This window comes from Abramis brama (genome assembly GCF_963993115.1).
Source record: "Abramis brama genome assembly, chromosome: 1".
Taxonomy (NCBI): Eukaryota; Metazoa; Chordata; class Actinopteri; order Cypriniformes; family Leuciscidae; genus Abramis; species Abramis brama.
In genome coordinates, this window is record NC_139963.1 from 43821332 (window position 1) to 43962636 (window position 141305).

General features: G+C 36.5%; 7 protein-coding genes and 1 long non-coding RNA gene across 10 annotated transcripts; 6 read left to right on the forward strand and 2 right to left on the reverse strand.

Annotated features, from left to right (window-relative positions):
- Positions 1-13732: 13732 nt before the first annotated feature.
- On the forward strand, positions 13733-30498 carry LOC311095344 (cytochrome P450 2K6-like). Its single transcript, XM_084133833.1, has 9 exons — positions 13733-13989; positions 24572-24734; positions 24925-25074; positions 25155-25315; positions 25492-25671; positions 25744-25885; positions 26172-26356; positions 26437-26578; positions 26680-30498. Exons 1-9 carry the CDS (start codon positions 13792-13794, stop codon positions 26865-26867), a joined length of 1509 nt encoding a protein of 502 aa, XP_083989959.1. The 5' UTR covers positions 13733-13791; the 3' UTR covers positions 26868-30498.
- A 7933-nt stretch (positions 30499-38431) lies between these two features.
- On the forward strand, positions 38432-46777 carry LOC311095350 (cytochrome P450 2K6-like). Its single transcript, XM_084133842.1, has 9 exons — positions 38432-38635; positions 44193-44355; positions 44545-44694; positions 44776-44936; positions 45115-45294; positions 45367-45508; positions 45814-45998; positions 46080-46221; positions 46310-46777. The coding sequence occupies exons 1-9, from the start codon at positions 38438-38440 to the stop codon at positions 46495-46497; spliced, it is 1509 nt and encodes a 502-aa protein (XP_083989968.1). The 5' UTR covers positions 38432-38437; the 3' UTR covers positions 46498-46777.
- A 6866-nt stretch (positions 46778-53643) lies between these two features.
- LOC311095369 (GPI-linked NAD(P)(+)--arginine ADP-ribosyltransferase 1-like) lies at positions 53644-55974 on the forward strand. Its single transcript, XM_084133861.1, has 3 exons — positions 53644-53728; positions 54329-54396; positions 54474-55974. The coding sequence occupies exons 2-3, from the start codon at positions 54346-54348 to the stop codon at positions 55269-55271; spliced, it is 849 nt and encodes a 282-aa protein (XP_083989987.1). The 5' UTR covers positions 53644-53728; positions 54329-54345; the 3' UTR covers positions 55272-55974.
- A 1713-nt stretch (positions 55975-57687) lies between these two features.
- LOC311095405 lies at positions 57688-60504 on the reverse strand. The gene is made up of 2 exons (XR_014608822.1): positions 60363-60504; positions 57688-59559 (listed from the first exon to the last, which is right to left on the reverse strand). It is a non-coding gene; the product is annotated as an uncharacterized lncRNA (long non-coding RNA).
- Positions 59491-61403, forward strand: LOC311095378 (ecto-ADP-ribosyltransferase 4-like). 2 transcript variants are annotated; one of them, XM_084133869.1, is made up of 3 exons: positions 59491-59588; positions 59793-59887; positions 59958-61403. In XM_084133869.1, the coding sequence occupies exons 2-3, from the start codon at positions 59837-59839 to the stop codon at positions 60744-60746; spliced, it is 840 nt and encodes a 279-aa protein (XP_083989995.1). In that variant the 5' UTR covers positions 59491-59588; positions 59793-59836; the 3' UTR covers positions 60747-61403. The 2 variants fall into 2 exon arrangements, with proteins under 2 accessions (XP_083989995.1, XP_083989996.1); XM_084133870.1 differs by having other exon boundaries at positions 59567-59887; positions 59964-61403.
- Positions 61404-64031: 2628 nt separating this feature from the next.
- LOC311098052 (ecto-ADP-ribosyltransferase 4-like) lies at positions 64032-91455 on the forward strand. 2 transcript variants are annotated; one of them, XM_084138116.1, is made up of 3 exons: positions 64032-64144; positions 90229-90325; positions 90402-91455. In XM_084138116.1, exons 2-3 carry the CDS (start codon positions 90275-90277, stop codon positions 91197-91199), a joined length of 849 nt encoding a protein of 282 aa, XP_083994242.1. In that variant the 5' UTR covers positions 64032-64144; positions 90229-90274; the 3' UTR covers positions 91200-91455. The 2 variants fall into 2 exon arrangements, with proteins under 2 accessions (XP_083994242.1, XP_083994241.1); XM_084138115.1 differs by lacking the exon at positions 64032-64144 and adding an exon at positions 81106-81196.
- A 10637-nt stretch (positions 91456-102092) lies between these two features.
- Positions 102093-103751, forward strand: LOC311080272 (erythroblast NAD(P)(+)--arginine ADP-ribosyltransferase-like). Its single transcript, XM_084110135.1, has 3 exons — positions 102093-102192; positions 102375-102473; positions 102722-103751. The coding sequence occupies exons 2-3, from the start codon at positions 102423-102425 to the stop codon at positions 103469-103471; spliced, it is 801 nt and encodes a 266-aa protein (XP_083966261.1). The 5' UTR covers positions 102093-102192; positions 102375-102422; the 3' UTR covers positions 103472-103751.
- A 9436-nt stretch (positions 103752-113187) lies between these two features.
- LOC311081299 (ecto-ADP-ribosyltransferase 5-like) lies at positions 113188-114125 on the reverse strand (the record flags this gene model as incomplete). Its single annotated transcript, XM_084111781.1, has 2 exons — positions 114036-114125; positions 113188-113961 (listed from the first exon to the last, which is right to left on the reverse strand). Exons 1-2 carry the CDS (start codon positions 114084-114086, stop codon positions 113188-113190), a joined length of 825 nt encoding a protein of 274 aa, XP_083967907.1. The 5' UTR covers positions 114087-114125.
- Positions 114126-141305: the final 27180 nt, after the last annotated feature.

Genomic DNA, 141305 nt, shown 5'->3' on the forward strand with positions numbered 1-141305 from the left:
GCTTTAGAATGGGAGTCTATGGCCATGCACAAACATGCCCTAAAACAACCCTTAACGTTCGTTTTCAAAACTGTGCAACTCACCGAGTGGTTAGTGGTGTTCGTTGATGTTCCAAAACAAGTAGCGTAGCGAAATACAGTTTCTGTCGTGTTTTATTTGGAATTTTGTAAAATCCCATTGATTTCCATTGGAGGACTCATTGCTCGTTGATATTACTGCGCTACCGGAAACGGAAAGGGGGCTGTTTACATTTGGTTGTAGTCTTTTAGGTCTTTTCGCTCGGTTCTCTGTCTCTCAGAAGGCTAGCGTGAGCAGAGCAACGGAAGATGCGGAAGAGCGGAAGAGCAGAAGTTTATACGCGGTTGTGAGGTATCTGAAAAAATAGTTCCACTATAGAAAAATAAACAGATTGAAATCATACATTGCGCCGATATATTTGTTTTTAATCATCAACGAACACCACTTACCAGTCGGTGAGTTGAACAGTTTTGAAAACGAACGTTAAGGGTTGTTTTAAGGGCATGTTTGTGCATGGCCATAGACTCCCATTCTAAAGCGGTCATGGGCAATTCTAAAATAGTCAAAAAGTCGAGACAGGAACCATTGTCAAAATTTCTTTGTCCACCACTCTTGTTCATCCAAAACAAACTACAAAATAGACTCAAAGTGTTAAATACCAGAATTGTCCTTTAACATCCTTAACAGGTTGCTTATTCTGGCGGCAACATACACCCACTCTATATGAGGGACGCCCAACCCTCTCTCTCCGAATTCTTCCACCTGGTTCACAAGTGCTTGTTTGACTGTCTTGTATCCGGCCAGAACCACAACCTTCCTGGGTCCAAAATGCACTTTGAACACCAGGCCATATTTTTTGAACAACTGTGAAAATAGATTTGCATAACATACTCAAATGAAATCTTGTTGGACCAAATAAAATTGCCCAATAAGACTCAAATATCAAATTGTGTTTGAGACAAAGGTGATGAGAAATCAATGTTTCTATAAAGAAACAAAAATGCACATATATTTGTATTATGTGTTAATCAGTTTCTTGCAATGGTGTTTCATGTATTCAGAGTTGTTTACAGTGTTAAAGAGATGGATTCTCATGCTAAACATGGCCAAAGTTAAAAAAAAATATTTTGGACTAATAACGGAGAATTTCTGTGCCGAAAATCTTACTTCCGGGTTGGTACAAGTTTCGGCTTTTTTTTTTCGATCGTGGATCTAATGACGTAGACGAGAGTGGAACTCCTTATATGAGCATTTCTCTTGGAAAAGCGCGCCCGCGCACACGTCGACCAGAGGAGAGCGAGACCGCGCACATCAACGCGCTTCAACAGGAGATCATCGGCAGTGCTGCATAGGCCCAGTTCGACGCCGGATTTGCAGATCGTCTAATGCTTACGTTAAGGATGGAGCAGTCCCAACGATAAGGTTCACGGTCGTGCGTTGGAACCGCAGGCGGTGAGTAAAACTGCTTCAAATGTCTGTGTGTTGTCTGTGTGTCGGCCTCCAGCCGCTCGTTTTTTTCCGGAAAGACTCGGTACAGCCTATCTTTCTTTTATAAATACAATAAAACTAAAGACTTTTTGGAGATATGAAGGATGCAATACTACTCTATAGGTACTCAAGATTAACATGAGATTGACTGAAACTGAGTGTTTCACCCCCCCCTTTAAATATAAAAAATCTAAAAGGTGTGCATCATGCCTGGCATGCACCTACATGAACATTTTACAGTGAATTTGTGGAAGCGAATTTGTAAAGCGAAATAAAATGGACCGAAAGTTGCAAAAAGAAATAAAAAAATTTAAACAGAAGGAATATTTTGGAAGTGAAATCTGGATATGGATTATTGAATTTTTATTAATGAAAACGTGTGTGAAATGTTTCAAATTGAAATATTCACAGCTTAAATATACAACCATGTTGAATTTCAGCCCATAAAAATGCAAGCAGGGTTAATGCAATGCGTATTTTTTAAAGTGGTGCAATTCAACAAGCTTTTTTGTTTCAAAAACATTTGTCATTATTTTACTTCCATACACATCCCACAGATGCTCAACTGGGTGTCAAATTTACATCCTCATGAATAGCTGAACCAAGGGTTTTCCAGCAGAATATTGCCCAGAGTGTCACACTTCCTCCGGACACAGACATCGTCCCACATCCTGATGCCATCACTTCCCTAGGTACATGTCACATCCGTACATGGCCGTCCGTGAGATGTACTGTAAAAGAAAACGGGACTCATCGGACCAGGCAACCTTCTTCCACTGCTCCAAGGTCCAGTTCCAACGCTCACATGCCCATCACAGGCACTTTTGATGGTGGACAAGGGCAGAGCCGGACAGTAACGGAGTACATTTACTTGAGTACAGTACTTAAGTACAATTTTGAGGGATCTGTACTTTACTCGAGTATCATTTTTGGGGGGTACTCATGACTTTACTCAAGTACATTTGAAAGGCAAATATTGTACTCTTTACTCCACTACATTTCTATCCATAACCGTGAGTACCCGTTACTTTTTCTGCGCCACTGATTGGGACAGCCTATCAGCAATCACCTTCAGCTTTCCGCCAAAGTCAACTCCATGGTCAGAGATGAATTTAGATAAGAGACGAAACCATGGACGAAACAATGGATGAAGACGCAGCAGGTCCATCCCGGGAATGTGCCAACCTGTGGCCTCACCTCGCCAGACTATTTCAATTTTCTGAACAATTGAATGATAGTTTTCGCTTCAAGTGTTTGCTGTGTTTACCAATGTAAGCACTGTGGCAGTAGTAATGCAATATTTAGAAAATTTACTCTTGTACTCTTGATACTCAAGTTAAATGGTAAAGCTCCCCCACCACTTGGTACTTTTATTAAGCAGAAAAATGTTACCAACAGAACTACAAGATCAGCTCTAAGAGGAGATTGTGTAATCCCTTTTAGGTCTAGCTTCTTCAGCCAATCATGTTTTTCTGTAAGAGCTTCTCAATTATGGAACACCATACCAATTGAAATAAGAATAGGTAACAACTATTATATCTTCACACGAAGTCTTAAGGCCTGGCTTTTGAAAAGTCAAACGTGAACATTTTTAAATAAAAAGTGCATTGCACATTTCATTTGTAATATTACTATTTAACCTGCTGCTAATATCTCCCAAGTTCTCTGCCCGTTGCCAGGCAATTGTACTGATGTTTTAATGTTTCTGGATGTTTCGTGTGGTTTTATGTTGTGAGAATTGTTCTGTTTTATTTGTTGTTTTATCGTGTCTTGAGGTACTTTTTGTTTACTGTATATTTTATAATTTTAAAGGTTTCTAAACATCTTGCCGAAGGACTGCAGTTGAAGGTTGTAGTAGGCTAATACTGGCACATTTACAGTAATGTTGATCAATGTGCGCTGTCCTTATAAATAAATAAAATATAAATACAAATACAAGTACTTTTAAAAACAAGTACTTCAGTACTTTTACTTAAGTAGACATCTGACTGTAGTACTTTTACTTGTACTTGAGTAAAATTTAGCAAGGGGTATCTGTACTTTTACTCAAGTAATGAAGCTGTGTACTCTGTCTGCCTCTGGACAAGGGTCATCATAGGCACTCTGATTGGTCTGTGGCTACGCAGCCCCATACACAGCAGAGTGTGACACATTCTTCACATAACCATCATTAAAATTTTGTGTGACTTGTGCCCCAGTAGACCTTCTGTTGCCTCGAACCAGACGGTATAGACCTCATTGTCCTCGTGCATCGATGAGTCTTGGGCGCCCAACACCAACCCAACGCTCAGATCTTTATTCCTGCCCATTTCTCCTAAAACATATTGATTGCGAGAACTGATTGTTTGCTTACCATCTAATCTACCCAGACCTTAATATGTATGTATTTTGACCTGGAAAATATCACCATTAGATCAACATAAGACAACATACATGTAACAATATTAAAGGTGCTCTAAGTGTTGTCACACGTTTTTTAGGCCAAAACATTTTTTGTCACATACAGCAAACATCTCCTCACTATCCGCTAGCTACCTGTCCCCTGAACACACTGTAAAACAACGCGGTCTCTGTAGACACCACAGGCTCCACAAACGGCAACAAAAACAAACTGGTCTCACCCGTACCATGAAACACAGCAAACAGTGCTCCAGCCAATCACTGACAAGAAGGATTTGAGGGTGGGGTTTGAGGGGTTAGTGCGCGTGCACGTGAAGTGGGTGTGGAGCGTGTGGAGGAGAGAGAAGCATGAAGAGGGAAGTTTGAATTAGCCTATGGCCGACACACGACCAAAGAGATGACGTTCCGATGAACAAATTGCAAAGAAGAAGGACAAGGATAAGGGACAAGGATAAGGAACACACGAAATACCGAATTTACATTGGAAAAAACTTTTAAAGGTGGCGAGAACTCCGCCGGCAGAAGGGCTTCCAGTCCGACATTCAAATGCTCTGTTTTTGCAGAACCGGTGGGTAAATCCATCTTTCTTTCTAAACTGACGTTCATGTTCGCCAAACCAACACAAGGATGTAATTAGCTAGAACTATGCAGTCAGCGTTATCTTTGGTGAATACAACATATAACGTTATGTAGCAGCTAGCGATCAATCTCTGTTGTAAATGATCAAGCAAATTCACAGTAGGGCGACAATTTGTGTGAATGATTGTTTTCATCCACTGTTATGAATTTGAATGTTCATTTATAGGCTATTGACAACTTTGACTAAATTTGTTTACGACGCCGCCGTTGTTTATGCTCACTGGGAAACGCGAAGCTAACGTTATCTTGTTATTATTGCGTCCTTGTATGGGAGCTATAGTAACCTCAGATTGCGAAACGATTTTAAGATAATGTTTCTCTTTTTCTGCATTCTGTTCTGCAATATATAAAACCCTTTATCTAACTTGCCGACATTACACATTGAATGAAGTATCAGTAAAACTTAACTTTGTTTGTACTCGTGACTACTTTGACTTTCCTTTATGCCGTGTTGTGGCAAAAATTCTCATTAAACAATCATCACTGCGTAAGAGACACTCTGAAATTCAAATGATCATAAAAAAAAGTATTTTATTCTTGCAAGAAGGCCCAGTTGCCACACAAAAGGGATGACTACAAGAAAACTAAAGACCAGATTAGCAGAGCACAAAAATGCGATTAGAGTCTGCAACCCATTATACCCCATGGCCCTACATTATAGAGATGCGAATCATGGTAGTCCAAGTACATAAAAAATTACTGGCATTGAACATATCCCGAAATCAATAAGGGGAGGAGATAGGGCTAATACGTTGTTACAGAGAGAGTCTTTCTGGATTTATACATTGAAAGCAACTACATTTCCAGGCTTAAACGGAGAGCTAGACTTTGTACCATTTCTGTAATGATTTTTTTTTTCTCTCTCTCTTGGAAAATTAGCTACACTGTAAATTATCTGATGTATACATTTATCAGGTGGATGTATTTTGACCTGCTACTTGATTCATACAAGGAGGTGATTCATTGAATAGGTATAATATTGATTTGTGTTTTTTGAATTGTGTGCTGTGTTAATGTTTTTGATGTTGTTTAATTTTTGTTTTGTTTTTTGTTTTTCTCTCATGCATTATATTTATGATGATATTTTCATGCTTTATGACTTTTGTGTGAGATGCTCTTTGAATTCCTTTTTTTTTTTTTCTCTTCGAGTTGCTTTACACAGAGTGACCTGGGGTCTCATTTATAAAACTGTGCATAGGAACCTTACTAAAAGTGTACGTGCGCCTGAAAGCCAAAAATGACGTACGCAAAAAAAATATCCAGACTTATAAAACCGTTCGTACGCCAGAACCTGCGCAGAATTCACTTTATAAATCCCAGTCAGCGGAAGATTGTGCGCACATGCGTCTCCACCCCGAAATAACCATATATGGAGCTTACAACGCCTATAGTTTTACTATGCATATCCTCATTTGCATATGATTATTCATCCACGTGATAACGTTTAACGGTACAAGACACATTACATTAATAAAAATCATGTACTTGCCTATCCTTGTCTTGTTTTTGAATACACATCAAATAGTGTAAAATACATTTCATCTTTACCACTGGCCGAATTGTATTTTTAATTGATTTATATTTTTAATGGAAACAGATTGGGCATTATTTGCACAAAACTATTTTCTCAGACAATCTTGTATTATCTTGATAAGCAATTATCTCTGTGGTTAAAACATTAAAACACAGCATGCTACAGGAAAAGTGTTCAAAACATCGCATCCACAACAAATATTTCTATTGATTGAATTTGAATAAAAAATGTTGTAACTTCTCAGTAATGATTTCATGTTTAAGTGTTCTCCATTAATTTGAATGGCATATTTAATCTAAATGTTTATATCAGAAGTAAAACATAGTTTAAATCATTATTTTATTTATTTAAACTGTTATTTGCGTCAGTTTCACTAAACGGCCAAACTCGCTCGCTGGCGCGGACATTTAGGAAGGGATGGATATTTGCTTCAAGTGACAGGCTTGGTGAGTGAAATTATATTTGTATTATCTTTCTGTATGTTTAATTTTTGACCAAAAAGACATTTAACTCCAGCTCACCATCGGTGTCGCCAAATTGCTCCATCTCCAAAACGTTCGTACGCATGGGTCAGAGTTTGCGTGCAGGGGCCTGTTTCAATAAGGAGGTTCAACCAACTCTGAGTTAAAACTTTAACTCTGAGTTGACTTACCCTGAGATGGGAAACTCTGAGTTTTTGGTTTCAGAACAGCTGAAATTAGTTAGTTCAATCAACTCTGAGTTGACTGACTCTGAGTTAAGCGCGTGCACCACAACTATAAAAAGCCATTATCAATGGAGCGCAGATATTATGAGTCACCATGGCAACAGCGCCAGACAAAAAGAGGTCTTCATATTTCTTCACATTTTAATTACTGTTATACAGTGATGGGTGTAATTAATTACCAAGTAATCTAAATACTGTAATTTAATTAAAGGGATTACTCTTAATTCTTCTGTAATTTAAAGTTAAATATGATGTAATTGTATTAGACTATAGAACAATTCTGTATAGGCTATTTAACATACATTTTTAAAAGTTATATTTTTAATTTAACCTTCTCCCTCTACACACTTTGGTCAATTCAATAATAATTCATGCAATTGTATATTGTTTATTTGAAAGCATTAAAAGTGCTGTTTCTTGTCTCTCCTTGTATTGTTCAAGTGTTTAAGGTTGACAATTAGTAATAAGTAGACCAATAATTTCTAAAGATAGTCATATTACATTAATCTAATTACACTGTTGAAGATGTCATTTGTAGTTAGTAATACAAGTAACTTGCCCAACTGTTATAATATCAGAGGTGAAACTGGAAGAACAGTGTGTTATTCAACCTAATTTTAATTTTCATGAAGGTGCAATCCTGCAGGCATTCAAAGAGCATGGCAGCAGCTAAAATTTAAATATAAAAACATAATTCAGTCAAGTAAGGCTTGAGCATAGTATGGGTGTAGGCTACCTGACTTTACAAACATGTGACAGTGTCTAGCAGTGCAGCAGCATTTTTGGCTGAGGGAATTCCTGGACGGACTTCAGAGCCAGTCCCAAAGATCCAAGGGCCTTCATAAAATGTAAGAGGTTTACATATGTGTTATTTTTTATATAGGATATTTTTGATATTTCCATTTATTTTACTTTGGGTTAGGATTTTTGTTGGTCCCAACAGATTCTGATGGTAATATCTGTCTTTTGGAGCCTCCTGTCCCAACAGAACCCCAGGCAGTTGTAAGTCGCCTACTCAATACACCAGAAATTATGACAAATAGTGTTATAAAGTGTACTCAACCAAATGCCACAGAGAGGTCTACAGAGGTAATGTTAACATTATGTGTCTACACATCAAACAATCTACACATTCACATTTTTTCACATTTTTATGTGGAGTAGCCTATAGAATCTAAGTTTAAATCTAAGTATAAACGGGTATTCTTATCTCTCCCTCCGCCCCCAGAGTGTGGAAGAACAGCAGGAGGACGGTCCATCAACTTCTGTTACACAGATGAACAGTTCAGTGATTTCCAGTAAATGCCACAGTTTAATTTTGTAGAATTTGTTTAGAACTACATTATGTAACTCTAATCTACTACTGTGTTTTCAGTTGCCAGTTAAGGAGTTATATATGACTTCATCTTATTTAAAAAAATTAAAATAAATAGCAATATTTTATTTATTAATAAAAGATTAATTTTATTAATAAAAATGTACTGAAAGAATGAATGAGGTGTTTAAACACCACTTCCTCTTTAAAAAATGGGAGGAGACCGAAAGAAACTCTGGGTTTACTGAAGAAAACCTGCTCCCGACCAGGTTAGGTTCACAGAGTAAGTTACCATGGTAACTGACTCTTGAGTATAAGTTACCTCTCTTTCTGAAACAGGCTTGACTTACTCTGCTTTCTCAGGTTTAACATACCTCCCATTCTGAAACAGAAAACTCAGAGTTTCCCTCATTTCAGGGTTAACATACTCAGAGTTTTCACTTAACCTCCTTTCTGAAACAGGCCCCAGGTGCGCAAATTTTCCCGTCAAGTTTGTTTTTATAAATCACAACTTTTGCGTCGGAAGTGGCGTACGCCTCTTTCAGGGCCTGTTTTATGCGTACACAACGGTTATACATGAGGCCCCAGGTGTTTCTAATTCGATTAATTAGCTGCTGTTAGTAGGTGTACTTCTCACCAATTTTTTAAGTAAGCCAGGAATGAAATAAAGGCTTTTTAACTTTTTTCACTAACATTCGAGTGCCTTGGAATTCTTGTCTTCAGAGATATACTATCCCACAACCAAAGAGCACCGAGATTTTATACACCCCATGCAGCACTTTTTTTTTTTTTGCATTAAGCTTTGTAGAAGTTTGTCCAGTTTGCTAGGAGGCGCCACAAGACATCACAAACTTAAGCAGAAAAAAACCCCCAGAGAGATCAGTTTAACTGAGAAATGTGTTGTAAAGAACAACCAAATAATACAAGCAGGACTGACCTTCTTTATGAAGTATCCATTGAAGTGAACATCACAACTGGTCTTATGAGGGAGATTCATGGGTTGGGAGATTCAACTCAATGTTGCCTAGTCTCTGGATTTCATGGATCACAGCATCTGTATGGTAAATTCTTCCTGTCCTCTGTAATCGGTTCACGGCCAGCAAGCACCTGGTCAATCTCCTCATGAACCCGATCTATGACCAATGAGATCACATATAAAGCACATAAAATGCCTTAATTTTAGTGAGATCTCTCATTATGATGTTTGTAGTGGCTGTTGTGTTTGAAATTGAAAAAAGCTATTCTGATTACTTGGTCGTGCGCCGCTACTTTAGCCATGAAGAACTTGACCTGGACGAGAGCTGAACACCATCAATTATCAAAAGAGACACCTTCCTCGGTTCCAAGGTAGTCACATACTCACTCACAATTCATGATTGATCAGTAAAATTGTTTGTAGGCTATGTGTTAACAGGGACTGAACCTAATGCGGGATTGTTTGCACAAATTTTAAACGTTAAAGTTCTGCCGGCCATCACAACGCAGCAAATCCCACATACCACGTCGGTGAAAGTACACCCCGATATGAATAAATAATAGATAGGGATAATGAGCAACTAAACAATTACACTTGAAACAATACGTACATTTGCTGAAAGCACTTGCTCAAAATTCTAAATAATATGTCTGATTAGGGACAGTATAAAATACATTTCCAAAATCACAAATATAAAATAACATTTGAGAAATAAATAAATAAATGAAAATGAAAATGAAATTGAAATGTGAAAATGAAAATATTAAACACAATTAGAAAATGTTTAAAATATTTGTTAAATACAGTTTTATTAATTTTGTTTTATTTTTTGTAATGTTTTGTTATACTGTTTTGATCTGTTTGCCCTTTGCAAGGCTATTTTCTGGTGAATTGTATTAAAACCAGACTGTGACAGTTTTGACTGCAAACATAATAAAAAGTTATTAATTATAATAATTTATATAATTTATTTTGTTATTATTATTATTTAACAAAAACATACAAAAATGTATTAAATCATAGATGACAATGTCAATGATATTTTGACCACCGAACTATAGGAAAATATCCCTGGTTTCCATTTAAAAATTCTGCACACCTTCATTTTAAGATAAATATTAAAGTGTTGATGTGAAGAGCATATTTTTCTCCCTCAATTTGGACGCCTGACCTTGTATATGAGGATATTTGGCCATCAGCATGAGACCCCAGCGCAGCGTCGTTCCTGTTGTGTCAGTACCAGCAGCAAGCAGGTTTGACACTGTAATGAGCAGATTCTGGTAATGGAAATGTGAATCTTTTTCTCCAGATATCTGTATGAAGCACAAACACATTCTTCATTCTTATGCTGAGACCAAAAGTTCCAATACAAAGAAACATTTGATGAGCCAGAACATTATTACTGGTCACAGGTTGAAGCGAATATCGTTAATCATCTCCTAACAAGGCCACATATATATAAACAAAACAATGGTTCTATTTTGTGTTTTTAAGCATTTTTACATTTGCTCCAAAATAACTATAAGAACACAGTGACAAATTTCCAGATCTATTTTGTGAACTGATGTTCAGCCATTCTTTTAAGATTATTCTCCAGAAAAATAATAATAAATCGAACTATGTCATTTGTCTCATATGTCACTATGAGATTCACTGAATCTCAACAACGGTGACAATCAAGCTGCATTATTTATTCATGCTGCAATGCAAGCTGGGAGCCATGGATTAGTTTTGATTGGTGGCACCCAGAATGCACTGCTGCATTAGGCTTTATGCTGATTGTCACCATTGTTGAGATTCTTGCTCATTCTTGATGTCTGTGTGTGTGTGTGTTTATTTTTTTTATTTTTTTCTGCAGAATAACTTAAAAAAAATTATATTAACACTGTTGGAGCTCATACTGTAGATTAATTGGCCTATTGTAATAATAACACATCATTTGTATAATCAGACATCAGACTCTGAATAAAATCAGGGATTCAGAAATTGGATCAGTTACAATTTTTTTAAACATCATGCACACTCCCAAAAAAAACACGTTACCATTGTTGAGATTCATATTCTGATAGATGATCTCTGTGTGTGTCTAATGCAAGCAGGAGTTAATTTTTTTTTAATGCATTATATGATTCTAATATCCTTCAAATTAAAGGGATAGTTCACCCAAAAATGAAAATTCTGTCATCATTTACTCTCCCTCAAGTTGTTCCAAACCTGTATGATTTCCTTTCTTCTGCTAAACACAAAAGAAGATATTTTAAAGAAGGTTGGTAATTAAACAGTTGCTGGTCCCCATTGACATCCATGGTATTTTTTTTCCTACTATGGAAGACAATGGGGTCCATCAGTCGTTTGGTTACCGACTTTCTTCAAAATATCTTCTTTTGTGTTCAGCAGAAGAGAGAAAGTCATAAAGGTTTGGAACAACTTGAGGGAGAGTAAATGATGACAGAATTTTCATTTTTGGGTGAACTATCCCTTTAACTGATTACAGAGACCCAGCAAGAGTGACTTTTTTCTTGCCATAACAAAAGTGTTTTATAAACTTGCAGCTACAGCAGCCAGACAAAAACTAATGGTAAAAAGTCAAGAGCCCAACTAAAGCAAATACTGATCTCCATAATGGTGACTACAAACTTTATTATTTTCAATAAAACATCAACAACTAAATATCTGTTAATTCTCAACAAGAACCTTTGTACATGTATGAAATAAATAATGTTAGACTGGTTTGTAAACTGTTTTCACACTCAGTGTGGCAGTTGTAGTTCTTGTGTTTCTCTTTTTCCTTTAGTGATTTTGCTTATCAGGTGTTCATTAGTGTCTCAATTCACTCACTTCTTTTCATTCAAGTGGACTCTATTTGTGAACTAATGCAGGGAATAGTGAAAGAGGGTACACTCTCAGAAAATAAAGTACATAATTGTACCTTTAGGGGTACAATGGCTTGTCACTGGGGCTGTACCCTCAAGGGTACAATCTTGTACCCTTGGTATAGGGTACATATTTGTACCCTTGTGATTTGTACCTTAAGAGACCAGTCTTGTACCTGTGGTGACAATTTTGTACCTTTATTTAACCGTACAAAAATGGACCCTTCAAAAATGGTACAAAATTGGCTTTGACAGGGTACAATTGTTGACTATAATGAGATTTATATATATATATATATATATATATTACACACACGCTGAATTAAAATCTGAATTTATTAAATCCTTTTCATTTTCACATTTTCCAACATTTCATTTTAAACTCAATGTCAATGACAGTGTATTATCATCTGAATAAGTGTCATTTGCCTGAAAGTCCACTTCATCTCCTTTCATCTCGACGCCGGTTACTTCTATACCTGCTTCTGATATTTTCTGAAGGACCTCCTCGGTTGAAAGCCCTGTAAGAACCATGAGTAACCGTGCTATGACTTCTTCTCCACCGATGGCCAAAAGAAAGAAAGGCCGCGAACTGGACGTTCTTTTAAATGGAGATTCAAGCAGCCAATCAGGGCTGGCTCTACATACACTCTCAGAAAATAAAGTACATAATTACATTAAATATGTAAAGTTACATATTTGTACCTTGAGGTCCAACAGCAAAAACTCCAGTGTTAATTGAATTCTCCTGGGAGTTTATATGACTCCAGACACAAGAGTGTTAAAGTGTTAAAATATGAGTGTTAAATTAACACCCAAGAGTGTTAAAGTTAATGATCTATTTAAGTGATTCAGTGAGTAATGATTGACCATTATTGAAGACACCTGATGTTAACAAGCAGAATCACTGAAGGAGAAAATATAATTTTTTATGACACCGTTATGGTGATCAGTGTTTGCTTTAGTTGGGCTCTTGACCCTTAAATCATTAAATTTAGATTTTGTTTGGCTGTTGTATTTGAGTTATAACTGCCAGATGAACAAAGAGAAAAGTTGATCAGGTGGTGTTGGTTATGTTTTGACATAATTATAAATTGCCTGAATCACTGAACTCATTTAGAATCTAATCTCTGACTTAAATGTATATTGTTGATTACATTTAAGCCAAATAAACTCCCGGGAGAGTTAATTTAACACGGGAGTTTTTGCTGTGTTATAATGATTTAATATAAGTAAATTGACAAAACTTTTATTTCCTTTATTTCAAGGCTACTCAAATATAGTGATAAGTTAACATCTACCTTAAATGATTAAGGTATCGTTAAAACCTTAAAAAAAAAAAAAAACTATTTTTTTTACAAAAAAAAAAAAATACTTCGAGAGGCTGTCTTTTGATATTGTACCTTAACCTTTAAAAGAAACGGTATATATTTGTACCTTTTAATGCTTTGGGACATATATGTACCCTTTTGACCCTCAAAAAGGTACATATATGTACCTTGGGGGACAGAAATGGACTCCTGCTGTACCCCTATTTCTGACAGTGTATAGGGTGTGATTTGGAACATAGTCTCTGAGTGTCGACTTTGAGCGCTGTTAATTCATAGAATATTCCTGTATGCTTTTTTCTCGAAAATGACAAATATTACCCAGAATGCATTGTTTTCGACGGCATATCTGTTTTAATGGAAAATGGTATGATACTGTCAGAATTTGGCAGCTTACCAGTGACAGTTATGCAATTTTGAGTAAAGGTTACCCTCCTTAAGGCCCCTCCTATACTTACAGAGTACATAAGAGCAAGACTACAACCAACATTAAACCTAAACAATATTTCTGACTATGGCTTTAACAGAAGTGTTACTCTCGCAGGACACAGGTACAATACTTTCCCTGCTGTTGTTTTTGATTATTTTTCTCTTTTCCATCAGCTCAAGCTCTCGTGATGAGGGAAAATATCCTCCAGGACCCAAACCACTGCCACTGCTGGGGAACCTGCACATGCTGGACCTCAAGAATACCTACATGAGCCTGTGGGAGGTGAGCAAACATATATAAATCAGATGATTTTACCTTCTACTGTAACATAGTTCTATTTTGGTTTTGTTTTCAAAACAAACTCAAAACAAAAGCATGAACATGGACATGGTGCTCACCAAATGTGGTTACAAGTAACAATACTTGACAAGGAACAAGGCAAACATGAGGGCTTAAATACAAAAGTACTAATGACAAGACAATAGTCCTTGTATATTTTAAACCCTCATGTTTGCTTTGTTACTTTGTCAAGTATTGTTACTTGTAACCACATTTGGTGAGCACCATGTCCATGTTCATGCTTTTGTTTTGGGTTTCATGCCACGCCATGCCTTTGTTTTATGTTTGATCTTGTTTTTGAAGATAAATAATAAACTGCACTTGGTTTCTACAAATTGCCTCCAGTGGACCCCATGTTACACATTATCACAGTTTATTCACTATAGTTTAGAAAATGGTAATAAAATATGACAAGAACTCACTTATTCTCACTTACATAAATGAACTATAGTGTCCTGGTTTGACTGTAGTTTCCTAGTATGTGCCAAATTGTTCCCTTATGCATAGCAAAAATAGACAGTGTTAAATTAACACTGCTCTGTGTTTAAATGGGAACCACCCGCAGGGTGTTAAAAGTAACACTGAAGCAGTGTAAGGGTACGTTTACACAGCAACAATGTGCTAAAAACAGAAACATTTTTTTCTTTGTACAGATGACAACGTTATCAAAACGATCCCCGTTCATATGGATCCGTGAAAACGATTAATAACGCTGTAATTTGCATGCCAGACAAGTAGCTGGCGGTGTCACTTTGTTAAGAAAAACTATCTGCCTGCGCACATACGCATTATTTTACTACAATATTACTTTGTCTTCTGGGTAAATTTAATCTTCACAAAGCCAGAACCATTCACTGTAATCCCAATTTTAGAATTTTCTCCTCTGATATAAACTCCCTTTTTACTTCCTTTTAGAAAAAGTCAAATCCTTTGAGCACAAAGGCTTTGACATCATATCATCCTTGAGTCTGTTGTAAGGAACCAATTTTTCATGATGACAAAATGTTATATTGTGTTGATTTGTGTAATTACAACCACTTGTGATGATGTCCGTATTACAAGATTACGTTTTTAGGCCACCAATACGCCATTGTCATGTATATGAACGGCCAAAACACATAAAAAGTCTTCAGTTTGTAGTTGTACGTGTCCTGTAAACAGCCCTTTAGAGGTATTTAGATTGCATTGCTTGGCATTATTGAAGACACCTGATGAAAACAAGCTAAATCACTGCAGAAAATAAAAACACAAGAACTACATCTGACTTCAACTACACAGCAAAAAGTCCAGTGTTAAATTAACTCTCCTGTGAGTTTATATGGCTCCAGAGTCAGTGTTAAAATATGAGTGTTAAATGAACACTCAAGAGTGTTAAAGTTAATGAGCTCATTAAGTGATTAATTGAGTGATGATTGAGCATTATTGAAGACACCTGATGTTAGCAAGCAGAATCACCAAAGGAGAAAATCTATTTTTTTAAGACACCGTTATGGAGATCAGTGTTTGCTTTAGTTGGGCTCTTGACCCATAAACTGTTAACATTAGATTGTATTTGGCTGTTGTATCTGAGTTATAACTGCCAGATTAACAAAGAGAAAGTTGATCAGGTTTTGTTGGTTATGTTTTGACATAATCATAATTTCACCTGAATCACTGATCTCATTTAGAGTCTAATCTCTGACTTAAATGTATATTGTTGATTACAGCATCACTGTGATTCTACAGCATAAGATCTTTTTTTCTAACTAGTCTAAAGGATTTCTTAAAAGTTGTTCTGATAAAACAAAATCTTTCTTTTAGGCACATACAGACATCAAGAATCAGTGTATGAATCTCAACTATGGTGACAAATAGAATATTCAATTAGGTAAAGGAAATTAGTAAGACAATTCAGATCATAATTTATTCATACCGCAATGCATGATGGGAGCCATGAATGAGTTTTGATTGGTGGCACCCAGAATGCACTGCAACATGCTTTATTATTGTCACCATTGTTGAGATTCACAGGCTGATTATTGATGTCAGTGTGTCTAAATAAAGTATTTTTATCAGAACAATTAAGAAATATTTTGGATTATATTGATAATGATAAAAATCATTTGCTGTAGAATCACAGGCTGCTGTAATCAACAAGGTAAATCTGACTCTCTAAATGAGAGTTGATATTCAGGTGAATTTATGATTATCAAACCACCTGAACACCTTTTCTCTTTGTTCATCTGAGAGTTATAACTCAGATACAACAGCCAAACAAAATTTAAAGTTAATGCTTTATGGGTCAAGAGCCCAACTAAAGCAAACACTGATCGCCATAACGGTGTCTTAAAAAAATAGATTTTCTCCTTTGGTGATTCTGCTTGCTAACATCAGGTGTCTTCAATAATGCTCAATTATCACTCAATGAATCACTTAATGAGCTCATTACCTTTAACACTCTTGAGTGTTAATTTAACACTCATATTTTAACACTGACTCTGGAGCCATATAAACTCCCAGGAGAGTTAATTTAACACTGGAGTTTTTGCTGTGTACAGATTGAATCAACTGAAGATAAAATACATTAAATCTCTCAAGATCTCAGCAGAGGATTTAAAAAAAAAAACTTTAAAACAGTTTTACAAGCTTTACTAATAAATACTAAACAGTGAAGAATTATTGAGAATTTACAGAGGTTTAGATGGTGATGTTTTATTGAAAAAATATATATATAGTTTGTTGTGGAGTCACCATCATGATGATCAGTGTTTGCTTTAGTTGGACTCTTGACACTTATTGATGATAAAGAAAGTAATCATCATGCAATAGTCTCATTCAATGAACTCGTTTAGAGTCTAATCTGGTTTAATAGGTGATGTATTATGAATTTAACCTCACTGATGACAGCAGCCCTGTGATATTAAAAAGTGTTGTTATAATATGAAACATACTAAAAACAGTTAACTTTTTTTTTTTTTAAAGAAACACTGCATCATTTGGACACAAACACAGACATCAAGAATCAGCATATGAATCTCAACTAAGGTGACATGCTTCTTGCCCCAATGCATGTTGGGAGCCATGAGTTTTATACTATGGTGTCTTCCAGCATGCATTGCGGTATTGAAACATGTCACCATTTTTTAGATTCATATGCTGATTCTTGATGTCTGTGTGTGTCCAAATGATGTAGCTTTTCTAAAAAATAAAATGAAAAGAAAAACAAAGTCAAAAGTGTGTTATTATTTTTATTTGTATACTAAAAAATACTGTAACAATCAGGGTTTGAAATTAACACCTGTCAAATGTGGGTAAAAAAATCAACTGTGGCGGTTAATGCTTTAAAATCACTAGCCAAGTTGGCATGTTACTTATTATGTTTACTCACTTTGCTGGGGAAGTTTGTGTAAGCCAAAACTGCACAGATTTAGTGCAAATACTCGACTCGTAAATCATCATTGATATAAATACAGCATATTGCACAGAATCTTTTAATTTTTAAAAAATTAGTTTTTTTTAAGAATTTTTTTTTTCTATTTTTTTGGCTACACTGTTAACCCTTGCTGTAAAATTCTGACAATATCATACCATTTTCCATTAAAACAGTAATATACCGTAGAAAATAAAAGTAGCCTACAGGAATATACTGTGAATTAACAGCGCTCAAAGTCGACACTCAGAGGCTGTTTTCCCAATCACACCCTATACCCTCATTCACTATTCCCTACATTAGTTCACTAATATAGTCCACTTGAATGAAAAGAAGAGAGTGAATTGAGACACTGATGAACACCTGATAAGCAGAATCACTGAAGGACAGAGAAAAAAGAACAGAAAAAAGAGAAACACAAAAACTACAACTGACTTCCAGCCACACTGAGTGTGAAACCAGTTTACAAACCAGTTTACGATTATTTCTTTCATACATGTACAAAAGTTCTTGTTGAGAATTAACAGAGATTTAGTTATTAATAAAATTTGTTGTCACCATGATGGAGATCAGTATTTGCTTTAGTTGGTCTCTTGTCCCTTGACTTCTTACCATTCATCTCTCTCTTTGGTTGCTGTAACAGTGAATTTATAAAACACTTTTATTATGGCAAGAAAGAGCCAAGAGGAAGATGATCAGGTGTTTTTGGCTTTTGTGATGATGTCACAATCATCCTGGACATGTCTGAATCTCTGATCTTTTCTGTATTTATTCTTTGAATTTATGGGTATTTCATGTTTGCATGTATCTGTGAATCTACAAAATGAAATCAATATTTCTGTAATCAGGTCTTCTCAAGAATATTGTAATCATATAGTGCATTCAATTTTATTTTACTCCTGCTTGACTGAGACCCACACAGATATCAACAATCAGAATATGAATCTCAACAATGGTGAAAAGTTTCATGTCGCAATGCATGCTGGGTTCCAGGATAATATAAAACTCCAAGCATGCACTGCGGCATGAATAATAATAATAATAATAAAAAAATATTGCCACCATTGTTGAGATTCATGTGCTAAATTGTGATATCTCGGTGTTTCTAAAACACAGTGTAGCTCTGTTTCTCTGGTTATGCATCATGTGTTAAAAAAAAAGAGTCATTGTATCTTATTGCTGCGTTTTCACAGTGGTGGTAATGTAACACTTTTGATTGAAGATTAAACTCTGAATAAGTGAGAATGAATTTCTTAGTGAATGAACAGGCAATATGATGATTTTGTCATCATAATCATTATAACTGCAGTCATTCATAAACTGTGTGTGCACAAGTGTGACTTGCAAAAACACAGCTCAAGCAGCAAAAGAAAAACTAATGTTTTAGCATCAGCATCCCAACTAAAGCAAGCACTGATCTCTATAATGGTAACTTCAAACCAAACATTTTCAATTAAACATCTCAATAACAACTTCTGTATGACAGAAATAAAGTCATACTGGTTAATAATAAGTGTAATAATGTGTAATGGCTGGAAGTCAGTCATAGTTATTGTGTTTCTCTATTTTCTGTTCTTGTGTTTCTCTTTTCTTCAGTGATTCTGCTTACAATCACTTACATATTCCCTTAATTATCTCACTGCATCGTTACTTTTTACTCGTAGTGTGGATTTCCCTGAGGGGTTGAAAGGGTTAACTGTAGGGCTGGGCGATTTAAATCGCGATATTGTTATGCGCATCTCATCAGTAAAGCCGGTTCCTTGATTAGTAGTAAATCGCCATCACCTGCTTTCAGATGGAGCGGCATTTACTACAAAGAGCCGTAGTTAACTGACAAGCTGAGCCAAATCACATCAATATCGCGGACGTATCGCCAGCGATATTTAATGCGATATGGCTCAGCTTGTCAGTTAACTACGGCTCTTTGTACACAGCGAAACATCCAGTGTTAAATTAACACTCCTGGGAGTGTATGAGTCCACACTCAAGAGTGTTTAAGTTAATGAGATAACTAAGTGATTAATTTAGTGATGATTGAGCATTATTGAAGACACCTGATGTTAACAAGTAGAATCGCTGAAGGAGAAAATCGCAAATTGTAAGTTACCAGTATTGTGATGGGTAGTTGCTTTAGTTGGGCTCTGACCCTTTTATGTGTACTTTAGATCTTGTTTGGCTGTTGTAACTGAGTTAAAACTGCCAATTGAACAAAGAATAAAATGTGATCTGATGGTGTTGGTTATATTATGACAATCATCATTTGAACTTGCTCACTGAACTCATTAAAATCCTTCTTTCTGACTTCGATTTATGTTGTTGGTTACAGCATAATTGGGAATCTGAATAAATGGCCAGAATTTTTTGATGTAATTTAAAGGATTTCTTAAAAGATGTTTAAAAAAGAAAATCATTCTTTTAGGCACACACAGATGTCAAGATTCAGTCTATGCATCTCAACAATGGTGAGGAGCAGAATATTCAATGAGGAAAAGTAAATTACATAGACAATTCAGATCATAATTTATTCATACCGCAATGCATGATGGGAGCCATTAATGAGTTGTGATTGGTGGCAGCCACTGCAACATGCTTTATTATTGTCACCATTGTTGAGATTCACAGGCTGATTATTGATGTCTGTGTTTTAAATTAATTTATCTGAATGTCTTTTTGATCAGAACAATGTTTATTAATTTTGAATTATAAGTAAAGTACTGATTATCATAGGCTGAAGAATCACAAAACTGCTGCTAACAAGTTAAGCCAAACTATCTCAATATGTTTTCTTTTTCAGATCACAGCAAGATTATGTCAAAACGTAGCCAACACTATAAGATGACATTTTACTTTGTTCAGTTAACTGTTATAAATCAATAACAGCAGACGAACAACAGTAAATATTAAAGTAATCATATAATGGTCTAGAGCCCAACTAAAGCAAACACCCATCACCTTAATGGTAACTTACAATTTGTGATTTTCTCCTTCAGTGATTCTGCTTGTTATCATCAGGTGTCTTCAATAATGCTCAATCATCACTAAATTAATCACTTAATTATTTCCTCAGCCCTAAATGCCGCTTCATCTGAAAGCAGGTGATGGCGATTTACTACTAATCAAGGAACCGGCTTTACTGACGAGATGCGCATAACAATATCGCGATTTAAATCGCCCAGCCCTAGTTAACTGTGTAAGATAAAAAAGACACACCCACAAAATGTATTTTAACAGTAATAAACTGTAAGTTATAAAACAGGTTTATACTGGCAACACTGTTGCCAGTAGTTTACTGTAAAATTATTTTTTTGGGTCACCATTGTGCAGAAGAGTAGAGCCTGTGCTTCAGTCCAGGAGAAGATCTACAAACATTGATGATATGCTGCATGTTGCTTTATTTAACAGACGGTGACTGTGTAGTTGCTGATCCAGTGGAAATCTTTTTATGTACAATAGTTTTTTAGTGGTCTCAAATGAAAGAAGTTCACAGTAATACTTTGCTCACATTGTTAATGCATTATAAATTTTAGTTAATACATTTAAATGACAGTTGGTCAATTTAAGGCAGTCAGTTTCTGCAAGTGTAATTAGTTAACTATAATTTAGTGCATTTTTACAGAAACAAACTAGATTACAGTAAAGAACTGTACAATTAACAGTATTTTACTGGCAACAGTGTTGCCAGTATTTTACTGTAAAAAAACCCGGTAAGGTCTAACAGTGTAGTAGAAGTTCTGAATGGCCGGTAACTTAAAACATAGTAGCTAAATTGGCCGGTGAGTGAAAAAGTTAATTTCAAACCCTGGTAACAATGTATGTAAAAATAAAAATGAAAAAAACTATGTCAAGAAATGGTGTTGGTTATTGTTGGTGAATATACTCTATTAATAACAAATATCCCCTTTTAGTCAGGGATAAGAGTATGAAAAAAATATCACCTTATCATCTGTTTTTTGGCTTTCTTTGCAACAAATGATTTGTTTTGGTAAACACTAATACAAAGACCACAAACTCACGTTAAAAGCCAAGTCAAACTGCCCAACTAAAGGAAACACCGATCACCATAATCATTAAAAAATCAACATCTAAATCTATGTTAGTTCTCAAAAGAACTTCTGCTGAGATATTGAGTGATTTATTGTCTTCTTTTATTTGCAGTTGATTTCAGGCTGTGTGGCTTTAAGTCAGTTGTAGTTGTGTTTAGTAGTTGTGTAGTTGTAATATCATGGCTCAATGACAATTCCCTTCAGACTAAATTCTCAATAGGGCCTTTTCTCTCATTCCTTATTGCTTTATTACTACACGCGCCATGGGTAAGATTCATTGGTAATGTTTGACCAGGGAGACAGTCGTCATGCCAGTTGAAAAAATGCACAAATAGAGAGATCATAGATAAGCTGATGCCAATAGATAAACAGCCAGAGAAACAGATTCTGTGTTCATTCAAAGGTCACTATTCCCACTAGGCTAATAGTTATGGGCATAGATATCATATATAAATGCTAGATGTCTTATGGCGCAGTCACTTCCGGCATCAACGTTTGGCCATCTTGTCACAGTGAAGCTGTGCATTAGGTGAGTGATCAGCATGCACACAAATCCTCATATCTCGCTGAAATCTTGACGGATTTACAAACGGTTTGGTTTCTTACAAAGGTTATTAACGTGGCTATAATTCCGAATGCTTGAACATGTATGTTATAATTATTCATATGTATGCAGTGTATGTATGCAGTGTCATAACTACATCTCTGACGTTTATAACAAACCAAACCGTTTGAAAATCGGTAGAAAATTGAGCAAGTTATGGTTATTTAAAAGTACACTGTTAGACCTTACCGGGTTTTTTTACAGTAAAATACTGGCAACACTGTTGCCAGTAAAATACTGTTAATTGTACAGTTCTTTACTGTAATCTAGTTTGTTTCTGTAAAAATGCACTAAATTATAGTTAACTAATTACACTTGCAGAAACCGACTGCCTTAAATTGACCAACTGTCATTTAAATGTATTAACTAAAATTTATAATGCATTAATAATGTGAGCAAAGTATTACTGTAATCTTCTTTCATTTGAGACCACTAAAAAACTATTGTACATAAAAATATTTTCACTGGATCAGCAACTACACAGTCACCGTCTGTTAAATAAAGCAACATGCAGCATATCATCAATGTTTGTAGATCTTCTCCAGGACTGAAGCACAGGCTCTACTCTTCAGCACAATGGTGACCCGAAAAATTAATTTTACAGTAAACTACTGGCAACAGTGTTGCCAGTATAAACCTGTTTTATAACTTACAGTTTATTACTGTTAAAATACATTTTGTGGGTGTGTCTTTTTTATCTTACACAGTTAACCCTTTCAACCCCTCAGGGAAATCCACACTACGAGTAAAAAGTAGCGATGCAGTGAGATAATTAAGGGAATATGTAAGTGATTGTAAGCAGAATCACTGAAGAAAAGAGAAACACAAGAACAGAAAATAGAGGAACACAATAACTACGACTGACTTCCAGCCATTACACATTATTACACTTTTTATTAACCAGTATGACTTTATTTCTGTCATACAGAAGTTGTTATTGAGATGTTTAATTGAAAATGTTTGGTTTGAAGTTACCGTTATAGAGATCAGTGCTTGCTTTAGTTGGGATGCTGATGCTAAAACGTTAGTTTTTCTTTTGCTGCTTGAGCTGTGTTTTTGCAAGTCACACTTGCGCACACACAGTTTATGAATGACTGCAGTTATAATGATTATGATGACAAAATCATCATATTGCCTGTTCATTCACTAAGGAATTCATTCTCACTTATTCAGAGTTTAATCCTCAATCAAAAGTGTTGCATTAGCACCACTGTGAAAACGCAGCAATAAGATACAATGACTCTTTTTTTTAACACATGATGCATAGCCAGAGAAACAGAGCTACACTGTGTTTTAGAAACACTGAGATATCACAATTTAGCACATGAATCTCAACAATGGTGGCAATATTTCTTTATTATTATTATTATTATTATTCATGCAGCAGTGCATGCTGGGAGTTTTATATTATCCTGGAACTCAGCATGCATTGCGACATGAAACTTTTCACCATTGTTGAGATTCATATGCTGATTGTTGATATCTGTGTGGGTCTCAGTCAAGCAGGAGTAAAATAAAATTGAATGCACTATATGATTACAATATTCTTCAGAAGACCTGATTACAGAAATATTGATTTCATTTTGTAGATTCACAGATATATGCTAAATATGAGATAACTATAATTTCAATGACTATATACAGGAAAAATCTGAAAATCAGGCATGTCCAGGATGATTGTGACATCATCACAAAAAAAAAAAAAACACCTGTTCATCTTCCTCTTGACTTTTTCGTGCCATAACAAATGTGTTTTATAAACTCACCATTACAGCAGTCAGAGAGAGATGAATGGTAAGAAGTCCAGGGACAAGAGACCAACTAAAGCAAATACTGATCTCAATCATGGTGACAACAAATTTTATTAATAACTAAATCTCTGTTAATTCTCAACAAGAACTTTTGTACATGTATGAAAGAAATAATCGTAAACTGGTTTGTAAACTGGTTTCACACTCAGTGTGGCTGGAAGTCAGTTGTAGTTTTTGTGTTTCTCTTTTTTCTGTTCTTTTTTCTCTGTCCTTCAGTGATTCTGCTTATCAGGTGTTCATCAGTGTCTCAATTCACTCACTTCTTTTCATTCAAGTGGACTATATTAGTGAACTAATGTAGAGGATAGTGAATGAGGGTATAGGGTGTGATTGGGAAAACAGCCTCTGAGTGTCGACTTTGAGCACTGTTAATTCACAGTATATTCCTGTAGGCTACTTTTATTTTCTACGGTATATTACTGTTTTAATGGAAAATGGTATAATATTGTCAGAATTTTACAGCAAGGGTTAACAGTGTACACTTGCGGACGTCGACCTCCATTGGCCAGCAGCGCGCACGAGACATCTAGCCTTTATATATGATATCTATGGTTATGGGTAATGTATGACCAGTGAGGGCATGTTATGGAGGGCATGTTATGGCATGTTATAGATTCAATGGCATTAATGGCTTTTCTTTATCTTTTCTCACTTGCAGCTGTCAAAACAATATGGGTCAGTTTACACAGTGCACTTGGGCCCCAAAAAAGTGGTAATATTGTCAGGATACAAGGTCGTCAAACACGCACTAGTGAACCTTTCTGAGGAGTTTGGAGACCGAGATATTACACCCATATTCCATGATTTCAACCAGGGATATGGTAAGGCTTCACATCTTCAGATGATCATTCATAAACACCTTTTTTTTGTTGTCGATATAAATGCCAAATTAATTCAGAACTTAGACTTGTCTTGTAAATAAAGTTGCAAATAAAAATAAATAATCTCCTTGTATTCAAGTTAGAAATGTGAGGTCCACTTTGGAGTAATGGGTAAATTATGCCTCTGTAGGGATCGTGTTTGCCAATGGTGAAAACTGGAAAGAAATGAGACGCTTTGCTCTCACAAACCTGCGAGATTTTGGAATGGGAAAGAAAAGAAGTGAAGAGATTATCATTGAAGAAACACAACATTTAAAAGTGGAATTTGAGAAGTTTGAAGGTAAGATTGTTAACCACAATTAAAAAATCATGATGGATGAAACTGATTTGAGTATTAACATCTTGTTCGCCCATGTGCAGGAAAACCATTTGATACAACTCTGCCAATGGCCATGGCTGTTTCGAACGTTATCTCTGCCATTATCTACAGCACCAGATTTGAGTACAGCAACACTAAGTTACAACACATGGTCAAACGAGCTGGCGAAAACATGAAGATGATTGGATCAGCTTCAGTTCAGGTACATTCCTGTACAATCCACCAATAATTAATACACGGATTGTTATTTTTTTATTATTTTAATAAGTACAATAAAGATTTATTGTTTATAATGCATGATTTTGGAGTATATGTCAAGGTGTATGTACAGTGTTTAATGATACATTATGATTTTTTTGCAATTCTGCTTGTTTGTAGCTCTACAACATGTTTCCTTGGCTTCGTCCTTTTGTGGTGAATCAGAAACGTATTGTGAATAATGTCAGAGAAACATTCAAACAAAGTGAGGAACTATTAAATGGTCTGAAGAAGACTCTGAACCCTCAGGAGCCTAGAGGAATCGCTGATTCTTTCCTCATACGACAGCAGAAGGACGAGGTACTGTCTATACTTTAAATCAAATAGATTTGTAATTACGATTTTTGGCTTTCATTGTCATGACTTCTGCAGGAATCTGGCAAAACAGACTCTTTGTACAATTCAATGAATTTACAATGTACAATCAACAACCTGTTTGGTGCTGGTACTGACACTACGGCCACAACGCTACGCTGGAGTCTTCTACTCATGGCCAAATACCCTGAAATACAAGGTATGACTGCAAATGCCCATCTTAATGCATACATTTGAATACTGAAAAAAATATATTATTGAAACAAATGTCACTCAGAAATCACTTTTTTTCTAAAGCGTACTCCACCTTCTTCAAAGAGTCCTCGAGTCAAGTCAAAACAGACTATTGCATTATTTTAGAACAATTTGAATTCTACACGTTTGCAAATCTAATTATTAACCATGCAAAGTGTCAAACAGAGTCAAGTATTCAGTAATGCTGTTATATACTTTCATACTGCAGTCTTTCTTGTGATTTTACTAAGCCGAGGTCCAAGACGAGATTGAACGAGTGATCGGTGGACGTCAGCCAGTGGTGGAAGATAGGAAGAACTTACCATATACAGACGCTGTGATTCATGAAACGCAGAGATTTGCAAACATAGTACCCCTTGGTTCCCCCCATCAGACCACCTGTGATGTTCATCTGAATGGATTCCTCATCAAGAAGGTCTGGCTCCAAGAGCATGCTGTGTTCTTGATTATGTGTTTGCACCATTTATCATTGATAATTTGTGTTGTTTTATGCAGGGTACCAGTGTGTTCGCACTACTGGTATCTGTATTGAGGGATGAAAATGAGTGGGAAACTCCTGACAGCTTCAATCCAAGACACTTCCTAAATAAGCAGGGCCAGTTTGTCAAAAAGGACGCCTTCTTGCCCTTCTCTGCAGGTGCAGTGGACTTCAAATTAGTTATAATTTATTATACAGACTAATTATATTGTGCCATCACAGGTGATTTCTGTAAATACTTTGCTTATTGTTTTTGTCAGGCCGCAGGGTTTGTCCTGGAGAGAGTTTGGCCAGGATGGAGATCTTCCTGTTCTTCACCTCCCTCCTTCAGCATTTCCGCTTCACTCCTCCTCCTGGAGTGTCTGAAGATGATCTGGATCTCACACCAGCGGTGGGCTTCACCCTGAACCCAGCCTCACACAAACTGTGTGCAGTGAAGCGGTCTTAAAGTTATATATACTGTTAAATATTACCTTTTATTGTACTGTAAATGACATCTTTTATGATATGCTTGCATTTAATTTAGGTTTCCATTGGAAATACATTCAATGTTTATTAAATTCTTCCTTTTCGATTAGTGGTTTCCCAGATAGCAACATTATTTCGGCCTAGATCCGGCCCACATCTGGCACATAAGGAATGATGATCTGGCCCACATTCAGCGTGGAATGATGATCTTTGGGCGGACCGCTCCTGTTTGCCAGATCTGGGCCACAAGCAGGCCATGCAATGCCACATGTCAGCCAAGAGCTAAGAAATAAACCTAGACCTTATCTGGGCCACAAAATATTAAATATGGTATATTAAATATGGAGTCATCTCAGCCTTAATATGCCTGTTAACAAGAAGAGTAACATAAGGAAAGAAGAGAACAGAAAAGAGACAAGCCTATTTTATTTCTGATATGTACATTTTTCCGCCATCTTGGTTTTTGTCCAAAACCTTTTGCAAACTAGTCCTAGGATTTTCACCTGATCAGAATCAAACCAGTGCAGAAAGAATCTCTGGAGTATGATTATCCCAAAAAAGTTGAAATTTTGATTTACATTAACAGAATTAGATATTTTCACCAATCTTGGTACACATTTGTATGGGCTCAATCTTTGGTCAACTTGGCGATTGGCAACTTGGTGGCGCTATAACAGGAAATAAACATGAAAATGGCTATAACCAATTCTAAACAAGCATGCAAAGTTTTATGGAGATTGGACCGTAGGTGGCGCTATAACTGTTAAAAAGCTTTAAAACCATATTATAAAACTCATGGCTCCTAGCATGCACTGCAGCATGACCCATGTCACCATTGTTGAAATTCATATGCTGATCCTTGATCTCTGTGGGTCACAAAAGGGAAACATTCCTACATTATATTAAAAACAAAAAAAAACCTCTGAAAATAATTTCAGAATGTCTGATCTGTGGCGAGAAAGTATTGTTGGGGAATAAAGTCAATTAAAAACAAACAACTACTACAGAGATAAGATTAGTGACTTATTGTACTTTATAATGCTGAGAACTACATCAACTGGTTATCTTCGTCTCTGTGTTTCTTTGCAAAAAATTATGTGGTAAACACTGTTACAAATACAACAAACTCACATCAAAATCCAAGATTCAAACTGCCCAACTAAATGAAACTCTAATCACCATAATGGTGACCAAACATTTTCAATAAAACATCAACACCTAAATTAATTAATGTTAACTTTCAAAAAGAACTTCTATAACCGTACAACCGAAAAAAAAATCGATCTAGGTCGTAATAAGTGAAGCTGGTAATGCTCTTTGTAGAGTTGTTTAGTCCTCCTCTGCTGAGATCTTGAGAGATTTAACCTCTTTTATCTTCAGTTGATTTCTTCTAAGGCTGTGGCTGTAAGTCTGTTGTCGTTCTTGTGTTTCTCTTTCCTTCAGTGCTTGTTCACATCAAGTGTTCATCACTAATACTCAATCATCACTTAATTAATCATTTAATTATCTCATTAAATAAATCACGGATTCAGAGTTACTTTAAATCTCTTTAGAGTGGGACTAAATGTTGTAAATGTTTAACTGGAGATTTTGCTGTGTACTAGGAACCCTTTCTTGCACGTGTTTGGAAGTTAATAGTTGAAGTAGCGTGAACCCAATGTACTCTGCACGTTTTCTGTTCCACTGTGGGAGAAAAGTTGTTTGCTGAACTTTATATTTTCACGACCCTGGTATAATATTAATAGTACACTGATAGCTGGACATTTGCAGAAAGTGGGCTAATAGAAAATTATTTATAGAGAGGCATGAGGACTATAAGGGGTAACAACACCACAACAAGTAACCATGCATAGTTGTGAATGTATGGCCTGACATTGGCTACACATTTGTGACCATGAATATACAAAACAGTTGCATTTTCTCAGAGGGGCCACAAAGTAATCATCTCACTATTGGGCTTTTACACTGGAGGAAGCATTTCATAGATCTGAGAACTATTGCTGCCATGTTCACACCGCAGGAACTAGGAAAGATTTAAATTCTAGGAACTCTGTTTGGAGGAATTAATTTAGCTCCTACTTCAGAGTAGGGTCTAAACCAAGCGGGAAGGAAGTCGACCGGAAGTTGAAGCCGGCCGCGTGCCACCATCTTGTAGCAGAACTTCACCTGCTGTTAGCATCCCATTGACTCCCATTCATTTTGGCGTCACTTTGACAGCGAATAACTTTACATCTGAGGCGTTTGAAGACTCCATTTGTCCATTATTTATTTCTAAAGAAACACGACAATGTATAAAATGCTCCATTACCTTGTAGCTTATGTTACGGCCCCGTAGAAGCAGTTTTTGTAAAAGTAGGCTAACGATTGCGTCATAACCACGCGACTCTCTGTCGCACAGTAGAGAGATTACCGTATGGACGGGAGGAGAAGCTCGCGGGCAATCGGGGGGACGTGGAGGCAAAATGACAAAATAATTAATCAGAATACCTAGCAAAAGTTGCTCCTGCTCCAAGCTCATGGACAGCTCCTACTCACACTCTCCGTCTCTGCAAGATTCGGAAGGGAATGATTCAGATTTCTCTTGGCACAGCTACTAGAAGACATACGGGTTGCTCACGTCACATCTACGTCGTCAAGCTCGGTTTGAGTCTGCGTGTCAGGAAAGGAAGTGCTAAGAAATCGCTAAAAATGGGCTTCACTTGTCTCAATTGAGATCCAATGAGATGGCTCTGTCCACTTCTTATACTGTCTATGGTCTAAACCAGCACTATAGGAACTATTAGGGATGTTAGTGTATGCTGATTGGCTGAAATGCATGTGAAACACCAGCACCCGACATTTTTTTAAAAGCTGTGTAAACACACAGATTATAGCCTATACATTTACTCCAGAAACTAACTCTACGAACATGGAAACCAGTGATAGATCGATCTCTTGAACTTTATGTTATAGAGAAAAGCTAAGCCAAACATGATTATGCATTTCTGCTCAGCTAGCAACACTGAATATCAACCACACGACATACGCTAATACCTTTTCATATACTGTCTACTTTCTATGAAACGGTTCTATTTAATAAAGTATTAGACAGATCTCAGTGCCGTCAAAATAAAGGTTAAAAATATTATGCTGTACAAGGACAGTTCTGCTATAATTAAGTATACCTAACTCAGAAATTGTGCTCTATATGAGTTCAGTGATCCAGGTCAAATGATTGAGAAATAATGATAATGTTAAAACATAACCAACACCATCAGAACAGCTTTTCTATTTATTCATCTTGCTGTTATATCTCAGGTACAGCAGCCAAACAAAATCTATTAAGGGTCAAGAGCCCAACTAAAACAAACACTGATCACCATAATGCTGACTAAAAATTGTGATTTTTCTCCTTTAGTGATTTTTCTTGTTAACATCAGGTGTCTTCAATAATGCTCAATTATCACTCAATTATTCACTTGATTATCTCATTAACTTTAACACTGCAGATTTTGCTGTGTAGATGTATGAAAGAAATAAAGAAAACATGGACTTAATAAGTGAAAATGTAATGCTGTGAGTTGTTAAATCATTCTCTGCTTAGATCTTGAGGGATTAAATGTCTTATTTTATCTTCTTTTCTTATTTCTCTTTCCCTCTGTGTTTCTGCTTGTTAACAGCAGGTGTTCAAATGTTTGAAAGAATGTTTCAGGAACATCAATCTAATCTTTAATTAAGTGATGTACTCATATTTTTTGTTTATTATTTTCCTCCTTTAAGTAGTTTTCTTATCTTTCCTTATCTTATCTTTATCAGCATCATGCATTGAGTCCTCAAATATATGTTTTTTGTTGCTCAGACTGATTTGTTGTTATACATTCTTAAAATGTTTTTCTGTAATAGTATATTGGCCCAGTCTGCATGAGATTTCACAGTGCGTCTTGCATTGCTCTAATTGTCCTAAAATATCTGTTTCTGTTGCTCAGTAATAATAAACAAGGACTTGACGAATTTCAGCGTTTTTAGAGTCCACAACACAATGCAGATAACACGCCAACACTTGTGAAGTTGAAAATACTAAATATTTTAAGTAAATACAACTTTACTGGGTCAATGCCAAAAAAATGACTCAGGAAGGTTTTTTTTTTTTTTACAGTGAGTAGTAGAGGACTATTATAAATCATACAGTGTTAACCCTGGCTTTAGTTGATGACCGGGTATTGGATATCAGACAAAATGCAGTGTTAAATGGTTTTGGATCAGACACATGTGTCTGATAAATTTCTTCAGATAATCTTTAATTTAATGTTGTAGCAAATACATTTCTGGATGATATGCAGTGTAATGCAATACTGTAGGAATATGGGTGGGGGAAAAAACAAGCAGGTTTCTGCAGTTTCTGCAGCAGGGTTGATGATGTGACAGTATGATTCCTGTTGCTGCAGGATCACAGAGCTGCTGATGAAGGACAGATATTTCCATTGGATATGGCACTGAATTCAGTTGATGATCCATATATGGGCTGTAGAAGAAAAATGGCACATCTGGTGAAGAATAAGTAGAGAAGGAAATCAATAACTCAGGTGAATTTAAAAAGGTGTGGCAAGAAGGTGAAAAAATGCCACTGTACCAGAAGATAAACTGACAAGGAATCCTATTGCATTTAATGTGTACACTAGCATAGCAATTTTGACATGGCTGTTCATAATGGTAAACAAAACTACAGAAACCGGACAGTGAAATGGTATTCACTTCACTTTTTGTTAACAGATGCAATACAGATATTGACTAAAACCAAAAGAAGAGTGCTTTTTATAAGAATGTCACAGGCACAGAGGTTCGTTTCGGCTCATTTGCTTCATCCTCTCTTGATCGTATAGTAGCACAGGGTTTTGGAACTAAATCTTGCAACAACGTTAATGTGATCAAATACTGTATTCTAAGTATCCTGAAGAGAAAGAGGTGCTGATTCCTCCATATGAGAAATTTAAAGTCACTGCTGTCAAGACAAAGAGAAGACCAGAAAAATATGGCTATAGTGCATGCTGGGAGTTTTGAACTATGCTGGTACCCACGATGCACGACAGCACTTTTAGGTCACCATTGTTGAGATCCATATGACATCAACAGGTAACCATCATCACCTGATTTCATTTCACTTTACTACTGCAACTTTAATTACTTAATTACTTGTATCACTTTATTACTGCACTTTACTACTTTTCTTTGCTACTACAAACTGCAAATGTGCTTAACAAACACTGTCACAGCAGCCAAAAAAGACAAAAGATTAAATAAGAGTTAAGATCCTAACTAATGGAAACACTAATCACTGTTATAGTGACTTAAAATGAAAGAATTACCTCTGTTAATTCTCACTAAGATCTTCTGTAAACATCTGACAGAAATAAAGTCAGTCTGGTTATTAATAAGTGAAGCTGGTAATGCTGTTTGTGGAGTTGTTTAATCCTCTTCTGCTGAGATCTTCACAGATTTAATGTCTTCTTTTATCTTCAGGGGATTTCATCTGAGGCTGTGCCTGAAGTCAGTTGTAGTTCTTGTGTTTCTGCTCGTCTTCTTTCCTTCAGTGATTCTGCTTGTTAACAGGCTTATTAAGGCTGAGATGACTCCATATTTAATATATACAGACTTTGTAGCTCCGATAAGGTCCAGTTCTGGCATTGCTATGTCCTGCTTGTGGCCCAGATCTGGCAAACAGGAGCGGTCCGCCCAAGTGCCGTCATTCCTTGCTGAATGTGGACCAGATCAGTATTCCACAAGTGCCAGATGTGGGCCGGATCTATATCCGGTATGCAATAATGCTAAATGCAAATTTTCCAAATAAATAAAAATAAAATAAATAAATAAATAAATAAAAAAAAATTAATAAAAAAACTAATAAATAAAAAAAGTACAAAATACATTGTACAGTATATTTTTTTCCTACTATGGAAGTCAATGGGACCCAAAAACTGCCTGGTTACTGATATTCTTCTAAATATCTTCCTTTCTGTTCAGCAGAAGAAAGAAATTCATACAGGTTTGAAACAACATGAGGGTGATTATATGATGACAGAATTTTCATTTTAAAAGTGAACTTCTCCTTTAACACATTTTCCCATAAATAGAGAGTCTAGAAGAAACATTCTGTCATACTGTTCAAAAAAGATAATCTACTCTCTTATGCAACAGTTGTTGCATGTGCATGTGCGTGTGTGTATTAACTCAAGTCCATGTTAAATGTGTGGTCAATCCATGACTGTCACACAGACATAGTCATCTCAGACAATGGACAGCAGTCATCAAAGGAGTTCCAGCAGTTCAGTCATCACTGGGAGTTTCTAAACAAGACTTCATCACCTGGCTATCCTCAGAGCAATGGCAAGGCGGAATCACCAGACATAACTGCCAAGAGACCAGAGGTGTATAGTCCAGGGATCAGAAAGTAGAAGTTGTGCCATCTGTTTATTCCACCCATGCACTCAGTCAGCTCTCCTGGCTGAAAAATGGTGCTAATTAGCAAATCCAGGTGATTGAAACAAAATACTGAGGAGAATTTTACTTTTTTAACCTGGATTTTACACCTCTGCATAGCAATGCCACATGTCAGCCAAGAGTAAAGAAATAAACCAGAACTGGACCTTATCTGAGCCACAAAATCTGTGTATATTAAATATGGAGTCATCTCAGCCTTAATAAGCCTGTTAACAAGCAGAATCACTGAAGGAAAGAAGAGAACAGAAAAAGAGATGAGCAGAAACACAAGAACTACAACTGACTTCAGACACAGTCTAAGATGAAATCAACTGAAGATAAAAGAAGACATTAAATCTGTGAAGATCTCAGCAGAGGAGGATTAAACAACTCCACAAACAGCATTACCAGCTTCACTTATTACTAACCAGACTTCTGTCAGACGTCTACACAAGTTTTATTAAGAATTAACAGAGGTTTAACTATAATGTGTTTCATTTAAAGTCACCATAACAGTGATTAGTGTTTCCATTAGTTGGGCTCTTAACTCTTATTATATCTTTTATCCTTTTTGTTTCCTGTGACAGTGTGTTTGTTAAACACATTTGCAACAGCAAAACAAGCTAAAGTGAAATGAGATCAGGTGATGATGGTTTCCTGTTGATGGTTTTATAATCATCATGAAATAGCCTGATTCACTGATGTTTTTTGAACATTTGAAGGCAGTCCTCGTTCTCATTTTATTATTTCTTGCAGAGGCAAAAGCTAATTACACCACTCTATGCCAGCTAAGCTGGAAGTTTATCTAATAAAGTTGTAGTTTGTGTTCTTATTACTCTTTTGAAAGATGATTGAAAGAATGTTTCAGGAACATCACACTAACCTTTAAATACCATTCTAGTAACATTAAGGAAAATGGATATTTTTATGCTCTTGGAATGTTAGAAATCAACGTTCCTATGATGTTGAATTTAAAATCAAAATTAAGTTGAAAGAACGTTTGAGGAACATTATACCTCTTAAAACACGTTCCTCTAACGTCAAGAAAACTGGACATTTTTCACGTTCCCAGAACCAACACTGAATATTTGGAGAACGTTCTTATAACAAAAGTCTGTTAGCTGGGTAGGAACCCTTTCTTGCACGTGTGTGCAAGTTAATAGTTGAAGTAGCGTGACGCACTCTGCACGTTTTCTGTTCCACTGTAGGAGAAAAGTAGTTTGCTGAACTTTACATTTTCACGACCCTGGTATAATATTAATATTAATAGTACACTGATAGCTGGACATTTGCAGAAAGTGGGCTAACAGAAAATTATTTATAGAGAGGCATGAGGACTATGAGGGGTAACAACACCACAACAAGTAACCATGCATAGTTGTGAATGTATGGTCTGACATTGGCTACACATTTGTGTTAATGAATATACAAAACAGTTGCATTTTCTCAAAGGGGCCACAAAGTAATCATCTCACTATTGGGCTTTTGCACTGGAGGAACCATTTCCTAAATGTGGATACTGAGTTCCTAGAAAGTGTGGCCGTGATTAGATAAGTTAAGTTTTTCCATTGTAATGCAAATCATGGTTTTAGGCAATTCTTATGTAATTTCCATATAATGTAGTGTGAGCATAAATTCAAACTGAATTGCCAACATTGTCAAACGTGTTAATCCTTGTCAACTGTGTTACAGTTGATGGGTGACACAGTTGACATTTCGGCCATTTTAGGGCCTTGTGTAACCTATCTCTTTTTCTGTTCTCTTCTTTCCTTCAGAGATTCTGCTTGTTAACAGGCTTATTAAGGCTGAGATGACTCAATATTTAGTATATACAGACTTTGTGGCTCCTATAAGGTCCAGTTCTGGTTTATTTCTTTGCTCTTGGCTGACTTGGCATTGCTATGGCCTGCTCATCTCAACTCTTCGAGACTTTGGAATGGGCAAGAAACTGAGCAAAGAGAAAATGATAGATGAGACATGTTGTCTGAGGAAAGTGTTTGAGATGTTTCAAGGTAAATCAACTGCTTGTGTGAATAGTATACTTTTCTAAATATTAGATAGCCCCTATCTCACAGAGCATTGATCCCAGAAAATTGCCATAGAATTGTTAGAGTGCCATCATTCCATGCTGCATGATCAGTATTCCACAAATGCCAGATGTGGGTCGGATCTGGGCCGAAACAATGTTGCTATCTGGGATGCCTTTAATATAACACAAAGTATTGATTTTGTTGCATGAGTGGAAACCATACTTCAGATCAGATTATTTTTCTCACACTCTATTTGAGTCCCTTTCAAATACCTAACACATTTTGCAGCTAATATATATATAAATATATAAATATATAAATATATATATATATATATATATATATATATATATATATATATATATATATATATTTTTTTTTTTTTTTTTTCTTTTTTATTTATTTATTTTTTTTTTTTCAGAAAGAAATGAGCATAAATCAATAGGGGATAGTTCTGCACACAACAAATCTGATTAGGCTTGTGTTTTGATTTTTTTTTTTTTTTTTTTTTTTCAGCAGGGACTTATTTATTCAAGGTAAACATTTATACTGGGATAAACAGGTCATACAAAAGTGATAAATGAGGCATGAGGGACAAAATGTTCTATTGAAACAGTTCAACTGTTAATATTTAAACTATGTTGTAGTTATCCCACAAATTCAGGTTGGTGTTTAAAGTGTGTTGTGGAAGATTGAAGTTCAGTGTCTTTTAAATATTTTCTTTAAATACTTTTTTTTTTTTTATTATGTCCCTATATGCTGTAAAACAAAGTTCTGATTGTCAAAGCTGTTCTACATGGGAAATAAAAGAAGACAATGACTGCTATTCTTACAGTGAAACACTGTAAAAATGAATACATAGATTTTATTGATATCTAATCAATAAAATTGAGGCAACAGATTACAATTATAATAATATATTATTAATTAAATTTAACAAGTTAGAATTGAGTAATAATTAATCAAATCCATTCCTTAAAAGTTAACCATTTAAAATGAGTAAAATTTACAAAATATATTTTATTGCCAACATTGAAGACACCTGATGTTAACAAGCAGAATCACTGAAGGAGAAACCCGTAATTAAAGTCACCATTGTGGAGATCAGTGTGTGTTTTAGTTGGGCTCTTGACCCTTAAATGATCAACTTAAGTTTTGTTTGGCTGCTGTACTTGAGTTATAACAGCCAGATGAACAAAGAGAAAAGGTGATCTGATGGTGTTGGTTGTGTTATAACATAATCATTATTTCACAATCATTTGACCTGAATCACTGAACTCATATTTCAGTCCAATTTATGAGTTAAATTAACTTTATTAATTATAGCAGCATAATATTTTTAGTCTTTTCAATGAAATCCAAATGACCAAATCAATAAAAAATATTTTATATATATAAAATATAATTAATAAATATATTTATATATATATACAGGGCCTGAAGTTAACTTTTTTGACCACCAGCCACTGTGGCGGGTGGATTTAAAAATCCACCCGCCACAGTGACTTTTTACCAGCCAGTTTTTGTTGTTGTTTTTTTTGGCCTCATAAAAGGTGAAAAAAAAAAAGGAATTGCACAAACATTTGCTCTTTAACTTGTAAGAATACACATTTAAGTGCTGTCAAGTTATTAACGAGATCCTTACAAGTAATAATGACTCTTAGAATACAGATATAGACCTAGTGCAGCTCGTATGTAAACAAATCACACGCGGCTGTGTTGATGGCTGGGCAGCTGTTAGTTACAGCGTTCAGGAACCGTTAAGCAGAACTAAATTAATATTGTTATTACTGGTAAAGTTACCGGGTACGCATTTTCTCACCGGTTCCCAACTCCCAACATCTGTGCAACTGTCATTGTAATGTAGCTTATGTCAGCGTTGCATTATCTCATCTCATCTCACCAACAGTTTAATACTTAACTCACATATTATTCAAACGTGGTCAGAGAAGGGCCTCATCGTTCTCTCCGATCACATATACGTTCCGAAACACTCAAACTGCGCTGCTTTCACAGATGTTTTCTGTACTCCAGTAATGTGCCGCCACATTTTTAGCTAAAATCCAACGAAATGGCTGACTTAAGCAAACACTGATCGGTATAACGGTGGCTTACAATTTGAGATTTTCTCCTTCAGTGATTCTGCTTGTTATCATCAGGTGTCTTCAATAATGCTCAATCATCACTCAATTAATCACTTAATTATCTCATTAACTTCAACACTCTTGAGTGTGGACTCATATACACTCCCAGGAGAGTTCATTTAACACTGGAGTTTTTGCTGTGTAGTAAATGCCGCTCCATCTGAAAGCAGGTGAAGACGATTTACTACTAATCAAGGAACCGGCTTTACTGACGAGAGGCGCATATCAATGTCATGCGATATATCGCCCAGCCCTAATAGACATATGACAGAAATAAAGTCAGTCTGGTTAGTAATAAGTTAGGCTGGTAATTCTGTTTGTGGAGTTGTTTAATCCTCCTCTGCTGAGATCTTCACAGATTAAATGTCTTTTTATCTTCATCTGATTTAATTTAAGGCTGTGGCTGAAGTCAGTTGTAGTTCTACTGTTTCTCTTTCCTTCAGTGATTCTGCTTGTTAACAACAACAGGTGTTCATCACTAATGCTCAATCATCACTCAATTGATCACTTAATTGTCTCATTAACTTTAACACTGCTTCAGTGTTACTTTAACACCATGTAGAGTGGGACCATATGTGCTCTGAGCAGTGTTAATTTAACACTGGGGAATTTACTGTGTATGTATTCATTTTTACAGTGAAAGACTGGTAAAATATAATTTTCTGTGCCTGGATTTATTGATGCAAATTCAAGAAAGCAGCACTGTTTGCAATATTAAATTGGGTTTATTTATTTATTTATTTGTTTGTTTGTTTCTTTGTTTCTTTGTTTCTTTGTTTGTTTTTCCATCTTATTTGTGACAGTTGTGCAATTTTGATTAAAGGTTACCCTCATTATGGCCCCTCCCATACCTCTCCTCCTATACCTAGAGTACATAAGAACAAGACTACAACCAACATCAAACCTAAACAAGATCTCTGACCATGGCTTTAACAGAAGTGTTACTCTCGCAGGGCACAGGTACAATACTTGCCCTGCTGTTGTTTTTGATTATTTTTCTCTTTTCCATCAGCTCAAGCTCTCGTGATGAGGGAAAATATCCTCCAGGACCCAAACCACTGCCACTGCTGGGGAACCTGCACATGCTGGACCTCAAGAAAACCTACATGAGCCTGTGGGAGGTGAGCAAACATATTTAAATCATATGATTTTACCTTCTACTGTAACATAGTTCTATTTTTTTTAGTTTTTGTTCTGTTTTCCCTGTTCCCAATTGCCTGTGTTCCCTGTCATTATTGTCTGACCTAATTTCATATAATGTGTGCTAGATTGTTCCCTTATTTATAGCAAAATAGCCAGTGTTAAATTAACACTGCTTTGTGTTTATATGGTAACCACCAGCAGGGTGTTAAAAATAACACTGAAGCATGTCTAAGCGTTTACACGACAACAGTGTGCTAAAAACAGAAGCGTTTTTTTCTTTGTACAGATGACAACGTTATCAAAATGATCCCTGTTCATATGGATCCGTGAAAATGACCAATAATGCTGTAATTTCCATGCCAGACAAGTAGTTGGCGATGTCACTTTGTAAAAAAACTATGTGCCTGTTCATTTACTACAGTATTACTTCGTCTTCTGGGTAAATCTTCAAAAAACTAAAACCATTCACGGTTATCCCAATTTTACAATGACCTCTGATTTAAAGTCTATTTTTTATTCCTTTTAGAAAAAGTCATACACACAAAGGATTTGAAATTATATCATCATTGAGTCTGTCGTAAGGAACCATTCATTTTTCTTGAAGACAAAATTTTATATTGTGATGATTTGTGTAATACTAACAACCACTTGTGATGATGTCTGTATGCCATCATTGGTTTGAATTCTAAAGTTAGTCAAATTTAGTTGGGAATCTTTACACTTGATTGTGTAACGAAGGAGATTCAACAGACATTATTAACTATGCAAATTCTAAGAAGATCACTGGATAAATGCAAAACAAACAAAACAATACATTAACAAGATGCAACAGATAACTGAACAGAACAAGGGGTGTATATATATACATACACACACACACACACACACACACACACACAGGAGGTAACAAGAGGACACTATAACGTGAAAACTTTTCAAATTTATCCACTTGGGAAAGCGTTTTCAAAAAGCTTTGACTTGATTTTTAACATTAGTTTCTCTCTGTCTGTTGTAGCTGTGTTTGTCATGGCAAGAACAGTCAGAGAAAATGTGATAATACAATGTTGCCTTTATTGATGATTAAGATGTAATCATCATGTTATTGTCTCATTCACTGATCTCGTTCAGAATCTAATCTGGGTTTTATTGTGTTATGACTTTCTCCTCATTGATGATAGAAGCCCTGTGACTGCACACCTATAAAACCAGATTTAGATCAAGTTTGTGACTGGGTCTCAGGGTTAATGTGTGAGTGGGTAGGGCAGACAAACAAGACATTAGTGTAATCATTCACAGCTAGGATTAGGCCTTAGTTTAATTAGTGCATTTAAGTTCCTTTTATAAACATTCCTCAGAAAAAAAAATAAAATACTGGAGTGCATCTTGAGTCAAAACAATGACAATGACACATTTTAAGATGTGTCAGTGCAAGTTGCTTTCAGTTTAAAGAATGCAGCTCAAACATGCATTTTTTTAGGCTTAAGTCTTGTCTGTGAAACTGGGGGATAGTGTAATATCATGGCTCAAGGACGCCCTACAGACTAAATTATCAATAGGGCCTTTCCTCTCATTACTTATTGCTTTATTACTACACGTGCCAAGTAGGAATTCACTGGCAAGCTTACTGTGTTTAAAAATTACATAATGTAGGTCACCTAGTTCTAACAATCACTAGGGTAAAAGTCAGTGGTAATGTTTGGAGACGTGATGGTGGTCACATGGTCAGGGATGATGATGGGTGGTTCCTTTAGTTTGGCAGTTTGACTTGGATTTTGATGTGAGTTTGTGGTCTGTACCAGTAACTGTAACTGTGTTTACCAATACACATAATTTGTTGCGAAGAAAGCCAGAAACTAAGATGATCAGTTGATCTAGGCTTTAGCATCATAAAGGAAATACTGATCACCATAATGGTGGCCAACATTTTCAATAAAACATCACCATCTAAATCTCTGTTAATTCTGTCCAAACTGCCCAACTAAAGGAAACACAGATCACCATAATGATGACCAAACATATTCTATAAAACATCAACACCTAAATTAATTAATGTTAATTCTCAAAAATAACTTTTCTTGATGTCTGACAGAAATAAAGTCAATCTGGTTAATAATAAGTGAAGCTGGAGTTGTTTAATCCTCATCTGATGAGATCTTGAGAGATTTATCATCTTTTAAGGCGGGCATACACTGTGCGATGTCTGTGCGATTTCAGCAAGAAACCTACTCACACTGAACGAGTAGATCGCATGTGATGTGAAGCCAAAGCTCCGGATTTATGTGCTCACACTGTACGGTCCGAACGTCGAGCTGCGACTTGACTGTTCACACTATACGTGTGAAATATGCGCGAATCAGCGTGATAAATCCTTGTGCCGGGTAGCACCTATGGACGATATCATGTAGCCTATCCAGAGATATTGTCAAAACAAGCATCAGCTATCAATATCAAGAAGATTTAGCATTTCGAATTTATATATTAAATTATTAGTAGGCTAGTATTATTGTATTATTATTATTATTATTATTAGCCTATTAGGGAAGGCTACTTTTATTATTAAACTGATAGGCTATTATAATTAAATAGCCACGCAACAATTTCATAGCGCATCACCACATAACCAACGCGCTGTGAGGATAATAAAATATTAGCCTACATAGAAGCTTTACTTCCTCATTAAAAAATTGTTTAAAACATTTAGGTCGATTACAATGAATTATATACATATAATTAATTATTAACAGTCTATAATATGTCCGAACACTGCAATATTTCATCAATGAAAATTAAAAACAGCTTTATTTCAAAAACATTTTTTAATAATAAAAGAGGCAAAGTGTACAACGCAGGTGGCTTGGAAGAAGTGGGTAATGGTTAATCCATTTTGCAACATGAACTGGAGGTAGCCTAAGCAACAGTAATTTGTAGCTTTGAACTACAGAACATAAAGATCTCCCTTTTTTTTTTTTTTCTTTTTTTTTTTTTTTTGCTGCAGATGAAACTGTTTCCGCGCAGGCGCAGTGAGGGAAAAAACACTGAGTTTAGGGCAATCGGTTCGTAGCTCTGCTTCAACTGTGCGATATAGTCACGAGGAGCGACCAAAATTTCGAACATGCCAGAAATTCATCCGACCATCCGATTGCCGGTCGTGAGAGGTTAATCGCCTCTCGTTTCCCCCTGTTCACTGCACGAACACTGCACGACAAACGATGCACGACAAAGCTGAAAATCGGCCCGACCCGAAAAAGAGTCGCACGAGTCAGAATTCGGCTCAAAATCAGACGAAAATCGCACAGTGTATGCCCGCCTTTAGTCAGTTTTAGTTATTTTGTTTTTCTTTCCTTCTGTGATTCTGCTTGTTAACAGCAGGTGTGCATCACTAATGTTCAATCATCACTTAATTCCTTAATTATCTCATTAACTTTAACTCTGATTGATATTTATTTTAACACTCTTTAGTAGAGCTGGGCGATATATCGCATGACATTGTTAGGCGCATCTCATCAGTAAAGTTGGTTCCTTGATTAGTAGTAAATCGCACCTGCTTTCAGATATATCAACTTTTCATAATATAACCAACACCATCAGTTCACCTTTTTTCATCTGGCAGTTATAACTCAGATACAGCAGCCAAACAAAATCTATAGTTAATAATATAAGGGTTAAGAGCCCAACTAAACCAAACACTGATCGCCATAATGGTGGCTTACAATTTGTGATTTTCTCCTTCAGTGATTCTGCTTGTTAACATCAGGTGTCTTCAATAATGCTCAATCATCACTCAATTAATCACTTAATTATCTCATTAACTCACTCTTGAGTGTGGACTCATATACACTCCCAGGAGTGTTAATTTAACACTGGAGTTTTTGCTGTGTACAAAGAGCCATAGTTAACTGACAAGCTGAGCCATATCGCATTAATTATCGCTGGCGATACGTCCGTGATATTAATGCGATATGGCTCAGCTTGTCAGTTAACTACGGCTCTTTGTAGTAAATGCCGCTCCATCTGAAAGCAGGTGATGACGATTTACTACTAATCAAGGAACCGGCTTTACTGACGAGATGCGCCTAACAACGTCATGCGATATATCGCCCAGCCCTACTCTTTAGCGTCGGACCAAATGATCTCTGAGCAAAGCTAATTTAACTCTGGGTTTTGCTGTGTGCCAAAATAGACAGTCGGTTTTATCGTAGTTTTTGTCCAACTCCATTGATTTGTATTATATGTGCTGTGATGTACAGTATTAATTATACTGCCTTATTATACTTCAGTGAATTGCAACAAAATTACTAGTGGTCTGATTAACTGGTCACAGCCAGCATTTAAACCTGATTATCAAAATGCTTTATTCTTTTTTCATTACAGTAACTATGTCCGGCAATGTTTTAATTATTTAAAGGATTATAAATCACACACAGACATCAAGAATCTACATATGAATCTCAACAATGGTGACAATCACACAAATGCTTCATGTTGCAGTGCATGATGGGAGCCACCAATCAGAATGCATCAATGGCTCACATCATGCATTTCAGCATGAATAAATTATGCATCTGAATTGTCCTGTAATTTTCATTGTTTTTTTTTCTGTTTGCTTTTATTTTGCTATTGTTTTGTTATGACTTTAGTAGCTTGTTTTGTGATGTTCAGAATTTATCTGTTTGTCACTAGTTTGTTTATTGTCACCATTGTTGAGATTCATATGCTGATTCTTGATGTCTGTGTGTTTAAACACAATAACTTTTTTGCACAAAATATTTTCAAAATTTTTCATATTGCTGTTGGATTTCAAACTGTAGAATCTCAGAGCTACAATCACCATTACTAAAACGAGACATCAAGCATATAGTCAAAGATTTAGACTCTGAATGACATCAGTGAATCAGATCACTACATGATGACAATGTTATTCTATATAAACACAATGTTGGAACAGTCAGAGAAATCTAACATTAAAAAAAGGAAAGGGCCAAGAGCCCAACTAAAGCAAACACTGATCACCATAATTGATCATATGGAATTTCTGAAACATGAAATTCCATAAAACATTACCGTCTAAACTTCTGTTGAATCTCAAGAACTTTTGAAGATGTATGACAGAAATAAAGTCAAACTGGTAATAATAAGTGCAACAACGTGTAATGACTCGAAGTCAGTTGTAGTGCTTGTGTTTCTCTTTCTTCTGTTATTGTTTTTTCTCTTTCTGTCAATGATTCTGCTTATTAACATCAGGTGTCACCAGTAATGGCCAATCATCACTTAATTAATTACTTAATTATCTCATTAACTTCAACACTGCTTGAGTGTTAATTTTAACATCCTGTAGTTTGGACATGTACACTGAGGAGTGTTAATTTAACACTGGGGATTTTGCTGTGTAATGTGTGACCAGTGAGGGCATGTTATGGATGTGTTCTCCTACATGCCCATGGATGGATGCCAGTAGATAGATATGGATGGATAGATGGATAGATAGAAAGATTCAATAGCCATGTATGGCTTTTCTTATTCTTTCCTCTCTTGCAGCTGTCAAAACAATATGGGTCAGTTTACACAGTGCACTTGGGCCCCAAAAAAGTGGTAATATTGTCCGGATACAAGGCCATCAAACACGCACTAGTGAACCTTTCCGAGGAGTTTGGAGACCGAGATATTACACCCATATTCCATGATTTCAACCAGGGATATGGTAAGGCTTCACATCTTCAGATGATCATTTATAAACACCTTTTTATGTCGTCGATATAAATGCCAAATTAATTCAGAACTTAGACTTGTCTTGTAAATAAAGTTGCAAATAAAAATAAATAATCTCCTTGTATTCAAGTTAGAAATGTGAGGTCCACTTTGGAGTAATGGGTAAATTATCCCTCTGTAGGGATCGTGTTTGCCAATGGTGAAAACTGGAAAGAAATGAGACGCTTTGCTCTCACAAACCTGCGAGATTTTGGAATGGGAAAGAAAAGAAGTGAAGAGATTATCATTGAAGAAACACAACATTTAAAAGTGGAATTTGAGAAGTTTGAAGGTAAGATTGTTAACCACAATTAAAAAAATCATGATGGATGAAACTGATTTGAGTATTAACATCTTGTTCGCTCATGTGCAGGAAAACCATTTGATACAACTCTGCCAATGGCCATGGCTGTTTCGAACGTTATCTCTGCCATTATCTACAGCACCAGATTTGAGTACAGCAACACTAAGTTACATCGCATGGTCAAACGAGCTTACGAAAACATGAAGATGACTGGATCAGCTTCAGTTCAGGTACCCAGACATAATTCATAAACAGATTGTTATTTTTAATTATTCAATAATTAATTAAGATTTCAATTAATCAATTAAGATTTATTGTTTATAATGCATGATTTGGGAGTATATGTCAAGGTGTGTGTACAGTGTACAATGGTACATTCAGATTTTTTGCAATTCTGCTTGTTTGTAGCTCTACAACATGTTTCCTTGGCTTCGTCCTTTTGTGGCGAATCAGCAACGTATTGTGAATAATGTCAGAGAAACTTTCAAACAAAGTGAGGAACTATTAAATGGTCTGAAGAAGACTCTGAACCCTCAGGAGCCCAGAGGAATCGCTGATTCTTTCCTCATACGACAGCAGAAGGACGAGGTACTGTCTATACTTTAAATCAAATAGATTTGTAATTACCATTTTTGGCTTTCATTGTCATGACTTCTGCAGGAATCTGGCAAAACAGACTCTTTGTACCATTCAATGAATTTACAATGTACAATCAACAACCTGTTTGGTGCTGGTACTGACACTACGGCCACAACGCTACGCTGGAGTCTTCTACTCATGGCCAAATACCCTGGAATACAAGGTATGACTCCAAATGCCCATCTTAATGCATACATTTGAACACTGGAAAAAAAATATTATTGAAACAATTCCCACTTCTTTCTTTTATTTACTACTTCAAAGGGAAAAAATCATTGTTTACAGTGAACAAAGAGTCCTCGATCATAGTCAAGTCAAAACCAGAACTATGCATTATTTTATAACAATTTGAATTCTACACGTTTCCAAATCTAATTTTAAACCATGCAAAGTGTCAAACAGAGTCAAGTACTCAGTAATGCTGCTATATACTTTCATACTGCGGTCTTTCTTGTGAATTTAACTAAGCCAAGGTCCAAGACGAGATTGACCGAGAGATTGGTGGACGTCAGCCAGTGATGGAAGATAGGAAGAACTTACCATACACAGACGCAGTGATTCATGAAACTCAGAGATTTGCAAACATAGTACCCCTTGGTTCCCCCCATCAGACCACCTGTGATGTTCATCTGAATGGATTCCTCATCAAGAAGGTCTGGCTCCAAGAGCATGCTGTGTTCTTGATTATGTGTTTTCTCCATTTATCATTGATCATTTGTGTTTTTTTTATGCAGGGTACCAGTGTGTTCGCACTACTGGTATCTGTATTGAGGGATGAAAATGAGTGGGAAACTCCTGACAGCTTCAACCCAAGACACTTCCTAAATAAGCAGGGCCAGTTTGTCAAAAAGGACGCCTTCTTGCCCTTCTCTGCAGGTGCAGTGGACTTCAAATTAGTTATAATTAATAATACCGTGCCATCGCAGGTGATTTCTGTAAATACTTTGCTTATTGTTTTTATCAGGCCGCAGGGCTTGTCCTGGAGAGAGTTTGGCCAGGATGGAGCTCTTCCTGTTTTTCTCTTCCCTCCTTCAACATTTCCGCTTCACTCCTCCTCCTGGAGTGTCTGAAGATGATTTGGATCTCACACCAGTCGTGGGCTTCACCCTGAACCCAGCCCCATACAAACTATGCGCAGTGAAGCGGTCTTAAAGTTAATTTGACCTTTTATTGGACATTTGTCATTTTTTTAATGATATATTTGTATTTATTAATTTATTAATTAATAAAATACATTCAATGTTAATTCAATGCTTCCTTCTAGATAGTATAGTGCCTTTGCTCTTCTTATGTAAGAAGTTAAGAATATGTTTAATATGTAAATGTATTTATCACATTAAAATGAATCAAATGTTGTTATTAATGCTTAAACCTGAGGAAAAAGTTAGCATTTAAATTGCACTTATGGAAGCACTGTGGAAATAGTGACTACAGATGGTTTCTTTAACCAACAGAAACAGATTGCACTGTAAAAACCTGTAAAAAAAAAAAAAAAAAAAAAAGCAAAATTCTGACAGTAAAATACCATTTTCCATTAAAACAGTATTATACCATAGCATTCTGAGTAATATTTATTCACTATTCCCTGCATGAGCTTGGTTTAAGAACAGGTATTAATGTTCTATTAGAACTGGATCTTATCTGAGCCACAAAACCTGTGTATATTAAATAATGTTATTATTTTGTAAATAATGTTATTTCAGCCAGCGCTCATACCTGTATTTACATCCTGTTTTCGGTCAAAGTCCATAGTAATCGATTGTCGAGTTCACGCGCATAGGATTAGTTAGCTATGATCACGGGCGTGAACTCGACAATCGATTACTATGGATGTAAATACAGGTATGAGCGCTGGCTGAAATAACATCATTTTTATTCATATCTTTCACATCTACTGCAGTCAGATTCACCCGTGTTCACTCTGAAGGAATCACTCACATTGGCTGTGCACTTGTAATGACACATCAAGGATGTTAAGAGGCTAAAATCAGGTTTAAAACTTGCCCCATTGAAGTCAACAGGGTGCAAATTTTAAAAAGAGGATAACACGGTGTAGGCAACACCGATTTTTGTCTTGTTCTCTGTATTGACAGCACTCCAAATTTACAAAAAAATGAGCTCAATGTTAAAATTGACCAGAGTTCTCCTTTAATATGTCTGTTAACAAGCAGAATCACTGAAGGAAAGAAGAGAACAGAAAAAGAGACCCTAAAATGGCCAAAAAGGATTAATACGTTCAACAATGTTGGCAATTCAGTTTAAATTTATGCTCACACTACATTATATGGAAATTACATAAGAATTGCCTAAAACCATGATTTGCATTACAGTGGAGAAACTTAACTTATCTAATCACGGCCACACTTTCTAGGAACTCAGTATCCACATTTAGGAAAAGGCTCCTCCAGTGTGGAAGCCCCATAGAGAGATGATTACTACGTGGCCCCTCTGAGAAAAGGCAACTGTTTTGTATATTCATGATCACAAATGTGTAGCCTATGTCAGGCCATACATTCACAAGAAACTATGCATGGACACTTGTTGTGGTGTTTCTACCCCTCAAAGTCCTCATGCCTCTCTATATATCATTTTTTGTTAGCCCACTCTCTGCAAATGTCCAGCTATCAGTGTACTATTAATATTATACCAGGGTCATGAAAATGTAAAGTTCAGCAAACTACTTTTCTCCTACAGTGGAACAGAAAACGTGCAGAGTAGGGTCAAATTAATCAAATTAATTCCTTAAAAGTTAACCATTTAAAATGAGTAAATGAACTTTTTTTTTTTACAAAAATATCTGAATAACAAACACACGTCAAAGATGAATTAAGAACTCTTTATTTTTTATTGGCAACATTGAAGACACCTGATGTTAACAAGCAGAATCACTGAAGGAGAAAAACGTAATTTTAAGTCATCGTTATGGTGATCAGTGTTTGTTGTAGTTGAGCTCTTGACCCTTAAAGCATTAACTTTAGATTTTGTTTGGCTGCTGTACCTGAGTTATAACAGCCAGATGAACAAAAAGAAAAGGTGATCTAGTGTTTAATTTAGTTGGGCTCTTGACCCTTACTTTTTCTTTCTTACCAAAAGTACTACCCACCGGATTAAGGAGGGTTGGCTCTCCCCAGAACATAATATATTCATTTTATTTTATTTATAGTGACCGCTCTGAAAGCGACACTAAAAGACTGCTTTAAAACTTTCACAGAAACCTCAAACAGAAAGCACAAAGCCTTTCTTTAAAGTGAATTTAGTTTTGTATTAATTGTATCTTAATTTTAATCAATGTTTCATCAACCAATTGCCTGGATTTAATAAATAAGAAGTAAATATATTAGACAAGAGATAATCAGGACACGGAGGCGCCGGCGCGTGAACTGGATCTTGTCTCATAAATGAACCGAATCTCAGCGCCTACTTGCCTCACAGACATGTCTACTTTTAAACAGAACAATTCAAAACGAAAGAAAACAGATTGCTCTCGGTTTGATGTTACCATTATGGCGATCCGTGTGTGCTTTAGTCGGGCTCTTGACTTTTTAACATTAGTTTTTCTCTGGCAGCTGTGTCTGTTTGTTATGGTGAGAACAGCAAGAGAAAATGTAGTCAGATGCTTTAAGCTGATTGATGATAAGAATATAATCACCATCATTGCCCCTGAGGATGAAATCCCTGGGATTAAAAAATACTTGGGAGATTTAGGCCAGTCTGCTAAGTCAAGTCTTAAAAATTTGGGAGTTATCCTGGACAAAGACATGTCATTAGTGCAGCACTGCAAGCAGCTGACGAGAAACTGCTTCTTTCAATTAAGGAAAATCTCAAAACTTAGAAATATGGTTTCACGAAATGATTTGGAGCTTATCATTCATGCCTTTGTGTCTTCGCGTTTAGACTATTGTAATAGTTTATTTTCATGCCTAAACCAGAAGGAGCTCTCTCGACTGCAATTAGTACAAAACTCTGCAGCTAGAATTCTGACACGTACTAATAGGAGGTCTCATATATCCCCTATCCTAAAAGAACTTCATTGGCTACCAGTGTCTTATAGGATAAATTTAAAAATTTTGGTTTTAGTTTTCAGAGCTTTGCATGGTCAGGCACCCTCTTATATTAGTGACCTGATTCAGCGCTACACCCCTGTGCGTGCTCTGAGGTCTGTGGAACAGAATCTGCTGACGGTTCCGCGCACTCGCTATCGTACTAGAGGTGACCGATCTTTTCAGGCTGTTGCTTCTAGGTTGTGGAATGACCTCCCACCATCTATGCGCTCTATTGACTCTGTTGATGCCTTCAAATGCAGACTAAAGACTCATCTATTTGTTCAGGCTTTTAATTAGCTGCTTGTGGGTTGATATGATCATGTTCTGTCTATGCTTTTATTGTGTGTATTTTATGATATAAATGTTTTTGTTGTGAAGCACTTTGTGGCCTTATACCTGTGAAAGGTGCTATATAAATAAAACTTACTTACTTACTTACTATGTAGTGGCTTAACTCCCTGATATTATGTGTGAGCTTTATACAGGTAGTATGGTATTCACTTTGTTTTATTGTTGTGATTCTGCAGCAAGAGATCCAGCACAGTCTGTTAATTCTCAATAAGAATTTCTGAAGACGTCTGACAGAAATAAAGTCAGTCTGGTTACTAATAAGTGAAGCTGGTAATGCTGTTTGTGGAGTTGTTTAATCAGATCTTGAGAGATTTGATGTATTTCATCTTCAGTTGATTTCATCCAAGGTTGTGGCTGGAAGTAGTTCTTGTGTCTTTCCTTCAGTGATTATGCTTGTTAACAGCAGGTCTTCATCAATAATGCACAATCATTATTCAATCACTTAACAGCAGGTGTTCATCAATAATGCACAATCATTATCCAATCACTTAATTATCTCATTACCTCCAACACTGATTAAGTGTTACATTAAACAGCCTGTAGTGTGCACACTAAGCAGTGTTCATTTCATCTGGGCAAACCCATGTGGGGCCTACATGGAAACTGGGGGCAAAACTGGCTGGGCCCCAGTTAGATAGCCCAGGTCAAACCCATTTGGGCCCCACATGGCTGTGCTGGCTGGGTACTTATGACAATTTAAATGTAAATAGGTGTGGTTCTGGAACACAATACAGAAATAAACATGAGTGAGTAAAGAATTTACACTGACATTTTACAGGCACAATTAATATGCAAAAATTAATCTTCAAAGGTATGAATTAATAAATAAAACACCCAATTATGATTTCTAAGCAGATATATAGAACAGTAATTTTGTGCTTATGCCCACAAGATGGCGCCCTTAGAGCATTACTGGTAACTGAACCCATTTGAGATAAGATAAACAGCTACTTCATAGTCACAAAATAACAAGCTAAACAATGATATATTTCATAGTAAATCTTATGTATTACTTGCAGTAGCTATAGTGAAAATTAAAAGAAAGCTTAAAAGTGCAGCAGAATTAACCAAGTAATGCAGCAAACACACAGTGTCAGTTAATGGTGTTGCGTCTTAATCACAGTTTAAAACTATCAGAATAAGTAAGGACTGAAGAAATACAATTTGCATGTACGCACAGCTATCCCAGCTAACAGGGAACGTTAACTTTGGATAACGTTCTATCAAGACGTTAAGCCTCAGTCTTCAAGAATTTTCTCAAAAGGTAAGCACAAAAACTTTATTCATTGTTAGAAGGTTTTTTAAATATCTCCTCATAATGTTAGCAGAAAGCATTATTTGAACAACATTCATGAATATCCTTTAAATATTAAGGATTAATAACTTTCTGGTTTAAAAATGTCTTAAGGTTGGATGTTACACAGCAAAATCGGTGTTTCACAAACACCACTCAGTGTTTAAATGCGGCACGCACAGAGTGTTAAAATAACACTGAACAGTGCTGGAGATTATTACATAGTTAACAAACATGTATTCATTACTTCATTACTTCAATGAGCTCATTGTTTCTGCCTTAAATTATTACATTGTTTACATTAATACAGTTTTAGCTTTTTTTTCAGTTTTTTTAACTGTGTGATACATTTCTGTAATACATAACTTGGACACAGTGACCTCTGATAACAGATCACTGTAAAACATAATGTAGACATGGATTTTCTGTAAAGCTGCTTTGAAACAATATCTATTGTGAAAACTAAGCGCTGTACAAATAAATGTGAATTGAATTGAATTGAATTAAGTGATTTTTGAGAAGTCATCATTGTGAAGATCAGTGCTTCCTGCATTAGTGTTCAGGAAACACTTTTACTGTGCCAGAAGTCAAAACTCATTCATGGCTCCCATCATGCATTGTGGCATGAATACATTTTGCAGCTGGAGTCTTTTACTATTTATTTTTCACGAGTTTAAATATGTAACGCAAATTTTTGTTCATTTACTTTTATTCATTTTAAGCATTTAGTAATTTAGTTGTAATAAACACTTTAAGTGGGCTATTTAAAAAGTGTTAGGACTATGTTTTGTTAAATTATGTTGTAAAACATATGCGCAGAGTGTGATATCATATTGTGTGTGCACGCGCGTCTATGGTGCGCGTGAAAGAATAGCCTACCTCAGCAGCGCAAAAAAAAAAAAACCATTCGTCCGCACCCACTCTAGTCCTGACCGCAAGTCCACCGTCAGTGTTGTAGGCACTAGGCAGGTTTTTTGTGTTCATTTCTATTGCATTACAATTGAAAGCAGTATCAATAATGTAAAAAATATGATGTGCAGTCAAGTTCGGGTATGTGTATGCTGTGAGTGTTCTCACCGCGCGCGCTTGTTGTGATTGGAGGAGTTTTGACGAGTTGTATTTTGACGACTTGATATTATTTCTTATTCAAAAGTTTAGAATGCCTAACATTCTAAAATCTTCCAGTTTAATGCGACATGTAGCCTATCGTTACTTTTGCAACGACTATATTATTTTTCCAGTCATAGACCAGCGCTCAAGCACTGACTAGAATCCAGCGCTGACAAGAATCAGCATTCACGCGCTCAGAAATGCGTTTGGTGCTGACAGTAATCCGGTGGTGCCTAGAATCCAGCGCTGTATACAACCAAAGGAATGGAAAGTTGACAAGCCATTAAAAAGTATTGACTTAAGAAACACTTATGTTTTTCAAATATTTTCAATAAATCATGTTCCCATTCACTCTGGCGACGAAATTAATTAAAATTAATTAAACTATATATTCTATTTATAAGGTAAAATTTGTACATTTTTAGGTATTATTCCATTCCCAAATGCCAAAATGTTTTCTTTGTTCACCAAGTAATTTACTGGTCAGGCATTATTGTTAACTCGCAAGACAGTAAGGAGAAAATTACATTTTGATGGATAATTTAAATATATTTAAATATATTCTGCATATCACATTTTGGTAATGTATTCATTGGGCAGAGGCCAGAGGTCCACCCACCACAGATTTACCAAAATCCTGTGAGAAACACTGGTATTGCTGTCAATGCAGTTTATAACTTGTTTTTTTGGATGAATCACTGTGGAGTATAGTTAAATTAAAAGACAATGTTGCACTTATTTCATCTATTAACTCTCACTCGTTCCTGGTCGCTCATTAGTTGGGGGGTGGGGGGCGTTCAGGGACCTGGATATTGGATAAGGGGCGCTGGCCCAAAAAAGGTTGAGAACCACTGCTCTATAGCAACGCTCTCCCACAAATATTAAGCTATTGTAACTGTGCTTATTTCCGTCGTTGGTATAAGTGGCAGTGGGTGGAATAGACACGAAATGTGCATTTTCTACCATCTTGCTAATAACGTTTCTTTAGTCATTCGCCATTTCTTGCAGCCTGAACCACTGCAGGAATTACAGAGCCTGAAGGGAACCAAAGGCTTCCTTATTTAAGAATATGCTTTAGTGCAGTTTCACATCCTGATGCAAGATTCTCTGAAAACCTTAATACATTTTACTTAGGGTGACGATACGTCCTCTTTTTCCCAGACATGTCCTCTTTTTGAACCTAAAAAATGCGTCCAGCCGGGATTTCTAGATCGCCTAAAATGTCTGTGATTCGGCTTTTGCTTTCTACAGTCACCATTCCTTATGTTTACATGCACAACTTTTGTTTCAGTCGGACTGAATTCATTCTGATTGATGAATCTGAATGTAGTGTTTACATGAACGCTAAACAAGTAATCGGGTTGATGTGTGTTTTTGCATTACTTTAGGTCCCGCCTTCTCACACACCAACATTGGTCGGTCGGTCATGTACGTAACACAAAAACATTGTAACAAAAAAGCAAGCTTCCTTATTTTATGGTTTCAATACTGCTGTTGTCGCCTGACTGGATGACTTTTCTGATCTTCTCTCATCAATGTTCCTGAGCAACTGAAGAACCTCACAAAAAAATTACCATATTCCAAGGTAATTTACATTTACATTTAATCATTTACCAGACACTTTTATCCAAAACGACTTACAAATGAAAAGAGCAATATAAGCAATCAGACTAACAGTAGGACATTCAGTTTCAGTACATGTATGTTTAAATATATATAACATAGAAAGTGTTAATTGGTCAAGTGTTAATGAAAGAGATGCGTCTTCAGTAGTTTCTTGACAATGGCCAAACAATTTGCAGCTCGGGTTGAGTTAGGCAGGTCATTCCACCAGCTTGGAACAGTCAAGGTAAAGTCCATAGTGATATTGTGCCTTTTTGGGATGGCACCACAAGGCGCCGTTCACTTGCAGAATGCAAGCCTCTGGATGGCAATAAGGTATTTTAAAAGATTAAAAGGGGTTAAATGTATTATTCTTGTTTTATAAATTCACTGATTAATTTCTTCATTCATTATTTTCAAATGTTTGCTATCTAGCAGAACATTAGTACTCAAGGGTAAAACTTTATTGTGTAACATTTTTAGTGTGTAAATCTGTACATATTCCTCTTGGAGTGATTGGAGATTTTGTGAAACACTCTTCTCATTGTCTTTCATCATCTGTTCTTCACTCTATCATCTGAAGGATTTGACTGAATCAAGATGCTGCTGATCATTGAAGCTCTTCTTCTCATTTTAGCTGCTCTAGGACAGGTAAGCTTGTGTTCTAGCATGAATATTACAGACATGAATACTGATGATGTGATCATTATGATTCATGTTTTTTGCAGGATCACAGAGCTGCTGCTGCTGAAGGACAGATATATCCATTGGATATGGCTCTGAATTCAGTTGATGATCAATATATGGGCTGTGGGAAGAAAATGGCATATCTGGTGAGGAATAAATATCTAAAGAAGGAAATCAATAACTCAGCTGAATTTAAAAAGGCATGGCAAGAAGGTGAAAAGAATGCCAGAGCGCCAGAAGATAAATTGACAAAGAATCATTCTGTTGCCTTTTATGTGTACACTGACCTTAATTCTAGCATATATAGCAATTTTGATATGGCTGTTTATAATGGTAAACAAAACTACAGAAACCAGACATTCAAATGGTATTCACTTCAGTTTTTGTTAACAGATGCAATACAGATATTGACTAAAAAACAAAAGAAATGCAAGTCAACATATCGTGGTACAAAAGCTGAATTTTATAAGAATGTCACAGGCACAGAGATTCGTTTCGGCTCATTTGCTTCATCCTCTCTTGATCGTAAAGTAGCACAGGTTTTTGGAACTAAATCTTGTTTTGAAATCAAAACTTGCAACGGTGTTAATGTGATCAAATATTCTAAGTATCCTGAACAGAAAGAGGTGCTGATTCCTCCATATGAGACGTTTAAAGTCACTGCTGTCAAGACAAGAGAAGACCAGAAAAATCTCTGGTGTGAGACTGTGTACAAGTTGGAAAGCTCTGGAAAAAGAAGTGACTTGAATTGTTCAGTGGCTTTCGAGAAATCTGTTATATTGAAATGCAGATGCTCAAAGGCAACAGGCTATTGCACAATGTATAGAATATCACGGTAAAGCTACTTAAAACTACAATCTGTATTGTATAAATAAATAAATAAAAGTACTATAATATAGTACTTTTATTTATTTATTTATACAATACAGATTGTAGTTTCAATGATCAGCATTATTGTCACCTTTATGTATATTATACATAAAGGTGACAATAATGTATCCAAGCATTCAGTATGAGGGCTTTTTCCAGGGCGGAACAAAACTGACAGGATAACAATTGCGCGAACTCAATCCCACTGAAGGAGAAATTCACATTAGGCAGAAAATTGGTCAGAACGGCACTGCCATTACTTTTTGTATTCCCTGTTATTTTATCCCATGATCTTGGCATAACTAAAGCCTTGCTGTACCGCTTGAACTAAAGTAATACTTCAAAATGTATGCTGAGTGCTTTGAATTTACATACTTACATTGTTTACTTCACTTCTTAATTACCCACATTTTTTAATTTTTTTTTATTCTTTGAAAAAAATGTTATCATGCAATTTGTGACGAAAATTATTTAAATATCTGAATTGATTTACTTGTTTTTTTATTATTATTACTGTAATCTGATGTTGTGTACTGTATTGTCTTCACAATATAAGCAAATTACAATGTTGTGTAGCAGTTTCCATTGCTTTTACTTTGCTTGAATAACAGATGTTGAATTTGTGCTAGTCAGATGAAGATTATTCAATAAACACAATAAATGCTCATTTTTATTATAGTTTGGTCTCCTGAATCATGCTGTCTGCATCAGTTAGTTGGAAAGAGTTAAACGTACAGTATGGGATTTTTTCTCCACTAGGGGTCGCTAACCTCTTTACAATAACAAAGGCGTAGTTTGATGACGCAACATTTGCTAAGAATGATGGATCTTGTCGTCAACGTCAAGCCGACTGATCTAATAATGTTTATGGATGAGTGAATACATCAATGTTTTTATCATGACTGTGATATGAAGCAGTTCGGGATTGCTAAGAGACAGCTATCAGCTCCACACGCGACGCGAGTCCCGCGGATATAAAAGGAATATGGACATTTCATTCTACCGAACTACACGCAAGTGCAGAATTACTACTCACAGGTCAGTTTATTAGACAAATTAAACTTGTGAGGTAACGCAGCGCTGTTTCACTTGGTCTAACATTACACTAGCACACTAAACTGCATTTGAATGTGTTGAATGTGTTTAGTTTGTCTGTATGAGACTAGCAGTAAGCTAGATCAACATTAGAATAACATACAGATCATATTCTGACATTTTATCATTGTTGAACTATATAACATTGATTAGTTTTATGTAAATGTGCTCACCTGTTTAATAAAGTACATGTAGGAGCGGTCGAAGTCTCGGACGTGGAGCTCTCGTTTATATACTGTCTATGGGAGCTCTTGGCATCTCGAAAACACCGCACTGATATTGATTCTCGTTTTAGTTCTCCTTTTTTATCCAAAGTCTGCTTGCCATGGTCCATAATGTTTGAACGAAACAACAACAGCGTGCAAATAGACATTGCGAACTACACAGTTGTCCGCGTCAGTCGCTTTGGTTAGAGGGCTCTGGTTCATAGCTCTGGTTGCTATGGCAGTACGAGCGGAAACCAGGGACAACGCGGATATGACGCCATTGATGGCAACAAAATGGAAATAAAGAAACGGGACGTGTCTTCGAATTAAATTACAAATTTCTCCTGGTTTGAAAGTTGTTGGAAACTGTCAGGATAATGCAAGTACACACACAAAAAAAAAATATATATATATAACATAGATATAGTGATTTGTGCTATTTTTAAAGCAAAAAAATTACATATTGTGCCTTTAAGCCTGGTTCACACTGTATGATTTTGGCCAATATTTGGGCAACTTTTGTGAATCCTAAACAATTATTTTTATCCTAGGCAAAAATTTCAAGTCTTTCATCACTAGTTTGACATGTTTCCCGAAAGCTGATTAATGACCATTGTGATCAAATTTTACCTCCGACGAAATTCTGCCAGTGTCAGAAGTTTTGAGACACAGTCCTGCATGTGACTTCTTTGGCAAACATCAAATCAAAAACCAATAGGAGCACAGAATCTGAAGACGCAACTTTAATGAGACAACAACAAACCACCACTTGCTCCACATACACAAAAACTGGTGACAAGTACACACCGACGCGTTCGTCAGGGTGGCCACCCTATAATAATACACCCTGACGAAGGCTTGTAAGCCTCAACGCATAGGTGTGTACTTGTTACCAGTTTTTAAATGATGAAGCCATGATAAAAAAAATGCTTTTTAACTTTTTTTCTTATTATGCTTTATTTTTTAGTATATAAAATCTTAAAACATGCCCTATAGGCGGTGGACTCTGTAAAGTGAGAAGCATGGTAAAACATTTAGTCTTATCTAAAAAAATAAAATAAAAACACAAGATAAACAAAAAATATTGTTTCAATAAAAGCCATTTATTTACTGTAGTTGTTAAATGCATTAAGTCCATGAGAATGAACAAACAACACAACAAAGTCAGCAAAAACATCAATAAACAAAGCAATAAACACATATCTTATCCTTTAGAGTTGGTTTACATGTATTACAGGCCATTCACCAAAGTTGCATTGACATATATTGTATCTGTAAATTTTGCTCTCTTTGCCACTGTCAGGCAGAACTGTACGATAACATGTTATGAAATTTGACAGTTATAAGGGAAGTTTCTGAAAAATAATCTGACCAAATTTATTAGTCACTCAAACCCACCAACAGTTCATATTTTTAACTAACAATTTTTTTGAATAAACGGTCTAACCACATTTAACCCTCCTGTTACCCTCAAATCTACCAAAATTTCTTACCCAGCAATTTACCCCAATGGGCCCCAGTTAGATAGCCCAGGTCAAACCCATTTGGGCCCCACATGGCTGTGCTGGCTGGGTGATTGGAAGCACTTCTTCCTTCCTTTTATAGCAATCATGTGCTGATGATTAGTAAAATGATGTTAGCTGGTCATTTGGTGCCCAGGACAAAAACAGTGAAATTTGGGGTTTTGTGATAAAGTTTTTTTGCAAATATGTAAAATGCCTCTGATCACTCTGCACAATAATCTAGAAAAAATGTGAATCAACATCATAAAAACTGAAGCAGCAAATATTTCAAATTTGGCCACAGCTGTACCCTGTCATTCAAGTGGGAATAACGTTCCATTTTTGAACGTAATTTATCTGCTAGACAACACGAGGGTCAACACTAGGAGGCTTATCTGAGGAGGATGCCTCATAATCAGGGTCCTCCTCGACATTATCGTCTATCTCAGACACATTCTCCTCTGTCACTGTCACTTTTAAAGAACTATGACAAAATCTAATTGACAGAAAACCTTTGCTTAGAGGTAATTTTCAATTGCGACATAGCATAAAGAGAGAGCTCACAGAGCATGAAGAGAAATGTTTTATAAGGCCTCTTGTTCAAACTTGTCCTAGAGCTTTCAACAGATCAACTCAAATTTGGGGGAGATGTTCTTCAGACAATAACAGTCAAAAAGATCTTTGTGATATTGTCAACCGTTCCCATGTGACACAATGAATGAATGATGGTGTAGACTCCATAAAGCAAGTGAGGACAAATGTTTGATGTACTGATATGTAAAAGTCTATGGTGATTTCATACAAAAAATGCATACATATGGAATTCACTTCACTTTTTTGTTAACAGAAGTGATACAGATTCAGAAGAAAACACAGTTTCACATGGGTTTGTTATCTTGCTCACTATCTATTTTCCGGGCCGTTTTTTTGAACTTAAGAGATTTTTATGTTAATAAATAGCTTGAACAATCATTGTTGTTAGCAGGAGGAATTTATTATTTTGAGTAAACTGAAAAAGTATAATCTAAACATGTTGCTAACAAAGACCATCGTGTTGACTTTACTGAAATACTTGACTTGTCCAAACGTTGTCCCAACTTTCCAAATAGAGTAATCTGGACGAACAATTTTACACTAAGTATACCAGTATACACTGCAATGAGATAGCGTGGTACATATATTTGCCTAATATACTGGTTCGCAAGGGAAAGAATGATGACATATATGTTTTTTAGTTTTGTTTACAGTGTACTCTGTAATGCATAATTTCAATGCAATCTCACACACACACACACAGACACACACACCCAGAAGACATGGACATGGACGATTTGCAATATACAAAAGCCGCATTCCTCTTCTCTTAGTTTGAAGAGTCGTTGTCATCTGGCTGAGAGAAACAGACTTTTCTGAACTTCTCTCGCTGTTGCTCCTGAAAAATAACGAAACGGGATCTGACAACAAGAAACAACAGTTTTCTCAGGTAAGTTTGTGGTTAATGGTCGATATAACACTTCCATCAGTGAACATCAGAGGTTTAAGTAATTATTCAAATAGTTTTACCATTTGAATAAATGTGAAATGTTTATGTTGGTGAACAGTTGTGTGCAAATCTATGCACATATTCTTATTGCAATGATAGATTTGGTATTTGTGAGTCGCTGTTGTGTTTCTGGTTGTCTTTCAGCATCAGTATCTACTAGATCATCAGAGGGATTTGACTGAATCAAGATGCTGCTGATCATTGAAGCTCTTCTTCTCATTTTAGCTGCTCTAGGACAGGTAAGCTTGTGTTCTAGTATGAATATTACAGACATGAATACTGATGATATGATCATTATGATTTCTGTAGCTGCAGGATCACAGAGCTGCTGTTGAAGGAACAATATTTCCATTGGATTTCGCACTGAATTCAGTTGATGATCAATATGATGGTTGTACTGTGAAAATGGCAGACCTGGTGAACACAACATATCTAGAGAAGGAAAAATCGACCTCAGCTGAATTTAATAAGACTTGGCAAGAAGGTGAAGAGAAAGCAAAGAAAGCAGAGGATAACTTGCAACAGATTCACTCTGTCGCCATTCATGTGTACACTAACAAAGACTCTAAAGTATATAGTAATTTCACTAGTGCCACTCGTACTGACAAACAGAAATATAAAGAGGGGACATTCAAGTGGCATTCACTTCACTTTCTGTTAACAGAAGCGATACAGATTCTGAAGAAAACACACAATAGATGCTATGTAACTTACCGTGGTACAAATGTTGAATTTGATGTTCAGAGCAAAGAGGTTCGTTTGAGCTCATTTTCATCCTCCTCTCTTGATCGTAAAGTAATACAGGGTTTTGGAAATAAATCTTGTTTTGAAATCTACACTTGTGAAGGTGCTAATCTGACAAAATATTCCAAGTATCCCGATGAGAAAGAGGTGCTGATTCCTCCATATGAGAAGTTTAAAGTCACTGCTGTCAAGAACAGAACAGATCAGCCAGATCTCTGGTGTGAGACTGTGTTCGTGTTGAATAGCACAGGAACAAGAAGTGACCTGAACTGTGCATTGTTTAACAGTGGAAACCATGCTTCTTTCTTTAACGGTTTACTAATTTTGCAATTATTATTCCTACTAATCAGTTAAATTGACATGTTTCTCATTGTTACTGAACTTTTGTCATGTTTAAAAAGGGACAGTTTGATAAGATTTAGTAGTGATGGGATATTTTTTTTCCCCCTGAACTTAGAAATAATTGTTTTTCTCAATGTGTTGTTTCACTTCAAAGTATATATATATATATTATATTATTACACTGATTTGGTCTTGTTTCATGAACACTGCATATTTTGCATGAGATGTTAGAAAATGCCTACACTATAAAACCTTGCTGTAAAAAACAAACAAACAAAAAAAAAACAGCAAAATTCTGACAGTAACATACCATTTTCCATTAAAACAGTAATGCACCATATAAATCAATGCATTCTGTTTTTGTTTTTTTTAGCCTACAGGAATATGTAAGAACTGATTTTCCTGCTAAGACAAAACTCACCCTGCAATGAAGCAATAAAATGCACCCTGGACAGAATATCGCAAAGAAAGAGCACAGGACATTGTCCTGTCCAAACTTTTCTCCTTCCTTATCTCTGCATCCCCATCTCCCTCCTCCCTTCCTCTCCCCCTGGGTCAAGTCACCAAAAGTTCACTAAGAATGTCTATCACATGTGCTGTATCTTGTGACTCTATTGTTTTCCTTTTCATGTTTGGTATCATTTTAAATAATAAAATGATTGGAAAAATGGTCTTAATTTCATTGCAGTCATTGGTATTATGAGAAAGATTGAGAACTTAGAAGAATCCTGTTCTCCTCTTTGGGTGATATCTGTTCAAGATATCTCAACTCTCCCCCGAAACCAGGTGTTACCCCCTGTGGTACATAAATTGAACCGAAAAAACTCTAAAAAATATTGGTACAACCCTTTTGTTCTGGTCTGGGTATTTAAGGCTAGGTGACAGAGCAGACTCTGGGAATCTGTAACCAGGAAAACCCCCATACAGTGCTGTGTCAGTGTTTTCTCAAGTCTTACACTTGAAACATATTCACACACCACTGCATGTCTCTGTCAGGAATGCATTGCTTACTTTTAGAGTCATCTTTGAGTAATTGATGTCATGTATTTATTATTTCTGAATTGGCTTTTAATCACTTGTGTAATTGGCATGATACATTAATACCTGACAAATAAATGTTACATCTTGATTTATTCTGAAGTATTCTGAGATCATTCTTCCTAGTAGATTAAAGTGCAGTCTGGTTTTTCCGCAAATCTCTGTCCAGGATAGATCAAACTGAAGGCACTAATGAATGGAGCATGGGGCACATCATAGGGAGACCTTCCGATTTCTAACTATCACTGACTTAGCATGTTGCAAGCTCGCAACTATTAAAAAAAAATACACCTTAGTTATGAGTCAGCAGTGAGCGGCCGCTTAGGGTAAAATAGTTGCACTGCACCCTCTGACTATTTCAGGACTGGCTAGTTTGTGATTGTGAGCGCTCATTCGCGGCATTACGTGTCAAAGCGACACCGTGTCCCTAATGAACGGATATTTGAAATCATGGTGATCTAAATTACTTCATAATCAATATTTATGATTATTTTCTAATAAGAAACACAATCTAAATTTGATTATCATTTGAAATTGGAGTCAGATTAAGCGATAAGCGTAAAGCTAAAGTAATATTGACACTAAATTCCAATAAATTAAGTAAACTTCACTGGAGAGCTGAAAAGACATACACGCATTATCCCTTCGCCCATACCGTTGGACTTCCGTCGTTGGGCCAATGGGTGGTCTTTACAAATACAGTATACTGTGCTTAAAGTCAACACTCAGAGACTGTTTAATTGAAAATGTTTGGTTTGAAGTTACCATTACAGAGATCAGTGTTTGCTTTAGTTGGGATGCGGACCCTTGACATTTTAACATTAGTTTTTTACTTGCTTGACCTGTGTTTTTGCAAGCAACACTTTTGCACACTCATGGTTTGTGAATGCAGTTTGTTATATTGATTATGATGACAAAATCATCATATAGCTTGTTCATTCACTAATATCATTCAGAGTTTAATCCTGTATCAAAAGTGTTACATTACCACCACTGTGAGTTTCAATGATGATTGATTTAACACATCACGCACAACCAAAAAACACAGAGCTACACTGACATGTAGAAACACAGAGATATCAAAAATTAGCACATGAATCTCAACAATGGTGGCAAATAATTGTTTTATTTATTTATTCATGCAGCAGTGCATGCTGGGAGTTTTATTCTATCCTGGAACCCTACATGCATTGCTACATGAAACTTTTCATTGTCTCCATTGTTGAGATTCATGTGCTGATTGTTGATGTCTCTGTGTGTCTGAGTCAAGCAGGAGTTAAATATGTTTTAATGCACAATATGATTTCAATATCCTTCAGAATAACTGATTACAGAAACATTGCTGGATTTCATGTTGTAGATTCACAGATATAAAGTAAATATAAAATAACCATAAATTCAAAGCTTCTACATAGAATGAGATCAGAGAATCAGACATGTCCATAATTATTATGGCATCATCACAACAGCACCAGACACCAGCTAAACTTCCTCTTGGCTTTATCTTGCCATAATAAATGTGTTTTATAACCTCACAGTGACAGCAGTCAGAGATATAATAATGGTCAAGGGTCAAGAGACCAACTAAAGCAAATACTGATCTTCATCATGGTGACTAAAACTTTATTATATTCAATAAAACATCAACAACTAAATATCTGTTAATTATCAACAAGAACTTTTGTACATGAACTTTTGTACTTTTGTGTGAAAGAAATAATGTTAAACTGGTTTGTAAACTGTAAACACTCAGTGTGGCTGGAAGTCAGTTGTAGTTCTTGTGTTTCTTTTTTTTCTTTTCTTGTTCCTCTGTCCTTCAGTGATTCTGCTATATCATTGTTCATCAGTGTCTGAACTCAGGTTCAACTTCTTTTCATTCAAGTGGTCTATATTAGTGAACTAAATTAGGGAATAGTGAATGAGGGCATAGGGTGTGATTTGGAACACAGTCTCTGAGTGTCGATTTTGAGCACTGTTAATTCACAGTATATTCCTGTAGGCAATTTTTTCGAAAACAACAAATATAACCCAGAATGCATTGTTTTCTACGGGATATTACTGTTTTAATGATACTGTCAGAATTTGGCCTTTTTTTACAGCAAGGGTTAACACTGTACTGAATAATTTACTGTCACCCTTAATAAGACTGAACTGATGCACAATGGTTTGTGTTTCCTGCAGAAATCTGGAGTTAAAGATTAACAATTCCATGGTTACACTCTGCTCAAAACAATATCTCTCTTGTTTTCTGCTGGTACTGGCACGACGGGCACGACTCTGTGCTGAGGTCTCTATGAATGGAGTGAATATTATCCATGATTCTCCCTGTGACCAGCTGTGACGTTCACTGACAAGAATACTTTTTCAAGAAGGTTGGTCCTGCTTGGTATATGATATATTTAGTTGCTTTTAAGTGTTGTTCTCCAAATTACTCTGATCTACCTATTAGTTTGCCGTATAGAAGTAATTTTAACTGCTAATATGCTAATGGTTTGTCCTCTATTTGAGGGGCCCAGTTGACAGGGAACATTCTCATAATTTTGGCTAACGTTCTGGCAAGGTTCTCTCAAAGTTATGAACAAACATACTTCCAATGAAGTAATACATTCCAAAATGTATTAATACATTGTTTGTATAAGGTTTTTAAAATGTTCCTCATAATGTTTGGAGAAAAATGTTCTTAGTACAACATTATTGGAACATTCTTTAAACATTTAGAATGACAACTAAAGAATAAGGTTGGGTGTGCTGTTTCTCTGACTTTCAAATGGTGACCTATTATTCACTTCACTTTCTGTGCTAATTTGACAAAATATTCTAAGTATCCTGATGAGAAATAAGTTCTGATTCCTCCATATGAGACGTTCATTGCTGATTTCATGCTGGTCCAGAATGGTTTATGCTGGTCTACCTGGTGGGCCAGCATTTTCATGCTGTCCTCAAGCGAGGCTGGTTCACCAGCATGGTCTTGCTGGTTTGAGAGTGAGTAGATCAGCTATCTGTATGCAAGCAGTGTTTTGGGGACAAGCATTGTATTTTTGATTGCATATGTCTATATTCAACACATTAATGATGGAAAAACGATATAAGGTTAAAACATGATTTATTGAATTATATGATTTTAACTTTATATGATTGTAATTTTATTTTGCTCACTCGTCTGAAAGTAGAGCTGAAAATGTTAATTGTATTAGTTATGATTACATTAAAGGGGTGGTTGAGTATGATTTCACTTTTCTAACTTTAGTTAGTGTGTAATGTTGCTGTTTGAGCATAAACAACATCTGCAAAGTTACAACGCTCAAAGTTCAAAGGCAGAGGTGGGAAATCCAGGGCCCAATGAGTAGAAGTCCTGCCATATGTTTATTCCACCCATAAACTCAGTCAGCTGATTTCACTAATTAGTTCTCTCTCCTGTCTGAATTAGCAAATCCAGGTGATTGGAACAAAATACTGAGGAGGACTTTTACTTTCTGAACCTGGACTTTACACCTCTGCATAGCAATGCCACATGTCAGCCAAGAGCAAAGAAATAAACCAGAACTGGACCTTATCGAAGCCAAAAAAATTGTAATTTCAGCCACAGCCTCAGATGAAATCAACTGAAGAGAAAAGAAGTCATTAAATCTGTGAAGATCTCAGCAGAGGAGGATTAAACAACTCCACAAACAGCATTACCAGCTTCACTTATTACTAACCAGACTGACTTTATTTCTGTCAGACATCTACAAAAGGTTTTATTGAGGTTTAACTCTAATGTGTTTCATTTGAAGTCACCATAACAGTGACTAGTGTTTCCATTAGTTGGGCTCTTAACTCTAACTATATAATTTATGTTTTTTTTGGCTGCTATGGCAGTGTTTTTATTAAACACATTTGCAGCAGCAAAGAAATCTAAAATTAAATAAGATCAGGGGATGATGGTGATGATGGTGGTTATCTGTTGATGGTTTTATAATCATCATGAAACAGACTGATTCACTGAGGTATTTTAATTATGTTGTTCCACTCATATATTCACATCACAAACCTGCAGCATGAGATCCAGCAATATAAAAATTGGTTTAAATCTTCAAACAAACATGAAAAAAAAAAAAAAAAATTGGCCTCTGCTGACACACACAGATATCAACAATCAGCGTATGAATCTCAACAATGGTGACAATCACAAATATTTAGATAAACAGATTAATTCAGAACATCACTGAAAAGCTACTAATTCACAACAAAAACAACAGCAAAAAATAAAAGCAAATATTTAGAATCAAACAAAATTATAGGACAATTCAGCTGCATAATTTATTCATGTTGCAATGCATGCTGGGAGTTTTGTACTATGCTGGTACCCAGCATGCATTGCAACAAGGTACTTTTGTTTGTCACCATTGTTGAGATTCATACGCTGATTGTTGATTTCTGTGTGTGTCATCATAGATTACTTCTTCGTGCTCATGTTTGTCTTTAAAGTCTTAATTTATTGTTATAATATTGCTGGATCTCATGCTGCAGTAACACAGGATTTGAGATGTGAATATATTAGTGGAACAACATAACTGTTAGGTTATAAAAAACCTCAGTGAATCAGTCTATTTAATGATGATTATAAAACCATCAACAGGTAACCATCATCACCTGATCTCATTAAGCTTTAGCTTGCTTTGCTGCTGCAAATGTGTTTAACAAACACACTGTCACAGCAGCCAAAAACACAATAGTTATAATAAGAGTTAAGAACCCAACTAATGGAAACACTAATCACTGTTATGGTGACTTCAAATGAAATACATTAGAGTTAATCCTCTGTTAATTCTCAATAAAACTTTTGTAGATGTCTGACAGAAATAAAGTCAGTCTGGTTAGTAATAAGTGAAGCTGGTAATGCTGTTTGTGGAGTTGTTTAATCCTCCTCTGCTGAGATCTTCACAGATTTAATGTCTTCTTTTCTCTTCAGTTGATTTCATCCGAGGCTGTGGCTGAAATTACTATTTTTTTGGCTTCGATAAGGTCCAGTTGTGGTTTATGTATTTACTCTTGTCTGACATGTAGTCAGAGGTGTAAAGTCCAGGTTCAGAAAGTAAAAGTCCTCCTCAGTATTTTGTTCCAATCACCTGGATTTGCTAATTCAGACAGGAGAGAGAACTAATTAGTGAAATCAGCTGACTGAGTTGATGGGTGGGATAAACATATGGCAGGACTTCTACTCATTGGTCCCTGGATTTCCCACCTCCGTTCAAAGGCTTTCTTTTGCTTTTAAAGAAATAGTTTTGTACAACTACAACAAATGGCTGGTAGGGACTACACGACATTCCTCATGGGTTAGTGACATCACCAACCCTAAAATTTGCATAAACCACGCCCCCGGGAACACACAGTCCATGTTGAGAAGAAGAGGTGTTGTAGTCGAGCACATTTGTGAGTCAGCTCAAACTGTAGTAGGGCTGTCACTTTACGTTCGAAAATCGATTGCACAATCGATCGGACCAACCAACACAAGTTTCGAAAACGAAAAGAGGGAATCGATTTTAACGGCTTCTCTCAGAGAGTGTCCAGCTCGTCACGATACACGCGCGTCACACAGCAACTCTGACAAACACACATAACAGCAGATTATACTTCTGCATAATGTGTCTCTTTTTACAACAAAACTGTGAATTCTGCCGGTATTCAGACAGTCTCATGCATTCAGATACAGATTCAGGCTAATCAGGTGAAATTTGTTTGACATTTCTAATGGTAAACACAGCCATGTTGAAGACTGCAGTGATGTTGTTCATTGGTGTTATTGCAGTCCACTCTGCTTATTGTTTTTCGAGAATGTTGCACTCCTGTTTGTCATTGTGCACGAAAAGTATTCTCGTCGCTTGATAAACTTAAGATTTAGCCACTGTAGTCACTTGGACTATTTTAACGATGTCTTTAACCCTCTGGGGACTAAGCCCTTTTTGGTCCGTTGTCTCTATTTTTACATTTGGGCTTATAAACCATATTTAATGGAGATGGAACACCATGTATTTGGTATCTATGGATTCAGAAGACCCTAAGCTAACATAAGAATGCATGTAATGTGTTTATAAAGGAAGTATGAGTAAAAAATGTACAATAAACTAGAGAATTTCAAAAACGAAAATTTTATTTTAGTCATTTATTACTGAAAATCACACCTCACACAACAATAGTGAACAGTTTTTGAACAAAAAATATATTTTTCAAACCCTTTGCTAGACAGATATTTGTAATTGTTCAATCAAAAGTGTAAAGAACAATGAAATAATGAACTTTATATACAGCGTTTTTTTCAAAAAGCTGTCAGCTTCTGATTTTTCCACGTCACTTTCCAGTAATTGTTCCAGAGCTTGTTCTGAGGTAAATCTTTCACTGCTTTCCATCATACAAGTGCTAAAACTATAAAATAATAATGCTATAATTGCTAATATGCTATAAATATTAAATATAGCTAATATATATAAATATTATAATCGTTCTGTCTCTCATATAAATCTCTGTGTGTAATACGCTGCTCCGTTCGCTCTCTGTCTCCTTCTCCACTCGATGCGGCTGTTTGCATCATATCACTTACTATAATACCACCCATTGCAAGGCTACAGAGTCCTCTGATTAGCTAGAATAAGTCATGGTAACCTTCTTCTGATTGGGTAAGAAAAATATTCCTCCCAGCGGCAATTTTTCCATTGGTCTTTGCGTGTGGAATATTCCTAACAACATCGATTTCATTGGCCTTATACGCAGTGGTATTACGCAACAAGGAAGTGTGTATACCATATACCATTGTTTTCAGCGGAATCTGAGGAAGACGGCAAAAAAGACCGCATCTCTCTATCATTAATAGTTTTTAAGATAATTACACATTTGTAAATGGATGCCATTTTGGGCGGTACCGCCCAATCCGTCCCGAGAGGGTTAATAACTTTTCTGGGACGGCAAGTTTCAGTCCCTTAGAAGCCTATGGAGTAGTGATCCAGCTCTCATATTTAATCAAAAATAACTTAATTTGTGTTCCGAAGATGAAAGAAGGTCTTACGGGGTTGGAACAACATGAGGGTGAGTAATTACTGACAGAATTTTCATTTTGGGGTGAACTATCCCTTTAACACTGCTCAGTGTTTATATAATCCACACTCACTCAGTGTTATAAGTAACACTGTGATTAATTGAGTGATGATTGAGCATTATTGAAGACACCTAATGTTAACAAGCAGAATTACTGAAGGAGAAAATCACACATTTTAGTCACCATTATGTTGATCGGTGTTTGCTTTAGTTGGGCTCTTGACCCTTACATTTTTAACTTTAGATTTAGTTTGGCTGCTGTAAATGAGTTAAAACTGTCAGATGAACAAAGAGAAAATGTGAAAAATCAAGAAAGAAAAAGGAACTCCAAGGCACTCTCAATTGCAAAAGTTAAAAAGCCTTTATTATTATGGCTTGGTCACATTAACCCACTAAAAAACTCCAACGCGTTTCGGCTACATGCCTTCTTCTGGGAGTTAAACAGATCTCAAACAAACAAAGTTTCTTATGAACTAACAGTCCACCAATCAGAAGTCTCCATCTGTCAACTGTGGTGCTAAGGTTACAATTGTTAGTACACACAAGAGACAGCAGATGTCATCATTTCCACTTCTTACCAAATCAATTAAGTACACACAAAAACTGACTTCATGAAAGGAACATACCAGTACCCAATACGGTGACCCATACAAGTTAAAATACAAGCATAGTATACAAATTTCAAACCACCATAGGACAACAGAACATCAAAGATATACACTAAGGTCAAGTTCCTCATTCAAGCCTGGATATTTAGTAGCCTGCAGGCGATATATCCAGAAAGCTTCCCGTTGATTCAGCTGCCTTTGCCTATTGCCTTTTCTTAAGGACAAAGGGATGTGGTCAATCCCACAGACCTGTAAGGTGGATTGGTCACTATTGTGATGTTCCATATAGTGTCTTGCCATGGGATAGTTGGTGTTACCTGTGCGAATTGCGTATTTGTGTTCAGCCAGTCTGTCCAATAAACGCCGCTTAGTTCTTCCTACATAAAAGACTTCACACATAGGACATTCCAATCTATAAATGACAAAGGTAGTTTGGCAGTTTATAAAATGGTTAATAGTGAATTCCTTTTGAGAACCAACATCATGGAAATTTTTGGTTTGTCTTACATTAGCACAATGGTTGCAGTGATGGCATTTGTAAGAACCTATGGGCCTAGGGCCTAACCAGCAGGGACATAAGCAGAGGAGAAGTTTGTTTTACTTCTGGTTTAAGATAACTGTGAACCAGTCTATCTTGTAGGGTGGGACATCTTCTAAAACTAATGAGAGGTGGTTCAGGAAAGACCTGGCTTAATACCTCATCACTTTCAATAATTCCCCAGTTTTTTTGTATGATTTGCCTTATCTGTTCAGCCTCTGTACTGTATGTAGTGACAAAAACAGACCTCTCTTTTGTTAGTTTCGGTGTATTCCTTTGTAGTAATGATGCCCTATCTACATGTTTGGCTCTGGTGTAAGCTTTTTGGAGAGTAGAGCTTCTATATCCCCTTTCCTTAAATCGTGACATCATCTCTAGTGATTTACTTTCAAAAACATGATCTTGGTCACAGATCCTCTTCACTCTCTGAAACTGCCCATATGGGACATTCTCTTTAAGCCAATTTGGATGGAAACTCTTGGCATGTAAAATTGTGTTTCTGTCTGTCGGTTTTCTATACACTGATGTATGCAAGGTTCCTTGGTTATCTTTTGAAATTGTCAAATCAAGAAAATTAATACACACTTTGCTATATTCTAAAGACAACTTGATGTTTGGATTAATGCTATTCAGATAACCATGAAATTCAATCAACTCTGTTTCCGAGCCAGACCAAAAAAGACATATATCATCAATATAGCGCCCCCACCAGATGATAAACTTGTGAAACACATTATTTTCTTGGTTCCAAATAAAGTCCTCCTCCCATTTGCCCAGGTACAAACCTGCATAGGAAGGGCTGTAGCATGCCCCCATAGCACAACCTTTTGTCTGTTTAAAGATCTTATCCTGGAAGACAAAAATGTTATTAGTCAAAGTCCATTCTGTTAGTGACAGCAAAAAATCAGTGGGTGGCATTTCATGTTCAGGACGGCCACTCAAGAAATGTCTCAGTGCTGCAAGGCCCTGTTGATGGTCGATATTTGTATATAATGCTTCCACATCCATAGTTACAAGGAAGGTTTCAGAGCCTATATCTTGTAGCTCTTTGTTCTTGTTTAAAACATCAGTAGTGTCCTGGACATATGCAGGGAGTGAAGGTAAAAAAGGTTTAATGAAATGGTCAATATACTTAGACACTGCTTCTGTAAGGCTTTCGTTCCCTGAAATCACAGGTCTACCTGGGGGGTTCTCAAGACATTTATGTATCTTGGGTAACATGTAAAAAGATGCCATTCTAGGATTCTCATTAAACAAAAATCTAAGTTCAGAGTCTGAGATCCAACCACTGGCTTTAGCTTGATGTAACATCCTTCCCAATTCCTCTTTAAGAGACTCCGTAGGATTATGGGTCAGTAGTTGGTAGAACTCTGTGTTATTTAACTGACGGGAAGCCTCTTTTACATACAAGTCCTTACTCCAAACCACAATTGCACCCCCTTTGTCTGCTTTTTTAATAACTAAATCTTCATCTTTGGATAGTGTTTCCAAAGCACTTTTTTCTTTGTGAGAAAGGTTACTTCGTTTGGATGCCCTTTTATTCTTAAACAAATTCTCAATATCAAAATTTACTTTTTTAGCAAATGTATGTAAAGAAGCATTTTGTGCCAAAGGGCAAAAAGTAGATTTTGACTTAAAACGGGGAAAGGAGTCTGTCTGACCTGTATCTGTGGAGCTTGTAGATGTTGGGGTCTGCTGCTTGTACCAAGTTTTGAGATGTAGATTTCTGTAGAATCGAAAAAGATCGATTTTCGTGTCAAATTCCTTTCCTGGGTGGGTTGGTGCGAAGGATAATCCTTTAGACAGGACTCGGATGCTCTCCTCTGACAAGACCTTGCCGGAGATGTTGATTACTGCCTGAGTCTGGCTTTGCTCCGTGTCCATCTGGGTTCTTCGTGTCCTTCTACCTCTCCTCGTTCTCCTCTTCCTCTGCTTATGTCCCTGCTGGTTAGGCCCTAGGCCCATAGGTTCTTACAAATGCCATCACTGCAACCATTGTGCTAATGTAAGACAAACCAAAAATTTCCATGATGTTGGTTCTCAAAAGGAATTCACTATTAACCATTTTATAAACTGCCAAACTACCTTTGTCATTTATAGATTGGAATGTCCTATGTGTGAAGTCTTTTATGTAGGAAGAACTAAGCGGCGTTTATTGGACAGACTGGCTGAACACAAATACGCAATTCGCACAGGTAACACCAACTATCCCATGGCAAGACACTATATGGAACATCACAATAGTGACCAATCCACCTTACAGGTCTGTGGGATTGACCACATCCCTTTGTCCTTAAGAAAAGGCAATAGGCAAAGGCAGCTGAATCAACGGGAAGCTTTCTGGATATATCGCCTGCAGGCTACTAAATATCCAGGCTTGAATGAGGAACTTGACCTTAGTGTATATCTTTGATGTTCTGTTGTCCTATGGTGGTTTGAAATTTGTATACTATGCTTGTATTTTAACTTGTATGGGTCACCGTATTGGGTACTGGTATGTTCCTTTCATGAAGTCAGTTTTTGTGTGTACTTAATTGATTTGGTAAGAAGTGGAAATGATGACATCTGCTGTCTCTTGTGTGTACTAACAATTGTAACCTTAGCACCACAGTTGACAGATGGAGACTTCTGATTGGTGGACTGTTAGTTCATAAGAAACTTTGTTTGTTTGAGATCTGTTTAACTCCCAGAAGAAGGCATGTAGCCGAAACGCGTTGGAGTTTTTTAGTGGGTTAATGTGACCAAGCCATAATAATAAAGGCTTTTTAACTTTTGCAATTGAGAGTGCCTTGGAGTTCCTTTTTCTTTCTTGATTTTTGGCATTTAGTTTCCCATCCAAAGAGCACCTCGATTTTAACCAAACTTTGGAGTCCAGGAAGCGCTCCTCTACCATTCCTTTTTTCAAAGAGAAAATGTGATCTGGTGGTTATGCTTTAACATAATCATTTTTTTTTTACCTGAATCACTGAACTTATTTAGAGCCTGATCTCTGAGTTAGATTTACTTTATTGATTAGAGCAGCACTGACCTTATGCAGTATAATAATTTTAGCATTTTCAATGTAATCCAAAAGATTTCTTAAGTTTTTTTGATACAAAAAAAAAAAAAAAATCCAAAAAAACTTTCATTTAGGCACACACAGACATCAAGAATCAGCGTATGAATCTCAGATAAACTCTGAACATTAGAAATCAAGCGACTAAAAAGTCACATAAAAACAGCAGAAATAAAATAAAATAGTAAGAATACAGGAAATGAACAAGAAAATTAACCTCATTATTTATTCATGCAGCAATGCATGATGCAGGGTATTTGCAGGTTTCTGAGAGTTAGATTTAAGACTTTTTAAGACATTTTTAATACCATGCAGAATGAAATTTAAGAATTATTTCACATCAACAAATTTGCAAACAGCAAACAATACCACCAATTTACAATCCTTAACACACATTGTTTATTGGCAAAGCATGAAAGAACAATAATTGCAAAACATAATGCACTGTAAATACATATTAATTGCTATTAATTAATATACAGAGAAAAACTGTAATAGCTCTCACAATTTTTTGGATTTTGGAAGTACAATGTAAAAAAAAACTTACCGTTGCATTTACCATACCTTACCATATAAAATACGGTAGTAATTTTTATGTTTTACATCATTGAACTAAAATTTACAGTAAAAAACTTGCAGCTGCTGTTGACAGTACTTTACCGTATAAAAATATGGTAGAAAATAAATATATATATATATATATATATATATATATATATATATATATATATATATATATATATATATATATATATATTTGCCTTTTTATTGGGATAGGACAGTAGAGAGTTGACAGGAAGTGAGGTGGGAGAGAGACAGGGGATGGAATCAGGAAAGGTCCACAAGCCAGGACTCAACCTCAGGCCGCCCAAGCACAACAGCGCTACATGTCAGCGTGCTGACCACGAGGCCATCGGCGCCAACATGGTAGAAATATTTATGTTTTACGGCATTGAACTAAAGTTTACGGTGAAAAACTGGCATCAATTTGCAAGCGATTTACTGTAAACAATATGGTAGTAATATTTTAGGTTTTACGGCAGTGATCTAAAGATTACGGTAAGAATCTGGCAGCTGTGGTTGCCAGTTCTTTACCGTAAAAAAATATGGTAGAAATATTTTAGTTTTTACGCCACTGAACTAAAGTTTACGGTAAAAAACTGGCAGCTGGTTGCAAGTGTTTTACCATAAAAAAATCACTGTAAAAAATTTCACTGTAAAATAACGGTAATCTACTGGCAGCTGTAGTTGCCAGCAATTATTAATTCACAGCCATTTACCATTAGTTTACAGCTTTCCATTTTTATAATATGTTACCGTAAAAATACCATGGAAGGTAAGTTGTATTATTTGGGAAACCGATTGCTTCAGTTTGAGTTCAAAAACTAGTATTTATACTGATAGTACTGTGAACTGACTAGGGCTGGGCGATATATCGCATAACATTGTTAGGCGCATCTCGTCAGTAAAGCCGGTTCCTTGATTTGTAGTAAATCGCCTTCACCTGCTTTCAGATGGAGCGGCATTTAGGGTTGCCACTCAGCGGTTGTGTTTGATACAACTTTGATCCAATACAACTCCTACTATATTGCAGTATGCAATGTGTGTACTGTGAATAGTATGCTCAAAAAAATTGTCTTAAATTGATTCAGTCATGGACAGTGGCTCTACACAATGAAAACATGTTATCTCTACTGAAATAGGCCTACTACATTTAAGATCATCTTAAATGAATTGTGTAAATTGTGGCCTCGTTGTTACTGCTGCAGACAGTCGGCCGGAACTGTGTAAAGACATCAACGAAATAGATTCTGCAGACTCCAGAATGTCTTTCAATATGTTTACTGATGACAATTTAAATGTAAATAGGTGTGATTCTGGAACACAACACAGAAATAAACATGAGTGAGTAAAGAATGTACACGGACATTTTACAGGCACAATTAATATGCAAAAATCTATCTTCAAAGATTTATAATAAATAAAACACCCAATTAATAATTAATAAAACACCCAATTATGATTTCTAAGCAAATAAATAGAACAGTCATTTTATGCTTATGCCCAAAAGATGGCGCCCTTATAGCATTACTGGTAACTGAACCCATTTGAGATAAGATAAACAGCTACTTCATTGTCACAAAATAACAAGCTAAACATTGATATGTTTAGTAAATCTTATGTATTACTTGCAGTAGCTATAGTGAAAATTAAAAGAAAGCTTAAAAGTGCAGCAGAATTAACCAAGTAATGCAGCAAACACACAGTTGAATGGCTAATGGCGATATGTGCGTCTTAATCACAGTATAAAACTATCAGAATAAGTAAGGACTGACACAGCTATCCCAGCTAAAAGGGAATGTTAACTTTGGCTAAAGTTCTGACAAGGCGTTAGGCCTATGTCTTCAAGAATTTTCTCAAAAGGTAAGCACAAAAACTTTATTCATTGTTAGAAGGTTTTTTAAATGTCTCCTCATAATGTTATCAGAAAACATTCTTTGAACAACATTCATGAATATCCATTAAATATTAAGGATCACTAACTTTCTGGTTTAAAAATGTCTTAAGATTGGATGTTACACAGCAAAATCAGTGTTTCACACAGTGATAAAATAACACTGAAAGGTGCTGGAGATTATTACATAGTTAACAAACATGTATTCATTACTTCAATGAGCTCATTGTTTCTGCCTTAAATTATTACATTGTTTAAATTAATAAATGTTTAGCTTTTTTCAGTATTTTTAACTGTGTGATTTGTATATGTACATTTCTGTAAAACATAACTTGGACACAGAGACTGTTATCTACCGTTATTAGTTTAAGGGTCAAGAGCACAACTAAATCCAACACTGATCACCATAATGGCAAATAAAAAAAATAGATTTTCTCCTTTGGTGATTCTGCTTGTTAACATCAGGTGTCTTCAATAATGCTCAATCATCACTCAATCAATCACTAAATTATATCATTAACTTTAACACTCTTGAGACTGGAGCCACTCCCCAGAGATTTCATTTAACACTGGAGTTTTTGCTGTGTGAGTTCATGGGTGGAATAAACATATGGCAGGACTTTTACTTTCTGACCCCTGGACTTTCCACCTCTGAGCATTAGTGATGAAAGACTAAAAGAAAGAGGAACAAGTCATCATTGTGATGATCAGTGCTTCCTTTTAGTTTTTCTCCAGCTGCTGCATTAGCGTTCAGAAAACACTTTTACTGTGCCAGAAGTTAAAACTCAGAACAAAACTCATTCATGGCTCCCAGCATGCATTGTAGCGTGAATACATTTTGCAGCTGGAGTCTTTTACTATTTATATTTGAATATATTTTCTTTGGTACCATTGTTGAGGTTTGTATGATGAGTGTTGATGTCTAAAATTTAACTCAAGAGGTTGAAGCATTTACACAAATTTTGTTGAAGTTGAAGCATTTACACAAAAAGTTATCTTTCTATCACGCTGAATTTATTACTTTTTTAATTCATTAACATATTGACTTCATAATCAAATGAAACTAAAAGCAGTTATTTAAACCACTTTAATGCGTACATGTTGATCTGCCTTTAGTGTGTTTCTTTATTAATGCGCAAATATTCTCTGAATAGACCTTATTCACAGTAACACCATCTCTTCAGTGGGTTGTATACTGTTACTTAATGTTTTTTTGGATTGTTCTGCTGATGAAACGAAAAATTATAAGAGATCTAGAAGCTTTTTACAGGTTGTTCTTTTAACAGCAGAACAATCTATTCTATTCCTCACAACCTCACTTTAATACCTGTCATTGCACTGCACTGAATAAAGCCTATTTGAAGTGCTGAAAGAGAAATACGTTAACAAAAGTCAAGGGTCAAAAGCCCAATTAAACCAAACACTGATCACCATTATGATGAATTCAAATGAAACACATACAAAAAAATAATAACATAAAATCAACATCTAAACCTCAGTTCAGGGGCATAACCATGTGTGATGACTTCACTATGATGAATAAAGTTGCTGTTTAAAGTAGTTTAGAGTGCATGTCTACAGAATTTAAGACCAGCTGTGGCCACTTGTCTTCACAAAGATTTTTTGAATATATTATTTGCGACTGACGTCAGCAAAATGCACCTGTTTTGGAATATGTAGGCCAATAATTTAAATAAAGAATTAACAAAAAAACAAACAAAAATCACAAACATGACATTTATAAATAAAACAATTTCATAAACTTTAATTATATCTAATATTTATATGATGAGGAAATACAGTGCCTTGAATATCTTCACAGTCAAAGTTTCCAGTGTTGGCAGCATAACATTGGTAGCGTTACATTTACTGTAGAATGATGAAAGGAAATTTAAAATGCCTAGCATTTTAAAGAACTTCTGTTTCAGAATAAATTAAGCAGAATGTTATTTCCGTTGTAACCACTACTCAGATTTTTGTATGTGGGCATGTTGATAGCGACAGTTTTGGGTTATGTTGACACTCTCCACGTTCATGACGGAGATGTGGTAGTTTTATTATAGGATCAAAGAAAATAAGATTGAAATGACCTGAATATTGAGTCCTTCCGTTAGTTTACATGAAAGTGCCCGCTCACTTTTTCCCAGGCCTGACCAAAAATAAATCTCTGCCTATGCCACTGCCTCAGTTAACTCTCAATAAGAATTATCTTTTGTAGATGTATGAAATAAATACATATTGTATGAAATGTCTGCATGACATTTCACAGTGCGTCGTGCATTGCTGCCACATGCTGCTCTTATTGTCCTAAAATATCTGATGTTGCTCAGATTCAAAAATGAAAAAAGTGTGTTGGATTTACATGATTTAATAGTGTACATCGGTCCCACATCAATTAAGTTAAACATAATTTGTTCATCTAACTTCAACATCATGGAATGAGGTCATATTAAGTGGCCCAATAATGTTATCTCAACTTGAATTTGAGAATTTAAATGCATACATCTATTCAGTGTTGCCAGACGTACGATAATTACGTATAACAATACTTCAGTCCTTAACAGAGGGACGCGCTGCAAATAACTGGATATGCAGGTGGAGAGTATGTATCTTTCCTTAGGGAAAAGCTCCACTCTTCCTTACAATGCTGGGCCACAGAAAAAGTCAGAAATGCTTCTGAACAGACTGGGATTTGGATCCTTTTCTTTCTTTCTTTTTGACTTATATATTCACCTGCAGAGCCAATACTTCAAATTAAACCTTTACCTTAAACACATTTTACATTAGCACCCATATCATCCTCTAGCCCAAGACTGGTTGCCCACTGAAGCTAAGCAGGGTTGAGCCTGGTCAGTACCTGGATGGGAGACCTCCTGTGAAGACTACATTACTGCTGGAAGAGGTGTTAGTGAGGCCAGCAGGGGGTCCTAATGCCCCAGTAAAGTGATGTGGACACTATCCTGTCAAAGAGCACCGTCCTTCAGATGAGACTTTAAAACTGGTAAATCCCATGGCACTTCTCGTAAAAGAGTAACCTGTGACCTTGGTGTCCTGGCCACATTACCCTCCAATGTCCTTTGCCAATCATGGCCTCCTAATAATCCCCATCCATTGAATTGGCTCAATCACTCTCTCTCTCCTCTCCACCTATAGCTGGTGTGTGGTGAGCGCACTGGCGCCATTGTACTGTGGCTGTCGTCGCATCATCTGAATGGATGCTGCGCACTGGTGGTGGTTGAGGAGAGACCCCGACATGATTGTAAAGTGCTTTGGGTTAGACCCCGAAGCCGCCGCCAGGCGCCGCCATTTGCGCCATTTAGAATTTCAGCCGCCGCCAGCCAATAATTTCGTAAGCCAAATTGAGCCGCCATCTGATAAAGTTTGGCTGAGCCGGCTAGAATTATTTGCATCAAATAATAATTCTATCACATAGAGACATACACACACGAAATATATAAACAATACATGAAATCTATTTTCCCACTCGATTCATAACAGCACAGTCTTGTGCTCGTTGCTACGATACACAGACTCACAGTGAATTGACGACCAATTAAAATTGCTCGTTTTCCGTACAGAAGAAGCGAAGCGATGCATTTTTTTTTCTCGCACTGAGGTGAAATGGTGTAAAGAAGCAAGCAAGGTAATTTTGATCTCACTTCTCACATACTTTCATAAGTCCTACTTACTTTTTTTTTTTAACTTAGGCCTACCCAGACTTTTGTTAAATCTTCAGGGCACGGTTGCACAAACACCTGAATCAAAGATTGATGTTATGAACCAAATATTCTGGAACGGAGATTTATAGCACTGAACGTGATATTACTGCAGTAACACCGTTTCTAATTCACGACGCATGCTTCAGTGTACATTGAAGTGAAATGTGCAAAACTTTGTCCAAAATAATACTGATAACAGTGTGTGTTTATATTAAGGCGAGACACAGCAGGCAAAAACATCGTTTTTTTTTTTTTACTGGTCAATTTTGAGATTTTTGGATATTTGTCTTCAATAACATGTCTTCTTTCAGACTTGTGGTGAAAAAAAGTCCGAAATACACATTTAGGTCTTTATTTTACTACACGAGTCTGTTTGCGTCTGTAGATTTCTCATAAATTCAACAAAAGTTTGCGTTCTTAATCAACATACTTCTCCGCGATCTCTGCCGTCACCCTCTCACATGCACTGTTAGGAAGCTCTCTCTCTTCTGTACAATCCTGTTGGATCCAAATATGGATCACTTGCTACTTCAAGGTGTAATATGATAAGCTTCATCCATGATAATGCCAAGTTATTGTATACAACTTAGCCTACATAAGTTACATTTAGCCTAAACACAACACATTGTAGGCTATTTGAAAATGTTTAGTAGCATACAAGACTACAAAATAAATATGTACATACGTTGTGAAAGTAAAATCTGGTGTTTTCTTTATTACATTGTATTGCATTTTGTAGAAATATAGTGTAAAATATAGTGTAAGCCATGCATTGCTTGGAAATATTGAGATCTAGTAAATCAGTATAACATAGACATGACATCTGTAGACATGAAGTGGCAGCTTCAGCCATTTGCAGCTATGAAAAGTTTGGCGGCTGCAGCAGCCATTTAGGTTTTGGCTGAGCCGGCTAGCCAGCCAATAACTTCATCAGCCAGCCATTATTCTCAAAACAAATGGCTTCGGGCTCTACTTTGGGTGTACAGCAGTACATATGAAAGCGCTATATAAATGCCTCATTCATTCATTTACATGGTAAATAAGACGAAACTGAAATCTTTAGAGCCGTTACTGTTCTTCATTGCCACTAAGAACAAATCTGAGGGTTAAGTATAATTTTGCAAAATTTCAGTTGCATTAAATCCCTTCATAAGGTACAATAAAACATTTGATCATGTAATACATCTTACATGCTTTATAAACACACAGTTACAGCAGCCAGAGGAAAAGATAAAAAACACTCAAAAGTCAAGGATCAAGAGACCAACTAAATCAAATACTGATCACCATAATGGTGACTTCAAATTAATGTTCAGGTGTTGCATAAATCTGTTCATAAACAAAGTTCTAATAATATAAAGATTTTTGAATTTACAGGGCTATTTTTGTCCTTTCTGACTTTATTTGACTGGACATCTGGAAAAAAACGAGAAAGGAACAGAACATGTACATCATGAGTAAAGAGCTTGAAGGGAAACAAAGGCTTCCTTATTTAAGAATATGCTTTAGTGCAGTTTCACATCCTGATTCAAGATTCTCTGAAAACCTCTTTTTCCCAGACATGTCCTCTTTTTGAACCAGCCGGGATTTCTAGATTGCCCAAAATGTCTGTGATTCTGCTTTTGCTTTCTACAGTCACCATTCCTAATGTTTACATGCACAACTTTTGTTTCAATCGGACTGAATTCATTCTGATTGATGAATCTGAATGTAATGTTTACATGAGCACTAAACAAGTGATCGGGTTGATGTGCGTTTTTGCATTACTTTAGGTCCCGCCTTCTCACACACCAACATTGGTCGGTCGGTCATGTACGTAACACAAACATTGGTCAAACTACATGTAACAAAAAAGCAAGCTTCCTTAATTTATGGTTTCAATACTGCTGTTGTCGCCTGACTGGATGACTTTTCTGATCTTCTCTCATCAATGTTCCTGAGCAACTGAAGAACCTTACAAAAAAAATTACCATATTCCAAGGTAATTTACATTAACATTTAAATTTTACATTTAATCATAGTAGATGTAGCATGTATCATAATCATGTAGCAATGTTAGCAAATATATATATATATATATATATATATATATATATATATATATATGAAATTATATATCCATTGGATATGGCTCTGAATTCAGTTGATGATCAATATATGGGCTGTGGAAAAAAATGGCATATCTGGTGAGGAATAAATATCTAAAGAAGGAAATCAATAACTCAGCTGAATTTAAAAAGACTTGGCAAGAAGGTGAAACGAATGCCAGAGCGCCAGAAGATAAATTGACAAAGAATCAGTCTAGTGCCTTGTATGTGTACACTAACCTTAATTCTAGCATATATAGCAATTTTGATATGGCTGTTTATAATGGTAACTACAGAAACCAGGCATTACATTTGTATTCACTTCAATTTTTGTTAACAGATGCAATACAGATATTGACTAAAAAACAAAAGAAATGCAAGTCAACATATCGTGATACAAAAGCTGAATTTTATAAGAATGTCACAAGCACAGAGATTTGTTTCGGCTAATTTGCTTCATCCTCTCCTGATCGTAAAGTAGCACAGGTTTTTGGAACTAAATCTTGTTTTGAAATCAAAACTTGCAACGGTGTTAATGTGATCAAATATTCTAAGTATCCTGAACAGAAAGAGGTGCTGATTCCTCCATATGAGACGTTTAAAGTCACTGCTGTCAAGACAAGAGAAGACCAGAAAAATTTCTGGTGTGAGACTGTGTACAAGTTGGAAAGCTCTGGAAAAAGAAGTGACCTGAATTGTTCAGTGGCTTTCGAGAAATCTGATATATTGAAATTCAGTTGCTCAAAGGCAAAGGGCCTGTTACGAACTGCTCTGAGACACAAAGGTTGAGATCCAAATACAGCTTTAATTAAGGGGCAATCCAGACACGTAATCCAATATACAGGCAATAGGCCGTCCAAACAAACAAACAAACAAACAAACAAACAAAACAGGCAGGGGTCAGAGGCAAAAAATCCAAAAACCAAGAGACACAAAACCAGGGAAACCGCTCGGAAATGCAACAACATACAAAACTTCACAGTGAGTGAAGGAGTGAACATGGTATAAATAGGCTGAGACTAACAGGGTAATGAGACACAGGTGAATGCAATCAGTGATGATGAGTCTGGGCAGTGAGTTATGGGAAATGTAGTTTGTGAGGGAGTGATAATAGTCTGGTCTGGAGTGCCCTCTGGTGGCTCTCAAGGTCACTCCAGCTGGTGACCATTACAGGGCCGTGGGCAATGTATAGAATATCACAGTAAAGCTACTTTGAAACTACAATTTGTATTGTATAAATAAATATATAAAAGTACTATATACATAAAGGTGACAATAATGTATCCAAGCATTCAGTATGAGGGCTTTTTCTAGGGCGGAACAAAACTGACAGTATAACAATTGCGCAAACTCAATCCCACTGAAGGAGAAATTCACATTAGGCAGAAAATTGGCACTGCCATTACTTTTTGTATTCCCTGTTATTTGATCCCATGATCATGATCACTGCTTGAACTAAAGTAATACTTCAAAATGTATGCTGAGTTTTTTGCTGTATTGTCTTCACAAGTAAGTTAGTTAGATATAAGCGAATGACAATGCTGTGTAGCAGTTTCCATTGCTTTTGCTTTGCTTGAATTGCAGATGTTGAATTTGTGCTAGTCAGGTGAAGATTATTCAATAAACACAATAAATGCTAATTGTTATTATAACTTGGTCTCCTGAATCATGCTCTGTCTGCATCAGTTAGTTGGAAAGAGTTAAGCCTGGTTCACACTGTATGATTTTGGCCAATATTTGGGCAACTTTTGTGAATCTTAAACGATTCTTTTTAGGCAAAAATATTTTTATCCTAGGTAAAATTTATTGTTAAAAAATGTATTAAGCCCATGAGAATGAACAAACAACCCAACAAAGTCAGCAGAAACAATATCAATAAACAAAGCAATAAACACATATCTTATCCTTTAGAGTTGGTTTACAGTATTAGAGGCCATTCACCAAAGTTGCATTGACATATTGTATATGTTTTCTTATTATTCTTCTGCTCTCTTTGCCACTGACAGGCAGAACTGTACGATAACATGTAATGAAATTTGGCAGTTATAAGGGCAGTTTCTGAAAAATAATCAGACCAAATTTATCAGTCGCTCAAACCCACTAGCGCCACCAACAGTTCATATTTTATTTCGTTTTTAGCTAACTTTTTTTTTTTTTTTTTTAATAAATGGTCTAACCACATTTAACTCTAAATAAACACTGAGAAATACAGAGAAAGCAGCAGATAAGTCTACTTAGATATTTACAGTATCCTATTCATTACAGTATCCTATTCAAACTATTTACTTGGAATTGATGGCTAGCCTTGCTTGATATTGTTTTTTGAATTTGAAGGTCTGAAACCACTGAGAAAAAAAAACACATTTTCAGAGAGAAAAAAAGTGGAACTTTATACTGTTATTTTATGCTTTGTATGGATTACAGAGGCATGGGGGTGTCAAGTAAAATGAAAAGGAGAATTCTTGAGATTGCTCTGCAGCATGTTCAATGTTCTCATTGTCCTGGAAGAGGAGGTTGTGTTGGAAAATGTGGGAGACTTTACAGATGTATTCATTGTCCGTTTTGGCTGGTTGTATTCACTAAACTTGGAGAACAATAAGGAGTTAAAATATTTATATATATATTTGAGTTCATTCAGAAGGTATGTTTGGACATTAGGGCTAAGAGCACCAGAAGAGTACAAAATCTGAGGACAAAGTTTGGAGGCAAATGTAAGTAGATTTTTTTTAAGAAATGTAAGTTTCCACTTTTGAGGGACATTTATTAATGCGGTTTTATATATAATGTTTAAAGTGTAAGGTGAAGTTTCATGAACTTACAGTTTTGTAAGAAGGCTAAAATTCAATTGCAAAGCTACAATTCAATTTAAAAAATGTGCAGAGACCTTGAATTTGTATGTAAAAAGGTAATAATATAGTATTAATAATAATATAGGTAATATAGGTAATATAATAATAAGGTATTTTCAACAAATATTAATAAAGTTAACAAAGTGACGTGATAATAAAAAACATGCAGAAATGATATTTTGCGCTTTTACCATTTTTAATACTTTTTTTTTACAGTGCAGATTCTTTTGCCAACATAAATTCTTTGATTAGGTAAAAAATATTTGTGATAATTATTATTTTTATATACATTGTAAAATATTATTTCCATGATTTGTTAACACAACTTTTTTTTTTTTTTTTTGTCAAATTTGCATTCTATTTCAGTTGCCTCAAAATAGCAACGTGCCAACAACTCAACTCATCTCAACTTTCATAACCATTAGAATGGACCAAAGTGCTGTCCATAAGTAGTAAATAACTCTAAAATACATAGAAACATCAAATAACATCAAAACATGACACCAAGAAAATCAAACAACAAATCACTCACAGTTCTCAGACATAATCAAACGCCAAAAGCTTGATCAAATAAATAAGTCTTCAAGTCCTTTTTAAATATTATTAATAGGATTTCAAAGATAATGGCAACACATTCCAAAGTGTAGGAGCCACAACAGAAAAGGCGCGATCTCCACTATGCCTCAAGCGAGACCGTGGGACGGTTAGGAGCATGTTATGAGAGGAGCATAGGTGTCGTTGAGACTGACAATGGATTAACATGTCCTTTATGTAACAAATTAGCTCAAAAGGGAAATATTAATAATAACTCATAATTACCAATTATGATTCATTATTAATATTTGGGTCAGTTAATTAGATTAACTTGAGGTAGCTAAATTAATATTACAATCAATTAATCAGTTCCAACGAACTCTTTTGATTATTAATTTATTCTAAGAAAAGTGTATCTTTCATGGCCACCGAAAAATAATTATTTCTTAGCATGTACTGTGCTTAGAGCATGTAACAAGATCAAGATCGTAAAATGGACTTTGTTGCAAGCAGAGAATCAGAAACCAAATACATATTTGCACAAGTTTCATTAACTAACTCACAAACATAACTAAAACTAAACAAACATACAGTACCAGTCAAAAGTTTGGAAACACTACTATTTTTAATGTTTTTGAAAGAAGTCTCTTATGCTCATCAAGCCTGCAGTTAAAAAAAAACAAAAAAAAACACAAAAAAAACAGTAATATTATGAAATATTATTACAATTTAAAATAATGGTTCTCTTTTTTAATATACTTTAAAATGTAATTTATTTTTGTGATGCAAAGCTGAATTTTCATCAGCAAGTACTCCAGTCTTTGGTGTCTTATGATCCTTCAGAAATCATTCTAATATGCTGATTTATGATCAATGTTGGAAACAGTTGTGCTGCTTAATATTTTTTTATAACCTGAGATACTTTTTTCAGGATTATTTGATGAATAAAAAGTTAAAAAGTACTGTATTTATTTAGAATAGAAATCTTTTGTAACAATATACACTACCGTTCAAAAGTTTGGGAACAATAACTATTTTTTTTAAAAGAAATTAGTACTTTAATTCAACAAGGATGCGTTAAATTGATAAAAGATGATGGTAACGATTTATATTGTTAGAAATGTTTTTATTTTGAATAAATGCTGTTTTTTATGAATAAATGCTGTTAATGTTTTACTCATCAATGAATGCTGAAAAAAGTATTCCAAAAAATATATATTAAACAGCACAACTGTTTCCATCATTGATAATAACTGAGCATCAAATCATCATATTAGAATTATTTCTGAAGGATCATAAGACACCAAAGACTGGAGTACTTGCTGATGAAAATTCAGCTTTGCATCACAAAAATAAATTACATTTTAAAATATATTAAAAAAAGAGAACCATTATTTTAAATTGTAATAATATTTCATAATATTACTGTTTTTTTTGTTTGTTTTTGTTTTTAACTGCAGGCTTGATGAGCATAAGAGACTTCTTTCAAAAGCATTAAAAATAGTAGTGTTTCCAAACTTTTGACTGGTACTGTAAATACATTCATACATACATACATACATACATGCATAGGTAAAATGGTGAGTGATATGGAACCGGAAGCAGGAAATAGAACTATGGAAAAGATCTATTTAACTATGAAAAGAACCATCAGCTTATAATTTTCAGAGCACCTCATTAAATTGATACTTGCATGGTCTGTGCAGGGGACAATTCTTGAAGTGGTTGAAAATTGAGTTTGTTAATGAGTCCGTGAGTGTCAAATGTCACTGTACAGGTTGCAATTGTTTCCTTCTCTGCTGGGTGGAGAAGATATGATGAACTTGCATGGTGGTTTCGATGCTGTTGTGGTTGAGAGAGTCCTCTCTCTCTCTTGAGGGAGCACATGGCTGTTGTGAGTCGAAGCCTGCTGCCCTGGCCTGCTGAGGCCACGCTGGACAGCACAGCATCCTGAAGTGCAGAGAAGGCCAAGAGTTAATCGTCGCCCATTCAGTGATGGTAAGGTTGCAGTTTTCTGGATTGAAGAAAAGGCAGTCTGACTCCCTTTGGGAGCATGAAGGCATAGCAGGGGTCCCCCCCAGTATCAGCAGAAGCAGGAGTTGAGGCCGGAAGCGAAGAGCTAAGAGAGGGCTGGTCACTGTAGATTGTCTCTAATAAAGCCTGAGAAAGGCCCCACCTCTCCGGGTTTGCTTGACCAATGAGAAGGGTGGAATTTCTGGTGGGAGTTTCCTCTGTGGGGAAGATTTATAAACCTTTGTCCTAAGCGTGCTCACTTGAAAAGGCATGCTGGATCGGTGTCTGATGACAATCATTTCGATCTTCAAAATACCCATATATAGAGACCAAACATGGTATACGTGAGGTTACGTTAACTGTTGGTTCTATAATAAAATACATAGTATCAACAGATAATAGTATCAACATATAATAGTATTAAGAAACACAACACAAGACAGTAAATCATTCACAAAATGTTCTGGAAAGCATGTTAATTTCATGTTAATCAGTTCATCGATAAATGAATACAGGAGAGTCTGTTCTAATATCTGTAGGTTTTGTAGCAGAGGCCCTGTTCACATTTCTAAGAGTCATAAAAACAACTTATCTGATCGTTGCCAGGGTAACTAAGACCGTCTTGCCCTGTTTGGGGGATGGGACCACAGATCACATAGTGAAGTTTAAAGATTTTTTGGTACATATACCAAATAATTGTGTCTGATTTGTCTCAGTCGTTACATTTATATACTCATGGAATGCTTTAAAAACAAACATTAACACCTTGTATTGTATTCTGTATTTAACATGTAGCCAGTGAAGGGTTAGGTGATCTCGTTTTCTGGTATTTGTTAAGAATCTCGCTAAAGCATTTTGGACACACTGAAGACGAGTAACCAGTGATTCACTTATGCCTAGATAAAGAGTATTACAGTAGTCTAACCGGGTTGAAACAAAGGCATGCAAAACAATCTCCAAGTCCTTGGAGACAATTTTCTTAACTGAAAAAAAGATGATTTCACAGCGCTGTTAACTTGACGATCAAAGCGTATTTCCAACATGACATCATGACTTTGCGTAAACATACACGGCACTTTCAAGTCAAGTGGCGTGTTATCTACACGCATTTTGAGCTGTGTATGTCCACGCCAAAACGAACCACCATCTTCCGCGTGTATGTCTACGCCCTTAAATGTCAGAGTGATTCCGCGTGTATGTGTACGCCGTTAAATGTCCGAGCGAAACAAAGCAAAATGTATATCTACATCTGGGGAGTGATATTTTTTTTCCTAGGATGGTAGGGGAAGACTCATAAATGGTATTAACCCCAGTGACGGGTAGGTTTGGGGACGGGGTTGGGGTAGGTCATATATTTATATATACAGTAATGTAACGTTAAGTCAACGGCGTTGATAAACACGCTGAAAAGTGATTATGCGTGTTGATAGCACGCCAAAACTGGAAATACGAATTGGCGTGTCATACATACGCCATTTCATGAGATCAGTCTGGTATTTCAGAATCGAAAAATACTCCCAAGGTTCTTCACATGACTATGCATATTGTTGGAATATATAATTTCCAGCCAGACATTTACTACATAATAAACTCAGTCTTATCACACTCCAAAGGAAATTACAGTTGTAAATCAAAGCATACAAGTGATAATTAATTTTAGAGCAATATAACGATGCACCTGAACACACCTCGTTTTCAGACCAGCACGGCGCACAGATGAGCGCAAATACATTTGCTATTTAAACAACGTGGCACAGGACGTGAAAATAATAACTGTGTTGGGCTGAAACTAGCAAAAAACACTTGTGACGCACCTGGCGCCGTGTGTATGATAGGGCCCAATAAATGAATGATACAGGTTGATGTGAAGCCCTGAGTGCACCTCTGCAGTGTGATTATAGCATCATCTAATGGTCACTGTCTGAAATTCAAATTTAACTTTACCCTATAAACATGATTAATTCCGATTTATTCCTAGGCAGGGCTGTGCACAGACCTTTTGAGGGGCATGTGTTAAAACTGAAAAAAAGCTCCCCCCTCCCTTTTTTTTCTTCTTTTCTTATATATTAAGATTATTTAGTAAGGAAGAAATGGTCATGACAAATTCAATAACACAAAATAATAGTCTTAAAAAATTTAGATTTACTCACTATTAATAACAACCATAATAATAATATTGATAGTATAGATATACAGGGTTTCATGGCTTCTTTCAAAACCCTAAAGCCCTAAAAACGTTTTACTATATTTGTACACATGCGGCTGCTGCGGAACTTCAGTTTATTCAGTCAAGATAGAGGGGGCTGAGTTATCAGGTTTACTGACAGTTTGAGGATCTAACAAGTTTACACAAGCTTTTTTTAAGAACTTTCATTGGCTAAATATTTGTAAAACAGACAGACAGATGTAAAGGTTGACCAATAGATTTATCGAAGAAAAAATTCTGTTTTGATACGGTTGCAAACCTGTGTTTGAAGCCACATGAGATGCAGTAGATCCATCAAAGTCACACTTCAGCTATTATGTCTCAGAACACACACATACACACGCACACACACGTAACACATATGTTGGGTTTCCATATTTTATGGGGACATTCCATAGATATAATGATTTTTATACCGTACAGACTGTATGTTCTATTCCCTAACCCCAGCACAAACTTTCTAGATTTTTACATAATTTAGTATGATTTATAAGCGGTTTCCTTCAAGGGGACCAAAATATGTCTCCACAAAGTAGGGAATAAACCACACACACACACACACACACGTGAGAAACTGACTTTTTTGCCTTATGTTCTTTGCACACTCTTCATACAGGTCATCAAACATGTTACATCTTGTCAAGAAAGTTAAAAGAATGCCAAGATATCAGCTAAATCTTACAGTGAATAATTCAGTCACCATTTCATTATACACTGATATTAAAGTCTATGGTGATTAAAAAAAAATGCATATACATGGTATTCAGCTAACTTTCAGTTAACAGAAGTGATACAGATTCAGAAGAAAACACAAAAATGAATGCTGTCAACTTACTATGGTAGTAAACTTGAATTTGATTATCGTTTTGAACAAGGAGGTTGGTTTAGGTTTTGTTACATAATTCAGTTTTTTTGGAACTGTATCTTGCCAGGCAGGTTTTCTGACCTTAGGAGATTCCTTGGAGTTGGGCAGAGATCAGAGAAGCTAAACTAGATGCATTATATGATGACAGAGATTATTTGCATATAAATACATGGTGCTGAGTTGTTGTATCGTTGCTGTCTGGCTGTGAGCAAATGACTTTTCTGTTCTTCGCTCCTGAAAAATAACGAAAAGAACGTATTTTCAGGTAAGTTTTGGGTTAAAGTAAAAGGTCAAAATATCAGTGAACATCACAGGCTTAAGTGATTATTTTAAACAGTTCTGCCATTTCCATGAATTTAAAACTGTCTTATGTTGCTGAACACAGTTAAATTGTGCATTGTATTGCAGTGATAGATTTAGTATTTGTGAAACGCTGTTGTGTTTCTGTTTGTCTTTCAGCATCTGTTCTTCACTAGATTTATCTGAGGGATTTGACTGAATCAAGATGCTGCTGATCATTGAAGCTCTTCTTCTCATTTTAGCTGCTCTAGGACAGGTAAGCTTGTGTTCTAGTATGAATATTACAGACATAAATACTGATGATGTGATCATTATGATTTCTGTTGCTGCAGGATCACAGAGCTGCTGCTGCTGTTGAAAGAAAGATATATCCATTGGATTTTGCACTGAATTCAGTTGATGATCAATATGATGGTTGTACTGTGAAAATGGCAGACCTGGTGAACACAACATATCTAGAGAAGGAAAAATCGACCTCAGCTGAATTTAATAAGACTTGGCAAGAAGGTGAAGAGAAAGCAAAGAAAGCAGAGGATAACTTGCAACAGATTCACTCTGTCGCCATTCATGTGTACACTAACAAAGACTCTAAAGTATATAGTAATTTCACTAGTGCCACTCGTACTGACAAACAGAAATATAAAGAGGGGACATTCAAGTGGTATTCACTTCACTTTCTGTTAACAGAAGCGATACAGATTCTGAAGAAAACACACAATAGATGCTATGTAACTTACCGTGGTACAAATGTTAAATTTGATGTTCAGAGCAAAGAGGTTCGTTTGAGCTCATTTTCATCTTCCTCTCTTGATCTTAAAGTAATACAGGGTTTTGGAAATAAATCTTGTTTTGAAATCTACACATGTGAAGGTGCTAATCTGACAAAATATTCCAAGTATCCCGATGAGAAAGAGGTGCTGATTCCTCCATATGAGAAGTTTAAAGTCACTGCTGTCAAGAACAGAACAGATCAGCCAGATCTCTGGTGTGAGACTGTGTTCGTGTTGAATAGCACAGGAACAAGAAGTGACCTGAACTGTGCATTGTTTAACAGTGGAAACCATGCTTCTTTCTTTAACGGTTTACTAATTTTGCAAATTTTATTTTGTGTTTACCTGCTAATCAGTTAACTTGTAGATTTTACATGTTTCTCGTTGTTACTTATCTATGCATTTCTTATCATGCCTAAATGTGAACATTTTGATATAATATGTAATGATGGGGAAAAAGAAGCATTTCTCAACTTTTTTTTTTTTTCTTTTCAATTTGTGTAAATCTACTTTGGGTTCAAAAAATTATTTTTATATTAAATTTACAGGTGGTCATTGTATATTTTGTTTGAATGTTTAAAACATATTCTAATCTAATAATAATAATAATAATAAAAACAAGACAAAACTAAAATATTGTGTCAAAAGCCATTGATTTATATCAGTAGTAAAAACAAACTCCCAAAAAAACAATGTCAGCTAAAACAATGCAGGTAAATAAATGAACACACACACAACCCAGAAGACAGACAGACAGGTATGAATGCATCTGGACGAAATCACGATGACTTACTCATTCTAAGATTCAGAAAGCTTTTAACCTATTGACTCATGTAAATCACAGCTTAGCGCCAATGAGTCTGGATCGCATTGCTCCCTTTGACACGTTTGTGGCATGATAGAGATTAAACAGAAACACCTCCGAACCCCTTTGTGAGCTTCAAACAGACCGTAATCACCCCAACTCCCCTCTCACGGCAAGAAAGACGTCCAGGTGGAATGGAGAGACCTCTCCGAGACGCCACAGTACATACACAAACATTATTTGCATTTAACTCAGAATATAAGTAATTCCAAAATGTACGATATATTCCTTTATGTATGTCTTCCACCTCATTAGCCTTGTTATGACTTTCTAGTTGTGTTAGTTGAACTCTAAGTGATTTTTCCAAGAATAAGAATTTATCTCTATCTTTGTATCTTCCAGACATGTCTATCTTGGTACCGAATTAAACCTCTCGGTTTGCCTAAGTTAAATATATATAGTAGGTTACATATAAATGTATTATGTTTTACCATCCTTTGGAGTGGAAATGACGAATTCTAACACCATCATAAACCATGCAAATTAGGCTGTCAAGAGGAAAAAAAGAGACTCTCTCCCGCTCAAAGTTTTCGGGGTTTGATTGTTCTGATCACCCAAAAAAGGTGTGGACTACGATTTCCTTAAAGAACGATGACGGTGCTCATCATTACCCACCTTTTTTTCTCTCTCTTCAAGTTTGTTTTGTCTCTCTAAGTTTGTTCTCTCCCCGAGTTTTGTTTTATGTCTTGTCTTGTTTTATTCTCGTGCTCATTCATTTCTATCTACGAGTGAAATGGACTTAGCCTGAGTCTCTGGAAACTTTGCTTACGAGTAAACCGTTTGAACTTCCCGCAAACGACACACGCTCCGGAAGAACCGGAAGAACCGAAAGAACGCTTCAAACTGACGGACACTCACACACGCATTCTTGCTCAGCACCAAAGATCCATGCAAGTATTATTTCTATCGAGATTTAAATGTGTTTAAGATTGTCTGCCCCTGCTTTAAGGTGATTTGATTCTTTGCTGGCTCTCAAAGGTTAACTGTTTGTGATATTTTGCCATTCTGTGATCTGCTCTTTCTTTCTTTATTTACTTTCATTATTCTGTTTCTTAACCCGAATTAGTTAACTTTACTCGCAAATCGCGTGGAAACCCGTTTTTTTTTTTTTAAAAAACAAGCACATTTAAGCGGGGAGTTTGGTGATGCCCTGGCAGCTGTCTTGATTCAGTGAAATTAGTTCCAAGTGTGCACACATATCAACACAAAATCAACCCCAGCAACATCAACCCAATCACACTGAGCGGAAGTCCTCTGGAGGAAGTGCAGTCATTCACCTACCTGGGCAGCATCATCGACCAGCATGGTGGAACAGAAGCAGATGTCAAGGCACACTGAAAAAAATGTGGAGTGACATTTACTTAAAAAAAGCTAGGCAACTTTTTCCACACAGAAAGTGCTTGTAATCTTTACTCAGGCTATTTCAATTAGTAATTAATTGTAAAAGTAATTAAATTGAACAAATTATAATTGAGTCATAATTAATCAAATTAATTCCTTAAAAGTTAACCATTTAAAATGAGTAAAATTTACAAAATATCTTTTATTGCCAACATTGAAGACACCTGGTGTTAACAAGCAGAATCACTGAAGGAGAAAACCATAATTAAAGTCACCATTGTGGAGATCAGTGTGTGTTTTAGTTGGGCTCTTGACCCTTAAATTATTAACTTTAAGTTTCGTTTGGCTGCTGTACATGAGTTATAACAGCCAGATGAACAAATAGAAAAGGTGATCTGATGGTGTTGGTTGTGTTTTAACATAATCATTATTTCACAATCATTTGACCTGAATCACTGAACTCATATAGAGTCCAATTCATGAGTTAGGTGAACTATATTAATTATAGCAGCATAATATTTTTAGCCTGTTCAATGAAATCCAAATGATCAAATCAATAAAATAAAAAAAATATATATATATACACACTTTTTTTTAGGCACACACACACACATCAAGATTTTGCGTATGAATCTCAGCAATGGTGACAAACAGATCACCTCTGATCATAAGCTCATTATTTATTCATGCAGCAATGCATGATGGGAGCCATGAATGAGTTTTGATTGGTGGCACCCAGAATGCACCGCAACATGCTTTATAAATGTCACCATTGTTGAGATTCACAGGCTGATTATTGATGTCTGTGTGTCTCTTTTTTTGTATAAGAGAAACTTTTTGGAAATTATTTTTGTTTACATTGTAAAAGTTACAAATATTCTGCCGTACAAGGATAGTGCTGCTATAAGTAATATAGTTAATCTAACTAAATTGGACTCTATATGAGTTCAGTGATTCAGGTCTAATGATTGTGTTAAAACACAACCAACACCATCAGATCACCTTTTCTATTTGTTCATCTGGCTGTTAAAACTCATGTACAGCAGCCAAACGAAACTTAAAGTTAATAATTTAAGGGTCAAGAGCCCAACTAAAACACACACTGATCTCCACAATGGTGACTTTAATTATGGTTTTCTCCTTCAGTGATTCTGCTTGTTAACACCAGGTGTCTTCAATGTTGGCAATAAAAGATATTTTGTAAATTTTACTCATTTTAAATGGTTAACTTTTAAGGAATTAATTTGATTAATTATGACTCAATTATAACTTGTTCAATTTAATTACTTTTACAATTAATTACTAATTGAAATAGCCTGAGTAAAGATTACAAGCACTTTCTGTGTGGAAAAAGTTGCCTAGCTTTTTTTAAGTAAATGTCACTCCACATTTTTTTTTCAGTGCAAGGATTGGTAAAACAAGAGGCTTCCAGAGAGCTGACCTTGACCACCAAGATCCAACTGTTCAACTCCAATGTGAAATCAGTACTGCTGTACGGCGCCGAAACCTGGAGGACAACCAAGGCCACCAGCAGTAAAATCCAAACCTTCATCAACACCTGTCTCAGAAGGATTCTCCACATTCGTTGGCCTGACACTATCAGTAACACCAATCTATGGGAAAGGACCTGCCAACTTCCAGTGGAGGTAGAAATCTGGAAGAGAAGATGGGGTTGGATAGGGCACACCCTTCGCAAACCGCCAACAAACATCACCAGGCAGGCTCTCAGGTGGAACCCTCAAGGCAAGCGGAAGCAAGGCCGCCCAAGAAGCACATGGCGATGCGAACTCGACGCAGACGTCACAAGGATGGGCTTCAACTGGAGTCAACTAGAAAGAATGGCCCAGGACAGAAATCTCTGGAGGTCTACCTTTGGCGGCCCATATCCCGGGAGGGGTGGAGGGCATAAGTAAGTAAGTAAGTAAGTGCACACATATAGTATACACTCACCAGTATACACTATACAACTCACCTGTTAAACTGCTCGTTAACGCAAATAGCTAATCAGCCAATCACATGGCAGAAACTCAATGCATGTTGGCAAGTAGACATGGTCAGGATCATCTGCTGAAGTTCAAACTGAGCATCAGAATGGAGAAGAAATACCATTTAAGTGACTTGTGGCATGGTTGTTGGTGCCATGTGGGCTGGTCTGAGTATTTCAAAAACTGCTGTCCTACTGGGATTTTCACACACAACCATCACTTGGGTTTACAGAGAGTGGTCTGTAGAAGAGAAAATATCCAGTGAGCTGCAGTTTTTGTTGGAGAAAATGCCTTGTTGATGCCAGAGGTCAGAAGAAAATGACCAGATAGAAAGGCAACAGTAACTCAAATAACTGAACGCACAACATATCCAACCTTGAAGCAAATGGGCTACAGCATCAGACCAGGTCAGATAAGAACAGGAAACTGAGTCTACAATTCAAAAACTACAATTGTGCTGTAACCACACACTGATAAAGCATTTGTTAATGACTGGTATTTTAACATTTTCTCAGAAAAACACAAGTCAATGTAAGCATCAAAACAACAACCCACTTCCAGAATCAGAATGTTTTTAGAAAGTTAATTGACAACTACAATGTCTGGAGTATTTGGGTGTTCTCTGAGAACACTTCCTAGAGAGTTAATGTTATCATTCAGATTTGAAAACCAGCCAGTTTGAACAGTCTTATTTGTGTGTATTGCACTTTGTCCAGAAACTTTGCGCAGTTCTTGAGCTGTTATGTTTACGATGCGATCGTGACACGCACGATGTAAAGGCCTTTAAACGCAGGGCACCCGTTCATATGGCCGCTGTAGATTCCATTTTTTTATCGCTGTGTAATAGACAGAATGGTTTGTGGTGTTTTGGAAACCACAGAGAAAGGTTGTATTTGGTCGGGAGAGTTTGCAGCCAAGCTTTGATAACACATTTTAGGATACCTCCGTTAAAGGTGCTCTAAGCAATGTCACACATCTTTTAGCCACATACAACAAACATCTCCTCACTATCCGCTAGCTGCCTGTCCCCTGAACACATTGTAAAAAAATGCGGTCTCTGTAGACACCCCAAACGGCAAGAAAAACAAACTGGGCTAACCCACACCACGAAACATAACAAACTGTTCCAGCCAATAACCGACAAGAAGGATTGGGGGGTTAGTGCGCAGATGAGGAGGAGGGAGGGTCTAGCTAGCCTCCGTTTTGTTTGACAATACTTTAAACGTAAACAAGTCGTCGCCCAACATCACTTAGAGCACCTTTAACAGCTGAATTTTTTAACGCAGAGTGTGAGACTGTATGATCCATATGGCATGCAAGTTTACCTTTGAAGGTGCAGGTTAACCCAATAATCGCGCTGTTGTGCTTGAAAATATTGGAGGTTTACACGCACGTTTAGATCCATAATCTGCCCCTCGCTGATATTTACCTGCTCCCTGCCTGTATATGCCCAGTTCAACTGTATATTATTGTTGCTACACAAGTCATTCAGATTGGGCCAATCCGAACGTACTCCAAATCCTGTAGCCCTGGTACACACACACACACACACACACACACATTACTAGTGATACAAAAAAGACAATATATTTGGAAGGTAAAGTACAAGGTGAAGCTTATTGTGCAATACTACGCACATTGCTACTCTCTCTGTTTATTTGTTGTCGTTGTTTTTTTACATGAGATGCCCATCCTGACACACATTTACACTCATATCCAGTGCACCCAACCTAAATGTCTTTGCACTGTGGGGGAAACCCACGCTGACACGGGGAGAACCTGCAAACTCCACACAGAAAGGGTGGAGCCAGGACTTGAACCAGGGACCGTCTTGCTGTGAGTCGACAGTGCTACCCACTGAGTCACTGTGCCACCCCTCTATGCACATTTTTTTGCACAACGTATTTGTGAGACGCTGTTGTGTTTATGGTTGTATTTCAGAATCTGTTCTTCTCTAGATCTAGAGCATCTGAGGAATTTCACTGAATCAAGTTAACAGAGTTTGTTTAACTGTAACTTTCACAGAGTCAGAACTGCTGACTCTATACTTTCTGACTGCTGGTTTATACTTTCATGTAATACATTAAAATTCAGTTTCATTTTTTTTTATGATAACATACACTAATACAGGCTGGCAATTTACTAATTTGAATATATGAATATTAATATATAATATTTTTTTTAATATATTTGTTATTGTCTCATTACACACAAACACACAACTCATTGTTGACTGATAGACTGTATTGATAGACAGGAAGAATTTGTGCTTGTGTTTGTGAAACCACAAATACACCAGGGCTTCAGAGGTGTTAAATTTTCAGATGAGCTGAACACTTTCATACAGCTAGGCCCACATTGCAACATTGTGATCCCGATCCGGCCCACATCTGGCACAAGTGGAATGATGATCTGGCCCACATGCAGCGTAGAATGACGGCCCTTGGATGGCTCACTTCTGTTTGCCAGATCTGTTTGTCAATATGTACTAGTAGAAAACTTGTAAGTGTACTATTTTAATACCGCTTGGGACTAAATTGGCCCACTTGAAGTATATAAAAGTATATGTTTAAGTGTACTATAAGTGTAACAGTAGTAAACTTTAAGTGCACAACTAGTTCATAATTATGTTTCTCATTTGTACTGCAAGTGAACTTATGAGTATACTAGTAGTTTACTATTTTAATACTTGTAGCAACTTTGAAGTATACTCTCATTAAACTACTAGTTTAGTAGTTTTATACAAGTTTTCTTTAAGTGAACTTAACATCATACTTATAGTTTACCATTTATATATTATTTTTGCTCTTTTAGTGTACTCTCAGTAAACTACTAGTTTAGTAGTTTTATACCGCAAGTATATTAGAAAGTTTTCTTTTAGTGTACTCTCAGTAAACTACTAGTTTAGTAGTTTTATACTACAAGTTTTCTTTTAAGTGAACTTAACATTATACTTATAGTTTACTATTTAAATACAATTTTTGCACTTGCAGTAGGCCTATACTACTATGTTCAAATGTTATTTTTTTATACTTGAAAAATACCTTTAACTCTACTTTAATTTTAAAAACCTTTTATTAGCTTCATGCATCCTTTTTTATCAACACTTGAATGTCGGTAAGTTTCATAAAGAAAGGCAACATTTTAAACAAAATAGTTAACAAAATCACATTTTTGTCAAAGACTAGCCTACGTCTTGATCAGATTCAGAACGATGATCAAACACAGATGGAGTAGATCGAGTCCGACACCCCCACAGCTTCAGTCGTTTTCTCTTAATGGGTTACGCTTCATTTAGAAACATTAAGCAGTTTTGATTTACAAGCTGTTTAATGTTTGATGATCACATTATTTTACATTTGAGTGAGCAATCTTCTATCACTTGTTTCAGCTTCTTCTTCTTCTCCTGTGTTTTGATCCGGAGATTCTGAACTAGAAACTAGAACTGTGTCATAGCGCCCCCTACCGTATACCAATGAAAACATGGATAGCTGGAAAATTCAGTCAATGGTGGGGAAAAGTTGAATTTAGGGCTGGGAGTGGTTGTGTGTACGGAATTCCTGGAGTTTTTCCCTTTGTTCCTGTATGCTTCTGGAAGCTTAGTTTGTAAATAAATCAACTACATTGAAGTTCCTGTGTCCTCGTCTTCAGCATCCTGCAACAACCCTGACAGAACGACCAACCATTAAAAACTAAAAATGCGCAAGGTGAGGAATAAAAAGAAGAAAAAGGTGAACCCCATGGAAACAACTACGTGTTTCAATGAGCGCTCACTTGAGGAATATGCGGGGCTTTACCTGGATCTTTATGATGACGTGACATGGGATGAAGAGGAACTTAAACAGAGTTTTTGGGGTGGATTGAAAGACCCTCTTGCCCAGATACTTCTGGTAAAAGATCTCGATCTGACTTTCCTGGAGTTCGTGGATCACACGCTATGGGTGTGTGGATCCAACTTCGTGGTGGAAGATCTTCCACTCCAGCCAGTTCCGAGTCCAGTATGTCCTGAGCCCGTCACCTGTCGCCAGAGCCAGAGTCCATCGCCTGCCCACCAGAGCCTGAGCCCATCGCCTGTTCGCCAGAACCAGAGCCAATCGCCTGCCCACCAGAGCCTGAGCCCGTCGCCTGCCCACCAGAGCCTGAGCCCGTCGCCTGCCCACCAGAGACTGAGCATGCCGCACTTGAATCTGCTCATGAAGACACAGTGCTGATTGTAGTGTCTACGGCTATTCTGTCTGTGTGGGCAACACACACATCGATTACGGCCCATGAATCCAGCCCCGAGTTTCCTGATATGCTGGTTCCGTCCAGCCCCGAGTTTCCTGATATGCTGGTCCCGTCCAGCCCTGAGTTTCCTGATATGCTGGTCCCGTCCAGCCCAGAGTTTCCTGATATGCTGGTTCCGTCCAGCCCCGAGTTTCCTGATATGCTGGTCCCGTCCAGCCTCGAGTTTCCTGATATGCTGGTCCCGTCCAGCCCCGAGTTTCCTGATATGCTGGTCCTGTCCAGCCCTGAGTTTCCTGATATGCTGGTCCTGTCCAGCCCTGAGTTCTCCAATCCGCTGGTCCTGCCCAGCTCAGAGCCCTCTTCGCCGCTGGTCCTGCCCGGCCCAGAGCCCTCTTTGTCACTGGTCCTGCCCAGCCCAGAGCCCGCTGATCCTGTCCAGCCCCAAGCTCTCCAATCCGCTGGTCCTGCCCAGCTCAGAGCCCTCTTCGCCGCTGGTCCTGCCAAACCCAGAGTCCTCTTCGCCACTGATCCTGCCCGGCCCAGAGCCTTCTTCGCCGTTGGTCCTGCCCAACCCAGAGCCCTCTTTGTCACTGGTCCTGCCCAGCCCAGAGCCCGCTGATCCTGTGCCCGGCCCAGAGCCCTCTTCGCCGTTGGTCCTGCCCAACCCAGAGCCCTCTGTCGCTGGTCCTGCCCAGCCCAGAGCCCGCTGATCCTGCACCAGAGCCCGCTGAACGCCCGAGGGCCTGACCGCTCCGCCCTGGATGCCCGAGGGCCCGACCGCTCCGCCCTGGACGCCCGACCGCTCCGCCCACAGCCTGCTCCACCGTGGCCACACCCACAGCCTGCTCTACCGTGGCCACACCCGCAACTTGTTGCGCCCTGGTTCCCCGAGCTGCCTGCTCCGCCTTGATCCCCCAAGCTGCCAGCTCTGCCCTGGAGGCTTCCCTTCCTGAATTCCTGGAGTTTTTCCTTTGTTCCTGTATGTTTCTGGAAGCTTAGTTTGTAAATAAATCAACTACATTGAAGTTCCTGTGTCCTCGTCTTCAGCATCCTGCAACAACCCTGACAGATTTCATATGCATCTAATTTCTTAATTTAAATTTATATTTTTGAACAATTTTAGAGCTTTCTATCTAACAAACTTTCAGCGATAGCATATTGACTGTTAAATGACCTTCTGAGTGCAATGCAGCTTGCAGGAATATATCAACTGATTTCTTTATAAATAAATAAAAAATATGTAACTGTGTGAAATAACTATTTATTTGTTAGTTTTTCATCTATTTATTTGTTTGTGGTTTTCATTGTGCAGAAGAGTGAAACTGACACTACTATTCATTTCTTCAACTCATTATAAATAGACAAAAGATATAATAAAAGTTAAGACCCCAACTAATGGAAACACTAAACACTGTTATGGTGACTTCAAATGAAACACATTACAGTTAAACCTCTGTTAATTCTCAAAAACTTTTGTAGACGTCTGACAGAATCACAGATTTTGTGGCTCAGATAAGGTCCAGTTCTGGTTTATTTCTTTGCTCTTGGCTGACATGTGACATGTGCCATCCTTATTGAGGATAAAAATGTCTGCGTCAAAACCTGTCATTAAAAGGTGGTTAAATGTCAAAATAACTCCAATATCATACACTAGAGTTGTGTGGGGTGGGGGTAAATTAAGCATGATTTGCTGTGATGTCACAATCGTGCTGCATTGTGTTCTATGACTCTGCCTAAAGTGTACATGTTGAGCATCCTCAGTCAAAATCGAGGGGTCGAGGGTCCGTTCAAATAAACTTCCCTCATCCACTTGAGGAAGCTGAACACTTCAAAATGGTGGTGGGGATATATATGTGGATATTTCAATTACGCCTGCAGAACTGAAGCACAAAGAAATATAAATCTTTCTTTACTGACATGACGAAACAAAGGGCTCTCGAAAATGTCTCTTAAAATACATATATATATATATATATATATATATATATATTTTTTTTTTTTTTTTTTTTTAACAAATGTCAGTGAAATTATGTGTTGAATCTGGTCAAATGTAATACTATGAGCTGTTTTCTATGCATTTTATATAAGGTTTGACCATTTTGCAACCCAAAATTTGAAACAACCAAAACAGTTTAGAACCCAGTTTTTCCCCTAGCCATATACATTACATAAGCATAAAAAATGAAAAAGGCCTTTGTAATTGCAATACAGCCCTGAGTGAGTGCACTTGTACATTTTGGTCACAGCACCACCTACTGGTCAAAATGTCTGCTGATATGTCATAATACCCTGTAGTGGCTTTCCTATAGGCCAGGGAAAGGTGGTGAGATGTTCTTCACACATAGTTTGGAATAGACAATGACGCCGATATCCGTTTCAAAATGCTTTGTTGTCCATTAATGAAATGTATAGACTGTCTTACAGAGTTTAAAAGCATTGGTTCTATGGTAAGAACCAAACCAATTTTGATCGAATTAACATCCTGTTTTTTCACTTTTACTCCACCAAAATTTGTCCAGTCCTCACCAAAATTGACTCATTGAGATCATTTGTGTGCTTCCTTTTCTTATACAACTTTTGAATCACAATCATTTCATTTATATTTATTTTCTTTGTTTAAAGTTACTGCATCCGTAACTTTCACAGAGTCAGAACTGATCGAAGTGATAAGGAGTGTCAAGCTTCATTTGCACGTCTGCAGGAACTCGGTGTGTCCAGTGTGAAACCACACAGACTTCACATGTGCTGCATCATGATGAGCTCAACATCGCAATCCTACGTCAGCTGTTTTATCCCACAACACACACATTATCAGCGATATAAAAAAGCCACCTTCCTCATCTCTTTCAAACGTTGTTGTCGTCTGGCTGTGAGCGACTGACTTTTCTGATCTTCTCCTCTCATCATTGAGCTAAACAGACAAGAATATTCTCAGGTAAATTTGGAAGTAAAGTAAAAGGTCGATATATTGATATAGATCACAGGTTTAATTGCATATTTGAATTTTTTTCAATCCGACAGAAAATACGAACAAATTTTAAACTGTGTTTTGTAAGAAGTTGGTGAACAGTTACTGCAGTTACTAAAGTTACTAACGCTGTTGTGTTTCTGCATCAGTTCTTCACTAGATCTACTAGATCATCAGAGGGATTTGACTGAATCGAGATGCTGTTGATCATTGAAGCTCTTCTTCTCATTTTAGCTATTCTAGGACAGGTAAGCTTGTGTTCTACATTTACATTTTCATTTATGCATTTGGCAGACGCTTTTATCCATACCGACTTACATTGCATTTCAAGGTGCACATTTACATTCTTATCGGTTCTTGCTTTCCCTGGGAATCGAATCCTTGACCTTGGTGTTGCAAGTGCCAACGCTTTACGGTTCATGCTAAAGGACAGCTGGTAAGATTATTTCAGACATGAATACTGATGATGTGATCATTATGATTCCTGTTTCTGCAGGATCACAGAGCTGCTGCTGCTGAAGGAAAGATATATCCATTGGATATGGCACCGAATTCTGTTGATGACCAATATATGGGCTGTAGAAAGAACATGACAGACCTGGTGAAGACAAAATATCTGAAGGAGGAAATCAATAACTCTCCTGAATTTAGTGATACTTGGCACGACGGTGAAAAGAATGCCAAGAACCCACAGGATAATTTGGAACAGATTCATTCAGTCGCCATTTATGTGTACACTAACAACAATTCAAATGTTTTTCGTGATTTCAATAATGCTGTCCGTAGTGAGAAACAAAAATACAAAGACAAGACATTCAAATGGTATTCACTTCACTTTCTGGTAACAGATGCAATACAGATTATGAAGAAAACACAAAGCAAATGCTATTCAACTTATCGCGGCACTACAGCTGAGTTTGAGAAGAAAGTACCGAACAAAGAGGTTCGTTTCGGCTCATTTACATCCTCCTCTCTTGAGCGTAAGGTAGCAAATGATTTTGGACCGAAATCTTGTTTTGAAATCTACACTTGTGAAGGCGCTGATGTGATCAAATACTCCAAATATCCTGACCAGAAAGAGGTGCTGATTCCTCCATATGAGAAGTTTAAAGTCACTGCTGTCTTGAAAAAAGGTCAGGATGGTGCCTGGTGTGACACTGTGTTCAAGTTGAAAAGCACTGGGAAAATAAGTTACCTGAACTGTGGTGTTGATGCAAAACTGGTACAGGACAGGGCCAAACTTTAAATCTTCACTCATTGTGTCTCTTCAAGTCAGACGTTGCTTTCATTATAATGTTTGATGGCTTCATTAATTCTGAATTATAATCATCTTTACAAGTTTTAAGTAAATCAATGAATTCTGTGTGTTATGCTAGGGGAAAGTGAATAGGCAAAAGCTTATAGGCAACATTTTAATTACATGTTAATAATAATGTACCAGCTGACAGGGTTCCCTGTGTATATATTTTTTTCCTTGAGAAAAATTAACATGTACTGTACCTGATATATATTGAAATAAATCGATATTAAAATGAAACTGAATCATAAGCTTATGAATCAAAATCAAATCAAATCCTGAAATTTGTGTCAATGCCCAGCCCTGATAAAAACACATTAGGCCTACCAGTCATTGTACCATGTAAACATTGTAATGTGTTTTCAGGAAAGCTATAATGAAATTCTGTTCAGTTTACCAAATGTTTTGACAAACACAATATAGTTCTTGTGATGCAAGGTTTTGTGTTTTGTTCTTCAACAAACTCACTCACTCACCGCCCGCAGGAATAATTATTACTCTGAACTCAAAAGTTGGCAGCCCTAGTATTTATTTTGGTTGAACTTCGTAGTAAAACTTAGAGAATTTAAAAGCTGAGAATTTGTTTCATATTAAAGGTAACTTGCTCTGTCTTGTCTGTCGGCGGCTTGTCAGTGTCCTCTTTGCTCCACAATGTTTTTTCACTGTGTGATCAAATGGGTTTGGGGTGAGAACAGTGTCAGTCTCAAGCTGAATTTGTGAGAGCTGGCAGACCTGCTTTCCTCAAGCTTACAGGGTTTTTTTTTTTTTCTGTGTGTGTGTGTGTGTGTGTTTCCAAACAAAACAAAACAAAACCAGTAAAAGGTACTTAAATTCAATCTCAGAGGGTTAAACTTAATATTATATGAGCTGATTCATTTTATGTTCACTTAAACTGCCTAAAAACTGTGTACAACCCTGAATTTGTTAGCATCAAAATTAAATTGACAAAATTCATAATTTGTCAAAAAAGCAGGTTGTAAACTAAGCCTAAATAACCATTTCTGCAGAATTATATACAGACACACTGTACATAATTTAGTTGTCCTTTGGTTACAGCACCACCCACTGGTCAAAGTGTATGTATCATATTTAGTAAAACATTGTTAGAACATAATTTTGTTAGTTGGGGGTTGCATCTTTAACTTTCACAGAGTCAGAACTACTCAAAGTACAACTGATATGGAGTAAAACACTTAGATGTGTAAAGGTTTTTTTTTTTTTTTTTTTGGCCAGGAACTCAGTTTGTCCAGTGAGAAACCATAGACATTCACAAGTTCTCCATTATGATGAGCTCAACAGTTCAGTTCACATCAATATCACATTTCAGCTGTTATACCTCAGAAAACACACACACACACACACACGCACGCACGCACGCACGCACGCACACACACACACACACACACACACACACACACACACACACACACACACACACACACACACACACACACACACACACACACTACTAGTGATACAAAAAGTAACCTCAACCTCCTCATCTTAGTTTGAAGAGTTGTTGTCGTCTGGCTGTAAACAAATGTCTATTCTGATCTTCTTCTCTCGTAGTTGCTCCTGATCTCCTGAAAACATAAAAAAAATAAAAATTACATACAAAATAGACAATATAGGAGGTAAAGTACAAGGTGAATCTTATTGTGCAATACTATGCACATTGCTACTCTCTCTGTTTTTTGGGGGGGTTTTTTACATCAGATGCCCATCCTGACACACATTTACACTCATATCCAGTGCACCCAACCTGAATGTCTTTGTACTGTGGGGGAAACCCACGCTGACACGGGGAGAACCTGCAAACTCCACACAGAAAGGGTGGAGCCAGGACTTGAACCAGGGACCGTCTTGCTGTGAGTCGACAGTGCCGCCCCACATTGCTACTGGAGTCATTTATTTAGTATTTATGATATGCTGTTCTGTTTCTAGTTGTCTTTCAGCATCTGTTCTTCTCTAGATCTAGAGCATCTGAGGAATTTCACTGAATCAAATTAACAGAGTTTGTTTAACTGTAACTTTCACAGAGTCAGAACTGCTGACTCATAATTTCTGACTGCTGGTTTATACTTTCATGTAATACATTCAAATTCAATTTAATTTCTTTCTTTTTTTCATGATAACACACTAATACAGGCTGGCAATTTACTAATTTGAATATATGAACATGAATATATTAATATTTTTTTTATATACTTGTTATTGTCTCATTACACAAACTTTCATTGTTGACTGATAGACTGTATTGATAGACAGGAAGAATTTGTGCTTGTGTTTGTGAAACCACAAATACACCAGGGCTTCAGAGGTGTTGCATTTTCAGATGAGCTGAACACTTTCATACAGCTAGGCCCACATTGTGATGTCCCAGATCCGGCCCACATCTGGCACTCGTGAAAAGATGATCTGGCCCACATGCAGCGTGGAATGACGGCCTTTGTGTGGCCCACTACTGTTTGCCAGATCTGGGCCAGAAGCAAGCCATAGCAATGTCACATGTCAGCCAAGAGTAAAGAAATAAACCAGAACTGGACCTTATCGGAGCAACAAAACCTGTGTATATTAAATATGGAGTCATCTCAGCCTTAATAAGCCTGTTAACAAGCAGAATCACTGAAGGAAAGAAGAGAACAGAAAAAGAGATGAGCAGAAACACAAGAACTACAACTGACTTCAGCCACAGCCTATAAGATGAAATCAACTGAAGAGAAAAAAAGACATTAAATCTGTGAAGATCTCAGCAGAGGAGGATTAAACAACTCAACAAACAGCGTATGAATCTCAACAATGGTGACAATCACAAAGATTTTGATAGATTAATTCAGAACATCACTGTAAAGCTACTAATTCACAACAAAAACAACAGCAAAAAATAAAAGCAAATATTTAGAATCAAACAAAATTATAGGACAATTCAGCTGCATAATTTATTCATGTTGCAATGCATGCTGGGAATTTTGTACTATGCTGGTACCCAGCATGCATTGCAGCAAAGTACTTTTGATTGTCACCATTGTTGAGATTCATACGCTGATTGTTGATGTCTGTGTGTGTCGGCATAAGCTAATATTTTAATCTAATGTTTGTTAAAAGCTTTAAACTGATTGTTATAATATTGTTGGTTCTCATGCTTCAGTAGCGCAGGGTTTGTGATGTGAAAATATTAATGGATCAACACAATTGTTAGATTCCAAAGACATCAGTGAATGGTCACTGTTGATTCAAATCACACATTTAAGCTTTTCAAAAGCCATAGTGTACATTACAGTCTAACGGCATCCCAGACTTCAACATTTTATGATTCAAAATAGCTGAATAACTAACCATCTGAGATTTCGGTATAGAGATAAAGGTTAGGATCATAATTTTCAGGAATATTACAGCACAATGAGTATATATTAGCACTGTTTGTTGTTTGTTTTTGGCATCTGATAGAGCTTTGGATTTACCATCGGACTGAAACACAAATGTTTTAAAGTTAAGTAAAGATGGACATTTTTAATTAGTCAAAATGTAATTTTTTTACATTGATTTATTTCGTGGAACATATGTGTTTCCATGCATTTTGTTGAGATGTCTTTTCTTGTTTATCTGTTGTATATACATGGTTGATTATTCATGTTGCTTATGTATTATACTTTTTTTTGTGTATTCATTGATATTAATCTATAGTTAGCTTTTTTTCCCCATGTGCATGGAACTGTATGTATAAAAATTAATATCAAATATGTAATAAACAATTCTTATTTTGTATTTGGTTCAATTTGTTTATTATAATAGAAGTCAAAGGTAACCATAGTAACAACGTGAAATTAAATATTTAAAAAAAATGAAATTTGGTTCCTGGAGGCACCCAAAGTGGTTCCACACAGTGCCTAATATAAGAGTTCCTCAGGAAACCTGTGTGGTTCCTCAGAGAACCACCCCTTTTTAAAGGGTGCCTAGAGGATCTACAGACGGTTCTGCCGGTGTGGCAAAGTGAAGAACCCTAAAAGGTTCCTCCAGACACCTTTTATTTTTACAGTGCAGAATGAAAGTTGTTATGACGTCTTTTTTTGACGTGTTCTGCACGTCCGATATAGACGTTCATCGAACCTTCATACAAGGTTAAAACTAGTTCAGATGTGGCCACTGTGGACATATTTTAACATCATTTATGGTCTCATTTAGACATAATTACTTTGACTATTGCTGTCAGATGATCTTAGTGAGAATTAACAGAGGTTTAGATGTTGATATTTGTTTAATTTGAAGTGTCACCATTGTGGTGATCAGTGTTTGCTTTAGTTGGGCTCTTGGTCCCCTTTGTTTTTTACTTTAACTTTTCTTTGGCTGCTGTGAAGGTGTGTTTGTGTAGCAGTGACTTTAAAATTCTCATATGGAAGAATCAGCACCTCTTTCTGGTCAGGATTTTTGGAGTATTTGATCACATCAGTGCCTTCACAAGTGTAGATTTCAAAACAAGATTTCGATCCAAAATCATTTGCTACCTTATGATCAAGAGAGGAGGATCGAACCTCTTTGTTCAGAACATTCTTCTCAAACTCAACTGTAGGGCGATTTAAATCGTGAGATTGTTATGCGCATCTCGTTAGTAAAGCCGGTTCCTTGATTAGTAGTAAATCGCCTTCACCTGCTTTCAGATGGAGCAGAATTTACTACACAGCAAAAACTCCAGTGTTAAATGAACTCTTCTGGGAGTGTATATGAGTCCACACTCAAGAGTGTTGAAGTTAATGAGATAATTAAGTGATTAATTTAGTGATGATTGAGAATTATTGAAGACACTGTTTCAGTGTTACTTATAACACCCTGAGTGTGGACTCATATAAACACTGAGAGTGTTAATTTAACACTGGGGATTTTGCTGTGTGGGCTATCTAACTGGGGCCCAGCCAGTTTTGCACCCAGTTTCCATGTAAGCCCCACTGGGTTAAACAGTACAGGCTGTTTAATGTAACACTTAATCAGTGTTGGAGGTAATGAGATAATTAAGTGATTGAATAATGATTGTGCATTATTGATGAACACCTGCTGTTAACAAGCAGAATCACTGAAGGAAAGAGAAACACAAGAACTACTTCCAGCCACAACCTTGGATGAAATCAACTGAAGATAAAATACATCAAATCTCTCAAGATCTGATTAAACAACTCCACAAACAGCATTACCAGCTTCACTTATTAGTAACCAGACTGACTTTATTTCTGTCAGACGTCTTCAGAAATTCTTATTGAGAATTAACAGAGGTTTAGACGTTGATATTTGTTTAATTTGAAGTGTCACCATTGTGGTGATCAGTGTTTGCTTTAGTTGGGCTCTTGGTCCCCTTTCTTTTTACTTTAACTTTTCTTTGGCTGCTGTGACAGTGTGTTTGTGTAACACAATTGTTGTGGCAGAGAAAGCCTAGAACAAGTATGAGGTGTTATCAGCTCAATGTTGATGATGACATAATCATTACAAAATGGGCATCTAATATTGTGTTTAAAGTTTTGTGTTTATATTTGGAGTTCATAACCACCAACCTTGTGGTGAAAATAAAAATTATCACTTATTTGAAGGTGTATAAAAAGCATGTGCACATGATGTTTTGAGCAAATGCATCATATAGTCACACACAGACATCAAGATTTTGCATATGATTCACAACAGTGGTGACAATTTAAAAAAAAAAGCTTCATGCTGCAATGCATGATGGGTAGCTTTCATAGTACAAAACTCATCCTTAATTCCCAAGCTTTTTTGTTTTGATTGTCACCGTTGTTGTGATTCATATCCAAAATCTTGATGTCTGTGTGTGACTACATGATACACTTGCTCAAAACATCATGTGCACATGCCTTTTGTACACCTTTAAATAAGTGATCATTTTAATGCTTTAGGCACCAATATTGCAGTCACAAGGTTGGTGATTATGAATGCCAAAGCATCTGACAACATTAGATGCATGTTTTGTTATGATTTCATGATCATCAATAAGCTGAAAACAGCTGATCTTACTTATTATTGGCTTTCTCTGCCACAACAATTGTGTTACATAAACACACTCTCACAGCAGCCAAAGAAAAGTTAAAATAAAAACAAAGGGGACCAAGAGCCCAACTAAAGCAATCACTGATCACCACAATGGTGACACTTCAAATTAAACAATTATCAACATCTAAACCTCTGTTAATTCTCACTAAGATCATCTGACAGCAATAGTCAAAGTAATTATGTCTAAATGAGACCATAAATGATGTTGAAATATGTCCACAATGGCCACATCTGAACTATAGTTTTAAGCTTGTACGAAGGTTCGATGAACGTCTATATCGGACGTGCAGAACACGTCAAAAAAAGACGTCATAACAACTTTCATTCTGACTCCTCAGTGGACGTCTTTTCAACGTCCGACTTTTGTGACAAAGACGTTGAAAAGACGTGTTTTGGACATCATTTTGCTTAGTGGGTTGCTTTCAGTTAATACAGCTCAAACATGTATTTTAGTCTGGAACTAGCTTAAGCTTGTCTGTGAAACCAGGGGAAAGATTATTAGGTCGATCACAGGGGGATTGAGCATATTCGAGGTTCATTGGTATCAAACATTTAAAAACATGTGCTCTAAGAGGTTGAGTGGTGAAACAGACAAAAGAAATAGCAGACAAAAGGCATATGTTCAGAACATCCTTATCAAAATTCAAATGTGTTACGATGAGGCAAATATTAATTCTCAGGTATTTGCTGTGAGGAATCTATATATAGCTGAAGTGTGATGTTGATGCAGCCAGCTCATGTTTGACTGTATGAAAGTGTTCAGCTCATCTGAAAGTGCAACACCTCTGAAGGCCTGGAGTGTTTGTGGTTTCACACACACACACAAATTCTTCCAGTCAGTGTCATTAAACAATTAAAGTTTGTGTAACAAGACTAGAACAAGTACATTAAAACAAAGAATATTTTTTTTAGTAAACTGCTAGCCTGTATTGATGTATAGCATGCTAAAAAACTGAAACAGAATGTTAATGTATGAGATGAAATTATAAACCTGTGGCTTGTACCATGATGGTAGTTGATCAAACTCAGGGCTATGGTATTAGTTTGACTTGACAAAACCAAACCAATCCAATCCGGCTTTGATGTTAGCCATGGTGCGTTAGTTACAATGTTGATGAACACCGCTTATAAAGCCAAAACACTTTTATAGGGCCTAAAACCAGATAGCAACATTGTTTCGGCCCAGATCCGGCCCACATCTGGCACATGTGGAATGATGATCTGGCCCACATGCAGCGTGGAATGACTATTTGCCAGATCTGGGCCACAAGCAGGCCATAGCAATGCCACATGTCAGCCAAGAGCAAAGAAATAAACCAGAACTGGACCTTATCTGAGCCACAAAGTCTGTGTATATTAAATATGGAGTCATCTCAGCCTTAATAAGCCTGTTAACAAGCAGAATCACTGAAGGAAAGAAGAGAACAGAAAAAGAGACGCAGACTAACTTTTGTTGGTTGCAATTCGTAACCTCACCATAATGCCACTAAAAATCACACACAACACCTTTAAAATACACTGTAGAAAAAACAACAACTGTGAAATCCATAGCAGCACATGGTGCCCAACAATTATCATTAATGAAATAACAGCTAAAGATAGTTAAAAAATAATAATTATTATGAGTGCAGACAGTAAGGTGAGCTGCATGACTTTTCTCCGTACTTCGGTTTTTTCCTCAATTTAAAGTACTTTATTGTCATCATTGTATCAGGTGAAGATACAGGAGGGATGCATGAGGCACATTCACTGGCTTTATTTACCTTGATAATAAAATTAACAAATGGACAGGGAAAACACAATCCAGGACATGCTCAGGAATATTTTCAAACATAATAGTTGATATAACAACTTCTGCCCTTATTTGAAGGAAAGAAGAACAAATCTTCTTCCCGCTGTCTTCGTTCATCTCGTCTGATAATGCGACCCTTGTGAAGAAGACCTGTGGTTTCATGCAGGACAAACTCTGAGTTTCTCTCTGCTTAAGATGAGTCATACAGCCCACAAGTAGCTCTCATCAGTTTTGTTTTTTGTTTTTTGATCATTTTTAATGCCAACTGCATTATGGCTCATAACTGGGTTTGTATTTTATTAGTCAAAACTATTTCACCTCAATTTCCTTTATTAAATCAATTTTACACTATAGGTACACAAAGTAGTTCCACTCAGGTTCTTAAGGACAGAAATGTCCCCTTTAAAACCCAATTTTAATCACAGGGCATTTGACTACAAAATAATGCAATCTTTATTAAAAAGCTTTCATTCTTTCATTAAATGTTTTACTATTTTTTACTAGATGGTGCCAATTTCTCAGGTTAGGCCTATAAAGTAAATACTTGCTTTATTCTGCTTCTGCATAGTAAATTGAGTAATTTACATGGGTATTGATAATTGTATCAATTGTATCAAACATATAATTGTATGGGTGTGTTGGTATGGATGTCAGAGTGTGGTTTGTATGTGTGTAATTATCAAAAATAAAAATAAATGTGTGTTTGTATGTGTAATATTTGAGAGTGAACAACTACTGCAAATCTGTGTGAACCTTTGCTGGCATCTAATGGGGAAAATCTGGTATTGCACCCAAACAAAATCTTTTTTTCTAGGAGCTTTAGAGGTCAACATGTTTTGTAAAATATATATTTTATGTAAAATTATATTCATAAGATATTTTCATAACTTAAACCTCTATAACTTTTTTGTTTTATTTTTTCTAAAAAAAAAAAAAAATCTTAAAAAATATCCAGTGTCTTTCTTTAAAATGAGACCAGACTACTCACAAACTTCAAACTTTCATGACAGTTTTTGACACAGACATGTTTGTCCTCTATAAGGCTCTCAGAGTAACTGTTTTAAAATTGACGCACAAGGGTTTATTCAATTGAGGAAAGCTTTTCCACACAATTAAAGTTCATATAAGAAGACTTTAAACAAATGGACATTTTGTTAAACTAATTGACTTAATCAAAGTTTTCAGTTTTTTTATTTTATCTACTTACTAGCAACATTATTTTAGACTGCATGTAAAGGGATGAACACTTAAGAAGAGACTCGTCATTTCACAGGTTTTAGCAGCTATTGCTCATTTCATAAAGCGTCATGGTGTTAGTAAAGCCAAACACAACAAAACCACAAGAGTCACTCTTCTGCACAATGAAAACCACAAACAAATAAATAAATAAAGTTTATTTCACACAGTTACATATTATATAAATATATATATATATATATATATATATATATATATATATATATATATATATATATATATATAAAGTGAGTTGATATATTCCTGCAAGCTGCATTGCACTCAGAAGGTCATTTAGCAGTCAATATGCTATCGCTGACAGTTTGTTAGATAGAAAGCACTAAAATTGTTCAGTAATATGATGCAAAAAGATATAAATATAAATTAAGAAATGAGATGCATATAAAATCAGTCTGAGGCACTGAATTGGGTCACTTAAAATAACTGTATTCATGTTGTTGAAATTAAACAAATTGTGTTTTCTAACAAATGATTATTGAACTAAATCAAGAGGAAAGAATGTTGGAGATGATGTGCATGATTATATAATAAATTCAAAGCAGTTTGTTCAGTAATTTCAGCATGACTCTCAGCACTTTCTTTTGGTCTTGGTGATTTTCCTGAATAGAGCACAGTTCAGGTCACTTCTTATTCCAGAGCTTTTCAACACAAACACAGTTTCACACCAGAGATCTTTCTGATCTCTTCTTGTCTTGACAGCAGTGACTTTAAACTTCTCATATGGAGGAATCAGCACCTCCTTCTCATGACGAAGCTTAGAATATTCTGTTACATCAGCGCCTTCACAAGTGTAGATTACAAAACAAGATTTAGTTCCATAATGACGTTGTGCTACTTTACGATCAAGAGAGGAGGATGCAAATGAGCCAAAACGAACCTCTTTGTTCAGAACATCCTTATCAAACTCAACTTTAGTGCCACGATAAGTTGTACAGCATTTGTTTGGTTTGTTTGTTTGTGTGTTTAAATTGTTCAGAATCTGAATAGCATCTGTTAACAGAAAGTAAAGTGAATACCATTCATATGTCTTGTGTTCGTACTGCTTTTTATCACGACGAGTGGCAGAATTGAATTCATCAAATACAAGAGCATCACTGTACACATAAATGGCGATTTCATGATTCTCTTTCAAACCTTTCTTTGGGGTCTTGACAGTCTTTTCTGCTTTTTCCCAAGCCGTTTTAAAAATATTCAAGTTACTGAGTTCTTCCTTTAGAAGTTCTGTCTCCACTCGTTTTGCCATTTCATCTCTACAGCCCATATACTGGTCATCAACAGAATTCAGTGCCATATCCAATGGAAATATCTGTCCTTCAACAGCAGCAGCAGCAGCTCTGTGATCCTGCAGAAACAGAAATCATAATGATCACATCATCAGTATTCATGTCTGTAATATTCATACTAACACAAGCTTACCTGTCCTAGAGCAGCTAAAATGAGAAGAAGAGCTTCAGTGATCAGCAGCATCTTGATTCAGTCAAATCCCGCTGATGATCTAGTAGATCTAGTGAAGAACAGATGATGAAAGACAACAGCGTTTCACTAAATCCATTACTCCAATGGCAAAATGTCCCATAAAATTACCTGAGAATATAGTGGTCTATTCTTCTTCTCTTTTTTAGGAGCTCAATGAGGAGAGGAGAAGATCAGAAAAGTCAGTCCCTCACAGCCAGACGACAACGACTCTTCAAACCAAGAGATGAGGAAGGTGGCTTTTTTATATCGCTGAAAATGTCTGCGCTTGAGTACTGGAACATATAGCAACTGTGCAATAGTTCATCTGAATAGTTTAACTCTCCATAATGCAACACCTGTGAAAGTCTGGTGTATTTGTGGTTTACAAAGGACAAACACGTCATGTCAGTGCCAGCAGAAAGAGGGTTGACACCAGATTATGATCATGGAAATGTGCATCATTCAGGTCATTCATATTAAGCACAAAACTAAATAGTGGTGTGTTTTTTTAAGATACATCTAGAAATTAAGATCTGAAGAGTAAGTACAGCTGCTTGCAGCAATTACAGAGACAAACTTGACATGTACCCCTGTTGTGAATCATTTAGAATAATAATCGTTTTGAATGTTCATAATAGTGCTGAATAATAACAGAAACAGGGTAAACTGCCTTGATATTAGGCTGGTCAGCTTTAAAAATGCACTTCCCATAATGCTTGGAGAGAGTAAGAGCTGTGAGGAACAGGGCAGAGAACTAAGAATGTGATTCAATATGTGTGCGCTGCAGAAACAACTGAATCCCTGTTTAATACTGCTCAGAACCTCAGCAAACAGTTTTATTTTAATTCAAGTTGTCAATCGTCATAATTGCATGCTAAGAAGAAAAGATACGACACCTCCAGTAGGTTTTGATAGTGTGATAACCAAACTTTTGTGGGTTTTTTCTCTGTTCACTGTGGCAATGACACTTACAATGGGGTTTTTCGTGAGAATGGTGTTGAAGCTTTGTCAGAGTTAAAGTGAAAAATGGTATGTGATTCAGTTTAAATATGCAGAAAGGTGTGTTTCTTAATCTGTTATCTGTTAGGAATGAATAATGACTTTTGCATTATAAATCAATAGTTAATTTTTTTTGTCTATAGTTGATGGCACTGTAGTCAGAAGTGCACTTAAAGCTAAATAGCAACACATTTTATATTAATGGAAAGTGTTCTACATATACTTTATCAATCTAAGCATGTTTTGGAGACATTTAAAGGGGTCATGAAATGATCATTTAAATTTGCCTCAATCCTTTGACATATAAGAGGTCAAAGACCATTAAAACATGCTGCAAGTTTTATCGCTTAAAACATCCTCCTCATTATAAACAAAGCATTTATTTAATCAAGCTCCAAAAATGTCTTGTTTGTCTATTGTGGGATCTGTGTCACACGGGCAAATACATTTGCATAAGACTGCCTCCAAGACTTCGATGAATAGTTCAACATCATTGCATCACAGGCCCCGCCCACTGGAGTTCAGATGCTTAATGGCTGACATTTGCCTACACTGGATGTGAGCGTCGCGTCTAAAGCAAATAAACTCATTAAAATCACTGACGCTGTCTACACTGGATACAGTAAACAAATGTGTGTTCAGTTTGAGCTTCTGCAAGAACCAATGAGGTTCATTCTCGTTCCCTCCTTCAGGGAACAGGGGTTATAGTAACCTAGACGTTTATTATATAAAGCGATCGTGTCTCTTCAGAAAATTTGTACTAAAGCACTCAATTCATATAGATTATATTTACGATCTCTTTATGAACTTTTTAATGCCTCAGTGTGTCAGTTGCATTGCTGTCAGTGGAGGGACAGAAAGCTCCCAGGTTTCCTCAAAAAGATCTTCATTTGTGTTCCGAAGATGAATGAAGGTCTTATCAGGTTTGGATTGACATGTGGGTGAGTAATTATATGACAGAATTTTCTTTTTTTGGGTGAACTATCCCTTTAAGATCTATTCAGGCCAGTTTTCACAGACAGCGCTTAGATGAAGCCAGGATTATGGAGGGATTATTGGGTCAGATTTAAAACTAAAAGTCTAAAACTAAAAGTCTTAAACGAAAACTAAAAGTCTAAATTTGAAACTTAAAGTCTAAGTCGAAAACTAAAAGTCTAAGTCGAAAATGAATTTGGTATTTAGGATTGGGCATTTGGTATTTAGGATAGGGCATTTTGTATTTAGGATTTGGCATTTGGTATTTAGGATAGGGCATTTTGTATTTAGGATTGGGCATTTGGGCATTTAGGGATTTAGGATTGGGAATTTGGTATTTAGGATTGGGCATTTAATCATTTAGCCATTTAGGATTTAGGATTGGGAATTTGGGGATTTAGGATTGGGCATTTGAGGATTGAGGATTGAGGAGTGTATGCAAATAAGGAGGCGTGGCCCAAATACTGAAGGCTGGGTTTGAAATGGCTGGTGCGCAGAGGCACCTTATGGACAGCAGAGGGAGCTCCCAGTGCTAAGGAGCACTGTAATGAAACCAAACAGAGCGAGTGAGCAGGGCTGGAGCGAGTACGGTACTTTACAATGTGATAACTTCAACTTAATGACAGCATTGTAACATTTATGTGGCCTCACACACAAAGTCACCAGTGAAAGGAGTGCTATCGGTCTGACGACGAGAATAACTATTATTATTATTATTAATAGTGAGTGCGCGCGCGCGGCTGGGGCTCTCTCTCTCTCTCTGCTCGTTCTTATGCCCTGTCAAGCGCGCCCTTGTTAAACTGACATATGCAAATGACAAACTTTCACTATATGATGGTTAAACTGTAATTAATCCAATAACGATAGGAACCACCTGTTTAAGCATAAGTTGTAATAGACAGCAAAAAGGTATAGTAATAAAGAAGCTGCTTGTCTCTTGCCACGACTTTCACAATATCTGTGTACTGTTACAATAGATCTGCGCGCGCGCACTCACTATCAACAACCGTTGTCATTGTCAACAAACGTCAAGCTTCCCCGTACTTTTTGACAAGCGTCCTTCACAGGGCGGCCAGAGCTTCTTTGCAGCTCAAGTCGGCGGCGTTGTGAACGTACAGTTACTGTTTCCTAACCTTGTTTTTTTTCTGATGCGTTGCATTAAAATATATATATTTTTTACTTGGCTTGGTTGAATTCCGATGTAGAATGCGGTCTGTTATTACTTGATAACAGACCGCTGCGAAGTATAACACGCCGTTGCCATGAAAAACAGAGCGTTGCTATGGACGCGGAATGGACTATTTTCTTTAGCGGAAGCAATACAATCGTTTTTAAATCAATAAACTCCTTTTTAAATCAATATTTTGTGTCAAATTATTTATGTACACTGTTAGACCTTACCAGGTTTTTTTACAGTAAAATACTGGCAACACTGTTGCCAGTAAAATACTGTTAATTGTACAGTTCTTTACTGTAATCTAGTTTGTTTCTGTAAAAATGCACTAAATTATAGTTAACTAATTACACTTGCAGAAACCGACTGCCTTAAATTGACCAACTGTCATTTAAATGTATTAACTAAAATTTATAATGCATTAATAATGTGAGCAAAGTATTACTGTGAACTTCTTTCATTTGAGACCACTAAAAAACTATTGTACATAAAAAGATTTTCACTGGACCAGCAACTACACAGTCACCGTCTGTTAAATAAAGCAACATGCAGCATAATCATCAATGTTTGTAGATCTTCTCCAGGACTGAAGCACAGGCTCTACTCTTCTGCACAATGGTGACACAAAAAATTAATTTTACAGTAAACTACTGGCAACAGTGTTGCCAGTATAAACCTGTTTTATAACTTACAGTTTATTACTGTTAAAATACATTTTGTGGGTGTGTCTTTTTTATCTTACACAGTTAACCCTTTCAACCCCTCAGGGAAATCCACACTACGAGTAAAAAGTAGCGATGCAGTGAGATAATTAAGGGAATATGTAAGTGATTGTAAGCAGAATCACTGAAGAAAAGAGAAACACAAGAACAGAAAATAGAGGAACACAATAACTACGACTGACTTCCAGCCATTACACATTATTACACTTTTTATTAACCAGTATGACTTTATTTCTGTCATACAGAAGTTGTTATTGAGATGTTTAATTGAAAATGTTTGGTTTGAAGTTACCGTTATAGAGATCAGTGTTTGCTTTAGTTGGGATGCTGATGCTAAAACGTTAGTTTTTTTTTTGCTGCTTGAGCTGTGTTTTTGCAAGTCACACTTGCGCACACACAGTTTATGAATGACTGCAGTTATAATGATTATGATGACAAAATCATCATATTGCCTGTTCATTCACTAAGGAATTCATTCTTACTTATTCAGAGTTTAATCCTCAATCAAAAGTGTTGCATTACCACCACTGTGAAAACGCAGCAATAAGATACAATGACTCTTTTTTTTAACACATGATGCATAGCCAGAGAAACAGAGCTACACTGTGTTTCAGAAACACTGAGATATCACAATTTAGCACATGAATCTCAACAATGGTGGCAATATTTCTTTATTATTATTATTATTATTATTATTCATGCAGCAGTGCATGCTGGGAGTTTTATATTATCCTGGAACCCAGCATGCATTGCGACATGAAACTTTTCACCATTGTTGAGATTCATATGCTGATTGTTGATATCTGTGTGTGTCTGAGTCAAGCAGGAATAAAATAAAATTGAATGCACTATATGATTACAATATTCTTCAGAAGACCTGATTACAGAAATATTGATTTCATTTTGTAGATTCACAGATATATGCTAAATATGAGATAACTATAATTTCAATGACTATATACAGGAAAAATCTGAAAATCAGGCATGTCCAGGATGATTGTGACATCATCACAAAAAAAAATAAAAACACCTGATCATCTTCCTCTTGACTTTTTCGTGCCATAACAAATGTGTTTTATAAACTCACCGTTACAGCAGTCAGAGGGAGATGAATGGTAAGAAGTCCAGGGACAAGAGACCAACTAAAGCAAATACTGATCTCAATCATGGTGACAACAAATTTTATTAATAACTAAATCTCTGTTAATTCTCAACAAGAACTTTTGTACATGTATGAAAGAAATAATCGTAAACTGGTTTGTAAACTGGTTTCACACTCAGTGTGGCTGGAAGTCAGTTGTAGTTTTTGTGTTTCTCTTTTTTCTGTTCTTTTTTCTCTGTCCTTCAGTGATTCTGCTTATCAGTGTTCATCAGTTTCTCAATTCACTCACTTCTTTTCATTCAAGTGGACTATATTAGTGAACTAATGTAGAGAATAGTGAATGAGGGTATAGGGTGTGATTGGGAAAACAGCCTCTGAGTGTCGACTTTGAGCACTGTTAATTCACAGTATATTCCTGTAGGCTACTTTTATTTTCTACGGTATATTACTGTTTTAATGGAAAATGGTATAATATTGTCAGAATTTTACAGCAAGGGTTAACAGTGTATTTTGTAGGTAGCCATGTATTAAGTGGGATAATGTATAGCGAGGCGGTTGTTATAGCGAATAACAACCTCGACGACAGGCTGATTCAAGTTCAACCTGTCGGGGTTGTTATTCGCTATACATTATCCCTTACATAAAGTACAGTCCTCGCTCCAGCCCTGCTCACTCGCTCTGTTTGGTTTCATTACAGTGCTCCTTAGCACTGGGAGCTCCCTCTGCTGTCCATAAGGTGCCTCTGCGCAACAGCCATTTCAAACCCAGCCTCCAGTATTTGGGCCACGCCTCCTTATTTGCATACACTCCTCAATCCTCAATCCTCAAATGCCCAATCCTAAATCCCCAAATTCCCAATCCTAAATCCTAAATGGCTAAATGATTAAATGCCCAATCCTAAATACCAAATTCCCAATCCTAAATCCCTAAATGCCCAATCCTAAATTCTAAATGCCCAAATGCCCAATCCTAAATACAAAATGCCCTATCCTAAATACCAAATGCCCAATCCTAAATACCAAATTCATTTTCGACTTAGACTTTTAGTTTTCGACTTAGACTTTAAGTTTCAAATTTAGACTTTTAGTTTTCATTTAAGACTTTTAGTTGTAGACTTTTAGTTTTAAATCTGACCCAATAATCCCTCCATAGTATGAAAGTGTTCAGCTCATCTGAAAATGCAACACCTCTGAAGCCCTGGTGTGTTTGTGGTTTGTGGTTTCACAAACACAAGCACAAATTCTTCCTGTCTATCAATACAGTCTATACGTCAACAATGAAAGTTGTTGAAAGTTGAAAAAAATAAAACTCGCATTTTAGTGAATTGCTATCCTGTATTAGTGTATGTTAGCATGCTAAAAAATAAAAATAAAATAAACAGAATTTTAATGTATGAGATAAAAGTATACACCAGCAGTCAGAAATAATTGAGTCAGCAGTTCTGACTCTGCGAAAGTTACAGTTAAACAAAGTCTGTTAACTTGATTCAGTGAAATCCCTCAGATGCTCTAGCCTGTTAATACCAAACTCTGCTACTTCGCTTTGCTTCGTAGACAGAGTCTGGAATGGCATAATAGAGAAGTGTTTTCTCTCTCGCGGGGGGTCGCTTGTCTAAAGTTTAACCCTTGTATGGTGTTCGGGTCTGTTGGACCCGTTTTCATTTTTTATCAAAAGAAAAATGATACAATTAATTATTTTTTCAAACTGAGACTCATTGGCCTTGGCTCATTTTCTTTGAGGAATATATATCAGAACACATTTTCAATGAAAACACACTGTACACCCCCCCTACACATTTATATTACACACAGGATGTTCGGGTCCACTGGACCCGGGGCTAATAAAAGTGTGGAAATTGTAGGTCCTGTGTACCTTTACTCTGTCCTCCTCCTGTCAGGGCCTGCTGTTGGTGTGTGTATGTTCTTGTATATGGTTTATGAAGACACAAATGTGTATAATGACATGGGTATTACAACGTAAACATGGTTTATGATGACATCTGTGTCCTCATACTAAAACATACTAAATGGTATTTTTTGAAATTCAAAAAATGCCAAAAGTTGTCTGTGATTGGTAGGTTTAGGGGTAGGGTTAGTGTAGGGGTGTTTTGTGTGTGTCTGTGTGTGTGTTGTGGGTGTGTGTGTTGTGGGTGAGTGTATGTGTGTGCATGAGTGTGTGTGTGCGTGCGTGCGTGTGAGAGAGAGATTGTGTATAAGTGTGAAAGAGTGCAAGAGTGAATTTTGTGTTTCTAGTCCTGCCATTCCCACACGAGGTTGCAATTCTTAAATGTGATCTAACAAAGCTAAAGAGGAAATATTAACCATATATGCTGTTTATGTTGCTTGTAACTGGGATGATGTAAACATCTGTTGAGTATTTTAACATAACATTTTTGATTGTGTTGAATTAAAACCCCAAAAATGTGGGTGAGTGTATGTGTGTGCATGAGTGTGTGTGTGCGTGCGTGTGTGAGAGAGATTGTGTATAAGTGTGAAAGAGTGCAAGAGTGAATTTTGTGTTTCTAGTCCTGCCATTCCCACACAAGGTTGCAATTCTTAAATGTGATCTAACAAAGCTAAAGAGGAAATATGAACCATATATGCTGTTTATATTGCTTGTAACTGGGATGATGTAAACATCTGTTGAGTATTTTAACATAACATTTTTGATTGTGTTGAATTAAAACCCCAAAAATCCAGCGGGTCCACCAGACCCACGAACACTGGCTGAGTAACTAAAATATGAACACCACACAAGGGTTAAAATCATTGGTTACCCGTAAGCCAATCACATAACGTTTGGTTATGGTGTGTGTTATGCGCATGCTCAGCCGCATCTAACTTCCACTGTAAACACATGTATGATGCGAAAACAAAACCATCGAGCGAAATACCGGAGTGAACATGGCTGTGAACGACTTTTGCAGATTATGTGAAGTAAATCTACGCATCCACGGTACAATCAGCGTCTACGTCACGGCTCTCAGCCCGCCCTCTGTTCGTTGATTGGCCGGCTGTTTTCAGGCCGGAGGAAAACGGAAAGCTCTGACGCTGTCTCAGACTGAGTACAGAAGCGAAATGAAATTGAGCGGAAGTACGAAGTCTGACGTAGTCAGGCTACAGATGCTCTAGATCTAATGAAGAACAGATGCTGAAAGACAACTAGAAACAGTGTCTCACAAATACTAAATAAATGACTCCAGTAGCAATGTGTATAGAGGGGCGGCACGGTGACTCACTGTCGACTTATTTCTGACTTAGATTTATGTTGTTGATTACAACATAACTGTGATTCTGCATAAATATCCAGAATTTTAGATATAATACAAAGGATTTCTTAAAAGTTGTTTTGAAAACGAAAAAAAACAAAACATTCTTTTAGGCACACACAAATGTCAAGATTCAGTCTATGCATCTCAACAATGGTGACGAGCAGAATATTCAATTAGGAAAATTACATAGACAATTTAGATCATAATTTATTCATACCGCAATGCATGATGGGAGCCATTAATGAGTATCTCAATAAGTTTCATTTTTCGGATCACACCATGATTATGTCAAAACACCATCAGATCACATTGTCTCTTTGTTCATCTGACTGTTATAAATCAATAACAGCAGACAAGTAAAATTTAAAGTAAACATATAAGGGTCAAGAGCCCAACTAAAGCAAACACTAATCACAATAATGGTGACTTACAATTTGTGGTTTTCTCCTTCAGTCATTCTGCTTGTTAACATCAGGTGTCTTCAATAATGCTCAATCATCACTAAATTAATCACTTAATTATCTCATTAACTTTAACACAGCAATTCAATGAAACGCTAGAACCACTCACCATCAGATCACACTGGGCTGTCAGTGACAGCATTCCCTATGGTCATAGCTAGGGCTGGGCGATTTAAATCGCAATATTGTTATGCGCATCTCGTCAGTAAAGCCGGTTCCTTGATTAGTAGTAAATCACCATCACCTGCTTTCAGATGGAGCGGCATTTACTACAAAGAGCCGTAGTTAACTGACAAGCTGAGCCATATCGCATTAATATCGTGGACGTATCGCCAGCGATAATTAATGCGATATGGCTCAGCTTGTCAGTTAACTACAGCTCTTTGTATACACTGTAAAACCCAACAAGTTAAGCTAACTCATTTCATTTGAGGAAACCGATTGCCTTAATTCAATTAAGTTTATAAAAAACAATAGTTATGAGTACTCTGAACTTATTTTAATCGAGTCCACTAAAACAATAATACAAAGTCAAATTCAATAAGTTAAGCTAACTCATTTCATTTGAGGACACAGATTGCCTTAATTCACTGTAAAACCCAACAAGTTAAGCTAACTCATTTCATTTGAGGAAACCGATTGCCTCAATTCAATTAAGTTTATAAAAACAATAGTTATGAGTACTCTGAACTTATTTCAGTTGAGTTTACTAAAAGTAGATATACATTGCAGTCAATAAATTAAGTGATTAATTAAGTGATTATTGAGCATTAGTGATTAACACCTGCTGTTAACAAGCAGAATCAATGAAGGAAAGAGAAACACAAGAACTACAACTGACTTCCAACCACCACAGCCTTAGATGAAATCAACTCAAGATAAAAGACCTTTAAATCTCTAAAGATCTCAGCAGAGGAGGATTAAACAACTCCACAAACAGCATTACCAGCTTCACTTATTACTAAACAGTTTGACTTTTGTCATGCGTCTACAGAAGTTGTTATTGAGAATGAACAGAGGGTTAGATGAAAATGATTTACTGAGTTTCATTTAAAGACACCATGATAGTGATCCGTGTTTGCTTTAGTTGGGCTCTTGACCCTTGACTTTATAACACCAGTTTTTCCTCTGGCTGCTGTAACTGAGTGTTTATAAAACACATTTGTTATGGCACATACGCCAAAAGAAAATATGAGCATGTGGTTGTGTTAAGATAATAAAAATCATCATTTAGTGACTTGATTCTCTGATCTTTTCCAGAGCCTAATCTCTGATTAGACAGGTAATGTATTATTTGTATTATTCATTATAATAGAACTGATTGTGCTGTAAGGCCCATTGTTGTGACAATCAGATTTTAAAAACCTCTATGGTATCATGCTGACTTACACAGTAATCAAGAATCAGCATATGAATCTCAACAATGGTGACCATTAAAAAATGATTTATGCCGCAATGCATGCTGGGAGCCATGGATAAGTTTTGTATTATGCTAGTACCCAGCATGCAGCATTTTTTAATGGTCACCATTGTTGAGATTCATATGCTGATTCTTGATGTCTGTGTGAGTCTTAGAAATGCAATACCTTTTCTGTGAAACTTTTTGTGCACAACTATTTGTAAAATCCTTCATATTATCTGATGGTCACAACATGGCTAGCTCTTATGCTGTAGAATCACAGTTTGAGTAAAACTAATATGTTGCCCTTTTAATCAGAGATCAAACTCTGAATGAAATCAGTGAATCAAGTCAATAAATGATGATTGTCATCATCAGTCTTTCACCATCAACACCCGATCAGACTTCTCCTTGCCTTTTGTGCCATAACAAATATGTTTTATAAACACTCAATTACAGCAGCCAAAGAAAATCTTAAGTGCGAAAGTCAAGGGTCAAGAGCTCAACTAAAGTAAGCGCTGATCTCCATCATGGTGACCTTAAATGAAACTCAAATCATCAACTTCTAAACCTTTGTTAATTCTAATAAGAACTTATGTAGACGAATGGCGGTAATAAAGTCAAACTGTTTAGTAATAAGTGAAGCTTGTAATGTTGTTTGTGGAGTTGTTTAATCCTCCTCTGCTGAGATCTTGAGATATTTAATGTCTTCTTTTATCTCCAGTTGATTTTGCTGTGGCTGGAAGTCAGTTGTAGTTCTTGTGTTTCTCTTTCCTTCAGTGATTCTGCTTGTTAACAGCAGGTGCTCATCACTAATACCCAATCATCCCTTAATTAATCACTTAATTATACAATTATCATTCTGGGATCTAGAAATGTTCTGTAACTCATTCAGTTTGAGTTCTGTTTCAGTCATTCAAGTTTCAAATTTTGAGACTCTTCACATGCTTGAAAATGCATGAAACTCGACAGACACATCACATTTATTATACAGTAGACATGTGCAAAGTTTCAGAAATGGGCGTGGTGGAATGGCTCAGTAGCGCCACCTTTAGTCAAAAATGGGGGCTTAGTTTTTCCTAGAATCACAAAACTTGGTAGGTGTATATGTTGTATTATTTTATTTTAATACTGTGAAGCTGCTTTGATACAATCTGTATTGTGAAAAGCGCTATACAAATATACTTGATTTGATTTGATTTGATTTATTGTTCTCATCAAGCAGGACACCTTTCTAATTTACAGTCATTACCTCAGACCCACAGGAAGTCAGATATTTTGGTTTGAATGTGGATTTTCTGGAGAATTTTCTCTCTCTCTCTGTGTGTCTGTGTGTGTGTGTGGGGGGGGGGGGGGGGGGGGATTTGTCTATTCCATTTAATCTTTGTTCTTCAAGGTTTCAGGGGCTTTTGGGGCCCTTAACGTGCTCAAAAACTCTTGAAACTTTCCACACAGGTCAGAACCCACGGTCATCAGAGCCGGGCTGAAGCTGGTACCCAGGCGTGGCAGGGGGGCTCAACAGCGCCCCCTTGGACACGGTCTAAAAACTTGGTCCATATATCAAACACGCTTGCATGAATTAATATGAAACTCGGTACACATATAGATCTCATCGGGCCGAACAACTTCCGCACTCTAAGTTATTAGCTCCGCCCAACAGGAAGTCGGCTATTATGGGTTGTTTGAAAAACGCATGCTGTGGAATTTGATGTACTCATCCTAGAGAATTAATCCAATCGCCTCCAAACTCGGTCAGCATTAAGTCAAGACATTGAGGATGATAAATTCCGGACGGATTTTTGATATCTCGAACGGTTTGGCCGTGGCGAGGAAACAATGGCGAGAAAAGAGAAACACGAAGTAATATAAATTCTGCATACGTTAACTGATCTTGATGAAACTTCAGCAGTGTGTTCGTGGTAAGAGGCCGATCAGATGGATGTAACTATTGGGAGTCAAAGTTATAGCGCCACCAACTGGCATATATATATATATATATATATATATATATATATATATATATATAAATATAGCTGCGAGCAGCGATGGAGGGCCCAAGCCGGTGATACCGCCACCCCGGTGGCTTTAGTGTAACTAAAGGCACCAGGGTGGCGGTGCCACCGGCTTGGGCCCGCAATCGCTGCTCGCAGCTATATTTCTATTTGCATCTAATTTATCGTAGGCCTCATTTATTTGACAGTAGGGATCTCATTTTTTGAGTAAAAAAAACATTATTTTTGAATAATTTTGGAAATATTAAATAAAATCTGAAGAAAATTGGCACTGTTTATCACACTAGTCTACTTTAATTTTTCACCAGGAATTTTGTTTTGAAATACTTTTATTTTGTACAAAATGGCACATTGTCACACTTGTGGTCTTCCCGATCAAAAATGACCGGCCTACAAAAAATTGCTTATAAATCACTCGTTACGCAATATTATCACCCAATTTTGGATTCAATATTTTTGTCAACTTGTTTTCTTTCAATTAGGACTGGTTTCATATTTCTATTTGCATCTGAATAATCGTAGGCCTCATTTATTTGACAGTAGGCATCTCATTTTTTGAGTTAAAAAAACATTATTTTTGAATAATTTTGGAAATATTAAATAAAATCTGAAGAAAATTGGCACTGTTTATCACACTAGTCTACTTTAATTTTTCACCAGGAAATTTGTTTTGAAATACTTTTATTTTGTACAAAATGGCACATTGTCACACTTGTGGTCTTCCCGGTCAAAAATGACCGGCATACAAAAAATTGCTTATAAATCACTCGTTATTAGGACTGGTTTCATATTTCTATTTGCATCTGAATAATCGTAGGCCTCATTTATTTGACAGTAGGCATCTCATTTTTTGAGTTAAAAAAACATTATTTTTGAATAATTTTGGAAATATTAAATAAAATCTGAAGAAAATTGGCACTGTTTATCACACTAGTCTACTTTAATTTTTCACCAGGAAATTTGTTTTGAAAAACTTTTATTTTGTACAAAATGGCACATTGTCACACTTGTGGTCTTCCCGGTCAAAAATGACCGGCATACAAAAAATTGCTTATAAATCACTCGTTATACAATATTATCACCCAATTTTGGATTCAATCTTTTTGTCAACTTGTTTTCTTTCAATTAGGACTGGTTTTATATTTCTATTTGCATCTGATTAATCGTAGGCCTCATTTATTTGACAGTAGGCATCTCATTTTTTGAGTAAAAAAAACATTATTTTTGAATAATTTTGGAAATATTAAATAAAATCTGAAGAAAATTGGCACTGTTGATCACACTAGTCTACTTTAATATTTCACCAGGAAATTTGTTTTGAAAAACTTTTATTTTGTACAAAATGGCACATTGTCACACTTGTGGTCTTCCCGGTCAAAAATGACCGGCCTACAAAAAATTGCTTATAAATCACTCGTTATACAATATTATCACCCAATTTTGGATTCAATCTTTTTGTCAACTTGTTTTCTTTCAATTAGGACTGGTTTTATATTTCTATTTGCATATGATTAATCGTAGGCCTCATTTATTTGACAGTAGGCATCTCATTTTTTGAGAAAAAAAACATTATTTTTGAATAATTTTGGAAATATTAAATAAAATCTGAAGAAAATTAGCACTGTTGATCACACTAGTCTACTTTAATATTTCACCAGGAATTTTGTTTTGAAAAACTTTTATTTTGTACAAAATGGCACAGAGTTACACTTGTGGTGTTCCACTGGGCCATTGAGGGCCATTGTTTCAATGGGCCATTGAAAGTGAATGGGAGAGACTGAAAAGTTTTCAGGGGCATGTTCATTGTTTATGTACACATGTGATGGATTATGGTGAGTTTGGGCTCTTTTTAATCTTAACAATCTCATGTAAATAATTATGTGCCATTTACCACAATTTATGCATGCTTCATTGAGTTATGAGTTAAAACGCGACATAAGTGCTAGGCTACATCTATAGTCAAGGCTCTGTGAGCGCATGTGGGGGTTCGTGTGTTACAACTCCATTAGGAATATCTTTAGATCTGAGTGATGGATTATGTTGAGTTTGGGCTCTTTTTAATTGTGATAGTCTACTGAAAATAATGATGTACATTTTTCTACGATCTGTGCATGCTTCGTGAAGTTATGAGCCAAAACCAAACATGAGAGCTTCATGAGTATATACTTGGCTAGGTGTGTCTGTGGTATTTTTTGTGTTAGAACGCCATGAGGAATATCTTTAGATCTTATTGATGGAATATATTGAGTTTGGGCTCTTTTTAATCGTGAGCTCCTGCTGTAAATAACAATGTGTCATTTTTCATGATCAATGTAGGTTTCATGAAGATACAAGTAAAAAGGCCAAGTCTAAGCTACCTTGCTTGACTATGTGAGTCTGTGTGTCTGTGGTATTTTTTGTGTTCGAACTCCATGAGGAATATCTTTAGTTCTGAGTGATGGATTATGTTGAGTTTGGACTCATTTTAATTGTAAGCATCTGCTGTAAATAATGACGTGTTATTTTCCACAATCGGAGCATGTTTCATGACGTTACGAGCAGAAATGTGTCTAAAATTCCATCATCCATATATGGTTTAAAAATGGGTCTCTTGAAGGGCTTCTTTTATAAAAACCTCACTCAAGTTTAGTAAAAAGCCTGAAACAATTATGCTTGCTGTATTCTACTCATTGAGACCTTTCAAATGACATATGACACAGGACTATCTGAGCTGTATGATGTATTTGACATATTGCTGAATGTAGTACAAAAAAGTAGTTTATAAATTATGAATTTGTTTTTTTTCTATTTATCAGCAAATAACTCAGCACTACTTAGGAGTTTATCAAATTGGCTACATTCATTGTAAATTTCAGACTCTAAGATTTCAAATGACACCTATTTTAAGTTGATCAAGGTAATAGTTTTGAAAAAAAAAATATGATTATTTATTTCGCAGCTAGGTGGCGCCTGCAGGGGGCACAGGCTGTTAACACTCTGTTTTAGAGTGATAACTCAGCTCTCGTTAGGAGTTGATCAAAGTGATTAGATGCATTAAAAAGCTGAGATTCTAAGCTTTAAAATGATACATATTTTGTGTTGTTCCATTCATTGTTTGCATTGGTCTCTCCCATTCACTTTCAATGGCCCATTGAAACAATGGCCCACAATGGCCCTTAATGGCCCAGTGGAACACCACAAAACAAGTTTTTCAAAACAAAATTCCTGGTGAAAAATTTAAGTACACTAGTGTGATCAACAGTACCAATTTTCTTCAGATTTGATTTGATTTTTCCAAAATTATTCAAAAATAATGTTTTTTTTACTCAAAAATTTGCCTACTGTCAAATAAATGAGGCCTACAATTAATCAAATGCAAACAGGAAATATAAAACCAGTCCTAATTGAAAGAGAACAAGTGGACAAAAAGATTGAATCCAATATTGGGTGATAATATTGCATAAAGAGTGATTTATAAGCAATTTTTTGTAGGCCGGTCATTTTTGACCGGGAAGACCACAAGTGTGACAATGTGTCATTTTGTACAAAATAAAAGTTTTTCAAAACAAAATTCTTGGTGAAATATTAAAGTAGACTAGTGTGATAAACAGTGCCAATTTTCTTCAGATTTTATTTAAAATGTCCAAAATTATTAAAAAATAATGTTTTTTTTACTCAAAAAATGAGATGCCTACTGTCAAATAAATGAGGCCTACGATTAATCAGATGCAAATAGAAATATAAAACCAGTCCTAATTGAAAGAGAACAAGTTGACAAAAAGATTGAATCCAATATTGGGTGATAATATTGCATAACAAGTGATTTATAAGCAATTTTTGTAGGCCGGTCATTTTTGACCGGGAAGACCACAAGTGTAACAAGGTGACAAAATCCCCCCTAAAAAAGTAAGAAAATTGTTAAAAAACATTTGAGAAGTAGTTATACCATCTGTGAATAAAGTCACTAAGTTTCAGTCCAAAGCGATAACATTAACTAGTATTTTTGGGTAAAAGAAAATTCTCTCCGGGTCAAAATGACCCGAACACCACACAAGGGTTAAAGCTATATGAGCATTTCAATGGTGCTGTTCGTAATGATAAGAAAAAATACAAAAACAAAACATTCGAATGGTATTCACTTTACTTTTTGTTAACAGATGCAATACAGATTCTGAAGAAAAAACAAAAAGGATGCTATTCAACTTATCGTGGTACAAATATTGAATTTAATAAGAATGTTCTGAACAAAGAGGTTCGTTTCGGTTCATTTGCTTCTTCCTCTTTTAATCGTAACATAACAAGGTTTTTTGGAAATAAATCTTGTTTTGTAATCAAAACTTGTAAAGGTGCTGATCTGACAAAATATTCTAAGCTTCGTCATGAGAAAGAGGTGCTGATTCCTCCATATGAGAAGTTTAGAGTCACTGCTGTCAAGACAAAAGGTCAGGAAGGTGCCTGGTGTGACACTGTGTTCACTTTGAAAAGCTCTGGAACAAGAAGTGACCTGAACTGTGCAGTGGCATTTAATAAACCATAACAAAGTAGTAGTACTAAGAATCATATTGAAAGTTCTGAACAACGTGCTTTAAATTTATGGGATTTAATCATGTACATCAGCTCAAACATTGTTCCCTTTTGGTTTAGTTCATTTATACTTTGTCAGAAAACACAATTAACATAATTTCAACAAAATTAAATAAAGTTATTTTTAAGTGACCCAGTTCAGTGGCCTCAAAGTGATTTTATATGTGTCTTGAATTCATTTCTTCATACATGCTTGCATCTTTTTGCATCACATTACTGAACATTTACAGCATTGTCAGCAGTAACTTATTGACTGAATGACTTTCTAAGTGCAATGCAGCTTGCAGCAATATTTTTTATATTTCAATATTATCAATATGCTAAAAAGTTTTTGCTTCTTGTTGAATTTAATTGGTTTCAATTAACTTTGATTTTTTTATTTATTTTTTTTTATTTAAACTTAATAATATTAATATTAATGTTAATATTTTTTACCTTAGTAATGTTCGTGGTTTTCATTGTGCAGAAGAGGTTGTGGTTTTGTTGTGTTTGGCTTTACTAACACCATGATGCTTTATGAAATGAGCAATAGCTGCTAAAACCTGTGAAATGACGAGTCTCTTCTTAAGTGTTCATCCCTTTACATGCAGTCTAAAATTGTGTTGCTAACTAGCAGAAAATGAAAAATTTTCAACAAAATATAATTTGTTTGAATGGAATTATTCTATTAATTTTATATACATTAAAGGGTTAGTTCACCCAAAAATGAAAATTCTGTCAGTAATTACTCACCCTCATGTTGTTCCAACCACGTAAGACCTTCGTTCATGTTCGGAACACAAATAAAAATCTCTGGCCCTCTAGTTGGTTCACGTAGTGTTTTTGCGCAGCACATCTGTGTTGCACGTCACCACATAGGCTCACTATTGGCCGACGCTGGTCATGTGTGTGATGCGTGATGACGTGTAACACAGACGCACAGCGCAAAAACACTACGTGAACCAACTAGAGGCCCAGAGAGAAGGAAATGAATAGTGGAATAAAGTCGTTATTTTTGTTTGTTTTTGCGCACAAAAAGTATTCTCGTCGATGGAGAAGTGATCCAGCACTCAGATTTCATCAAAAATATCTTAATTTGTGTTCCTAAGATGAACTAAGGTCTTACGCGGTTGGAACAACATGAGGGTGAGTAATTACTGACAGAATTTTCATTTTTGGGTGAACTAACCCTTTAAATGGGTGGAAATGTTTTCCTCAATTTAATTAAGTTCATTGAATATAATAATAATAATAATAATAATAATAATAATAATAATAAGCAGCTTGTGAAATGTATACAAGATTATGACTCATCTTAAGCAGAGAGAAACTCAGAGTTTGTCCTGCATGAAACCACAGGTCTTCAAAAGTGTTACATTATCAGATGAGCCTGATGCTTCATGATTATTTTATCATGACCATGCTTCTATGGCTACTATACTGCTTCACCAAATATTTTGCATCTGGCTGTCCCAGAAGAAAGATGACCAATCGTTGCGATTTTCTGTGGTCGTGGTTCCACCTAACTGGTAGTATTTTCCCCAAGCAATGACCGCGCCCATATTCTCCTCTTTCACTTCCTCTTTTTTTCAGTGCACATAAAAACATTCATCTGGCTCTAAGATGCATAAAAGATGCCCTAAATATGAATGACCTGAATGATGCACATTTCCTTGATCATGTTAACTCTGTTTTATGCTGATACTGACATGACGAGATTGTCCTTTGTGAAACCACACATTTCTTAATTTATACTTGCATTTACTTGCATCTTTTAGCATCAGATTACTGAACATTTGTAGTGCTTTCTGTCTAGCTGTCTGCAATGTCATACTGACTGAATGAGTGCAATGCAGCAATATTTTTAATTTATGCTGAAGTGTTTTTGCTTCTTGTTGAATTTAAATTTCTTTCAATCGAACTTTGAAAATGAAAATTTTTATATATTTTTGTTGATATATATATATTTTTTATCTTAGTGATGTTGGAGTGTTTGTGGTTTTCATTGTGCAGAAGAGTGACTCTTGTGGTTTTGTTGTGTTTGGCTTTACTAATACCATGACACTTTATGAAATGAGCAATAGCTGCTAAAACCTGTGAAATGACGAGTCTCTTCTTAAGTGTTCACATTACATTCAGTCCCTTTCAGTCAAAAATGATGTTGAAAATTAAAAAGATTTTAAGTAAATAACTGAGAAATTACATTTCTTTCAAAAAATATTAGGCTATTTGTTTGAGTCGACTCAATTCTTATATACTTAAAAAGGGTGGGAAGTTTTCCTCTATTTAATTAAGTTTTTTTAAATCAGCTTGTGAAATATATGCAAGATTATGACTCATCTTAAGCAGAGAGAAACTCAGAGTTTGTCCTGCATGAAACCACAGGTCTTCAAAAGTTTTGCATTATCAGATGAGCCTGATGCTTCGTGATTATTTTATATCTATAATGATCTCACAGTGACTCAAATATATTTCTGAATGTGAAAAACGTACTTTGTTGTCCCACCACAACTCTAAAGAAGAAGGTTTTGGAAATGTTCCTTGTGACTAATAAAATATTTATTGAAGCCTTCCTGAAAAGTGCTGATTCCATGAGAGATGTTTATTATTAAAATAAATCAGAGTAATAAGACTGGGCCAAACTATGAATTATCATTCATCATTCTAGTCTACTTAATTATAACATTGATTAATTCTGAATGAAAATCAGTCTTTACACGTTTTAACTCAGATGTTCAAACTGCAGAGAGAGAAAAACAATGTTTTCATCACCGCTTTTGTCTGTGAAGCATTGTAATGATACACCTTACTAATATTTATCACTTTTATGGTATCTCAGATTGAGTTCATTGACTGGTTACAGAGGACAGGAAGAACTTCATATGAGTTGAGTATAATGCATATATTTACAACTTTCTTATTTTATATTTTTTTAAACTCAGTTTCAGGGTTCTGTCACTCCTCTTTATTCTTATTCAATAACCCGGTCGCGCACGGCCATGTAAACACCGGCATAAACCCGAATATGACCCGAATATACTCAAAAGACCAAGATTCCTTGCGAATAGAACATGCGCAGAACACAAATCAATGTTCCTTTTGATGGGGATTTTCCTTTTGAGTAGAGAAGGCGCATACAAAAACCCGCGTGCAGTATACCGGAAGTAAACAAGAAGTAGAGGTAAACATGGCGAGACGCAGCACAGCACCACACTTTTGGAGCGAGGAGGAAAGCGCAAACAAAGGCGATCGCTATCTGCCCCGAACTATTCATTATCCACGTGCTGCTGCTGTTGTTGTTGTCTTTGGATACAGGAAGAAGAATCGGAAATGATGCATATTGCATCTTGATGTTGTCCGTACGTCCAGATGCTAACCGTGCGTCGCCATTTACATCAGGATATTGCCAATTGATTACAAATTCCATGTATACAGGAGTAACTCTCTCTGCTCACGCATGTAAACGGGTTATTCCGAATGTTTCAGAAACCCAAATAGTGACCTTAACCCGACCATAACCCGAATATTGACAGCTTGTAAACGTAGTCAATGATTAGCTGGTTCAGATGTGTTTGATTAGGGTCCCAGATAGCAAGCAACCATCGAAACAATGTTAAATCGATGATACTGTGTCAATGTTAACTGCATTGAATCAACATTACTTTTGCACCTGCAATTAATGTTGAATTTTTATTTTTAAATTGCATTGAATCAATGTTACAATGTGATGCTGGTTCAACATCATGTTTGCACTCTCAGACAATGAAACACAACAACTATAACATGAAATCAACCATAAATCTCTCAAGATCTCAGCAGAAGGTCTTTTTGAGAATTAACAGAGGTTTAGATGTTGATGTTTTATAAAAAAATGTTTGGTTACCATTATGGTGATGGGTGTTTATTTTAGTTGGCCAGTTTGGCTCTTGGCTTTTTATGTGAGTTTGTAGTCTTTGCAACTACGATGATCAGGAGTCTGTACCATGATGAACAAACAAACTTAGGGTTACAGGATTAGTTTTGAGTTGATAAAACCAAACCAATCCAACCAGGCTTTGTTGGTACCGTGATGCTGATCATCAATTTACTCTGTCAACTCAGGCTTTGATACTGAGTTTAGGTGTGACATTAGCAGTGCGATTCACTACAGAATGTTACGAGATTGAAAAATCACAGCAAGAAGAAAATAGCTGTCTATGAAAGAGGACAACTAAAACTAGATACAAGTTTAAGTTGGCTTGAGAAAGTTTGAAGCAGAAAGTTTTTTGTTAGGCGGTTGCTAAGATATTATGGGTGGTTGCTATGGTGTTGCTAGGCGGTTGCTAGGGTATTCTGGGTGGTTGCTAGGCGGTTGCTAGGGTATTCTGGGTGGTTGCTAGGCGGTTGCTAGGGTGTTGCTAGGCGTTTGCTAGGGTATTCTGGGTGGTTGCTAGGCGGTTGCTAGGGTGTTCTGGGTGGTTGCTATGGTGTTGCTAGGCGGTTGCTAAGGTATTCTGGGTGGTTGCTAGGCGTTTGCTAGGGTGTTCTGGGTGGTTGCTAGGCTGTTTTGGGTGGTTGCTAGGCGGTTGCTAGGGTATTTTGGGTGGTTGCTAGGGTGTTCTAGGTGGTTGCTAGGTGGTTGCTAGGGTGTTATGGGTGGTTACTAGGATGTTTTGGGTGGTTGCTAGGGTATTTGGGTGGTTACTAGGGTGTTCTGGGTGGTTGTTAGGTGGTTGCTAGAGTGTTCTGGGTGGTTGCTATGGTGTTGCTAGGGTATTTTGGGCGGTTGCTAGGGTGTTCTGGGTGGTTGCTAGGCGGTTGCTAGGTTGTCCTGGGTGGTTGCTATGAAGATTTTAGGCCATTACTTATTGGTTGCTCGATAATATAATCCTCTGAGGGAGAGAGAGAGGGAGAGAAACGCAGGGGTGTCAGGCCCTTTGTGTCTGTGTGTGTGAAAACGTCGGTTTGGATTTGAATTTTTTAGAACTCCCCAATGTTAAGTCAGTTTGAGTTTTTCCGAGTTTTGATCGTCATTTTTAGGAAAGTCCGATCAGTTAGAAAAGATATAGCACACCCAGGCAAGTCAGTTTGAGTGTCTGAGCTGAGTTTGGAGCAGAGTTGTATAGTCCAGGGGTCAGAAAGTAGAAGTCCTGCCATATGTTTATTCCACCCATGAACTCTGTCAGCTGATTTCTATCTCCTGGCTGAAAAACTATTAATTAGCAAATCCAGGTGATTGGAACAAAATTCTGAGCAGGACTTTTACTTTCTGAACCTGGACTTTACACCTCTGAAGAGAACAGAAAAAGAGACGAGCAGAAACACAAGAACTACAACTGACTTCAGACACAGCCTTAGATGAAATCCACTGAAGAGAAAAGAAGACGTTAAATCTGTGAAGATCTCAGCAGAGGAGGATTAAACAACTCCACAAACAGCATTACCAGCTTCACTTATTACTAACCAGACTGACTTTATTTCTGTTAGAACTCCTTATTGAGATGTGTTTAATTTGAAGTTACCATAACAGTGATTAGCGTTTCCATTAGTTGGGCTCTTAACTCTTATTATGTTGCTTGTCTTTTTTGGCTGCTGTGACAGTGTGTTTGTCAAACACATTTGCAGCAGCAAAGAAAGCTCAGTTTAATCAGGGCAAGTAATGTTGGTTACCTGTTGATGGCTTAGTAAACATAATGCTATTGCCTGAATCACTGATGTACTTTGTGTAATACAATTGTTTTGCTCAATTAATATATCAATATCATAAGCCCTGTGTTACTGCAGCATGAGATCAAGCAGTATTATACCTATCAGTTAAAACATTTTAACAAACATGAGAACAAAAATGTTACCTATAGTCTGACCATAGACTGTAAAAAAAGATGGACGACGCCCCTTCGCTCTCTTCCATTGATGAGAACTGAAGCCGCCAGTGTCCCGATATGGCGCTGACATATTGGAACTTGAGTCTGCGCAGTAGCGATATCGGGACCAGACCTGCGCAGTAGTGAGCAGGAAGTAAAGCCGCGAAATCAACGCTCCGCCCTCACTCTCGCAGAATGCACTCAGGGAGAGTGGATTCTGCACACTTTTGAAAAAATGTATTGCAGTACGACAAGAGGCTTGTTAAAATAAAGTAAATGCAATCTCCTCAGTCCTCCGAAGATCCCGAAAAAAATGTCCGTTGGTGCTTCAGTGACTACTTCGCTCAGAGAACCTGTCAATCACAGCTGTCAGTCATGATGTTACACCACCGCATCACGTAACTAACTAAAAACCAACTTATTTTTGAAACAGACACTTGAACTTACATCAGCGTGATAAAAACGACAGCAAATTAAATACACCACCTTTGGAAAAAAGATATTTGAAGTGTAATTTAACTGTTTAGTTGGTCTCACATCCCGTTGAATAACATGGGGAGGCGGGGCTTATGACCTATACTAGGACCAGTCACTGGGGGGCTATCGAGACGTTTTGGCTTCACTTTTCAGGGCTTGTGCGGCACGCTTGAGTCTGACACACACACTTATCAACAATCAGCGTGTGTGTCTCAACAATGGTGAAAATCAAAAATATTCAGATAAACTGATCAACTCTGAACATTACAAAAAAGTTACTAAATGTCACTAAAAAAACAACAGCAAAAAATAAAAGCAAATATTTAAAATTAAACAAAATAATAGGACAATTCAGCTGCATAATTTATTCATGTTGCAATGCATGCTGGGAGTTTTGTACTATGCTGGTACCCAGCATGCATTGCAGCAAAGTACTTTTGATTGTCACCATTATTGAGATGTATACGCTGATTGTTGATGTTTGTCATAGTAGATTAAAGTTCTTTGAAATTATTTTTATAGTACTGATGTATCTCATACTGCAGTAACTCAGGGTTTGTGATGTGAAAATATTATTAATACACAATTGTTAGATTTAAAAAAAATCATCAGTGGAGCAGGATATATTCATTATGATTATAAAACCATCACCAGATAACCATCATCACCTGATCTCATTTCACTTTAGCTTTCTTTGCTGTTGCAAATGTGTTTAACAAACACACTGTCACAGTGGCCAAAAAAGACAATATATATATTAAGAGTTAAGAGCCCAACTAATGGAAACACTAATCACTGTTATGGTGACTTCAAATGAAACACATTAGAGTTAAATCCCTGTTAATTCTCAATAAAACTTTTGTAGACGTCTGACAGAAATAAAGTCAGTCTGGTTAGTAATAAGTGAAGCTGGTAATGCTGTTTGTGGAGTTGTTTAATCCTCCTCTGCTGAGATCTTCACAGATTTAATGTCTTATTTTCTCTTCAGTTGATTTCATCTGAGACTGTGGCTGAAATTACTATTTTGTGGCTTCGATAAGGTCCAGTTCTGGTTTATTTCTTTGCTCTTGGCTGACATGTGGCATTGCTATGCAGAGGTGTAAAGTCCAGGTTCAGAAAGTAAAAGTCCTCCTCAGTATTTTGTTCCAATCACCTGGATTTGCTAATTCAGACAGGAGACAGAACTAATTAGTGAAATCAGCTGACTGAGTTTATGGGTGGAATAAACATATGGCAGGACTTATACTTTCTGACTCCTGTACTATTAAACTCTGGTTTGGAGTATGTGGAGTTAAAGCTCTAGAAGGAGATACATAGAAATTTTAGTAAGTACAATATCAGTAAGTTGGCTCTCTCAAGCCAACTTAATAAAAAGTCTTGCTATATCAGTGCAAGTAAAAGTTGTAAAGTTAGTTTATACATTTGATAAAGGTAGAGAAAATGTAACATTTAACCTCACATATAGTCATTTTATAGCTTTATCTATTGGTTCTAAAGCGTATTTATATGTGTCATTTTTAACTTTTGAAAAGTTTTGGACAATCTCACACAAATTTCTTCAGTTATAAATGATTTTTTATCACATCAGTGGAGTTCATTACCTTCTTTTCGTATCACTTTTAAGTTCAAAAAGTGAATCAATCAATTCAAATTACAAGGAATGCAATTGTTTTACTGCAGTTCTTTGCCTGTTATTAAAGCAGAAAAGTTGATCTGCTTTATCAATGCAGAAATATTCTCCATGAACACCTGCAATTGCTGATAAAACACAAACCTAATGAAAGTCAAGGGTCAAGAGCCCAACTAAAGCACACACTGATCTCCATGATGGTGACCTCAAACGAAACATTTTCAATAAGACATCAACATCTAAACCTCTGTTAATTCTCAATAAGAACTTCTGTAGACGTGTGACAGAAATAAAGTCAGTCTGGTTAGTAATAAGTGAAGCTGGTAATGCTATTTGTGGAGTTGTTTAATCAGATCTTGAGAGAGTTAATGTCTTTTATCTTCAGTTCATCTAAGGCTGTGTCTGAATAAAGTTGTAGTTTGTGTTCTTATTACTCTTTTGAAAGATGATTGAAAGGATGTTTCAGGAACATCACACTAACCTTTAAATAACATTCTAGTAACATTAAGGAAACTGGATATTTTTATGTTCTTGGAATGTTAGAAATCAACATTCCTATAATGTTGAATGTTAAATCAAAATTAAGTTGAAAGAACGTTTGAGGAACATTATACCTTTTTAAAACACGTTCCTCTGACATCAAGAAAACTGGACATTTTTCACGTTCCCAGAACCAACACTGAATATTTGGAGAACATTTTTATAACAAAAGTCTGTTAGCTGGGTATAGCAATGAACACCGCTAAAAGCCAAACCACTTTCATGGTGCCTAAAACCCAGGGTTGGCGCAAACTAAACTGAAACATATCGGGCTAGCCACCTAAACCGGCTTCATGGTATAGGCCCCTGGTGATTGGGGCATCATAATTGCAGCATCATAATTCACTAATCGTATCTCTGACCAAAAGTGCTTTTTTGTTATTAATAGATTATATTCAACAACAATATTTTCTTGCCACAGATCAGACATTCTGAATTTTTAAATACATTATTGTGACAAGCTTCATACAGCGATGCATGTTGAGAAGCACCATAAAACCAGCGTGCATGAAGCGTGTCGCCATTGTTGAGATTCATATGCTGATTCTTGATGTATGTGTGTGTCTAAAAAAAAAAAATCCAGTTTGTGATGAATTTAATCTATTAAAAAGAACTTTTGGTCAGGGGTAAAATTTGTGAATTATTCTCCTTCTAATTATTCTGAAAACTATATCACCAGATCGTCTTTGTTTGTTATCTCATTTCACTTTAGCTTTCTTTGCTGCTGCAAATGTGTTTGACAAACACACTGTCACAGCGGCCAAAAAAGACAAAAGATATAATAAGAGTTAAGAGCCCAACTAATGGAAACACTATTCACTATTATGGTGACTTCAAATGAACCAGAGTTAAACCTCTGTTAATTCTCAATAAAAACTTTTGTAGACGTCTGCCAGAAATAAAGTCAGTCTGGTTAGTAATAAGTGAAGCTGGTAATGCTGTTTGTGGAGTTGTTTAATCCTCCTCTGCTGAGATCTTCACAGATTTAATGTTTTTTATCTTCAGTTGATTTCATCTAAGGCTGTGGCTGAAGTCAGTTGTAGTTCTTGTGTTTCTGCTCGTCTCTTTTTTCTGTTCTCTTCTTTCTTTTAGTGATTCTTTTTGTTAACAGGCTGAGATGACTTCATATTTAATATACACAGGTTGTGTGGCTCAGATAAGGTCCATTTCTGGTTTATTTCTTTGCTCTTGGCTGACATGTGGCATTGCTATGGCCTGCTTGTGGCCCAAATCTGGCAAACAGGAGTGGCCCACCCAAGTGCCGTAATTCCACGCTGCATGTGGGCCAGATCATCTTTCCACGTGTGCCAGATGTGGGCCGGATCTGGGCCGACAAAATGTTGCTTTGTGGGTTGGTTGGAGTGGCACCGCCCTATTGTGGGACAGGCATGCAGTGCTGTGTGTCGCCTTCGAGGCAATGCAGGGACGCTATGCCTCCCATGTCCGGGCTGGTCGATCCGCCACGCACACTACTGACCTCACTCTACGGGCGACATCGGTACCTGCGTGATCCCTGGGCCAGATGATGTCCACAGGTGTGGTCCAGGAATGGGCTCAGCCAGGTTGATGTGAGGGGGTCTGAGAATTCAATTTCTCAGCTCCCCCATGTCCCAGGCTGGGCTCCTCGGCGGTGTGGTTGCGGTCTGTACCCTTCAGTCTTCGACCCCCCAGAAGCAGACTGAGGCCTTCTGCACCAAAGGTCATCCGTCCGTGCGGTTTCCTTAGTCTGCTTCCCGTCGAGGCCGCCTCCCTGCGGCTCTTCCCCTCGAGCCTTCACCGGCCCCGGGCAGGAGGAGGATGCAGGAGGGCAGCACTGCCCGTCTCCGCCCCTTAGCCGGCCAAACGCCAGGCTAAGCAGCACTCTCGAGACGGGTAGCTTGGAGTTAGGGCTCAGTTCTTCTCAGGAGCTGGTAGCAGGGCCACTCCTTCCCCCGGTGGAGGGCCGGGCGAGAATCTCGTTTCAAGAACTGATGCTCCTTTCTCCGAGCCCCAAGAGGCTGTGGATGACAGTGCGCGCCGCTCACGAGCCTCGCCACTCTCGTCCCCCTCTGTCACCAGACCCCTGCCAGAGCACGCCCCCGTGG

Bases quoted from the DNA above. Each gene is read 5' to 3' on its own strand.
- LOC311095344 (XM_084133833.1), top strand. From the start codon at position 13,792: ATGGCTTTAACAGAAGTGTTACTCTCGCAGGACACAGGTACAATACTT. The intron at 25,316-25,491 runs GTACATTCCTGT...GCTTGTTTGTAG, and splicing joins TTGGATCAGCTTCAGTTCAG to CTCTACAACATGTTTCCTTG. The intron at 25,672-25,743 runs GTACTGTCTATA...TGACTTCTGCAG, and splicing joins TACGACAGCAGAAGGACGAG to GAATCTGGCAAAACAGACTC.
- LOC311095350 (XM_084133842.1), top strand. From the start codon at position 38,438: ATGGCTTTAACAGAAGTGTTACTCTCGCAGGGCACAGGTACAATACTT. The intron at 45,999-46,079 runs GTCTGGCTCCAA...TTTTTTATGCAG, and splicing joins ATGGATTCCTCATCAAGAAG to GGTACCAGTGTGTTCGCACT. The intron at 46,222-46,309 runs GTGCAGTGGACT...TGTTTTTATCAG, and splicing joins CTTCTTGCCCTTCTCTGCAG to GCCGCAGGGCTTGTCCTGGA.
- LOC311095369 (XM_084133861.1), top strand. From the start codon at position 54,346: ATGCTGCTGATCATTGAAGCTCTTCTTCTCATTTTAGCTGCTCTAGGA. The intron at 54,397-54,473 runs GTAAGCTTGTGT...TGTTTTTTGCAG, and splicing joins TTTTAGCTGCTCTAGGACAG to GATCACAGAGCTGCTGCTGC.
- LOC311095378 (XM_084133869.1), top strand. From the start codon at position 59,837: ATGCTGCTGATCATTGAAGCTCTTCTTCTCATTTTAGCTGCTCTAGGA. The intron at 59,888-59,957 runs GTAAGCTTGTGT...TGATTTCTGTAG, and splicing joins TTTTAGCTGCTCTAGGACAG to CTGCAGGATCACAGAGCTGC.
- LOC311098052 (XM_084138116.1), top strand. From the start codon at position 90,275: ATGCTGCTGATCATTGAAGCTCTTCTTCTCATTTTAGCTGCTCTAGGA. The intron at 90,326-90,401 runs GTAAGCTTGTGT...CTGTTGCTGCAG, and splicing joins TTTTAGCTGCTCTAGGACAG to GATCACAGAGCTGCTGCTGC.
- LOC311080272 (XM_084110135.1), top strand. From the start codon at position 102,423: ATGCTGTTGATCATTGAAGCTCTTCTTCTCATTTTAGCTATTCTAGGA. The intron at 102,474-102,721 runs GTAAGCTTGTGT...CTGTTTCTGCAG, and splicing joins TTTTAGCTATTCTAGGACAG to GATCACAGAGCTGCTGCTGC.